Source organism: Neopelma chrysocephalum, unplaced genomic scaffold (genome assembly GCF_003984885.1).
Source record: "Neopelma chrysocephalum unplaced genomic scaffold, ASM398488v2 Primary Assembly neopelma1_45, whole genome shotgun sequence".
Classification (NCBI taxonomy): Eukaryota; Metazoa; Chordata; class Aves; order Passeriformes; family Pipridae; genus Neopelma; species Neopelma chrysocephalum.
Window position 1 is genome coordinate 8,525,855 of NW_020897704.1, and position 144,179 is coordinate 8,670,033.

Consider the following 144,179-nt stretch of genomic DNA (forward strand, 5'->3'; position numbering starts at 1 on the left):
TCAAGGAGCACAACAACGCTGCAGTCACTGCTGGGACTCACTGCAGCCAATGAGCACAGTCTTCAAGAGCATCCAAACACCCAGATCAGCTATTTCAAAGTCTGCAAAACTGTATAAACTAAGCTCTGCCTTACTTGGATGGCAGTAATTTTTCAGTTACCACTTGTATGGGAATTTTTGTTATTTCAGAGCAATAAGAAATTTTTAAATGTCTGCTGTAGTATTTGTTCTGTTTCATGCTGTTTGCATGCACGAATTTATAGTTAAGAGGAGGTCTGTTGCCAGTATGGTCAAATAATGTATTAAGCTACAGAGAGGTTTGTGGACATCTTTCTTTTTTCCTTTTCTCCCTTTTTTTTAACATTTTTTTTCCTTTTTCCCCTCCTTTGTTTTCTTTTTTCTTGACCATTTTTCAGAATCAAGTAACTGTGTACAGTTGGTAAATATTATTGAAGATGCTCAGGAATTTTCTCTATGTTCTAAAATGTACAAATGTTGCCATGCTTTTGGCTGATCAGAAATGGGAGTGTTGTAGCTTGCACTAGAAATGTTTTGAACAAAGTAGACACTGAGATGTTTGTTTAGTGTGGTAGCTGGTGGGCTGTGTGGACAGGTACCAATTTGCTTTTCAGCTCTGTTCTGGAAAGCTTCTGCTGGTACAGCTGTGCTGGTGTGGTTACACAGGTAGACTTTTCTGTGCAGGTGCAGTGCATTTTGGGAAAAGAACTCTTTCTGATGATAGATGAGAAAGTATGGATTGATGCTAAACACAAGTAACTAAGCTGACAACAGCACTCCCCTGCTAACTTAGCTGCACTCAGACCAGGAGGATTTGCTGATAAAGTTGTGTAAGCTGGGGAGTGCTTTTTCCTGCTTATCCTTGCACTGCTGTGTCAGCAACACTCTGCAACGTAGACGCAGCTGCGAGGGGTGGTTTAAACTCACCCTACAAACTGACAAGGCCACGTTTCTCTAAATGCATTTTTTTGTTTGCTTTAATGAATAAGGGAAAAAAGTGAATTCAAATGAGACTTCCATGTTGAAGCATTATTTTCTGCACAGTTTTGTCACCTTAACAAACTAGTGGAAGTGATTTTGAAAGTAGCACACAAGGCTTTCTACGGTGGCTGGTCATTGTTTCTGTTTGGTCCATGGTCATGCCTTTCTACCAAGCCGTTGTATCCATGTACTTTATTGTAATATCACAGAAGAAACAGTTCTTTAAAGTAAAACTGAGCAAATGGAGTGAAGTTGCAACCTAACCCAAAATCAGAACTCTGGTAGAATCAGAGAGAGGAAGACAACATTTATTTATCTTGGGTAGAAAACAATCCCAGAGTGTGCAGTACTTGGTTCTTGGACAAAAAGGTATGAGGCAGGATAAGATAAATGGGGTAAGCAATCATGTAGAACCTTGGAATAAAGAGCAAAGGGATGTTAAAGAAGAGGGATAGGCAATAGCTGGATTCAAAGATGTTAGACATGGTCCAGAAAATCACATAGTAACAAGACCTCTTTCAGGATAGTGCAATTTTTCTCCACAAAATTGGAGAGAGAAAAGAGAGAAGGAATCAACATTAGAGAGTAATAGCCAGGAAGAGTCATCACTGAAGATAAGCCATCATCATAGCATTTTGTAGCTTTCTTTTCTAAGTGGCCCTTCCTATTACACGTGAATTGAAAAAGATTTTGAAAATAAAAGCAGATTGCCAAAATACATTTACAGTGGTAGTGCACATGTATGGAATCATGCAGACTCACACTCTGTATTCAATATCACTGAAAGAAGGCTGTGACACAGAGAAATAAATAAATAAATAGATAAATATGTGCTGGGTTTGAGTAAATGTCTTTGTCTTGTTTCTTCTTCTAGAAGACTGATAAATGTGGGTAGTTTTCAAAAGTTTTCAATCACTAAGATATTAGTGACAGTGCTCATGTTTACATTTCATGCATTTTAGGTGAAGGTTTTTAGTTTCATTTTTGTCTTTGTCAACACAGCAACTGACACGGTCTGTTGGGCATAGTCTGGAACAGCAATCCTTGTCCAAGAAGTGATTGTTCACCAGTAGACCAGTCTATGGAAATGCTTTTTCCAGGAGTCTGATGCAATATGTCGTTGAGGCTTAAATGACTCAGAGAAGGAAGGGCACTTTGTAAGTGGAAGTACGGGGTAGAAGACAGGGAGGTTGGCAAAAGCAACAGATCCTCTTTCAAACATATTTCTAGTTCCTTGAAATTCCACCTTATTGTGCCTACTGTACATACAGTGAAGGTTTAAACATAGCATTACAGCATGACAAAACTTCAAACACTAACAGAAATAAATCAATGCATATTTGGCTCTGAGCCATGATAATTCACTTCTGTTCATTGTTACATTAGAAACTTACTTTCTTTAACTGATGTAGTTCATATGAGTTTCTGAATTTCACATTCAACTTGCGATCAGAACAAGGTGAAAAGCAAAATCACTGGAGCATTAGTTTGTATTTCCTGAAGCTAAAAGACCTTGAGATATTCGGAGAACTTTAAAGATGCCAGAAAACCTGCTTGGTACTGCACCTTGATGAGGAAATAGGCAACACCAGTTCTCTAAGGTCACTAGGAGTAGGCAGCTTCTTGGAACCAAGGCAAAGAACCACTTTTTTTTTCTTTTTTTCTTTTTTTTTTTTGGCAAGTCACAACAAATAGCAAAACTATTGCTTTATCTAAAACTTGGACATAGAATAGGGCAAAATGTAAAAGATGGGTGTCTGGAGCTTTTCTGAAGCTACAAATTGTCTTTTTTTTTTTTTTAATATTATCTGTAATGTACTGGAGTGCAAAACTAGATTTGGGCACGTAATATGAGAGTGAGTAAGGCTCTCAGATCCTTTAGGTTTCTGTTTAAAACAGCCATAGTCATCTTGCTATGTGCCTCACCTTTTTTTCTTCTTTTCACAGTTTGTGTTATTTAATTTTTTTCAAGAAAGTACCTGAAACAAAGTGTCTTGTAACTTTAAGGAGGAATTCTACAGCAAATTTAGGTGCTTTGGTTCAACCACTCAGTTTTGGTCATTTTTATTTTAATGTACAACTTAATCTCAAATTTCTTGAAAAACACCAGAAACAGAAATATTTCTCAAAATTATTTGTTTTTTCATTATTTTGGTTCATTCTCTGGATGTTTCTTCTCCTGTTTGATCCACTGTTGTCAGAAGATGTATTCAGCACGGAGACATTACATTTGGCATGCCACTAGCATCAATCGTGTCCTCGGACTCTTTCTTTATTTGGTCAAAAACTGCCATTTAGAAGTGAATCTTTAACTCCTCCCATGTTGGTAAGAAGAATGGAGACATGATGATACAGAGAAATTTCAAAAGATTATCTTCAGTGGATATTTTCAGGTGTTATCAAGCTTTGTGTTAATTGGTATCTACAGTTTATCTTGAGAGCATATATTTGGTCTCTCACAATATTGATGACTGACTGCTGCAGGGTTTGGTTATTGGGTTTTGGGGCTTGGCTTTTTTCTCTAGCCTTGCCTTTGACTATCCAGCTTCATCACGAGTGTTTTGATTGTTTTTCCTTGGATCTCTGTATCCAAGTCTACTGACATCTCTTTTCATGCCTCAAAGCCACTGTTAATGCATTTTTCATGTCATTTGTATCTGTTTAAAAGATTGGTTTTTGTTGGTGTTTCTTGAGGATAGCAAAGCCTTTACCATGCTATTCAACCCCATTTATCTCTCAATTAATTTCTCTTGCATCCAAATGTATATTAGAAGGTAAATAAGTATCACCGTTTGCTTTTTAATCCATTTCAGTTTCTCTGCAGAGCAGTTGAAATGTACACTTGAACTGAAAAGAGTCTTATTCACTTCTTTCTTAGTGTTCCACATATTTTCAACATTGAAATCCTATTAATACAGTTTCTATAGAAGAGGATTAGTGGTAGAGTGAGTTCAGGAAGTGTAAGATGAATGAAAAATACAGGGTAGGCTATAAATTTACAGCTGGCCTTGCAGTGTGTTGCATAGATATAATTTCCAGAAATATCTTTAGTATAATACATTGTAGTTATTATTATTCTTCAAGTCAAAGTGAATTGTATCAAAGTCATGTTTTCTTTTTCTGAAAGAGGAATGGAGTTTGCTACTTAAGAGGTAAGTCTATATCAGGTCTCATTAACTATCCGTTATTGAATTTTTATTGCTGTTTTTGTCATTTGTGTATGCTTTTGTTTGAATGAGAGCAAATGTAAACATGAGAAACAAGTATAATGAAGATATTGCAGTGGGAGTCCTAGTAACAGAATCTTTCCAGCATGACTTTCAGTGGAAAAGAGTTACTGAGTGCTCTTGGGGTATTGTTGGCTGAGCTGCCCATTTTATTAGTGACAGTGTTGGGAAGGTTAAGGATTTAGCAACAGAGAGGCTGATAGCTTTGTGACAGAGACATAAGAAAAATTATTGTGCAAAGAAAATGGAAGTCACTCCAGATATTGGGGCGAAAGTACATTATAAAGGTAACAAAGTATTTTTTACATTTGCTTTTAAGTGTTGCTGCTCCTTGTCCAGGAGGTATATCCTGTTAGTGAATTGGATTTACAAAGTACTCATTAGCTGAAGATGATAAATGTTTTCCCATATTTAAGAATGGTTGTGGAAATGGAAAAATAATCAAAACCTGCAGTTCTTTTTAGACCTTGTTACTTTTGAGAAATGGGTAGGAGTAGTACAAGGTTTTCAGCTAAGGGGAAAAAAGAAAACTCAGACTAAAAAGTGAGAATTAAGTATTTCACTATTCATATCACTTTCCTGTATAACACAGCATGTAGCATCATATTATAAAGTAATAAAAGAAAGAACAGCTTAGCTTCTAAACCTTGAAATGAAAATTTGCAATTTTGCTTGAATGGTCTTGACAGTTGTTTCAAGACTGGCAATCTTAGTGCAGGGAATGAACTGAGAATACTGATGTAAAACAACCAGAGAATCTCTGAGTTTTGAAGAAAAAATGATAAGGCGATCACAAGCAGCTCCTCAGAAGTTAAAGCCATTTTAAATAGAAAGAGCTCAAAGGATTAATCTCTTCTACTGAAATCCTGAAGTATAGTGGTAATAATTCTAGTATGCATGGTCATTAAAATAAGATTTCACAAGTAGCCAGAGGAAATAAATAAGTTATATGTGTCATTTTTCATAAATCTCTCTAACTCTGAAAATCAGCCACGGGCTGCAGAACAGGAACAATTTTGAAATACTAATGAAGTTTGAAAACTTATGTGTTTTCTCCTTTTTGGCTTTGTTTTGTGAGAGGAAAGACTTGCTCAAGAAGATTGTATCTTACACTGGACTAACTAATGTATCCAAGGGAAGAACAGATAGATTTCTACCAGACAAACCTTTGTATATTTTTTTAAATGCCCTTAAAAAAAAATTTCTGTAATATTGAAAAATAAAGTTTTGTAAGTACTGGAGGACAAAAATTTCAAATTCATAGCTCATTTCAAACTGGATTCTTGTTCCCACATTAATAATAATATAGTTATTAATATTATTCATGTCTGTCTGATCCCATACCGTCTTTGTTGTCTATGATTTATATAAATTTGTATATGATACCCTTCTGTTTATACCAGTTCTCAGATAATGCTAGGCAACATTCTTAATAATGCTCTAAAAATTAAAAATCACCCATGACAAAAATTAAGAGTTGCAGGTAATTATAATGGCAATCACTACTACAGAAGGTAGCAGAGCCATAACATGATTTAGTGGTTGGAAATTAATACTAGAAAAAGTGGATATATTGTTGAAAACTATGTTGTGCTTTAGCTACAATTCACTGGTCTTGATTGAGGTTTTTACTGTGTGAAAAATCTATGTTCCTTGTGCAGAAAATTAGAGATGATCATAGCAGCCCCTTGGGCTGCACAACCTATGAATTGCTCTCAAAGCTATTCCCTTTTGAATTTATTATTACTATTATTCAATTCTCTTTGGCTTGTACTACTTAAAGTCTCAACAATATTACATTGTTTTAGACGTGGCATATGTATATATATGAATGCACATTAGATACAGATGTTTAATCTCATATAGAAATCAAATTAAAATGTGATTTTGTTGGAGTCTCAGCAAGAATAGTGGACTTTTCATGTTTGTGGCAAAAGGAAATTTAATGGAACAAATTTATTTAAATTGCTGTGTCAAAAGTCTAAAACTGAGCTTTCCTATGTTTGTGTAATGAAGAAAGGAGGCCATCTCTTTAGCATAGTCTTTAGCTATGATCTAAACTGCTATCTGGAAGTGTGTTCTGTCTCTCTTCACTGAGAGGGCAGGAGAGTTGGTGCCTTCTGTAACATGGCTCATGGAAGGGGGGCTTGTATCAGGGCCTTTTCCTTAGGAAAAAGTAACAGGCAATTTCTTCAGAGCTCTTAAATAATTATCCAGCTAAAGTTTGAGCATATGGGAGTAGCAAAGGGATAAATCACCACAGCAGCAGCTACATGCGTTTTTTATGATATCCCAATTTTCCCTCTCTTACACACAGCACAATACAAGAAAATATCCAATTTCTTTCATTGCTAATAGTTGGCAGTATGTTGAAAACTAGTAAAATTAATGAGAAAACTATTATGACAGAGAAATACCAGTCAGTTTTCATCTAATACTTAGAAATTAAGGATCTAGGATCTTTGAGTTTAGCCATGATGCTTTCCATAGCACCTTTTTTGTTTAGTAAACTTTCAGTATCTAACTTAGCTTGGGAAATCTTCTGTTGTATTTATAAGCCAGGTCAAAACTTGAAGCTTATGTGCTTTTCTTTTCATGCACCTCAAAATGTGAAAGAAACATATTTTAATCAATCCTTGTTTGCATTCAAGTTCTCCTTTCTTGAAGGCATAGAACTATTCATCAGCACTCTGCATCTCATTGCACTTTTCAGTGTGTTCAAGCATATCTGGAGAGAGGCTGAGGTGCCCTTGGCTCTACTGGAACATTATGTCATCATCTAAACAAGATGTTGTTATGCCAGGAAAGGATCAATACTTTGATGAGGAGCTGCTGACTCAAAACTTCATTTTTACTTGATAAAGGACTACTTGGAACACTTTCCAAAGCATCTCCCATGGTATGAAGCTCTAGGGACTTGATTCGTGTCTCTGCCCAGGAAACTGAGTTGATTCATCTGTAAATATATGTCTACCAACTTCAGATAATAAGAAAAACTGCACCTTCTGCATTTTTAAGCTTCACCCTTTCAGCCATTTCAACAGTATACTCTCTTTGTGAAGGAACTACTTCACATACCAACAATTAATTCAGTGGGAAAGAGAGGAAAAAGTTTCAGCTTTTTTCCTGCTGCTGACACCAGACAAGTCTCCCCTGGGGTCTGTATGACTGCACAGACCTGGCAGCACTTCACTGCACAGGGTGCAAGGGCTGGACACCCCCCAGGTGCTTGACTTTGAAAGGATACTATGCTGCAGTCCTTCCACCTGCCCCCAGGCTGGCTTCCCGGCCAGGCTGCTGTGCCAGTGCTGACAACTAAGTCTGCCTCAGTACCTCCAGCTGAGAGAAACCAGAGCTGCATGACTCTGGGTCAGTTTGTGGTGAAAGGACATCTAGAACTGAAGGGCTCTCTGCTGAAAAAAGCTCAGCTCTCTTCCGAGAAACAAATCTTGGAAGAGATTAGTGTTGCTCAGATTGCTATACCAGTATTGTTTTGATAATATCGCTAGTATACAATAATCAAGGATTATGTAACTGGTTAGTGAAATGGATTAAAAACCTTTTTGTAATCTTTATGCATCCTCTTCATGCAGTCAGAGATGGCTTTAGCTGAAAGGGCATATGGTAGTCCTGTGGCTTCCTATGAACCTCCTGTCATTTGAGGGGAAAACACTACCTTGCTAGACATTGAAGCATCATTTAACCCTCCTGTTGACTCATTTAATCATTCTGTTGGCTCAAGTCCCAAGTAACCCCATTTGAGGCTTTAGATGACCAAAGACAAAGAATTATTTTGTGAAGGCTTTTTCTTTTTATATTGAAGATATATAATGACTCCAGTAACCTTAAGAAATATGGAAGAGGGAAAAAAGAACTCAGCATCTTTTCACTTTTTACATTGTCTGTTTATACTAAGGTTGATAGAAACTCAGTACCTAATGCAGTTTTGAATGAATTTGAGTTGTTTAATAGAGAGAAGTTGCTCATTGGTGTTATCAGAGTAAACAGATATATTTGCCTTGACAGAAAGCATGCTTAACAATGTCTACTCACTTCTATCATACTTGTTCAGGCCCAATTTGTCAAAAATGCTCCCAGGTTCTTCTTTGTGTTCTTGGGTGCTGGAAATCTTGAAGAATTCGTTTCCATTCTAGCTCCATTTAGCTGATATATACTACCATCAAAACACTGATTATAACATCGGGCTTGTAAGAGCTTCAGAATTATTGACAAAAACATTGCTTATTTTCTTCAAACCTAACCAATGCAGAACCTGCTTTTTGTACAGAAACAATGTGATTCTCTGCATCTGCAAGGCATGAGCAGGCGGAATACTTATTTTACCTTAAAAGAATTGCTCAGTGTTTGTTTGCTGTTTTGTTTCTTTCAACAGTGAATCCATATTATCTTTTCCTCTGGCAGAAGAAATAGGCAAGGAACTTTATCAGTGCTCTTGTGGAAAGCCTTTCACAGCATCTGTCAGCTCCTGCAAACTTCAGTGGGATTGTTCATCTCTTTGATACCAAGGAAAAACGATCAATATCTGAGAGATCTATTGTAAACCTAGGAGTCCTGGAGAAATCAGCCAGCAATAGGCATCTGTGGTTCTCTAAATGTTTATTCTTTCACGCAGTCTTTTTTTCTGTTGCCACCTGCTCATCTAACCTGCATTGTTATTGATTTTTCTCTGGCAGGTAGGCCTCAATATCCACATATACAATACCTGGGAGAACTGAACCTAGGTGGTAAGGTTTCATGCTGCTCTGAGAAAGCCTGACTTTTATAAAGAGCCCAGATATAGATATTATGAATTCTAAGGGCTGTAACCTTGAACAAAGACATTTTTCTCAGAAGTAATCTGAGAACTTTTATAACATCCACAAGAAAGAAGAGCTTTGTGTGCTTTTGAGAGGACTATTCTTTATGACTTGGTCCTTTCTGTTTAGAAATGTCTACTTCATCTGTCCTCTATTACACAACAAACTGAACTTGTATCATCATTGTGTAAGCAGCTCTCACTACCATTTCATACAGGATCAATGTTTTTTCTCATTCAAGCAGGCAAAAATAAAAATTTGTCTTACTATTCCTCATATAAAAGTATCATCAAACCACTGTCTTGGTTTCGGTTTTCTGTTGACCAAGTATTGGACTTTAAATGTTTAATTTTTCCTGTCAAAGGAAGCGCATAGATCAGGATTGTCTTACCACTTGCAGAGGAGGATTCAGGGAATGCTTTTCTTGCCACCAGCATTTCCATTCTGTACACTACAGTAAACAGAGTTTGGCATTTACTGATAATACCTCTCTGAGAAAGAGCAAGCAGTTTCCTCTGAGGTTGGTATTAATATCTCATTAAGAGATTATGATAAGAGGTCTTCCTGGAGTCTGCCAGTAAAACAGCTGTTGGAGTAGATGTGTTGATACTGCTCAGTACTGTAATGTTGTGGTAATCTCAATCTTGAGGATCCAGTCAGGCATCATTTGCAGCATGCCCAGGTGTCAGTCAGATGAAGACCAAAGAGTTCTGGTGTGGCGTTTGAACCTGGCCTTTTTCATGCCAGCGTGACCACTCGGCTGGTAATGTGAATCTGCATTTTTGGAACCTACCTACTTTGATAATAGCATTAGTGTATATTAGATGGATGATTGGACTGGGATTTCTTCTTGAGATGAGTAAAAATTTCTGCTTGTTTATTTATCTATTTTTAAGGCGGGTTTTTTTGTCAATTCATACTTTCCCTTTACACACTTTCCAGAGATTTAGCAAAAGAATATTGACTTAAAAAAGAATTCTTCCTAATTCCAGTGCTAAGATACCATGCCCATACAAACCCATACAAAAGCTGCTTGAGCAGCCATAGTAAAAACTGTGCCAAATACATTCAGCTGTTTACTTTTGAGCTAAGAAATGCTGCAGGGATCCTGGCATATGGCCCCCACTATTTGAAATCTGAGGAAATTCCCGCTGGGCCTGAGACCAAACACTTTCTTGCAGCTATTTGGTGGGCTTTTACTACTGTGGTGTTTTAAAAGGCTGTGATGGTTAGCAGCCTCTCGCTGCTCAGGAATCCAGCTGAGCTGCCTTACACAGTGCTGCTCAGTCTGCCTTGGTTGCAAACACAATTCAGCCACTCCCAGCTGTGTTCTGCCTACTTACAGCAATGATTAGTTTCTTCCCAAGGCTTCAATATAAAAGTGATCTGCACTGAGTGATGCGCAATGCTTCTGTTTTCTTTGCCATGTTTTTTAATATTAAACCTGTGAATTATTGTTTTTTCACATTAGAATTTTCAAAAAAAAACATTCCTTACATTCCTGGTTTTATTCTAGTGGCCCTACAAAAGCAAGATGAAAACAAACCTGTAACTGAAAATTAGGGTGGTTTTTTACATAAGAGGCAGACTTAGATCTCTTTAAACAGAGCTTACTGCTTATTGATTAATATATAATTCATACATATAAATAAAAAGTTGTTGATAAAGTGTGAGCAAAAACTGCTTTCCTTCCTTGTCATTCATTTTTCACCAATTTGGTGTTTCTAATGTATGTTTATTCTGAGCAGGAATCAGGGCATTAGAGGGGTTAACACATGGTAAAGGGTAGAAAAGGTGATTGTAAACTACAGAGTTGGTAGGCCCAGCACTTTCTACACTTGCTTAAAATAATTATGGGTGCCAAAGCATCCCCATGACTTCTCATTGCAACTGCACTGCTGCAGTTCAGACTGGTGCCCAGTTATGAGAGGGCAATTTCACTGCAGCCTGAGAAAAGAAGAGTAATGATTAAAACCCATTCATGTGGAATGTCCTAGAATATTGTAATAAAGAAGGTTTTTGTAATTGAAACATGTTCCAACAAGCCTTGAAACTATTCTTAAAGTTGCATCATTTTGCATCAAAGAGCAAAAGTTGCATCATTTTGCTTCAAAGAGCAAAATCTTGTAATCTGTTGAACAACCATTGATTTGATGAAAGCTTTTGGCCAACCAGAAATGAACTTGATTTTGAAGCACAATGGAAGGACCTGGCTGTTTGAGAGAGCTTCCCTTGGGCGTTGTAAAGGTCAACAAAATTCCAGACCAACCATTTCCCTCACAACAAATAGTAGCAAATGAGATTCCACCTTAGGGATTTACTGCATCGTGTGTATTATTTTGTTCATTTGTGCTATGTACTGCTCTAAAACAATCAACAGCATTTACTACTGAGCTATTCCATGCACCAAAATCTCATGCAGGATTTGATCATTCACTAGTAGGCTGCTCTAAACAAGATGATTAGTTTACAGTTTGATTTTCTGCTTCTACTATCAGTTTTCAAATATTGATGACTCCAAGGAAAACAAAAGGTTACGTACCAAAAAGGAAAATGCATTATGCCTTCCAAATTAATTGAGAGAAATAAACTTGAAACTTGACTGCAAGAGCAGTTTAGCAATTGCATCAGCATGAAATAGCTTCTTCACCAAATCAAAGAGACACAGCCCTTCTGTGCTTACCATGCTCCTGTATGAGTCTGAGATTTTGAGTAGAAAATGCATTTACACTTGGATTTCTGATCAATAGAGAATTCTGTGTACCTGCTGTTAATGAAATAATATGATACCTTTTAGAGTTTAGCTGGATCGACTGAATGTTTATTGAGTCGTTAATAATGATGTCCCAGCAGCACTGGGTAGTAGGGGTGGTTTGGATAGACTATACAGAAATGACCGAGTGCTTCCCACGCAGTCAGCTGGAGCATGTGAAAAGGAGGATGGATGGTATGATACCCTAGAAGCATCTTTGACTGAACATGCCCTGGCAGCTAGTGCTTCTGTATTCCTAAACCAAAAACAGGAGTCTTCTGCATAGGGTTAAAAGTAGCTATAGGTGTTAGTGTGGTAGCACTTGCCCCCTTACAGCAACAGCATCTTTGACTCCGAGACCATGATAATGATGAACATGATTCTGATTTGACAGAACTGCCATTTCACTACCTGTCCATTAAATCTTTCAATGAAAAATAGCTATGAAAGGAATCAGAGGGTCTATACTATTTATATAAGGTGTGGTAGAAGATCGTTTTTAGAAGCAGCCAAAGAAGCAGTATGCGTTGTATTATTGGTAGATTGGGCAAGAACAAATAATGAGGAAAGTTACACAGCCAAACACTGATGCTTTAGAGGGTGTCTCTAGATTCAATTCCAGATGGGCAAATACAAGATTTACTTAAGCCTGATAAGAACTTCACCATTACGAAACTGTTTCAAACCAGGATATTTTAATTTGGTGGTTAACAAGAGATTTCTACATTAGCTTCTGTCTTTTAAGGTTACTGAGATATCAGCTTAAGGTCATTAAAATTCAGTCATCACTTTTCTTGAAAACTGTTTGGGTTTTTGAATACTTGAACTGTATCAGGAACTGAAAACACATGAAATTATGGAAGATCAGTGGCAATCAACTCTGATTTTTTTCCAGGTGCCAATGAAGATTTGGAGCCTTAAGTGACATACAAAGGCAAGTAAAGGCAGGAGAGGTGCATTTTTTAAAAAGATAATGTTTTCTAAACCATGGAAACTATTGCACCAAGAAGTGAAGCTGATAAAACTAGATAAGTGGTCTGGCCTTGTGGACCTGGGCCAAATCTAAGTTTTGAATGTGAAGTATAACAAAGTCTATTTGAGCAATGTGGTTCAGAGCATAATGCCGTTTTGGAGCAAATACCTTGATCATCTCCATTTAGTGTCTGTTAGTTCAGTTCTGAGGACAGTTGAGGTACCCATGAAACAGATTCTGTTTGGAAGGAAACCAAATCAAGTGCTGCAGTGCTTTTCAGGAGCATTCCTAACTTGATGGTGGACTATACCGCCGAAAGGTCTTCCAGTTTGTGCCTATCGCTTTTCCTTGAGTATTGAACCACCTGCAAAATGGAGATTTCTGAACGGAGAAAGAAGTTGGCATCTGAATGAGGGGGAGCCTCTTGAGACTCATATAATGGATATATAAGGAGTCTTAGCACCTCACACTTTGATATGCTGATTGCACTTCTAGTAGAGGACAAAACGTGTATAAATAATTAGAAGTTCCCTTGGGTGAGACATTAGTCTTGAGATTTAGGTGACAAAACTCTTGAGGTCTCCCTGCTAGAGAGTGTTATCAGACGTGAGGCATGACATTCTGCTGCTCAAACCTAGGCATTTAATGCTATTCTAGATCTAAAGTAGCTGTAGAGTACCTACCCCAGCCACCAGCTGCTGCTGCAGAGCATGTGAGTCCTTTCTGAGACTCTGTCATATCTGCCTGTCCCAGACAGGCATTTTGGCTACCCAGTGGCCTCCCAATTGGCATTAGGCCCTTTGCTTCAGGTAGCTGGATCACAGTTGGGTTCAGCACACATGTATGTGCTAAACAAAAAAAACCAAAAAAATGAAAAAACCCTGTAGCTTTGAACAATGAACTCCACAAGTCAGACAAGATTAGAAATCCAATGGCTTCTGGGGCTTGGGTCCAAACCCAGTGTTTTGGTGTCTTTCCAGGAAGTGGGAGAGGGATAGGGAGTGATGGTGAGTACTCGTATTTTAATTCTGCTTTCCCACATGTGTTTATGCCTTTCCATAATTCATACATTTGAAAGTAATTTCAGAGGCAACACTCTAAGACTCTCATTAGGCTGTATCTCACTTTCTGTGAAGCAAGCATGATTTATTCTCATATATCACACTCTCTGTACAGCTAAATAGATTACCAGAGAGTTGAACACAGAAAGGAGAAACTTAAGATTTTTAGGATTAGCAAATTAGGTTTCAAGATAAGAAGTCTATCTGCATTATATTTTCATTACTCAGAAGTTTAAAGGAGTGGGCGAGGTGTTAACATCATTATTACCCAGAGAATTTGGAGGTTCAGGTAAATGTTTTTTCACCTGGCTGTACATGCACATCTGCACCCATACCAACACACTTTGTAGTGTCTTCATAGAGCGAAAGAAATTAATATCTTTCTTCAGTTTTATTTTTGTCATTACTCATGTTGCTTTTTATCTGATAGTTTCTAAAGAGCCATGCCATTGATTCAAGATAGGAATGGCTTATCTGTTTTAACACCTTCATGCTGTGTTGCTGTCGACACTGCTATGTATGTTTCTCTAATCAACTGCATTCAACATCACTTATCTTCTGAAACACTGCAATGTAAGTACAGGGGTTTGTGCTGGTAAAAACAGGAAGATGGGGGGTTTTATCTCCTCCTATTCTTGTCCTGTTTGTAGCTGGGTACTATCAGCTTCTATTAAGTCTATAGTTGCATTTCTAATTTTTACTGAGACAATCTGTAGCACACTTCTCCATTTCTCTCTCCCCACTTCATGTTCTATCCCACAGTGTTTCATAATGCTTCCTTCGAAGACCAGAACGATTTGTGATGTTGAGATTATTAACCATGTGTTATAGTGAGTAAGTCACACGTGCTTTCTCAGTAGCTAATGATTGCTGGTTATGAAAGACACATATAGCATTACATTAGCTTCTGTCATAAGAATTCTAGTCACAGCCTCATATTTTCTAAAAAAAAAAAAATGCAAGAGGAATGATATGTTGTACAAGTCTAATTAGACTGAATATTTATTTCAACCCAATACTAATTCTATGGTTTCTAGTACAATTGCTGTTCTGGCCCTTTATGAGTTTATTGTGTGCTCATCCCACTGTGACAGAGGAGGAAGTTTCTTACAACTAAATCTAGTATGAATGTTTTATTAGTTCAAGTCTCATTATTGTATTTCCTTTTCTAATCAAGACAAAGAATCTGCTGTTAAAAATATAATCTCTTTTCCCACTTATAGATACAACCATAAAGCAATCAGTTTGAATGGTTCCTTTGCACTCAGGCTCTTTTTTGAAACATTGATTACTCCTAATTGTCATTTCTCATCCACAGTGGTTTAGAATTATGTCTTTCAGAGTCACAATTTTCACAAAACTGTGCACGTTAAACTGTCTGGAGATAGTTTTGAGGTGATTGATTTTTCAAAGCATTGCACTGAAGTCTGATTCATAGTTCTGACTAAATGAGCTGATTGACTAAAACCCTGTACAATCTCTTGAAAATGTATCTCTTTCATCAAAATCTACAATTTCTATAAATTGTATTTAGAATGACATGTAGACTAGTCAGCTCTAAATATGTTTCTGATAAAATGGTGTGCTCCAAATTAGTCAGCCATTGCCACCTGGTAAGACAAGAAGATTATAAATGTTTATTAGGTTACTCTTCAAAATTCTTTGAATTTTCTTTTCAGTATATTCATAACTATCTGCAAGATGATTGTCATCCCTTTGAACAGCTATGAAGTCAGATACAGCAAAGTTCCTTAAATATATTTGTTTGCTAGAATTAAATATTTAAGTTCAGTTTTGAGATGAACCTCTTTGTTCACCATTGCTCTCTTTTTTGCTGTGTCTGATTTTATAATATGTTCTTAGCTTTCCATTTAAATTTAATACCAGAAAATCAAAAAGAGAGGATGGCAGTTCAAGTCAACATGCATGCTGAGATGTCCAAAGGCATATGCATACATAACTCTGCTTTGTGGATTTTATGCAAAGTATTGGCATGCATTTGTGTTCTATTATCACTGATTCAGACAACTTCATACCAGCTGTCATCATCTGTACTGCAGTAGTGAGCTGAAAAACAATCAAAGTGAAAATTACTCTATTCAGACAAACTGTTTCAATCCATTTTTGATCTGATTGTTCAGAACCTTGGTCTTAAAAAGACAATTTCACCTGCATTTCTGAGCATTTACCTTATGTTTATATTGTATTTTTAAAATAGTGTACTAGTCACGGAAAGCAACATTGCTAGTTAAATTACATGAATAAACTAAACCAGTTTCAAGGAGAAATTTCACTGTTATTTAAAGACAAAGAACCCTTCCTTCTTTTACCTTAAATCTACAAATGCAACTCTGAAAGAATTTACAGCCAGAATCTTTATCTTTACAAAGGTAGTAATTACTAAAATACAAATTTGTGCACCTGTGAACTGTCCAATTATATAGTGAATCAATAACAAGACTGATGAAACTGTGTCCAAAGATTGGTAAGACTGAGAAAACCCATATTATTTTTCCTTTCATATACTCCTATATTTTCTGAATAAATTTGTTCTGATAAAGGTATTGTGTAGGTTTGCTGTTTTTTGCTGAAACTGAAATATTTTAAATGAAAATACAAAACTATAAATCTTGAGTAAAAATCATGAATTTTTCAAAATTTACTTTCATCAAAGTTAACTCTGTGATCTAATGCTACTTAATTTCAAAATTACAGTATTCACAAGAAAGACAAATCTTAATGTGTGAAATATTTTTAGTTTAGGCAAATGTCTTTGCCCTTCTGAGCATCCTTCTTCCTCATATAGTAACTCTGCTATCTTGTAAATAGTGGCTGTGTCTTAGAATCTCTCTTGCTCTTTTAAGAAGACAGACCTCTTTAACCAATTATTTGTAATCTTGGTAATGAAAAAAGCATGACCCTGTGAATACCAGTCAAAAGTACGTCTTCCAAGAAGGTTGGTGTGAACGTTTGTGTTTCATAGTATATTTGATAGGTGATAAGTTCAAAAGGAGAAAAATTGCTGAAAGTGTTGAAGAACCTTCCAAATGTTGAATAGGAAGCAGGAGGATTTTTTTAGTAACTGGTGATTAGGCATTTCACTAACTTCTGAGTGAGCTCAATTTACCTGTGATCACAGGAATGATTACATTTTAAGTCAGAAATGATACATCAGTGTCATTTCTTTGGTGATAAGAAAAAAATGAAAACTATTGAAAATAATAATATGAGTTAGTTTATGTTTCATCTAATTCAGTCTGTATCAACTAAAGTTTTAATCCTGGCATCTATAGAGAGTCAGAAACTTCACAGATACATTCGAATGTCTGTGTTGTTTATGGTTTTTCAAGTTCTTAACACTGGAAGGCTACAGATATGTCCACTGATACTTGGAAATTAAGATGTGATTTGATTGTTGTGGATGACATTGCTGCTCATATAATTTTTTAAATTTTATTCTATTTTAGTATATTAAGATGATAAAGACCAGAGTTGGTGCACACAGAGATGCTTCCATGGTTGTCTAAGTACTAGGTACTGGTTTTATCTGCTAGATTAGTTATTCCAGCTAAGCATATCTTAGATAATAGTTGGTCTGGAGTGTCATAATACATAATGGGGATGTGCTTATTTGCTTATGTTGATAATCTGATTATCTGTATTTCTATTTACTTCCTGTGTTGTCAATAAGGCTACCCAGAACTGAAGGACATAAATAATATTTTTCAGTGTGATATTGTTTTATTTTCAAAATATTTCATTAGCTGATTATTTGTCCATGGAACCTGCTGAGACGCATCCATGGATCCTGAGGAAACTGGCAGAGGAAGTATCTAAATGACTATTTGTCGTGTTTGAGAAGTTGTGGCACTTTGGTGAAGTTCCCACTGACTGGAAAAGAGGAAAAATAATCTCCTTTTTTAAAAAAGCCAAAAAAGGAAGACCTAGGGTACTACAGGCTGTCAGACTTCTGTGCCCTGCAAGATCATGAAGTGAATCCTCCTGGAAACTGTGCTAAGGCTAGTCGAAAATAAGGAGGTGATTGGGGAAAGCCACGAGGTTGCTCGAGGCCCCATCAAACCTGGCCTTAAGCACTCCCAGGCAGAGGACATCCACTAATTCTCTGGGCAACCTGTGCCAGGCCTCACTACCTTCAGAGTAAAGAATTTCTTCCTAATACTCAATCCAAAAATACCACTTTTCAGTTTAAAACCATTCCCCCTTGTCCTATCACTGTAAAAAGTCCCTCTTCAGCTTTCTTGTAGGACACCTTTAGGTACTGGAAGGCTGCTGTAAGGTCTCTCTGGATCCTCCTCTTCTCCATGCTGAACAACCCCAACTCTATCAGTCTGTCTAGTAGGGGACGTGCTCCATCTCTTTGATCATCTTCTTGGCCCTCCTCTGGACCCATTCTAACAGGTCCATGTCCTGCCTGTGCTTGGGACCTCAGAGCTGGATGCAGTGCTCCAGGTGGGGTCTCACGAGAGCAGAGCAGAGGGGCAGAATCACCTCCCTTGACCCGCTGGACACCCTTTTGATGTAGTCCAGGACACGTTTGGCTTTCTGGGCTGCAAGGCACATTGTCAGTGTTGCTGACAAAGGTGTTAAATAGTGCTGGTCTCAATACCGACCCCTGAGGATTGTCACTTGTCATTTCTAAAGACTGGGACATCAAGTTGTTGACCACAAATCTTTGCATGAGACCATCCAGTTAGTTCCTTATTCACCAAGTGGTCCATCCATGAAATCCATGTCTCTCCAGTTCAGAGCCAAGGATGTTATGCAGGTCAGTGTCAAATGCTTTGGACAAGTCTAGGTAAATTGCATTAGTTGCTCCTTCCTTACCCACCAACACTATCACCTCACCACAGAAAGCCACTAAATTTGACAGGAACAATTTGCCCATCTTGGCTGTCCCCAGTCACCTCCTTTTCTTCCACTTGGAGGGCACAGAAGTCAGACTGACAGCCTGTAGTACCCTAGGTCTTCCTTTTTCGACTTTTTAAAAAAGGAGATTGTGTTTCCTCTTTTCCAGTCAGTGGGAACTTTATCAAACTGCCACAACTTCTCAAACACGAAGGATAATAGTTTAGATACTTCCTCTGCCAGTTCCCTCAGGACCCGTGGATGCATCTCATCAGGTTCTATGGACTTATGCACCTCCAGGTTCCTCAGATGGTCTTGAACCTGAGCTCTGCCTCTTCAGTTATTCTTGCCTACAAGCACTGCAGGGAAATACCAACTTTACCTGTTCAAGCCTTCTTACCAGAGCAGAGCAAAGATGTCTTCTATAGCCCTTACACATCCTGTACCATGCAAGGCCATTAAGAAGATAACAAATCTTAAGTTCCTGTATATGTCTCTTAAAATAAGAAGGAGGTTCAGTGGTTCTTGGCCTTTTCAACTAATTACAACAATTTCTCAACTTTAGAACAAAGTTGCACACTGCCAGAGAGCATCATCATTCTGTCAGACAGGGACTTTTTGATTTCATTGGTTTTTAAAAGGATTCAGTTATTTGAGAGGGGGCTCTTAGAGCTCCTCCAAGACTCCGGTTGAGACTAATAATTAAAATAGGAAAAAGGACCTAAACAAAGAAATACAAATCAATAGTTCTGTGTATATCTGTAGGTGGGAGCCACAGCTATAACAGCTTGAAACAAATAACACTCATTATTTTTCACAGTGATAGGCAGCTTATGCAGAGAATATACAGGTAGGTAGGAGCTCTGGAAGAAAAAAGAATTCTGTAAATTTCCATGGATCAGGAACAGCATGTAACATTTTCTTTTGCAAGAAAACAAAGTATCTCTGGATTCATTCCCACACCCTGCAATATATCAACAACTTTCTCTCAAATACCTTTCGGCTCAATTGAATAAGGGGCTGCAATCATCGGTTTTGACAAGCCTTTAAAATTGCTCTTTTTTTTTTTTCCCCAGATCATTTCCAACAATAAATGCAATTTAAATTTTTATGATGAAAGTATAAAAATGCTTTAAAATAGCTCAGGTATTTTTCTAGAGAAGGTGATGTCATTCTTTCCATCAGTAGAGAATATTTTATTCATGCCTTAGTCTTTGTTTGCTGATAAGTAGAAAAGGAATTAGAACATTAGCAGTATTTTGATATTTAAAATTAATTATTTTCCTCTGTTCTATTATCTTTGCCAGCTAGTTTTCATTTTCCAAAAGTATTTCAATTGCCAAATTTGGCCTTTGGGCGTGTTTACACTGTTCTAATGGGGCTTGTGTGTGTGTACTTGAGAAAAGTATTTGATTCGTGAGTAAGTACTTCAATTTGCCTGACATGAACTGAGATAAAATTTTTTTATAATTCCCAAGCAGTTATCTAAAAACCTTCTTGGGGCATTTTTCTGTGGAAGAAAAGCAGTACTTCATAGTTATCTATGGGCAGTAATAATAATAATAATTAAAAAAATATATGTATGTATGTATATATAGTAAAAATCCTTTCTAGATTTTGTTTCCAGTTTTAAATTCCTGGGCAATGAGATTAAAGTTTCACTTCTGCATTATTTGTCATTTGGACAAGATCCAGCTGGCTCTTACATACCTATTCAAGGGACAATATCAGGAATACCTTCACTGATCTTGAACTGCCTTCTCTTCCCCCAGTGGAACTGAGCACAATTGCAGATGTTCTTTGGGATATGGAGGAGTCCTTGAGCCTGGAGCCATCTCCTTGGAAGCACAGGACATTGCAGCTGAAGGGCTCCATCACGTCTGTGTTTTCCAGAGTTCCAGAACTGAGTAGAGTGGCAAAAATGTGGTGGAATGGTATTCTTCTTTGGTCTCCAGCACACTTGTGTGGGTATTATCCAGCTTTCACTTTAGTTAAGATATTTTACATGTTTTCACTCACTGAGAGACTCACTCTCTCAGATAAGGTTGGATACACAGTACTTTCTACTTCTACCAAAATACTACAAGAGCATGTTTGATTTTTCCCATGGAAAATAAATTAGTTGCAGGATCCTAATGAAGAGATTTGGAAGAGTGATAGCTCAAGTTTGTAATTATCTAAATCAATATTTTGGTAATGCAGGGCATGCTGAACAATACCTCTCTGCTCCTGTTGATTAAAAAGACATACCTGCTCAAAAGTGTTCCTTAATTGACTGCCTGCAGTATCATGTAATGATCCTGTTCAGTATAACACAGAGCTGCTAGAGGTAAGTACTTCTCAGAATCATAGAACAGTTTTCTGCCATGGGCAGGGACGCCTTCCACTACACCAGGTTGCTCAAAGCCCCATCTAATCTGGCTGTGAACAGTTCAAGGGATGGGGCACGTGGGAGACCCCAAGTGGGAGACTCCAGGTGGAGTCTCACAAGAGCAGAGTCAAGGTGGAGAAATATCTCCCAGGGTGAAGTGTGCTGGCCACGCTTCTTTTGATGCAGCCCAGGATACAATTGGCTTTCTGGGCTGTGGGAGTGCATTGTCAGGTCATGTCCAATTTTTCATCCACCAGTACCCTCAAGTCCTTCTCTGCAGGGCTGCTCCCAATCCCTTTGTCCCCCATCCTATACGGATACTGGTGATTGGCTTGATCCAGGCATGGGACCTTCCACTTTTCCTTGTTGAACTTCATGAGGTTGGCATGGCCCACTCCTCAAGGCTGTCAAGGTCCCTCTGGATTCCATCCCTTCCCTCAAGAGTAACAGCTGCCCCACTGTCACTTGAGATGAATGACCCACTATAAAATCAGACACTGAGAAGAGAAATTTGGCTTTAAACGTTGTGTTGTTTGCTAGATAGGTAGTAAATGGATCATAGCAATAACCCTTGTAAGTTGTGTTACTTTCCTGCATTCTTCCCATTTGACATTGTGAATCGTACTTCTTACACAACGTATTATTGTTCCCAAGTTAACTACAACTGCAACCTTTCCTGTGGCCTCTCTGGAGCTGTGAATAAAGTGAGGTGCTTCTACAACCATGTAATTTCTCAGGGTGGAGCCCTGTGAGGGGACATCTTTAGCACTAAGATTTTAGGCTAAAAGTCCTGCAGTTTATTGGCATCACTGCATCTGCAGTTATGTCCCCTCAGTGGTAATTAAAGGCTTAGGTAATAAGTAGTAAGACAACAAGTGACACGTGTGCTTTGGTCTACCAAATCACCCATCGTTTAGAAATTCTTTCTCTGTTAGAATCAGGAAAGAAAAACATACAGTACTAAAAAAAAAAATAAAATTGCATTGGCTCAAATTTGACCTTTACTTTCTAGGGACACATGCACATGTTGATATTCAGGGAACTACCAGAGAGTAACAGAGCAGACCGACCACAGCACTGGTAAGAATTCCTGCAAGACATTCCTGTAGTAGCATGAAGGATCCCAAATCATGGGCTCCAAGAGAGATATGGAGCTCCTGGAGCAGGTCCAGTGGAAGGTAACAAAGTTGATTAAGGGACTGGAGCATCTCTCTTATAAGGAAAAGCTGGGGCAGATGGGCCTGTTCAGTCTTGAGAAGAGACAAATGAGAGGTGACTTCATCAATGTCTATAAGTATCTGAAGGGAAGGTGTCAAGAGGATGGAGCCAGGCTTTTCTTAGTGGTGTCAAGCAATAGGACAAGAGGCAATGGGCAGAAACTGAGGCACAGAAAGTTCCACCTGAATATGAGGAAGAACTTCTTTACTGTCAAGTTGAGCACACAGTGGAACAGATTGCCCAGAGAGGTTGTGGGAATCTGCCTCACTTGAGATATTTGAGAACCATCTGGGCACAATCCTGTGCAATGTGCTGTAGGAGGACCCTGCTTGAGAAGGGAGGTTGGTCCAAATGCCCCACTGTGATCCCTTCCCACCTTACCCATTCTGTGATTCTGTGACCAAAACACTGTTACACTAAAACGTTGTGCAAGGACAAAACAAGTGTTTTCCTCTTATCTAAACAAATAAGAAATGTGGATGGGGAATGCCATTCTTGCTAGTGTTGCTAGTATAACTTTGTAGGCTTCTAAAATACCAGAGAATATTTTATTACTTTTGTGTTTTACAGTTGAAGACTTTAGCCTTAGCTAAGCCAAAAAGAGTTGTCAAATTAATAATAAAAGGAAACCATCATAGGCAAGAGTGGCAAAAAGAATGAACTTTTTACTTTTTCAGCTAAGACGGATCACAGTGTAAGAATATTGATTCTAGTGACTGTAGGCTATAAATGATTAAATCTACTTTGCCCAGTGGATAAATGATAAATAAGTACCCCAGTGCAATATTTTTAAGACTACGGCTTTGTATTAGTGATCCATTAGTCTTGGAGGATATCTGAAGGGGTCAGCAACGAAAGTCTCTGTTGCACTGGGGGTACCACAGAGCTATCCGGGCTTGCAGAAATGGTTACAAATAATGGAAATTAAATGTGCTAGTTATGATATGACCCAAAACAAAAAGGATGTTCCTAGCCCAGGGATCTTACCATCCAAGTGTAAGAGGGACAATAAGAGATGATGCAGGTGGCAAAATGCAAAGAACCAGTGAGACGTTAATGACTGCTCAGCACTGCATTTGGCAGACCAATGTTCTCAATGGACTTTTAAGCCTCAGCTTAAAGAGCTCTACAGCTGTTTGTGGAGGGACAGATTAAGAAATATAAAAAACAAATCAACTGACAGAAACGAAGTATTCCTTGAAATTGTGAAAGCGTGGCATATCAAGGTATGTTCAACAAAAAGTTGGCAACGTCATGTCTTTCAAGGCCAGAGGAAAGCATGTTGGAATGATTGAGATAGATGGTAACAAGTATTTGTTGCACTGGAAGACTGTCTTGAACATGTAACTTGGATGGCAGTGCCTAGCTCATTTGTTTTCAGAAAATGAAATCATAAAATTACATAATGGATTAGGTTGGAAGGGACTTTAAAGATCATCTAGTTCCAATCCCCCTGCCATGGGCAAATATCTGCCACTAGACCAGGTTACTACTCAGAGCCCTGTCCAACCTGGCCTTGAACACTTCAGAGATCAGGCAACCACAGCTTCTCTGCGCAACCTGTTGGTGTGTCTCACCTGCTTCACAGTAAAGAATTTCTTCCGAGTATCTAATCTAAACCTCGCCTCTTTCAATTTATAGCCATTTCCCCTTGTTCTATTGCTACATGCCTTTGTAAACTGTGAGTGAAATGTGAGTACATTACAAGGTCAGAGCAAAACCGAAGTGCAGAAGCTTTTTCAGCATGCACTGGCTCTGAGCAAAGCCAGCTGGAGTGTCTCTGTATCATCCTCATGTAGCAGAGAGCTGGCCCTAGCAGGACCCATGTAAGAACAGACCAGAGATGTTTTTCACTACACTCTATAGGAAATATTCAGATTTGGAGTAAGGTTGGAGGTGGAGCTACTGCTGCTCTGTCTGTTCTGTGTTTTAGTAGGATGCTGATGGTTATAGTGAGAAGGTTAAGGAACACCACAGAGGAAAGACAGCAAAGAATTAAGACCTTAATTATAGTGAATTACTGTTGCTATCTCTAAGGTAAACCCAAAATGTTTTTATGTAAAGGAAAGTTTGATTACAGAATCATAGACTATACCAAGTTGAAAGGGACCCACAAGGATCATTGAGTCCCATTCCCGTCCCTGCACAGGACCATCCCCCAAGAGTCACACCATGTACCTGATATTGTCCAGGTGCTTCTTGAACTCTGTCAGGCTTGGTGCTGTGACCACTTCCCTGGGGAGCCTGTTCTAGTGCCAAAACACCCTCTGGGTGAAGAACCTTTTTCTGATATCCAACCTAAACCTCCCCTGACACAACTTCAGGCGATTCCCTCGGGTCCTGTCACTGTTCACCACAGAGAAGGGATCAGTGGCTGCCCCTCCTCTTCCCCTTACGAGGAAGTTGTAGACTGCAAGGTCTGTCCTCAGTCTCCTCCAGGCTGAACAGACCAAGTGACCTCCAGACATTTGTGGCTAGATGTACTCATTGCATTTTCACTGTCTAAAGGGAAAGAGGGACGAGTCCATCGACACCAGGATGGGTGCAAAAAAACCCACGAAAGCAATTCAGCCCCGTCACGGTGTCAGCCCCGGTGTCTCCGCACGGAGCCCGGCCCGGGGGCTCCGCCGCGGGTCGCAGAGCACGTGTCTCTCGCCAGCGGGGGGACGAGACAAAGCGGGGCGAGGAAACAAAGCGGGGCGGGCCGTTCACCGCCCCTGCGCCCGCAGCCCGGCCTCGCTGCCCCGGCCTGACCTGCCCACGGCCCCGGCCCCGGCCCGCCCCGGCGCCGAGAGCCGCCGTGCCGGGAGCCGGGCCCCGCCTCGCAGCGCTGTCGTAGCGCTGACGCCGCGGCCGCCCCGCCCGGGCCAGCCGGGTAGCGGCGGGCCGGGGGCGCCGTTAGGTGCTGGGCTCCCCCGCCGCGCCGCCCGGCCATGCGGTAGCGGCTGCGGCGGGCCGGGCTCTCGGCGGCCATGGAGCGGCTCCCCGGCGGCCGCCGGCCCCGGCTGGTGTCCTCGCTGGGGCTGGGGCGGCGCTCCTGGGAGGTCACCTTAGACGAGGAGCGGGGGCGGCTGGGCTGGCGCGACCCCCGCCCGCCGCGCCGCGCCGGCGGTGAGTGGGACGGGCTGGGGCGGGCAGGGGCCGGGAGCTCACCGGGAGCGCACCTGCCGCGGCCTGGGGCGGGCCGGAGCCCCCGAGGGGCCGCCTGCCCTCGGCGGCGGGGGAAGGGCGCCCGCGGCGTCCCCGGCGGGGGCGGCCTGCGGGCAGCGCTGACACGGGTCCCGCGGCGCGGGGCGCATTGAGCATCCGGAGCGCTCTGCCGGCGTGAGCGCTTCCTGCGCTCGACTTCGCGGCGCCTCTGGGGTTCAGAGTTCGGCGGTGACAGGCGGAGAGTGCCCCGATCCCACGCAGGGCCGGGCCAGGCGCTCGGAACGGGGAGACTGTGCCCGGCGACAGCCGCCTGTGCTGAGCGAATCTGCCTCTGAATCGGGCTGTTCCTTCCGAAACAAAGCCGAAAGCTGCTCACGCTGAGCCGCAGCCCCTGCGAGCGTGTCCCGGAGCAGCCCGTCCGAGCATCTGTGCCGAGTGTGTTTCGGACGGCACAGGGGGACACCTGTCCCTGCCGCGGGCTGAGCAAAGCACAGATTTGTGCGGCTGAACCCCGCTTGGCGCTGCGAGTAGGTCGAAGCGTGTAGTTTGTAATGTATTTAAATTAGTCGTAGCAGGACATAATAGACTTACAGAACCTTAAAAGCAGTTTTGTTTTTTTTACTTACATGACTTATGGTTAAAAAGCACTTTCATGCAGTGTTTAAGGCAAATACTGGGGTTTTTTTTTAAGTGAGTTTTTTTACAACTTTTTGCTTTCTAAAGGACTCAGTGAAAAATTTTCAAAGAAAGTTTAACTTTTGCAATTTACTGGTTTGAAAAGATTTAGTGTAAGCTCATCGTTTGTAACGTGGTAACAAAGCTGTTTATAGTTTCCCTTGTGTGCAATTAGAGTAATTCTGATGTACAAAACTACCAGTGTGAGAAGTTACTACTGGAAATCCCCCCCAAAAATTCAGATTAACATCTAAAAGTGTCTGCATATCAAACTTTCTACTGTACTTTAAATGGTATTTTTTCAGGGTCTTTGACTTTGGGGGTTTTATATAGTAATTATTCCCATTGTTAATATAGCCTTATTAACATGGCATGTGAACATCTGAAAATGTGTAATGTCTTTTTTTTCATAGCAGCTGCTGTTGTAGAGTTGAAAACTTCTGTCATCCTCATTTTAGAGGTTGGAGGAACTGAGACAGAGAGAAACTAATAATAGAAAGGCATACTAGAAGTTTTATCTGAGAAACATTTGAATATAGATGCTTCCAGTTCCAGGCAAGTCTCCAAACTTAAACAGTACTTCCCTTCTTACCCTGTATCTTTGTTAAATATTTTTCTGATTTTATCATCATATCTTATTGGCCAGAGGCTTTTCTCAAGAAGGTGAGGGAAAAAGGAGAAGGAGGACTCAAGAAGAATTTTAAGAATTTGGTGTTACAGTTTACGTAGTTGAGAATTGGTCATGTTTTAAGTACAACCCTTCTTATTCATAATATAAAAATAGACTTTGTTATGCTTCATCTCCTGTTGTGTGAATAGTTTGACATAATCTAGTTTTTATCAGCAGTACTGATGAAAAAAGTATTTGAAAATTCATGACCTTTCTTCAGGTGTTCAGCTAAATAAACGTAAGGCTTTAAAGACAAATTGATTCTTTAATTCTGCTGAGTTAATTATATTGGTGTGAAAAATAAGCTGTATACTTTTCAAAATGAAATAAAATTAGTCTAGAGAAAGGTACCTCACTCTTAAATTTAAAATACAAAGTTCTAAAGACTTTTGGGATAATTGCTTCCAGTAGGTAAAGTAACCCCTCCTTTGGAGATAACTCAGTTGAATTGTGTAAAATCCTTCTATAAATGCCTTTGCAAAGTTACTAGTTGACTGATCTGTAGGATAGAGCAAGTTCAAGGGGAGCTACATTCTGCTGTATGGTGCCTTCCTTTAGACAAAGCAAGAGTCCCACAGAATCACACCAGCTCTCTCACTAGCACTCTGAAGTTTACGGCTGCTTACAGTTGTGAGTTTTTACAACTTTTTAAGTCGTAAGTTTTCATTACTTGCTCCTGGTAGGCCAAACCGAGTATGAACCTGTCCCAAAGCATGTTCCCAATGGATGCCAGAATGCTGGGAATGGTGGAAGGAGAGTGGGACATAGTAGACTCTGTCTACTACAGTTTCCAAAGCAGTACCCAGCTGGAGATTCCTCACGAGGCAAGTGTGGTTACTCAGTGTCACTGCTGTCCTGTAGCATAGCTGTTTACAAAATTTTGGAAAACTTGATGTGAAATCAGAACACAAAAGAGATGGTGGGAGAAGAAAAAGAAATGCCTAAATGTTCTGGAGGCACAGGTACAATTTATGTAGAGAACAATACAATAGATAATGTACCTTCTCTTCTTAACTCCCTGATTAATTAATGTCTTGCCCGTGCTTGTGCTTTAATACCATCACAGTCTTATATTATTGCTGCCCTGTTGACTCTAAGCTCTTTTAAGACCTGGGATGATTCATTGTGTTCTCTTCAATTATTTTGGAAATATGAGCAGCATACATGACAGTATATAAATAAACTTAATAATATGGAAGATGGTTAGTTAGAAGCATATAATTTCAGAGGAGTTGCTTGACCAAGATTGGTATCTTTCTACCATTTAGCCTTTGACTACGTGACTATTGTGCATTGTGTCTAAATACAGACTAAATTATGCAGTATAAAAGTGCTATATTTCTTGTTTAATAGGTAGTTATGACAGTGAAGCAGTTGTCTTCAAACTGTAAAAACTCAAGATTGCTTATTTTCTGAGCATTTATTACTGTCTTGTTTAGCTATATAATTAAATATTGTTTGGTATATATTTTTTCAAGGTTTTCAGACTTTGACAGGTACAGAACTAGGGCTAAAGTTAGGTGTATTGTAGAAGTGTTGAAATATTTACCTTTCCCTGTTGCATCCAAATCAAGAACAGATAGGAAGCAACAGAGACTTCGTCCTGTTATCCAGGAAAATATAGTTTAACAGAATATGGGGAGATTCTTATGTTTTGTCATCTCTGTATAATGATATTTACAAATATATATATATTTAAATCCCCTTCTGTCAAATGGGAGAAGAAAGAAGCATTAATTCAGGATAATTATTTTTAATGCTGTCATTGAGAAGATACCAACAGTAGCAAAAACATTAAATGTTTGTTCAAGTTATGGTATATTTTTAAAACACAAATTCCTAAATACAGTTTATTTCCTACTGTTAGACCTTGTTTATCTTCATCATAGCCTCAAGTTCTGTCTTCAGTGGGAAGAGGTTCCCATTTCCTGTTCTTTGATGGTTAGACGTGTTTGAACTTGGACGGAAAAGTTTTACCTGAATATTTTCATGTGTTTCTCTGTTACTTTTAGTTACGCATCTTTATTCCTAGGCATGCCTTCATCTTCAAATGTTCTGAGGAACATTATTTTTCAACCTTGTAACATTTCTCTGTGAGAGTTAGTTAGGCAACAGAGGGTGGACCTGCTTGGAAATAAGGTCTGTTCAGCGCCTGCCACTGTAGTGTGTTGTCACATCCTTAGTCAAGTTCATTTTTCATCAGTCATTCCCAGTTGGCAAAGGGCGTGTGTAGAAATGTGATCCATGTTTTTCTATACACAATTCCGCAACTACATGGAGCAGGTAGGATATGGGGAATAATTGCTCTAGCAGCCATTGTTTCTTTGGAATGTGTTATCTGGAAGATACATTATTCAAATATAGATGCACACTATTTTAGACAATACCTGGTTTTTAGCATACACCTCTTTGGTGTTGGTTTTTTTTTTCTCCCCTTAAGGTGAATAAGGGCATCTTATTGCCTGCTTTATCACTTTTTCACTCAACGTAGTTGAGTTAAAAAGTTTTAATTTGGAAATAAAAGAAAGACAATGGGAAGACATTCAATAGTACATTGTAAATATGCAAATTGACCCAAGTTCAAATTGCTGTACTTTGATTCAGATTCATGTGATGTGAAGTAGCAATGTGATCATAGTAGAAAGTGGTCTATCTGTTTACAAAGTACTTGAAGATTTACTTTAAAATAAAAGAAGCCAATTTCCTTATACATGGCTGTATATAATGAAATCATGGTCTTAGGATGTTTCTGTGATGCTCTTCCACAGTTTTGAATTAAATAATTTACTCATGATGCCTTTTTTCTTCCCTCTCCCTTAGGATGTGAATTGTCTGTAAATCTGCTCAATATCCCACCTTCTCTTGTTCTGATGTTTATTAAACACAGCTTTCTGTACTGCATGATTGGTATAATGCAGTATACCTTTTGATAGAAAACATTCCTGTTTCCTTGCTTTTAGGTGAAGGCAAAGCTTAAACCTTAACACTTAACCCTTCATGTGGTCTCTTAACAGCAAATTAGTTTTCAGAGTAGCTGAAAAAATACTTTTTCTTTAAATCTACATCCTAGCTTTTTACTTGTTTATTTTTAAGTCACGAGAACATACCAAAATAGTTTAAATTAATTCTGAATGCTTCTGCATCCATGGGCCTCAGATGAATTTTAAGAATAAACCAAATGCTGTGATCAGCAATGTTTTTATTCTTGTTCATGTCTGTGTTGCTTTGAGCTAACGCATTTCTGGGGGAGGAATTTGGCCTGTAGGACGCGTAGTTGGCAGTGATGAATGACCAAGTCTTGACTGAGGTTCTGAGTGAGTTTGCTTATAAACTCGGGAAGTGTTCTGTGGGAGTGGCAGACAGCAATGACGCACCAAAAAGCCTTTCTTAACACAGAAAAATACACTTCACAATTTCTGGCTACATTTTGCACAAAGAGAGCCCACTGTTAGTGTGCCTACCTTGGGGCTTTTTCTGTGTTTTTTTCCCCCTCTCCCACTTGCTTGATGTAAGGGAAAAGTACTGTACATCTAACCCAGTATATTGCTGATTTTTCAGTTTGCTCTTAGGAAGAATGTCTGTTAAGATTAAGAGTGCTGTGACCCAGAATGAGTAATGACTGGCACAACCAGAGTGTTGAGAAGGTTGTCACCTGTTCATTGTGTGTTTTGTTTGGGGCTTTTTGTTTGGTCTTGTTGTTTTTGGTTTTGGTTTTTTGTATTTTTTTTTTTTTGCCATGCCCCTTCATCCTGCTTCTCTGGATGGTCAACTCTTTGTCTCTAGTATGCTAGACTTTGAACAAGGTGAGGCATGAAAACATAAATATGTGAAGATTTTCGAGACTAAGCTTAAGAAAATTGATAAGTTTTTCAGTGTTTCTGAACTCAAAATGCAGTCTCTTGAATCTAGATGTGTGTGTTGAAAACATCACAGTATTTTACCTGGAATTTTGCCTAGAAACTATTGTGTGCTCGTTGGTTCAGTATACTGGATTGAGCCAAGTAAAATTCTTTGTTTGGTATGGTCTGAGCCCATGTTTCAGCTTTTTTTTTTAATGTTGATCTGGTGGTGCTGGTGTAAGCAACTTCCTTTCTCTGTGTTTGCTTTATTAATGTGGCAATAAGATTTTCCATGTTTTGTGAGAACTGCAGAAAGGTGAAGGCCTTTGAGTAAACACCTTTATGCTATGTCAGTGAAATAAATGGCTCATGCTACTTGATAATAAAGTAAATGCTACAGAAGTAAGTGTGGGAAAGGACTATAATTAGTACATATGTCAACCTTGTTGAACTCTTAAAAGAGGGTGGGATAGACCTACTTATTTTTATAGAGTGGGTTTTGGTGACTAAATGGCAGATGAGGACATTGTGTTTATAAGGACAGGACTGTGCTGCTTGTACTGAAGGTCTCTATTTGCTTCCTTCACATTCTTCCTTCTGGGGAAAAGGGAGAAGGGTGGAACTAAGTAGTTGGTTTGCTGTGTGATTAAACAATGTTGCATGTAACAGCAAGTTGAATGGTGATAATCATATTTGGACTGATAGAAATTCTTGAATTCTATTAAAACACAAGTGTCACTGCATTTGATTTTGTTTTTGTAAGCTATAGGGAATGTTCTGAATAATGCATTTTGTTTAAGAAAGCTTTGCATCTTTCTGGCCTTCTGCAATTACTGTGATCAGTAGCATGTGGTTTTGACTGCCTTAAGATTGGAGATTACTCTCAGGGCAGTGGACTTGCTTGATGCTTTTCTGGTGCTAAGTAGTACTGAGGGGTATAATCAGAGTTGTTAGTATTCATAGAACAAAAACTTCTCATACTTTCACCAAACCCAAAGATACATGGAGGGAAGGTGGGATCACTGTGCTTCACTTTTCGTTTGATGGGGTTTTTTTCCCTTTTTTTCAGGAATCTGTTTTTTCAGATATGTAACTCTGGTGCGTTAAGATAAAAAAAATGTACATATGTAACTGAAGTATTTACTCTTTGCTTCTTTTGCCACATCTATGAAGAGACTTACTGGAAAATCAAAACTTCCAGTCATGCAATTGTCAGAAGGAGAACACATCTGAAGAATTAGGAGAGCTTAGAAATGGTTTTAAGGTCTAGGATTTTAATATAAGCTATGTAATATGTGCTAAAATATATACTCCGAAGAAATGCTTTCAGTGATACACATTTGGAAGTACTTTTAAATCCATTATCTATCTGTGCAGTTGGACAGCTTTATTATATTAAAAAAAATCTAATAAAACAATGACTTCAGTCGCTGCTCCCAGCATACATGCTAATAAATATCCACTAAGAGAACTATTTCCCAAAATGTTCATTAGAGCATTGTCATTTAAATTTTGATCTAAATGTGGTTTATAAGTTTTGTAGCCCATCTTTGAGCAGTAACAAAATAGATTGCCACTTAAATGCAATCTTGATAAATGCAACAAGCTTTCTTTCATGTTTTGACATACAGATCAGTGGCATAGCCAGTAGTAAAATGAAAAGTAAAAGCAGTTTTGAAAAACAAAGAATAAAGGATGTGCTTTCTTTCCTTTATTGTTCTGTCTCTGTTCGGTATTTCTTTTCCCTTGGATAAATGTATAGGTGAATAATTGTATTGAGATCCCTGAGCAGATCTTATATCTGTTAGGAAGACAAAATAACTATTACTATCCAATAGTAGATACTTGATATAGTCTTACATGTGCATATATATGATATCCATCTCAGAGTTCACCTCTTCTGCTGGATCTTTATAAAGACATTCTGTGACTGCTGTACTTCCCTATCATACCTTTTGTATGGGAAATGCAATTATTATAAGCTGAAATTTGTTTTTAAGTAGCTGAAACATTCAAATACAGCCAAATTCCTAAAAGACCTCAGTGTAAAGTTTGAAGGCTACATTTCCTTTGAGTCATGCTAAAAACCTCTGAGAAGACAAAATCACTAAATGAGCATAAATCACGTCAAATGCTAAAACACCTGTAAAGGGGGGGAAAAACCCTTGTGTGAGTAGTCCACAGTTGGTCAGTAGATGTGACAATAGGTAATGACTCTATTGACTAAAACAACTAAATAGGACGGGGAAGAAATAATAAAGTTGAACTAGTGGCAATGAATTGTACTCATCACTGTGAAGAGGTCAGGAAAACTTTGCTGATTTTACATTCCTAGCTTCTACCATTGTACTTCTGCAAAGCAGAGGAAAATGAAGTGTAGGATAAACCCCATTAATAATGGTAGTAATGTCTGTATTTTATGTGTTTAGTATCTCTTTATATCTCAGTATTTTTCTCTATGTATATATGAAAGAAACAAGTATTGTTATATAAGAGATTACTTACATATTATCATAATAATATGTCTTTTTACATGTGTTTATATACAGTGAGCACTTGCTTGTGCAGAAATAAAAAGCATGCATTTTCAGTTCCACTCTTTTTCTGAGATGAGGTGAAAGCAGAGCAGTGTTGAAATCAGTAATGAAAATGAGGTAAAACCCTCAGTTTGACAGGAGTTAAGAAGTCTGAGAAGATGTCCAGGAACTATAAGAGAAAACAGAGTGAGGGTGGAGGAAATTCTTTCATAGTCTAAGAGCAAGAGGCCTTCAATTCTGAAAAACAAGGGTTTTGAAGTTGATACCAGGGCAATATATTTAACACTACATAAAAGTAACATCTAGAATTTTCTTCTTAGTAGATCCAAAAGTTTAAAAGCTTGGTGGGATTTAGAACCTTAAGAATTCATATGAATGCCCTTCTTTCATAAGCCAGCTACTTACTTGTGAATAACAAATAGTCTCTGTAGTCTCTGCACTAGATTTAGTTGCACATTCTTTGAAATAGCTTGTGCTATTCACTGTCAAATATCTGGATGAGACCTTATTGAAGGGGAAATTTAATTACTCTGAAATCAGTGTTGCTGGATTTTGGCTTCATGCAGAAATATTTTTATATATAAAGTATCTAATTTTCTGAGAAATTAGGGGTACCTCAGAGGTGGTTATGGGTTATGTTCTTTGACTAAAGGCAAAAGAAAATTGAAAATATTCAGCAAATTCCTAATTATGCTCTCGGTTGTGCTTATTGAGCAGCTGCTGTAATCATATGCCTATATCATATTAGGTGTAGAAATAATCATTTGGGTGCTGTTTGAAGATGTTAATGTGTAAGATCTTGTGTTCCCACAGAAAACTGTTTTGTACCAATCTCTGAGATCATTTCTGTGGAAGAAACTGAACTTAACAAGAAACAGCGTAACATTGGCAAATGGCAAAAGATGACAAAGCTACATGCTTTCACAGGTAAGGCAAATAACAGTGCTTGTGCTAGTTACTTTACTGAAGGTACTTTAAGGCAGGCTCAAAATGAATCCTCAGATAAATTTTTTTTAACAGAAATGTTATGTTTAAAAATACTCAATGAAACAACCCTCCCCCTCAAGGAAAAAAAAAAAGAAAGACCAAAATAAATGCAAGCAAAAGCCCCACAAAAACAAACAAAAGAACCCCCCCCAAAATCTGTCAGTTTACATTTAAAGGTCCTTATTTTGGAAAATAGTTATTATATGACTCTGCAGCAGGACACTTGCTTTCTATTACTTGACTAGAAAGCCAAGAGAGGCTGAAAAAATGAGTCCTGAATGTTTGGACTTTTTAAATTATCCCTAGCCATCAGAATGTGTGCACGAGAAGGTTCTTTGTATTATTGACTGCATTTTTTAAAACAAAGTACTTGAAATAAATGTCTGTTAGTGTTGGGAAAAGAGTGGTGACTTCTGTGTTGCAAAGATGGGGCAAATGTGATGGCTCCCATGCCAAAATGTTATGTTGCAGAGTATTTTCCTCACATTTAGTCCTCCAGTAAGAGTAACTGGAGATACTGTAGATAAAAAGGTAAGTATACTTGTCTCACCAACCTAGTTCTTAATGCACAAGAAAACTCTAAATCTTTTTTTCTCAAATTTCAGCTTTATGAAATTAAATTCACCCTCTTGGTTACAGGAGAGCTGATGTCAGTCTGGCTTGTGTTCTTAAGCTTGTGGCATTTTATATTATGTAGACATTGCAGACTTCAAGACTGATAAAATATTATATAAGCTCAGTGAACTTTTGTATAAGTATGGCTATAATAAGTTTATGAAAAATGACTTGTATTTGCTTTAAAAAGAAGTCAATGTTTGGGTGTCTGCTATAAGGTAATGACCTCAGCAAGTGGACTTTTTACGAATGTCCTGTTCACACTCTGAATGCTTCTGTCATTTACAGAAGTGTTTAGTGGAGATTAATTGCCACTTTTTTCCAAAGGTTGGTTATTTCTGAAATGCATTTGTCATTTCGTGGAACTGTCTTATTATGCCTTTTTGTTGGTTTTTTTTTTCCCTTTCTTTTTTTTAAATTTAAATAGTGTATTATGTGAAGAAAGCCCGAAATCACCGCTGGCGGTGCAGTGATGTGACTTTTTGGTGTGTTGATGAGCACTTATGTAATCAGTGGATACAGGCGCTGAAAGAATTACTTGAAATGCAGAGTAAGTTTGAATAAACTGTGAACATTTGCACTGTCATTTTGCAGGGTTGTACATCAATCAGTATAATTTTGATATATCTGCTTTTCTGAACTCTTAAGAGCAACTGATGCTCAAAAATCAAGGGAGTCAAGAGTTGAAGTGTCTCCTTATCACTGCTTTTCTGTTTTGCATATTCACTAGGTTGTACTGAGTGTTTAGTAGGACTATAGGTGTCATATAATTTTGCCCAGATACATATTATTTTCCCAACATAGGGACACATTACAAGCATAGCAGAGGCTTTGGAGAAAGTAAAGGGCAGATGTAAACTGCAGGGATTTGAGGACAAGGATTGTAGCAATTTTAAGATTTATGGGTGGCTTTTTGTGTGTGTTTCACCTTTCCAGACTCTCTCATCAACAAAATGTGCCTTATGTAGTAAGAGTTCCCATTAATCATTTCTGAGACTCTTGGACATCTACTTCTTGAAGGTTAAAAGTAGTTTTGCAGGAGTTATTCCTGAAAGAGATACCTTGATAGATGTCAGTGGGTGGCAGGAGCAGAGTAACTCCATGGCAGAAAGGACGTCAAGGATGGCCATAGCACAGGTGGTGCCCATGCTGACCAGGATGCAGTCCCTCTGTATTTGGACAGGGTGGGAAGAACAGGAATGGGGATAAAACCAGGTCTGATTTTACAGCCCAGGTGAGATCAAGTAATTGGGTCCGTCCAGGGAGGCCAGAGCGGAGCAGCCGGAGCTGGAGACAGGACTAGAGATGAGCTACCTACAGCATAGGTCTGAGGTCCGTCTGAGATATAGAGCTGGAAAAGGGGCTGGATGCAAGTACACCTACAATGTGACTCAAGCAAGTACTTAAGGTTCACAGAATAAAAATGGATATTTAAGAAAAACTGTAATGAACTGGCAACAGGAAGATTCTTTTTAGTGTTTTTGTTTTATATACGTTACACAAGGTATCTGTCTTTTTCAAAAAATGAGGTTTGTGCACCCATTCAGTACACCTGTGAGAAATGTGGCCTGAGCAGTCAACTCCATTTGAGTGCAATTGTTCATTTTATTGGTAAAAAAATATTTCAGAAAAGGGAACAAATTCTCAGAGAGGGTGAATAGTGCCTTGAGCGTGTGGCAGATTTAAACTGTTCAAAATGTCTAGCGGGTGGACTTGTAAAAGTGTGCTGATCTAACAATTCTAATATAACTTTCCTTTTAAAATGATAATACTTTAGAATGCCATCTGAGGAAGTATGCATGTTATAAGTTTTTTTCTGTTTCATAAAAAAGGAAGGTTCTCTAGGTGCAGCAAGCATTACTATTTTGTATATCTGTTAATACAGAAGTGTAGTAATTGTTTTCATTGCCATTACCAATGTAAATCCATAACTATTTGGGAAAACTTGAGGAAGTAATATCAAAGGTGTTTCGGGAGGGGGAAGGGGTTACACTGTAGGGCAAACACTTGCTGTGCAGCATGTAATTTTGTGAGGTATTCTTATTGTGACTTGATCACAGAAAGGAAATGCATTTTAAATATGTTATTAAAGCTGGAAGATAGTTGAAATAATGTTAAAGTATTTCTACTTTTGCTTCACTTACAAGTGCCTTTCCTATTGCTATCCTTCTAGCCTTGTGTGCTGGGATACTAATTAATTAGTTTTACTAATATGGTGGGAAGGTACTGCAAGAATGATGCATAAGAATGTGAGATATGCATTCAGAAGAAATTATTCTGAATTTTACCTCCTCCTGTCTTATTAACAATTGTTCAGTACTGTCAGTATCCTCATTATAATAAAGAGGACAGATGAAGCAGGATTTTATAGCTCTTTATTAAAAGAATTACAATAGTTAATAAAAAGTTCTAAGTCTTTTATGCTGTGACCACTTTGATATTAATAGGTTTGTTTTTGTATGGCTTGTTGAATTTTTGTTTTGTGTACAAAATCAGTATACTGTAATATTTTTCCTTACTACAGAGTCTAGACCAAAGCAGTTGCTTGTGTATATTAATCCTTATGGAGGAAAAAGACAAGGGAAGAGGATTTATGAACAGAAAGTTGCCCCACTCTTCAGTTTGGCTTCTATATCCACTGATGTTGTTAGTAAGTAATTAATGTTTTAATTTCTTAATAAACACAATACGAATCCTTTAAAACATCCTTGAGTAGCTAAAGTTCTTTCTGTAACTTACCTTTTCTTACTAAGGAAATGAAACAAAGTGGTAGAGAATTTTCCTGATTAAAGCATAGATAGCCAAATAATTGCAACCTTATATCAACATTCTGCTTACTAAACTAAAACTTCTGTTGCTTCTGAACTGTTTGAGCTCTTAATTTATAAAATACTGCCTTTCTTCTCTTTTTCAGTTTCACTGGTAAAACCAAATATTCATTTGCACAATTTTTAATGAAATATTTTTTCCATATGTACTGCAGTGCATGCCTCTTTCAATTCCTTCCCTGGCATAATCTTTCAAAATACATTTTATCACATGCTGTTTTATGGTCACATTGGTAATAGAATCATGGTTATTAATGAATTCATTTTTATAATTGTATATTATAAATTATTTTATGATAGTATTTTTAATAGTAAATTTCAATGTGGTTTATTTCTTCACAGTAACTGAACATGCTAACCATGCTAAGGACAATTTATTTGAAGTTAATATTTATAAATATGATGGGTAAGTAACTTCATTAGCCTTTTTTTTATTCTTTTAAAGCTGATATGTTATGTAATCTGCCTGTTCTTGTATCTAATTTAAAATGGTAGCCTTCATTGCTGATAGTCCTGGGGCATGTTCCTTTCTGTAGGAGATCCCCATTTAGGAGTATCAAGAGAAAACTAAATTGTTTCTGTAAACTTGTTCAATACACAATATATTCAAGCATAATATAACAATGTTGGCATGAGATTTGTGTTCAAAAGATGAATGTAAGATTAATTCTGCTTAGTTGAGCATTCTGTGATAGCTCAAAAACTACCCTGAAATGTTTTGTGATCTTGACATACACAGGAGTTCAGAACACTGCACTAGTGGCATTCAGCCTATGTGTAGAAAAACATGGACTGTTTAGAAATATTTCAGGTAGTTCCTCTTGCTCTGTGTGGCTGTTAAATAATGGCTACATCATTTGGCTTTATTTGCATATGTTCTGTTGTGGAGTTACTGTTTTAAAAGAGGAGCTGACTGAATGGTTATCTTGCATTCCATTATTAAATCTGCTGTAAAAGCAGAATATTTTAATAAATAAGCTAGTCATTTCAGTTTCCAGTTAATGACATGAAATAAGTTACATGTCTGGAAAATCTTGAAAATTTATGCAGAACCTATGCAGATAAACTCTCATAACTACAGTATTTTAAAATAGTATTTTGTGCCTGCTGACAGGTACCTTTAAACTGGTAAGTTGCAAAAATAAAATACGTTCTGTCTTTTCAGAGTAGTTTTGCTAGGGGAGCAGATCTATATATCAAGTAAGGGCATGATGTTCCCAGACTTCACCTGCTTTAAAATGAGTTGACTTTAAAAAAGCAGTTTTGTCTATACTGGGATTTTTCTTAATTTTTCAGAAGTGCAGGGAGGGGAGACCTTGATCCTATAAAAAACTAGTTAGTTAAGGTTTTCCCTTTTTCATTTGACTTGTGATTTGAGATAAGTATACTAATGGTTGGTGAAATTCCAATACAGAGCAGAAAGGGAGGCAGATGAGCCCCTGTCCACTACTAGCAAGTTGGTTTTTTAAAATGATTGGCAGTGACCAATTGCGGTGGTATCTGAAGTGGTTTTTGCAGATTCAAGGTCTTGTATTGTAGAATTTTTAAATTTTTTTCTTTGGTGGGGCTTTTTGGTTTTCTATCTCTAACATGCCAAGATACACTAATAGGCCAGAGAACTGCATCTTTTTGGAATCTTATGATTCTTCTATTCCCAGACTGAGCCTGAATGGCAGTTGGCTGGGAACTGCAGACTGTCTGATTTTTGTCCATCATGTACAAGTCCTTCTCTGTGGTCAACAGTGGTGTTAGGAAGGAGATCTTGTACTAAAACTACTTTTTAAATAACAGGTCAAGTGGTCAACTGGAACATTTTAAAAAAGGTTTAACCACATAAATGTGTGTGTTTCTTCAAGTTTGGCTGAATTTGCTTACATACAGGAAAAGATTCTTTGTATTCCTACATGTAATTGTCATTGAGGTGTCCTCTTAGACTGGTTCTGATAAGTGGCTTCACCTTCATTCAGTGATGAATTTCTGCATTTAACCTCCAGATTCCCTGTTAGGCAAACCCATACATGGAATTCTGCAACTAAACATAGGATTCTTAATGATAATCACTTCACTTGTTTTCAGATGTTTTTACTTGAGGTAGCTTATTTAAAATTCTTGCGCGTTTCCTGTTTGTTCTTCCTAGTTCGCCTTATAAGAATTTCTTACAGTGAGTGTACTGACCTAATAGCTCAGTGGCAGAACAGCTTCTCTCTAAGCACAGTTACTTAAAATGTTCATTTGGTTACTATATAGCAGACTGTTGTAGATCATTGTGAGGAACAATGAGAGCATGCTGTAATATTGTGCAGGTAAAAGCCACGTTTAAAATAAGTGAAGTGTATCACTGTGGTTCCTTATCCTGTTGCACAAGCCTTTGTAGAACAGTTTCTGGCTGGGGTTTTTTCCTAGTTTTTGAATTAGTTCACAGAATGGTTGAGATTAAAAGGGACCATACATCTTTTAAAACTCATTTGTCTTGTGGACTAGCTTCTCCTGAAGTACTCTAGCATATGTCATTTACTGTTATCATCTCTCCAAAAAGTGAAATGCTAGTCTATTAGTAAAATAAAGCCAAAAAGTAAAAAGATATCTCTTTCAGATTTTCTTCACTAGGAGCCTTCACACATGCAGTTTGCACATTTGTGACTTGTACATTGGTCATCTGATGTTTGCAATGGATTTGGTCATGCTGTTATTGCATATGTGAAGTTCTTTATCTATCAGTATTTACCCTTGATAGGTATAGACATTCATAGAATTGTCACCTCTGAGCCTGGATATACTATTTGTTCGAGAAGGTGATCGCAGGGCTGGAGCACCTCTGCTATGAAGACAGGTTGAGAGAGCTGAGGTTGTTCAGCCTGGAGAAGGGAAGGCTCTGGGGAGATCTTAGAGCACCTTCCAGTACCTATAGGGGGCTTACAAGAAGGCTGGAGAGGCACATTTCACAGGGGCATGTCATCATCATGGCTAGGCATCGCGAACAAAGATTTGGGAAGGGCTCTACCCACGATTGTTGCAAGACAGGGGCATGTAGTGATAGGACAAAGGGTAATTGTTTTAAACTGAAGGAAGGCAGGTTTAGATTAGGTATAAGAAAGAAATTCTTTACTTTGGGGGTCGTGAGGCACTGGTATAGGTTGCCCAGAGAAGTTGTGGATGCCCCATCCCTGGAAGTGTTCAAGGCCAGGTTGGATGGGGCTTTGAGCACATTATACTGAGACAACATTAACTTTGTTACTGACCTGGAAATTTTTGGCCACTTAACCTCTTTTTTTGAGTCTGCAGAGAAAGATAAGACAAGCTAAAGTTGAGGAATAATGGATATTATATAATTATCTAATAGGCTATTGGAAGAGAAAAAAATTGTAAAAATGGAAAACAAATAACCTTTTTGCCTTCTCTCACAGTCTCCGGGGTCTTGACTTAGAGTTGCACACTGTATGTTTTTAAGACTGTCCTCCCCATTCATGAAAAAAAATGACTGCTTTGTTCAAGCTTTCCTTCAGCTGAAAATACAACAGTAACTGCATTTAAATCATGTATACTTAAAAATGAGATAAATTAACTTGTCCTATGAAATACGCACTCACTCTGCAATATCTGTTGCTGATGATATAAAAGAGTATTAGTTTATGAGTTGGAAATTATTGCTATAGGTGACAGTAGACATTCTTAAGCTTGTTTGCTAGGGACCACATATAGAACTTTGGGTTTCTCATGTGTTCCTTTAAAGTGTATTTAAAATAGTTTTTCAGGTAAAGAATGTCCATGCTTTTAGAGTTCAGGGTGTACATTTGATTATTGTTCGTGAAATGTATAGTGCTGTAAAATAGTCTTTTACTTCCTAGTATTTGCTTGGCTGTGGACTCTCTGCTGAGCTTTAACATATTGAGGATCTGTGTAGCTGCTGCACCAGCTCTGACCTGAATTAAATTTGCAAAACAAAGTTTTGCATCTGGTAACATTCAGAACTCTGTTTCATTATGAATGGTTATGTAGATATACATGACTTCTGTCTGTTTGATGGGCTCTCAGCATGTTCAAAAGAGCATGCAGGCATGCACTTCTGCTTTTTGACTTTCATATAATGTACCTCCCTATTAAATTGTGTAAAATATACTTTTGCCAGAAGTGGCAAATATTAACTTTTCCCTTTTTAGTAAGGGTACCCTATTTCCATTTTGTGTACTTAGAAAGCTGTATGTACAGTCCTGTTCAGTGTTTTATTTGTATAGTGAATTTCCACTGATATTTGTCTGTCTGCACACAGCAGTAGAGAATAAAGATTTTTGTAGGTTGCATTCCAACATTTTTTCCTAACGTTACAGATACATCTAGGTGCATTTGCAGTTGTGTAGCTTGAATTTTTTTTTCTGCTTTTTGTTAATTGCCAATTGACTGTGGGCTACTATATTCTGTAAAAATGGAGGAGGAGAATAGAACAACTATTTTTGATGTGCCCAGTGCATGCCCTAAGTAGAACACTTGCCGTGTTGTTTATTGACTGTTAGTGTGCATTCTAATTTGTGTTTCCTGGCAGTGTTGTTTGTGTTGGTGGGGACGGCATGTTCAGTGAAGTGATGCATGGTCTCATTGGAAGAATTCAGAAGGACTCTGGCATAGACCAAAATAATCCCAAAGCATCGTTAGTCCAGTGCAATATAAGGATTGGCATAATTCCTGCTGGTAAGAAAGGGTTAACTTTCAGTTTAATTTATTCATTATTTCCTGATATTTTTTCTTACTCATAACTTCTTGAATTTAGGCCTAAATGTAAGAGCTGAGCAATGATATTCCATAAAGGCACCTAACTAAAGCTGTTTGTATCCAGATATAATTACTGATCACGTGCAATTTTATTTAGGAAGAATATTTTGTAAAGGAAGTAAAATCTTGATGTGTGACTTCAGAATTAATTTACTACTTCTTTTTTTGTGGCTTATTGTTTGTTAATGTGAGCTAAAATGTCAACAGTAGTACTCTTCTGAACACATTAATGAGTGGAATTTACTGAACAGATAAACCTGATAAATATTTTTCCAGTTCAAAATGCTCCACAAATTTAGTTAGAATTGTAATAAGAACCTCCCACTGGTCTGGCAAGTTCCAAACAAATGCTAAGATTTCTTCTCTCTCTTTTCCTCCATTTGTTATCACAGCAAGTATAGGGCAACTACAGCTGAGGAACAGTTTTGTTTCCAGACCACGTTGCAGTTTCTGCCCATTGTCAGAGGTGCTATACATTCACAGTTCTCCATGTCAGCCACTTTTTCAGGCCATCCTGACTACTGTCATTTGAGAGAACTCATTCTTCAAATTGAGGTCTTTAGTGATTTCATTACTGTTATTTTTATTGACAATGAAGGTACTCTTTGGATCAGTTTTGCTGTTTTACATCTAGTGTCCCAGGTGTTACCTCACCCTGCCCATTTGGTCCTCAAAGGTTCCTTCAAAAGGGGACTTAAAACATGACTCTCTCCTCCTGGACTGTGTGTTGCAACTATTTAACAACTCTTTATCTGTAATTTTGAGGTCTCTGTAGAGAGACAGATGGATGGTTCAGTGTCTATTCTATGTTGTTCTCTTTTTCTTGTCTGATGCTTGAGCTTTGAAATAAAGAACTGGGATGTGAAGTAAACATTATGATCTTCTGATTAGAATTAAAATAAAGTTTTATGAGAAAATTTAGCACAGGTTGTAAAAATACACCAAAGGAAGTAGTGTGGCTTTAGGTGACTAATGTTACGCTCCTTACATCTTTTTGAAGAATGTATCCAAATCCAAATGATCTGAATTGTTGCTTGGAAGAAGCTTAATCTTTTCTGCTTGCAGTACAATAAGTGTTAGTTATCTAAAAGTTGCAGTGTGAATATCCTGTTACGGTTTTGCACTCTCCTTGTTAGCTAGCACATTAAGGGTTCTGTATAACAGAATTACTGTATTTAAGTATATCCCGATTTTATTTGTATTAAAGTCAGTTTGTGTAACAAAATTCACAAGAAGAGAATTTGAAGTGTTCTTTTCTTCCTTTTTCTTATTTGGGAAAATTTCTTGAACTAAAGATTTTTTGCTTACATGATTATTTTCAGAAGATTTTGCCTTCTGGTGATAATGTGACCATAAAAAGATACAATTGAAAAAACAGAACCTCAATATTAAGAGTTATTTCTTTATCCTTAGGAAAGACTAACCTTGCTTTTTCAACAATTTCTTAATGCGTTTTTTTCCAATTACACCCAAAAAGTATGAGATTCACTGATGTTTTAGTTTTGTTAACATGTATCAAGTCACTTTCTTCTCTTACACATTTTAGTGTTTTGTTTGTTGTGTTTTTCCATTGTACACTTTTGCTATTTGAAGGTATACTGTATGTTCTATTCCTTGAACTAACATGAGGTACAGCTTTGTAGTCAGTGCTATAATTCAAATATTTTCTCCAAGTCATTATTCAAATCCCTCAATAATTATTTATAGTGGTGTAGAAGGAAGCTGGTCTCAGAGTTCTATTAATTCATTTTTTGGAAGAGGATAATATATATCTCGACCTGCTTGTATATTGTGCAATATTTAGAATGATCCATTACTGTATATATGGGAAGATGCTTATTTACTGAAAAAAGTAGTCAAATCACTGAACAAATCTTAACCCTTTCTTAACACATCTAGACATTAAAGACTTTAAATTGAGTATGAAAGCATCAAGAGTTGTTTTTTTTGTTTTGATTTTTTTTCAGCTGTTGATGAAGCTGTTCTTGGTTCACCTTTGCTTGATATAATGGAGTTCTAGCCATGTATTGACCCCAACAGATACCTTAGTTCCATCACTAGTTCAAGAAGTCTGTTCCAAAAATAAGTGAAATTCTTGAAAAGACTTTTTTTTTTTAAACTAAACTGATAGTCCTGAAATACAGCACACCAAAAGTAATAACGAAATACAAATCATCCATCTAGAAAAACTTAATCCATTATGTTCTTTCTGGGTCTTTATAACCCACCTTTATTTAATAATCCTAAGAGCTCATTAATAGATATTTAAAACAAACACTATCCATAGTTTAGAGATTAAGATCTAAAGCTCTCTGTGTCTTCTGATACATGGAGATAGTTTACTCAGTGATTTTTTTATGCTTTATGGAACATTTTTATGAAATAGCTTGTGTTTTTATTGATATGAATAAAAGGCTTCTACTCAAATGGCAATTTTAACTTCTGAATTTCTCTTAGTTGCAGCCATTCTTCAAATCTGCCAGTGGAAATTGACTGATTGCCGTTGTAAACGGATTTGCTGTTAAGAGTACTTAGAGGTTGTAGCACACCTATGAAAACCTCTGTCTGCTTATTTCTTCCTCCCAGCCTTAGAAGCTGGTTATGTCTTCCTACCCTTAAAAGCATGTTCAGCCATGGAGTCTCACTGCATTCAAAGTAGTAGTATGTGTCCATAGAACTTAAAAACAGAGAATCATTTCTGTTCAGCATGTAACACTGAGGTTTCATCCAAATGTTCTAGTATTGCAACTGTACCCTCTGGAGTAAGCCAAAGTAACTCGTTGTTCTTATTAAACTTGGCACAGAATAGGAGGACAAAGCTGTCAACTGCTGTCAGAGGACTCTTTAATTAAAAAGAACTTACTAGATTAAATACTCTAATGATCTTAGCAGGTAGAAAAAAACCCCATCCCACTTTATTCTGTGCTGTGACATAATACTATTGCATTTATTCCAAAACCCAAATCTTCAACCTACCCTGAGGATAGGGGAAAAATTCTTCCAAGCAGTAGAGAAGATTGAATAAAGTGTAGACATGAGTTAATAACTACAATGATTTTAGGCCCCTAGTGCGTCCAGATCACTCTCATTTTTTTTGGTGGTCAACTCTGTAATGTCTAGGATTGAAGCATGCAGTATGATTATAATCTGCATGTTGATGTGTAGCTGTAGAAGTTAAGAATGCTAAAGATGGCACAGGCTTCCTGTCTGAAGGGAGTGTAGAAAACTGGTGGAGGATCATTCACAAACTTAAAAAACAGATTCAAGTCAAATAATGAAGCATGACTGGACTCATATTGCTGTCATGTAGAGTGTAAAAATTCTCTTGGAAAATGTGCTATAGCGTAGCAATAAAAGCTATCTTTTTTTTTTTAAATTACTCCAAGTGATATGTCCACAGCCTTCTCAGTTACATTTGTAATATTTAATGATCTTTGCTGTTTAGTTAGCATCTCATTTCATAGGTCAGTGTATCTTTGAAATCTGAAGTGTAATGTTTTATGTTCCTCCTTCAGCATTTTAAATCCATTATACTTCTTGAAATGGCAGTCTTAGAGCTAAATACTGCATTTAATATAGTGGGCCTGCTGTGGAGACAACTAAGTCAAGATTACTTATTCTTGTGATATTAATTTCATCTCTTAAATTTGCCATTATTGGATTAATCCATTTTTGTTATACCGTGTTACTGAACTTAGGCTGAAGTCATTATCTATCAAGAAATCCCAGACCAAAATCCTTCTGAACTCTTTCTTTTTAAGCCAGTCTGTCGTTCTGCAGATGTTAAACTTGATTTCTCGGTCTCTGGATGCAGAAAGTAAAGTGTATAAAACTTTGAGTAGGAATATGAGTGTAAGCCCAGGCCATTCATCTGTCCCTGTAACAGTAGCTTCTCCCCTTATTTTTGAATGTGCCAAGTCCTTGTCATTTAAAACTCACTTCCCAGAAAAATCACTTTATGGATTTTTTCAAAATGCTAAATGCTGTTTGACCCAAGAATGTGCAGTTACTCTGTCATTAGTGTGACTCACCTGACATTTTGTCTATGACTTCACAAAAATACTGCACATGTATGGGAACCCCACTGAAGTTACTGTTCTTCCTGTTTTCAGTACAGAATCTTGTTCTCATATTGATTTGTCTGAGGATTCTGTGTATGTTGCGGGAGCACCTGCCCTTGTCAAGAGTAACTCACATGGAGCAATGCTCATGAGCTCTAAAAGTGTTTCTGTTTCTTTATTAAATTCACTATTTTCCATAGGATCAGCATCTAGCTGACTTGCTTCTGTCACCCGCTTAGTTTAGTACTTCCAGTTGTTTGTAATTTGTTTCATTTTCCATCAATAAAAGCATAAAAATAAATATTTATCACCCACACCATGTGTGTGTTTTGGTTTAAGAAAACCTAGTTTTTAGTTAGTAGTATAATCATATTTCAGATGATTAATTCTAGCACTTTGACTTTTTTTTTGTTAGTCCACAGAATCAATGGCATGAACTCTCCCATACAACGAGGAAATCATCTGGTTTTGCTTAACACTTTGATGGTTCTATGACCGATTTAAAGCTTGTGACTTGGTGTCTGAGCACGTCTGCATGACTTGTCTACTCACAAATATCCAGCAATATTCACATCTATAGGGGAAATCTAGTGATTTAGCTGTACTACATTCTGTGTGGTGCAGTCCATCACTTTGCTTTCCTTAATATTGCTTTAGCAAAAACATTTTATGGGGAGTACGTGCTCTTTACTAATATAAATATATATCTTGATCGTTCCTCCTTGTGATTAATTAAAAGGAAGGATTTCCTTGATAATTTTTAAATTACTAAATGTATTTATCTAAAAAATTTCATTTTTCATATTTGAGGAGGGAAAGAACGTAGAAGAAATTGCTTGTATAACAACTATATGGCCGTAAGGTACCTTCTAATAATAAACAGACTTCAAGGAAAATGTATAAAGTCTGGTAAAGATTACAAATAATTATACTTTAACAAAAACAAGTTGATATGCCCTCTGCATACTTCACAGAATCACAGAATGTGCTGAGTTGGAAGGGATCCACAAGGATCATCGAGTCCAACTCCTGGCCCTGCGCAGGACCATCCCCAAGAGTCATACCATGTGCCTGAGTATCATCCAAATGCTGCTTGAACTCTGTCAGGTTTGGTCAGGCTTCATGTTTTCAGTAAGCTCCTAACACCAAAATATCTGGCATGAGAGCTTTCTTTAGCTGGGAGAATTCAGATATTCTGCTATCTACATATGGTGGCAAGGTGCCACCATCATTGAAATGTACTAGCCCTATGCAAGACAGTTATTGTACTAGAGTAGCAGTTGGAAGCCAAGCAGAGTAGTCTGCAGCACTTGAACACTAGTGGATGGTGGCATTTTAGGTAATGGAGTTAATCTCCTTAGGGTGAGTTTCAGTTTGAACTTGAGACTCAAATTTTCATGTTTGCATTTGGTGTCTGCAAGTGAGATAGACATCTAAACTCATGTTACAGCCAGGGGGCTTCTGATCAATTGGTCAGTAGAGCCTGTTGATCTGCTATCGCATCTGCCTGTCATATGCAGACGTCTTGCTTCCTAAGGCCCTCCCTGTGAGGCCTCTGTGTGAATCAAGCTTAAGCTGCCATCAGCTATTCCTGACAAGATGTCCTTGACCAGAATGGAAGCTTTGACATATTTATTGTCTGCTGTGTTACATGCACACATATAGCTATGTATAAGTGCCTTAACCTGAAACTTAATCATTTCTTTGCATGCTGATTTTCTTCTCTACTAGCACACCAATGCAAAAATTAGTTTCTATACTGAAGTTGTTTTTTTAAGTGAATTAAGGCCCAGTTAGCAAGCAGTCCAACTACTTTCTTCACATTTGCATATAGTTCTGTGCAACCCATAAAAACCTCTTTTATTTTCCTTCATTCAGGCTGTTGCCATTAAAAATCTCCAAAGAAAAGCTGGCAGAGCATGGCAGAGTTTTTCTGTTGGTTTAACCAGAGCGTAAAACAGCCACTGCCTAACACTAGTCAAGAGTCACGCTCTGTGGAAACTTCTTGCCCAAACTGTGTGCTCTGGCAATCCTAAACTATTAATCAAGGAATATTATTCAAGCTGTATTTGCATTCTAATCCTGTTTTTCATATTAGACATATACTGATGAAATAAGCCAGATTTTGGTGGGGTTTGTGTGTGCATCTCTTCTGAGTGCTGTTTCAGCAGCTATAGATTCCACATCTGTTGAAGACCCACCTAATGGTCTAGAATTCTTGTTTGGATAAAAAGTATTTAAAAAGATTCAAATCCTTAGTCATCATGAACCCTTTAAACTAGTCCATTAGGTTCATTCTAGGTGTGATATTATGTTCTCTTGGCAGGTATATAAGGATGCTGTACTTACCTCCATGTAAGTGTGTCACTGGTTTTGTTGCTCCATACTATGAGCTCTGAGAGAGGAAAAAAAAACATTTACTGTTTGTAGTTGATAGTCCCCTGTCATGTCTGAGGAAGAGGGATGATTTGACACTTGGTAAAAAGTCTTGACGTCTTTCCCAGTCTCCCATATTAGAATCTCGGAATTAATTTAAGACTTCAGTTTTAATTTTAGCCTTTCCTTGCTCGTTAATGAATAGAAATGAAAATAAGTTCTATGTAATTGCCAAACAGATGAATCACTTTTTAATGACTACAGAAAATCACAGGGAGATAAGCCTCTGGTGTTGAAATGTAGCTTTCATGAATTACCCTCTTCTCCTCCCACCTGTAGTGTAATACTACTTGAAAGCTCTGTTTACATCAAGACAAATGTGATTAAGGTAATTCTAGGAGCAAAATGCACACAGATCTGGAAGAAATGAAAAAGGTTGGATGAAGTGTTAGGCTTGTACATTCAGAAGTTCCGGTCAGATCTCTCAGTGGCCAATTTTTCTTTGTTTGTTTTTCTTTTCAAAAGTAGTGAGAATTTTATTTCTACCTAATTGAAATTCACGAGTTAGGAGGCAAAATGAAATTGAAAAACTTGGCAGTAAAGTATAGCTTCAGTTTCCAAATGCTACTTAATATTTTTTGCTATAAAACTCTAAATGTGACATGAGATCATCATCTGTGCACCTTGTCTATTATGGCATTGAGTGAAATTGGAGTCTTGTTTCCTGTGCAATGGCATATGCCTGTAATAGTACACTTGCACCATCTTGAACCTCAGCCTTGTAGCGAGAGATTTATTTAGTCACACTGTTTCTTTTGTTCTGCAGTTTTGTTGTATTTAAATTCTCTTTAATTGGCTCATGGAGCTACTTCTTGTTCACTGTGGCAGATTTCTGCATAGTGTTTACTTGGTAGAAGCTTCTGTTGTGCCATTCATAGGCAGGGGAAGTGTTGTTCATTTTCTGAGAAGCGAATTGGAGGGAAAAGGATTGTCTTTGCTCCTATTGACTGCATATGCCCTGACTGTTTTTGAAGTCAAAAAGAACCAAAAGTGGCTTTTAAATAATGATTGCTCATTCCTCCAGTTTTAGTTTCTGTTTCAATTTGATTAGGCCTCAGAAATTAAGTACTCTGTACGTGAGCTGCTCTTCAGCTAGTGTATTGGTAGCAAATCTGAGAACATGAATGTGGACAAAGTAAGGTTTTTTTCTTTGAAGATATCTGGCCTTGACTTTGATGGAATTCAATTTCATGAAAGTGATGGGAGAAAATATAAGACAAATTTGGAGTTAGGTGCTGCAACAAATATGCTTCTGTATGTCTGGACCTGACTTCCAAGTCCCTGCTCCAGAGTAGAAACCAGATCCCTACGTTAGGCTCTTGTTTTTTATAGGGCTCAGGGAGAATTGTCCATTTCTAAACAGCACATAGGTGAAACCTAAAGCTTCCCCCCTTTCTTCTTGTAGGTATTTTGCATCAAGACTGTAAAGGTACATCTCTATCCATTTTGCTCTCCTATCTAGAAACTAATTCCTGAAAGCAAGTATTTACTAATTTTCAAATAATAGAACTGGGCAGAAGTTTCTGGTTTAAGACTGAAGGAGGAGAGGATGTTGACATCCTGGAATTTAGATCAGTACCAGAAAAAACAGGAGACCAGTCAACCTCTCTTCTTTTCATGAGATCTCAATGAGCAAGAAATCATAAGGAAAGGAGAATCAGTGTATGCCTGCCTTAATTGATATAAAAGCTGTAATATAATCCTAAAATATTCCATATAAATTAACTTACTGCCCTTCACTAACTGCTATATATTTATTGCTTTTATTGTGAAAATGTTTGTTATTTGTATGGAGAGAGATAACTTGTACTCATTGGGGAGAAAATGTTACAACTTAAATAATAATATTTGTATCTTTGTTCTGTAAAATAGAAAGGGGCAAACCAAAGGAACGTAATGCTTTTATTTTGGAGGACCATGCCCATAATACTTGTTTTGCAAAGATACAAACTGATCTCTAGTTTTTTGTTTTTCAGGATCAACAGATTGCATATGCTATTCAACTGTTGGCATTTCTGATCCAGTAACATCAGCTCTTCATATTATTGTCGGTGGGTGGTCACAGTTTGCTGTTTTGTTATGAAAATGATGAAAATAGCCCAAAATACTAATTTCATTTAGTTCTTTCTATATGTGTGTGAAATACAGTTTGAACATAATGGCTGCGTTGAAATATGAAGTTTTTGTCTAGGATTTAAGTCCCCAATGTGGAACACAGGAGGTTAAAAATTAATTGCTTTCTCTATAGTAGCTCATTGTTTTCAAGGGATTATAACATTGTGAAACTTTATCTGGTGCTAAAGTTTTCCTGTATTATGGCATTCTTTTGAAAATAGTAAAATGCATTAAGCAGTATCATTTGTTGGACTGTATCTCTCTAGATATGTATATCTAGAGTGCACATGCACTTGAATAGTAGTATTTTGTCCTGGTTGTCCAATTGTCCTGTGCAATTCAATGTTCCCATGCCAAGTTAGAAGTATGGCTTCTGCTTGACTAGAATTAGCTGATAGTTCCCATTTTTTGCCATCTGTAAGTCATATATTTCAGGAGCAACTAGGGCAGAAAACTGATCTTCAAATAATGCTTTTTGAGTGTGTTGTTATAAGCAGGGATGCTGACATTGCCACTCTCATAGTCCCCTGGTAATGGAATTCTTCAACTGCACAGGGGCTAAAAGAGACAGCTTAGCATATTCAGTGCATTGTGGTTTGTGATGTCCATCCTGTCTGCCATATACTGAAGAAACATGGTCACAGTTCTTAATACTGAATTTGAAAAATTATGCAAGGTGGTATTCAGTTTTAACGATGATGTGTAAGCATAAAGGAGAGAATTTCCAAATGGCAATTAGTTCATTATCACTTGTTAGTGAGTATGTAACAGTTGCAGTTTTAGGTTCTGGTGTTGCCAAGGTTTACGCATGTGCTTCTCTTACTAACCTATGGCTAACTCTGCCCAGCATCTGTAGAGTTTAGGCCATTGGACTAGGATTGGAGAGAGAGTGCCTTTAGTATCATACTATCATAGTATTTTAGTTGTTAAATCACAGAATGGGTCAGGTTGAAAGGGACCACAGTGGATCATCTGGTCACAGTGGATCATCTGGTCCAACCTCCCTGCAAAAGAAAAAAACCAAAATATCAAACAAGCAAAGCAACAACACCCCTTCCACCGCCCTCTACCCGCCCCCTCCGCCCAATACCCACCACTCCAAGGCTTACACTACGAGGACATCAGAAAGGTGGTGTACTCTTTGTAGGGATTTTCAGGATTGGCTAATCCCGAGTAACCAGATCTGACCTCGTAGCTGAACCTACTTTGAGTGGGAGGTTTGATGAGAAACCTCCTAAGACCCCTTCTAGCTTGAATTATCCTCTGATAGTATGACATAGAGGTTTAAGTAGTATCCAGTAGATGTACAGAAGATACTGCATCGATCTGCTCAGGGAAAGGGTTGCCAAGCATTGATATAGAGTGCCCACGGAAGTGGCTTAGTCGTCATCCCTGGAAGTCTTTAGAAGATGTGTAGATATGCCACTTAGAGACATGGTTTAGTGGTGGACTTGGCAGTGCTGGGTTAACTAAGTTGTACTTGATGATCTTAAAGGTCTTTTCCAATCTAAATGGTTCTATGGCTCTATCCACTCCTACTGCTACAGGGTAAATGAGTGTAAACTCTTCATTATATATTTTTAGCATACTAAGCCCTTTCTTCTCACTTAGTGCTTACTAGTTTTTAAAGTATGAGATTAAATTAGTATTAATTTAAAAATTGTTTTTCCTTTTCTGCATGAATAAGAAATACATGCATATGTGACACATATATTATGACAAATACAACATATATTTTTATTTTTAAAGATTTTGCAATGTTAAATTTTCTATCATGTTTGCAGTTGCAAATAAAATGTCAATAGAACCTTGCACTTATAATCTTCATAGGTGACTGTCAACCTCTGGATGTCTCTTCTGTACATCACAACAACATGTTTTTGAAATACTCTGTATCCTTGCTGGGTTATGGTTTTTATGGAGATATATTAAAAGATAGTGAAAAGAAGCGGTGGATGGGTCCGATGAGATACGACTACTCAGGTAACTTGTATAATTGTTATTTTGTCAGCATGTAAACATATTGGAGCAGTTAATTTATTCTCTCCAAACCAACCTTCTCTGAATCTGTTAAACATCAGAAACAGGGTGAACCTGATTTTAAACTCCTTTTAGTACCAAGTACATTGGATCACATCATATAAAGCTCTGTAACTTCGGGCTTAACATTCACAGTGGGCTCATTAAAGTTGTGTTGAATATGTGCCACCTAGTGATAACTGCCTAAAAAGTAGTTACTTCTCTGTTCTAATCATTTGGACTTTCCTTTTAGTCACTCAGAGGGAGATAGACACTCCTCTGTCTTAGACATTCAGCTGATGGAATGAATTTTTAATTTTGCCCTTCATCCAGCACTGATTATAGAGAGATGAGTGATTTAGCCTTGTTAGCTAATATTTGGATAAATGCTGTGCTAGTGGAAATTATTTTTTGCCTTCTTTGATTTATCTTGTGTTATTGAAAGAAGATGCATGAGGAGAATTTTAGCGTAGGCCAGTTTTAAGATTCAGCAGTGGCTACATTTTTTAGTTGGCTTTTAAAGATGTCAAATGATATAATGGCACTTTTGGCAAATGTTAAAAAGTTGGGGTGGTGGTGTGGTATTTCCTTGTTCTTTGTAGTCTAAAACAACATACGACAAAGAGCTCTGAATTTGAGGAGGGCGACTATTGTTTTGCAGTCTTTAGAAAAGGAAAGAAAGGAGCAATCAAGGAATGTATGCAGAGATGTTTGCAATGTGGATTTATAATACACTTCATAAGACCTTTTTTGTTTTAGGCTTCAAGACTTTTCTTTCTCATCATTATTACGAAGGAACAATTGCTTATCAACCAGCAAAACACACACTGGGATCTCCACGAGATAAAGATAGTTGCAGAACAGGGTAGGCTAATGTTTAGCTCTGGATATTTGGCGTGAACTATTTTAAAAGGTCTGTACATAAATAGAGGTCACTGAAGTGTTGTTTTTAATATCAAAATGCTTGCTCTGAAAGAGACAAGCTTATAAAAAATGTATTGACTCATTAAAAAGAAAACATTTTATCAGGTCATTAAACAAAAATATAATAAAATTTTGTTAGCTGGTTCTCCTCCTCCCTCAATTTTAAGTGAAGCAAAGTATTACAGCATAGGACCCAGTTACAAGATGCTGAGGGTACTATGCTGTGTTAAGAAATTAAAAGTCTGAATGCCTCATAGCTTCTACAAATGGAAATAATAATTCAGAAATTCTCAAGTGTTCATACTGTAATTGGATCTGGCAATTTTAGTAATTGTTTTAGTACCATGATAACATCTGGCATGGCTTGTCCTGAGGACAAGTCCTCTCAGGAATCAGCCTATTTATACAACTACTATGATGCTGTATAAATTCTGTGTGATATTCTTCACTTGTTTCTTCGGTCAGGGGGCCTACCTCAGTGTTCCATCCATTCTCTTTGCTTTCACCTGCTTGAAGTTATGCACTAGTATTTCTTCTTCTTCTTTATATATGAATTTAGCTATCAGAGATAAAGTAGTTGTCACAGCAGCCAACAGCACAGCAGGATACAGAGGAGCCAGAAACTTTGTCCAGAAATTACATGCAACCTGATGAGACTGCTGTGCTAGTGCTGTGACATGCTACAGATCACACTCTCTAGTATTAGCTGGAGCAACTATCCTGATCCATCAGATGGAGGGGAAGCTCCAGATGGAGAAAGCTGTCATCCAGGTCTCAGTAAGGGAATAAAGAGTACCTGGTGCCTTGCAGGGGATTTTATACATGGTAGAGTTTAAAATCCTGAGAGAAGGAAGCAAGACAAAAACTAGAACTGCAACCCTAAACTTTGGGAGAGCAGATTTTGGTTTGTTTGGGAATCTTGGTAAGATTTTATGGGAAACTGCCCTGGAGGACAAAGAGGCACACAAGATTTAGTTGGTACCTCCTCAAAGCACAAGAATAATCCATTCTGATATGCAGAAGCTTAAATAAGCATGATAGGAAAGCAATGTGATGAGCAACGAACTGAGTAGTAAAGAGAAGGTGAAAGTGGAATGGGTTACTTTGAAAGAACACAAAAGACATTGCTTAAACATGCAGAAATGAAATTGAGAAAGCCAAAGCTCAGGTGGAGTTGAAATCAGGGAGGGATGTGAAGGGATTATTTAAGTATACCAAGTGTACCAATTATAACAAAAGGGTAACAAAAGGATAAAGGAATTGTGGACCTGCTGCTTAGTGGTATGAGGAACACAGTGATAAGATATATGGAAAAGGCTGCAAAATTACTCCTTTACCCCACTTTTCACTGATGTAGTCTGCTCCCATACAGGAGCCATACAGGTCCCCAAGCCCATGGATGAAGGGGAGACAGTGGATGTTACATATCTTGACTTCAGCAAGGCTTTAGCAAGACCTTTGATCCTGTTTCCTGTAGTATTCTTAAAACCAAATTGGTTAGGTGTGGACTAGGTAAGTGAGTAGGGTGATAAACTGGCTAGACTACTAGAAAAGCTGTGAATACCAAGTCCTGCTGACAGCCAGTTATTAATGGTGTCCCTTGGGGATCAATACTGGGGCTAATACTGTGCAATGTCTTTATTAATGACTGGGACAATTTCAGAAAGTGTGCTCTCAGCAGTTTTATGGATGACACCAGATTGGGAGGAGTGGTTTATGTTGAAAGTCAGGGCTGCTGTTCCAACCTTGGTGGGCTGAAGAAATGGCTGATAGGAACCTCCTGAAGTTCAGGAGACACCTGTACCTGGGGTGGAATAGTCCCATGCAGCAGTATTGACTGGGCACTGACTGGCTGGTAGGCAGCTCTGCCTAAAAGAACTTCGGGATCCTGGTGGCCAGCAGCTGTACCTGAGTTAGCAGCATGTCCTCGCAGCAAGGAAAGCCAACCTTTTAATGAGTTTTCTAAGCAAAAGAGAAGTCAACAGGTGAGGAGTGATTCTTTCCCTGTACTCAGCACTTTTGAGATGGACTTTTTTCTAGTATGTCAGTGGTTTTCACTGTTACAACAGTTAAATATTGGAACAATGTGCCCAGAGGTCTGTGGACTTTATCCTTGTAGATCGTCAAAACTTGACTAAGACACTGACCACCTTGATCCTATAAGACCAACTTTTAGCAGAGGTTTGGATCACATCAGAGGTCCCTTCTAACCTAATTTATGGCTCTCTGCTGCTGTTATCTCTGACATCCAGTAATCTTCAGCACTGTACTTAAGTACCTGCACTGCCTGCAGGGTTATGATGATTCATGCCACATCAGGGTTGGCAGTGCTGTACTTCATCTTGTGATGGGGGGATGGGTTAAACAAAAAAGGTGAAATGAATAACAGTGGTTTTTTTCAGGAACTGAATGGTATTTTTGTTCACAGATGTTACATTTGCAAGAAAAGTGAACAACAGCTGGCAGAACAGCACAAGGATTGTGGATTAAAACATGAAGGTAATTTGTCATAAAAAGTAAAATGCTGTAGTATTATACAATTTTTTTTTCAGAACATGTCAGTTCAAGTGTGTGTGTATTTTGTTTTTTAAAACATTTTGAATTACTAGATAATCCATTGCTTCTTTAAGGAAAATGCATGTAGGTAAGTAAGTGTCATCATCCTCCTGTACTCAGCACTGGTGAGGCCGCTCCTCAAATCCTACGTTCAGTTTTGGGGCCCTCACTACAAGAAAGGGATTGAGGTACTGGAGTGTATCTGGAAAAGGGAAACAGAGCTGGTGAATAGTCTGAAGCACAAGTCTGATGAGGGGCAGCTGACGGAACTGGGGGTGTTTAGCCTGGAGAAAAGGAAATGGCCTCAATTTGCACCAGGGGAGGTTTAGATTGGATATTACGAAAAGTTTCTTCACAGAAAGGGTTGTCAAGCATTGGAAAAGGCAGCCCAGGGAAGTGGTGGAATCACCATCCCTGGAAGTGTTCAGAAGTAACATGGGTGTGGTTTAGGGGTGAACACAGTGATGCTGAGTTGACAGCTGGGCTTGATGATCTTAGAGGTCTTTTCCAACCTAAATGATTCTATGATACTATGACTCTAAGTATGTGAAAAACATGTGAGCTGTCTCCTCCACCCAAACCTCAGAAAATTCTGATAAATTTACACTAATTACTTGTCTATTTCAGTGTGTTTCTTTTCTTTAGCAAAAGTAGGACTCCTTTCTGTGAGAAGGACTGAACTGATAAACTGTGAGGTGGTATAGAGGGATAAGGATAAGGTTCATTAAGATAACTTTTAGAATAAATCAGGATTTAAAATTTGTGCTTGTTAAAGTCACCCTATGTAAAGCTGTTTATTTAATATAACTGAGGTAGTGAACTTGGACAACTAATAACTGATCCAGTGGACTTATGTATTTCTGTACAACATCCCACCAATACTCAGTATAAATGATAAATGAGATTTCTCTCTTCTTTGTCTAGTTATGCTATCCTTGTTGCTTTTTTGCCCCCATTCCAACCCCTGTGCACACCTCTGTGGATCTTTTTTTTAATGGGCATAATTTTTCTTTCCTTTTGTTAAAACAACTGTTAATATATTGAATTCTGTGCAGTCATTCTCCTAGTTGTATATCTTTATGTCTGGCTGCTGCATCCTAATGGGAAGAGCTGGTATTGATACACTTGTGACCTTGCTAGAGAAAGATATATAGATTCAGTTGGTTGAGTTTTGCCTCCAGCCTTGGCTTATCATCTTGGATAAACCTCTCTTAAATAGTAGGCAGGCTTCCTGTGGATGCTTGTTTTTGCTTTTACTCTAATTTATTTTCTTCTTTCAGAGCCCAGTGACACAAAAATTTGGGCCTTGGCCTTAGGACCTAGACTATGTCATAATTATTGTTATTTTGCACTGTATTTGTGCCAAGTTCTAGACATCTAGACATCTTTTTTGGTTCTAGACTCAAAAAAGTGTATCATCATATTGTGGAGATTGATTGGTAGCATAAAGACTGTATATAGATTTCTGTGCCAACTTGAATTCTTGTTACATGTGTTTATATATAGTGCTTTCATCCCAATTACTGCTATCAGATTTTTGATACAGTCAAGAGATGGCCAAATTCATATATTTCTTGAGTTGTTTTAGTCTCTGCCCAGATTCAGCTAAAGAAATTGCTTTACATAATATAAGTAATTGGTATCAATAATAATATAAATATGATAGTAGTTTTTTTGGTAGGAAAGAAAAAATTTTCTTTTTGAGAAATAACTGTGGTTAAAAAATGCCAGCCTTTTTTCTTTTGTTTCTGGGTTTGTTTTTTTTTTTATGTTTGGGTGGGTTGTTTTGCTTGGTTGGTTGGTTGTTTTTTAAATTCGCGATTTTGTTACCTTTCATCCAGCAAAGGAGCTAGTAGAAAACTACAAGTTAGTGAGCAATCAAGACTGCTTTAGCCAACATTGCACATGATATTAAGCAGCTGACTATGTAGGATATTGTTTACTTAGATTCATGTTACTGCTGGTAGCTGGCTTTCTTTGCAGTCCAGTCTCCATGCAGTAGTGGTAAGCAAACAATACAATCAGCTACACTTGATTTGCAATAAAAAGAATTTTAGATGTCCACCTCAGATAAGCTTTTTACTCAGGAAGGTATATTAGCTGATTCTTTCATTGTGCCTACTTGGTTTGTGTATGATTCAGTTAAGTTCAGAAGGATGCTTGATTGGCTGTCACTGAACATATTTCCTTGTATTGTGCAGAAGTTTGTGTGCATGTGCTAAGTAAACCTTGGATGTTAGTACTTTATGCTGATTTCAGCAACTTGGAGCATATGTACACAATAGGCAGTTGAAATGAGTGCTGCTTATGCACTCCCTGCTTATGATTGCACTATTGTAGGAAAGATAGTTTGAGCAAGTAATTTGTGCTATTACAGTGATGCACCCCACAGAAATGAAAACAATTGGTCACTGAAAATATGACAAATACCCTGATTTTGTTCTTACTTGAACAGTGTAGGGTTTTTTTGAGTAACATGCTGAAATTTATACTGAACGGTATTTTTCCAGCAGGTGAAAACCATCTATTACAGTAACATATATAAGCATTCTACTCTAAGTAGACCTTAAGGGAGACTTATTTATTACAGTGAGCATACTTCAAAACTTAATATGTATCTAGACACACTTACGACTAAATTACTAGTGCTTCTCAGATAAACAACAAGTGGAGTTATCAGTAAAGTGTGTTGTTTTCGTTTTGTTGTTTGTCTATCAGAAAATGCCTGTTGTTTCCAGTTCCAGTAGTTTCTTATGTTCTGTTCACTTACCTTCATCTCACAGCAGGGTCTTGTCATTTACCTGCAGCCTGAACAAAGTCATTCTGTAGTCTAACATTTAAGTCTTTCTCATCTCTCTTAAGATACATGTTTTGAATCTGATTGATATTATTTCTTTTGGTAATGTCCTGTTTGAAAGCAACATAAAAAGATTAGCAGTAAAGCAAGCAATACTAAAAACCACTGTAAAAATGTTGAATTTAAAAGCTGCCTTTTTTTTTTTTTTTTGCTATTTCTGATTTGTTTCTCAGGAGATAGAGAGGATAGTCTAGATGGGAAAAAGAATAAAGTTTTCTGTTTTCAAGTTGACAAGTCTATTGTCACATTATAATCTTACTCTCTTTTTCCTGGAATTCTGTTTTTCTTGGTTCTGTTATTAAAGAGTTGGTAATAAGAAGTTTTGATGAATAAAAATTCCAGGAAGCGAGAGAAGTTCAAAAAGTGAAGACCAACTATGGAATACTTTGCAAACAATTTTTTTCTTCTTTTTTTTTTTTCCCCGATGTATAAAGCTTGGAACAGGTCAATTCAAAATGAATGTATAGTAGATTTAGGTTCAAAATAACCTAGACAATTGTAATAATGATCCTCTAAAGTAAATGTGAAGTTCCTAAAACTGAGACAGTAAAGAATACCAGAATTTCAGGACATGGAATATATAGCATAAACATCATCTTTCCAAGTCCATACCAGTTCATATGCCTCAAAACCTCTACCTTGTTTAGGAAGGGAGAAAGCAACTTTCTCTGTTAGTATGTGAAAAATATTTTTTTTTCCAAATGTAGTTTATTTTAGATATTCATTGACAGTATGTGAATATGCCTAGTAAAAATTTTAAGTTGCCAATAATGATCGCTTTTTTGTGTTCTTGTGAATAGATCAACTGACAACCTGTATCCATGTCTTTATTGGTGTGTTTCAGAAGGTGAAGAAGAGTGGAAAGTTATTAAAGGGAAATTTCTAGCCATCAATGCAGTAAATATGAGCTGTGCCTGTCCACGAAGTCCAAAAGGTCTTTCACCAGCAGCTCATTTGGCAGACGGTTCAGCAGATCTCATTCTAGTTCGTAAATGCTCCAGATTTGATTTTCTACGGTATCTTGTCAGGCATACAAACCAAGATGATCAGGTGTGTATTCCCTTTGACAGTGAATTCTACAGAGTCCATCTAGGTTGTAAATATTGATATTCTTATACGACAAAAATATCATCTACAAAGCAGGTTGGTTTGTTTGTTTTTTAAAGTTAACACTTTTTGGGTGACATAATCTTAGCATGTGTATCATTAAAAAAAAAAAGGCAGTCCAAAACATTTTACCCAAGTCAAGTCTTTGGTTGTAGCATTCTAAAAAAATTCCATTTTTGCCAATTGAATTTGGTTTTGTAACATTTTCCCTGTATTTGCTGTTTGGACAATATTTAAAGTTATCACAACTGTGCCCCTATGTCATGAAAAACTAGTCACAGCATGAAAAACTACTCACAGCATGACATAGCTGAGGTAGATGTGGTAAGGAATAATAAATCACTTCTGTAAACTGTATAAAAATGTGATTTAGAAGAATGTTACCAGAACTGCAGTTTGATTGTAAATTGCAGGCTTTTAGCAGAATTTTACTAGTTATATGTGACCAGTCTATGAGCGTTATGCATTCAGCTTCAAAATTATTTCTTGCGTATATTGTAGCTGTCAGAAGGGAAGATTCATCACTGCTTTGGATTGTTGTATCTGTTGAAACCAGAGCTATGGCTGTGAATACACACATTCAATATTTGTCACAACCTGGAAATTACTGAACAATGGACTAATGACATATCTAGTGCATAGAAGCAATAACAAGTCTCACATGTTTATGATGCTCTGTAGAAGAATTAGTGTAGATTCTTTTTCCTTTATTTCCTCATTACCAATCCCTGGCACATAGTATCTGTGTAGTATCTGTGTAGTATCTTATGTCAGGTTAGTGTCCACCATAATAGTATCCTTTTTGGACACTTAAGAAAATATGAAAAGGAAAAGAAGAAAAAGGTGACTGTATGTCAATACAGACTGGTTTATGGGTAAACTGTTTCTTGTTCACTTTTGCTTCCTTGCCATCCCCTTCCCATAGACACACACAGACATACTCCATTGCCTTTTCTAAATGACCTGTCTCTATTCATTACAGCTTACTAAATATTTAAGTCCATATCAGTTAAGTTGCTTTCAGGACAAGTGGAGGAACCCTCTAATTTCATTGTCCCTTTAATTTATGAGTCTTGTTTTAAAGCATTTGTACAATATTGTAGTGTAAATCTGCAGCCTCTGTTATAAGAGCAATCTTTTAATTGACCTGCTTTTTCTAGCTGAATTACCTAGTTAAAATTATTTTTATTTTGTTGGAATTTAATAACATTGCTCTCTATTCTTATTTTCACGTACCCCCAGCTCTGTGATTTGATCACACTGCCATGGAATTCTCACCTTCTGGGTATTGTTCCAAGTGCAAAGACAGAAGACTTTCATAAAACCCTATGTGTCTTAAGGACTGTAGTTGAACAGGTCCTTAGGATGGTGCAGAGATACAATCTAAACCTTTTTGACTTTGATACCATGTTATAATATTTCTGATAGGCTACTTTAAATATTTTTTATACTCCATTTACTCATAATCTCAGAACCTGTTACCTGGTTATCTATAAAGTGTCAGTATTGCAGCTGCTTGAGGAGGACCATCGAGAAGTAGGGTTCCGTTTTGGCTTTATTGTCTTTCAATTGTGCAGTTATTCAAAAACGAAAATCACTCTACGCTTCAGGTAACCTTCTCTGCAAAACTGGAGTGGACAGACTTTTCTTGAATACAAAATGCTGCATGCTGAGTTGCTTTACACATCAAGTGTATTTAACTGTAATTGCCTGACTTGCTTTATTTATTTTTTCCTGTAGTTTGACTTCCCATTTGTAGATGTTTATCGGGTGAAGAGTTTTCAATTTACATCAAAGCTTTCAGAAGACAATGAAAGCAATGTCATGGACATAGGAAAGAAACGTTTTGGTCAGTTCTGCAGAGATCATCCAGCCTGTTGCTGTAATATTGTTAATAGCACCTGGAATTGTGATGGAGAAACTCTGGATAGCTCAGCAATTGAAGTGAGGTAAGCTTTGATTTTTCTCTGTGTATAGCAGAACACATTAAGCCTTCTCACTGATTTTAGAAATGCTCATAAATACATCCATAAAAGGTGCCTGTGCATAGCAAATTTGAGTCTTATGATAATAAACTTAAATTTTTTTGTTACCTTTCCAAAGCATACTGCAACCACATATGTTGTAAATGATCGGTCTGAGTGAGATGGATGGCCCTGCCTTTGAAGTCATACTTACTACTTAGGAACGGGTATTATGTGCTTGAAGTGCTTGAAGTGAAGGTGGTGTTGGGAGGATTCTTTTTGAATTAGTGGAGTGCCTCATTACTCTGAGCAATAGCTTTTCCTATTAAGCTTAAGTAAGCATCTTTGTCTTACAGAAATACTGAGTATGCCTCGGTGTTTTTTGACACACAGCACAGAGTCTTATATCCAGTCTTTGCATATGATGAACGAATTTTGCAGTTGTGCACGTAATCAAATTAGAAGTTTGTGAAATTCGAAGGGTTTTTTTTGTTTGGATTAGTTTGGGCTGCTTGTTTTTGTTTGTTGTTTTTAGAATAAAGGGAACCAAACCCATAATACTTACATGCACATGTGTTCCATTAAAACATAATCACTTAGCAGTTCAAAAGTGACTTTTATAAATAATGTATGTTGTAAAAGATTAGCTCATCTAAGTTCCCATAGAACTTTCTGTGTGGACAAGAGTAGTAAATGAGGATACGTGAAGGGGAGGATTGCATCAAGAATGGAAGTGTGGTTTCTGTAGTCTGGAGTAGGGAACTTTGTCCAACTGCTTGAAATGAATGGATTATTTGAATTAAATAATTAGAATGAAATATGTAGTACCCATTTATTTGTTACTAATTGATTTCCATATTTTTCAGGGTTCACTGCCAGTTAATGAAGCTATTTGCAAGAGGAATCGAGGAAAACTGTAAAGATGAAGCTGCCTACAGTCAGAGTAGTGCTGAACAATTACTATAGACATTGTTCCTCCAGTGGGGAGAAGAAAAAATAAAAGCTCAAGGAAATTGAGTAAATATGCATTTTAGTCAAATTGACAAGTATTTTAAACTTCTAGATTTTTTTTTTATGGCTTCAGTATAATTTTAGACATCTTACTGCATTGTGTCATTTTTTTAAAAACCATTGTAATCATTAAAATATATCTTGAAGCAAGTTAATCTAAGTTATGTTAGAAAAGAGAGGATTAGCCTATATCTATGTATTCATGATGACTGATAAATTCTCTGTGCTTTTCTAGAGAGCTAATTTAGCAATTGTGTTGCAATAATATCTAAGTGTTATAAAAATTGGACTTTCCATTGGCATCACGACAAGACATTTTCAGTGTTTGAGAAGATGTTTTCTGCTGGGAGTGATATATCATTGCATGTGGCTTAAATGCTGGACAACAGTGTTGTCACTCACATCCTGGTTTTTTTTATTAATATCTTTCATTTTGTAATTCTGACAATACCTTGCAACTTATCAATGCAATTCAAACACACATTCCTGGCTTTAAGTAATAACAATAAGAGTGTGCAAATACTTTGAAAAATAAAAGCACAACCGCATACAGGTTACACCTCATCCGATATATTCTCTTTATGAAGGCTTCCTTGCATCATGCTTTTTGGGATTATAAAGGGTTTTATGACTGGATGATACCAAATACCACACAGTGATCTTGCAAGCAACTTGCAGTAATACTTACATAATATCAGGAAGGCACAGGCAAAGGAAAACATAAATAATTTCTCAAACACCAGCAAATTTTATTTTTTTTTAAATATCTAACATTAACATATGAAAAGCTTCCCTCTTCAATACACAATTCTTTGGACATTCTACTCCATATGTTAAAATGTCTTTGCAAGATAAGGTGTTAAAATGTAAAGTCTAGAAATATGATTTGATGATGGAAAGTCTTCGAAATAGTGTTTATTTAACTAAATATGAAACAAAATAATTTGTTTTGTGAAGTCAAGGGAAGAAACTGGCATCTGATAAATAACGAATTCACTGTGCTAATTTGTTTTTATTACAAAAAACATTAGACTGTCATATAGAGCTATGGAGTGATTATTTAAATTGTGTATGGTTTTGTGTATTGTGGCACATACATGTTTTGTGTTTAAGCTTGGGGCTAAATTTTGCTCATCTTATACAGGCTTATTCCTGTTTGAGGATCAGAGGTTAGTCCCTGTTCTCTTCCTTTTTTTTTCCTTTTTTTAAGAGTTCTTTAAAGTTCTCTTTAAAACTTACTAGATCTGTGGTTTTTTTGCATCTGAACAGCTAATGATTCTGTATTCATGTATATTTATTGGTATTTCTGTCATCCAGTTTGTATTAGTTTCATGTTTCTCATATATTTGATCTGTGTAAGCCATAGTGATTGGTCATTTTATTACTGAAGCACTTGAAAACTGTTATAAATGGCAGGCTATTTTTTTCTATTGAAGTTATTTACATTCCAGTTTTGTGTAATATCAAAATCGTGTGCTGTATCTTTGCTACAAGTATTATTCATACTGCTCTATATGACAAAAAGCATTTGCAAATTATATTTGCCTCAAGTACAATCATACAAAGTTTAGGATCTGTTTTTTTGTTATATAGTATTTCAGGGAAATACTTGAATACTTTCCAAAACCACTGCTCTTTACTTTCCATATTAATGCAATGAATTGAAATGCTGATTCATCCAATGTTTTTCAGACATTTAACACAGGTTTTATGTATACTGTATTTTTAAAGCCATGTTTAATAAATGAAATAGTACTTTTAAACTAAGAACCCCATTGAAAATGAAATCATGCCATTCTACAAATGTAAATATTTTTGAAGGTGTCATTTGTTAAAAAATTTCTACAGTTATTGTGGTTTATCCATGAATATTGTGAGAGAACTCAGACTTTAAGTTACAGTAATTCTTGTGCAGGATATGATGGTGCACACTCAGGTTACCAACAGTGAGGATGTTTATGAGGCATTGCAGCTTTCCCATGGCACATTCTCATATCTGAGAACAGGAGTCAATACAAACCAGCCCTTTCCATTAGTTTACTAGCAAATCATGAGACCCTTACTTGAAAAATGGAGACTTAATCTTATAGTGAATGTATACTGAAGTGCTTTGAATATTTTAATGTCTGAAACTGAGTGCTTCATGTTTCCAAAGAACGCCATACCGAAGATCCCCTTTCTGAGAAAAAGCCACCAGAAAACAAGGAGAAAATATCATTCTGTAGTATGGTAAAGAAGTGTGAAGTAAATAATAAAGGTATTGCGACATAATCAAATTTAAAAGTCTTAGGTAATAGAAAAGCTGCATAGTTGCATTTGAATGATTCTATTTGTAGCATATTAAACTAGCAAAGCACCATATATGAGTTGTATGACATGTCCAGTTTATTTTTAAGAAAAGAGCTGTGTAAGTAATGTCTGCTTACATTTTAATTCTAGGGGTTTTTTTTCTCTGAATGTAGTCTCAGTATGGAAATTATGTATAGGAAAACCAACTTTGATTTTTCTTTTTTCCCAATCTTGCTGGCTTCAAGATTAGAAAACGTGTTGTTTTATGATGCTAGGGCATTTCATTGAAAAAATAAAACAGCATTGTACAATAATACAGTGGTTTTCTTCTTTTCACAACTTGATTTGAAAAAGATACCTCACTTTGCTTGACAGAAATCTGGCAGTAGAGTGCTCAGTGTAACCAATGTGGGCAGATCAAACCAGGTGGAGCAATTCATAACCTTCTGTTTGGGTTGACCACAGTTTTGTGGCAATTCTGAGTGTGAACAAACACTGAGAGTGAAGGAAAGCAACTAGTGAAGCAGGACTTGGGCTAAAATTAAGCAACTCTACCAAGCTAAACTAAAGATGGAAAGGGGGAAAAGGAACTTAGATATAATGCAGGTATTTAAAGTTATTATTGTGGAAATCTAAACTACAAAAAGTGAAAGGAATCTGCTGTTCTAAGAAGCATGAAATATGTATTATACTATAAATAGTATGTGGTAAATAGATAGTGGGTTTAGAATTTTGTTGCAATAATTACTACAGAAGTAAAACATGTTCATTGTAGATAAACAATGGGCACAGAAGGCAAACGTTTTTCAGCACTGTAGAGATTTCTGGTTTTGAAGTGTACTAGTTTTACATGGTAAGGTTTTGGTAGTCAGGGGGGCTGCAAGGGTGGCTTCTGGAAGAAGACAGCAGAAGCTGCCCCCATGTCAGAGTCAGTTCCCCAGCCAGCTCCAAGATGGACCTGCAACTGGCCAAAGCTGAGCTGATGGGATGACATTGCTAGCACATCTATGATAGCACATTTAAGAAAGGTAAAAAACACTGCTCAGCAGTTGTGATAGGAATGAGGGGAAAATAAACATCCTGCAGACACCAAGGTCAGTGAAGAAGGGGGAGGAGGTGCTCCAGGCACCAGAGCAGATTCCCTGCAGCCTGTGGTGAAGACCATGGTGAGGTAGTTGTGCCCCTGCAGGCCATGGAGGTCCATGGGAAGCAGAGATCCACCTGCAGCCCATGGAGGACAACACACTGGAGCAGGTGGGTGTGCCCTGAGAGAAGTTGCAGCCCATTGAGAGCCCATGCTGGAGCAAGTTTCCTGGCAGGAACTGCAGCCACAGAGAGGATATTCCTGTGGAACTGTGGCCCATGGGGGACCCTTCCCTCCTCAGGAAGGAGGAAGAAGTGGGTGAGATAAAGTGTTTTGAACTCACTAGAACCCCCATTTCCCATTCCCCTGCACTGCTTAAGGTGGGGGAGGCGGTAGAAGAGTCAGGAATAAAGTTGAGGAAAAGAGGAAGATGGGGGGGGTGTGGGAGGTGATGGGTTTAGTTTTGTTTCTATTTCTGTCTTACTCTGGTATTAATTATCAATAAATTAGATTAATCTTCTCCAGGTTGACTTTGTTTTGCCCCTGACTGTAACCGCTGAGGGACCTCCCTGTCCTTAGCTTGACCCATGAGCTTTTCATCATTTCTCACCATTGTCCTGAGAGTGGTGTAGAATCAGAAATCTCTACAAACATGTCTGTCTTGCAATTCAAGTATTAGAATAATGGAATCTTAGAACTGTTTAGGTTGGAAAAGACCTTTAAGACCATCAAGTCCAACTCTTAATCCAGCACTGCCAAATCCACCACTAAACCATGTCCATAAGTGCCATATCTAGGGATCTTTTAAATGCCTCCAACCACTTCCTTGGGCAGCCTGTTCCAGCGCTTGACAACCCTTTCCATGAAGAAGTTTGTCTGAAAATAGAAACTTGTATTGGAAGGGACTTGAAAAATCATCTTAAGCCTAAAATTTATCTTGGCCTCAACTTGAGGCCATTTCATCTATTTCCTCTTGTCCTGTTGCTTGTTACAGGGAAGAAGAGACTGACCCCCAGCTGGTTACAACCTTCTTTCAGGTATTTGTAGAGAGTAATAAGGTCTCCCCTGAGCCTCTTTTTCTCCAGGCTAAACAACCCCAGCATCTTCAGCTGCTTCTCATCAGACTTGTGCTCCAGAGTCTTCACCAGCTCCATTGCCATTCTCTGGGCTTGCTCCAGCACCTTCCTCTAGTGAGGTGCCCAGAACTAAATAGAGAATTAATTTTCCTAGAACTCCTACCTTAATTCCTATGAAGTAAATAAGTAATAGGAATTCATTATTTTTATTTGCATTAGTGACATTGCTCTTATTTCAAATTTTCAACAGGAGAGTTAAGTAATATAATAGATTCTAACTGGTGTTTAAGTTGCAGCAAATAATTCTGTCCAGAATTAAGCAACAATCTTCCCAGACTTCTGTCTTACCCACTGCCGTGCACATGATGTACATCTAGCAAAGGCTTATGCATGTTCTTAATTAATGAGTGATTAGTCCCATTAATTAGAACTGGGTGGGGCATTCATTATTCAGTCATGCCTTTCAAATCCTCTGCAATGAGAGGATTAACAATTTTTTTAATTCAATTTCTTATTGTTTATAAACGATTACTAATATGTACCTACCAAAATTGCCAATGAGGTTGTCTTCAAAAAATGTTTGCTGCTTTAAGACTCTTACATATCTGAAAGGGTGATTTGCTCTTGTTGGTAGCTATTTCACCAAAGGTGCCATTTTCTGCCTTATTTCATAGGAATCCTCCAACAATAAATAAAATTGATATATTTTATTTTTTAAGTATTATTATTATTTTTTAAGTATTTCAATAGAACAGGAAAAATATAAGGGGAAAAATAATTATTCATACAGGAAAAATATTGAAAGAATAACAGAAGTGATGCAAATTAAAAAATCAAAATTCTGGAAGATATGAAAGAGAACAACTGTAAAACAAATATTAAAAAGAAGAAATAGGAAAACAAAATACTGATTTTTTTTCTCATTTATTTTGCTGGAAAGCATTGCCCTAGTATGTATACTTTAACTGCGCAGTAAAGCTAGCGCTAAAGGTTTGAGTCGATTGCTAGAAGTTTGACTATTTACAATCGAAAGAGAGAAAGAAAGCTTTATCACTGTTGTAAAGACACATTACTAAAAAAATGCTGGGTAACTCTGTATTTCCACTCACAAACTTTACCATAATAGCAGCATTGACAGAATAGCTGTTAAAGGAGAATTGTAAAAGCAGCTTCATGGTTTCCTGTAGCAATGTGCAACATTATGAATGACTGTTCAATTTAGTCCACCAAATATAACTTTTCATGTTAATTTTTAGCAGTTGTATTTTAGCAAAGGAGAGATTGGAAAGCAAGAAAAAATGCTAGGTGAGTGTTTCAATGCTGCTGAAATTGAGGTGGTGGGATAGCAACTCACCCCAGCTAAGGGTCTGCCCCATAGACCTTGTAACATCAGGGAAAGTCCCCACAGAAAATACTTCCCTACAGAAATACCTATGCAGTTCCTGGTGCGTATTTGCGCAACCTGTTCTTCTGAGCCTTCAGTGATGTATACTCTGCAAAGCAGATTAGCCACCTGAATGGATTGCTTAAAGATTTGTAGTTAGAAACCTTTGGTTACTCACTTAATTGAATCTCCCTTGCTGTATTTACAGGTGGGCACATTCCACCATTGCTTTTGGGGGAATTCCCTCCCTGAGGGATATTCCTGCTGTTTGTTCTCCTCTGTCAGTAGGCAAACCTTTGAGCTAACGGAAGAATTTGTATTTTTTTCCTGCATAAAAGAGTTTACAAACTCTTGGAGGAAGGTGAGGTGGGGAGGAAGCACAGGTTTGCTGTCACCTGTGCTCAGAGGAGTCCGTCTTGAAACTGGTGTGGTAAGAACACCAGGCAGTAGTGCTCCCTCTGGATGGACTGGTACAGAAGAGCAATCCAGTGAGCAGGAATATCCAAAAATCGGTGGCTATGCAGACTCAACAATCCCAACTTAACTGCCAATTTAACAAAATACTGCATTGTATTGCTTTGCGCAGGTTTGGGACTGAAGGCCATTACTGTCTGCCCTGCCTTCATTTGTTGGAGGAAATTTCACTGGTCTAGGGTAAATCTGTCCTATAACACTGCTATGAGAAAGCACAGCAGGAATTTATTAGCAAAGTAGACTGTGTTCAGTGTTTTCACTGCAGCTGAAAAAGAAGAAAAAGGCAATGAAAGGGTTGTTGATTCACCCTGCCTTTACTTGAAGGAACCTGACATAATACACCTTACATTGCACATGCAAAGGGAGTGTGAGGCTACAGCTGCTTGGATTGATTTCTACCAGGCATTCTGATTTCTACCTTCCAACAAAGGCTACTGAGATACCAGAACTCTGTTCTCCACTTAGCATGGGTGAGGGCTAAAGGAAAGAATGTTATTGCCATTTAAAAGCACAAATAGCTGTATTTGAATTCCCTTCAGTTCCAGGACACAGCATACATCCTGCAGCGGTGACAGCCAGAACTTTCTGTGGAGTGGAAAATGCCTTCCTGTGCTCTTAATGAAAGGCAGTGGTGAGAGAAACTACAGTTACTGTGGTTTTAGTGTTTTTCCTGAAGCCAGTGGGAATGCATCTCTGCTGTCTTCAGAAACACTGGGAAACTCACATCAGGCCACAGTGACCCCTGCAGTGCCCTTTCTACTGACATCAACTGATGCCTTAGACAGTACCAACAGGCTATGGCCCATGTGAAGGTGTAATCAAAGATATCCATAAGGAAATGAGGTTACCACTATCTTTGAGCTATGGCCACAGACATTTTAGTGGACGAGTAGGCATTGTTGATGACTGTGCAGTTGTTGTCTCTCATACATGTTGAAATGTGTGCTGGAAACCCTGGTCTGTTCCAGAAAAAGAGGTGGATATCTCCATGGCTGTGCAGTCAGTACAGGTGAGCAGGGGTGACCTGTAGTGTCCTCAGGAGCACTGATGTGGAGCATGCCTGGCAAAGGACCTTGTGTTAGGATGTGAATTGATGGCTCTGACACAAGCCACGCTCTGCCTCTAGAATGCAGAAGTGACACAGGGAGCAACACATAAAACAGATGAAACAACTTATACAAAATACAAGAGATGGCAGAGATGGTGTTAAAAATGTCTGAAATGGACTTGCTGCCTGTGAACTGCTGTGCAACAGAGTTCCAGGGGCTGAACATATTTGTGCCTGTGAATATCTGGGAGCAATTTGACATGATGAAATAATTGTGACAACAGTGTATTTATTTTCAAGGCCTCTCTACAGGTTCACAGGAGGACATGTTTGGATTCTTGGGTGTACACCAAGACTTGTAAATAATATCGAATACTTTGCTGTAACCTCATTTTTCTCTGTTCAAGACCCTGTCATGATCTTTTTTTTCCATCTTGGCTGACACTACTGACACAGTGGTGTCAGTACAGAGAAGGCTCACTAGCACTGAGCAACGTGAAACATCTGTGAGTGGCACAGATGTCACTGACTGGCCTACCTTGGTAGAGCTGTGTCAGAGGAAAAAGGCTCAGCATGTGCTGAGTGTAAAGGATAACCCTTGAAAATGACACATCTAGAGAAAATTTGCCTTTGGGTAGAAGCAGATTATTTTGCATACAAATATGAGCGGATGGAGACAGCAGAGATAACTGCCTATTGCTCTCCATGTGCATTGATTGAGTCCCTGAATCTGCAGTCTATAGTTACCATATCGGAAATATTGCCACTAGCTTTCAATAAGGAAAGAAATACATCTTTGTTTTGCTTTTGGAGTCTTTGTATCACAAGTCAGTGCCTATAATCCAGGAAAAGAGAAGATTATTTTTCTGTAAAACCTCAAACAGCGCCTTTAGATGCAGTTACATGCATCACTTGTTTCTCCACATGCTAAGATACAGTGAAGAGTTCTAAAGTTTAAATAATTTTATGATAATAAACTCTCTGGTACACTGTTTAACAATTCTGCATGTTAAAATAAATGCTTTTAAATCTACCTTACTGCAGTGACTGCTATTCAATGTTTTAATTCTGACCTGATCCTGCAGCTCCCTCTACTGAAAATTAGTTCTCTTGAAAATAACTTCACATTTCAAAATACAGCAGTCATTTTTAAGGTAGTCTGGCAAATCCATTTCCTAAGGCTCCCTACAGACGAGATCTGCAGTAACGTGCTTCAGTTAAAATTACATGTCACTTCACACCAGTGATTTCTACTTTTAATTTTCCTTACAGGATTCAGTGTGATCAAACAGTGAGAGATGCTGCATGGTTGTTTTTTGTCTCAAACAACTGAACAACTTGAACACTGTCTTCATTACAAAAAGGATAGAAACATAGGACAAATAGGGGAAAAGTATAATTGTAAATTTTAACATCTGGGACCCTTAGATCCTTGTTCATGTACCATCTTTCTCAGCTCAGGAGAATTTGCCTGCGTTGCAAGTGTGTTGGGCACACTATTAAAGGTGGCTTGAATATCTGTTTCAACCAGGACTCAGGTAGTTCTAGTTCTCAGTGAATCAGAGTTCACTGTGCTCTGCTCTAAGCAAGTGTGAACGAGTGTCATAAATAGAGAAAATAAGCTCCCATATCTGTTAAGCGATAGCCCATATCATCTATCAGTTTCAGTCAGTGCCACACAGTGTATGGGAGGCAGGGGGCAAACCCTACTAGATCTGGTGTGGGTTTTCCTCTCACTGCCAGTTCCTGGTTCTCAGGCTCAGCCCTGTTTTCTCCTTTCATGGCCACAGCAGCATTTCTGAGTGCTTCCAGTCTCCCCAGGCTTTTCCTCTTTCTCATTGCTGTCCTGATGTGTCACTATTTCCATTTTTTCTTTTACGGGCCCCACCTGGAGTTCAAGTATGGTACCAGGTAGTACTGGCCTGACAATACTGCTCTCTGTTCCTCTGGTCTACTTTGCTCCACCTTTGGCACTCCCTCAAGTCTGGCTGCCTGCTGCAGCAGAACAAAGGCTATCAAGCTCTTTTCTATGTTATTTCTCTCCTGGAACTTTTCTGTTTGATTTTGTGATGCAGACATACATCTGAAACAAGGGACTTGTACATCTCTGAGAAGAGATGTTTGGCATCTAGACATGTCTTTGGGCCCCAAGGCTTTTACCTTACAGTATATCCAAGCCATATGATCAGCTTTGGGTTTGTGGCTTTGTGAGTGTTTTTCTGTCTGAGCATTTGAAAATTCTCCAAAACTCTTTTTATGAAGGTGAAATATTGATGTATAATAAAAGAATGACAATAGCAGTAGGAAATTATTATTTGTTATGTATAATTCAATTGCAAATAAGTGCATGTTCCCCAAGGGAGCTTTTAAAAGCTGAGTATCACTGACATGGGGCTACGTAATGTCACCATTGGGGTAAGGCACTGCCATATTCTTCTTTTATACTTCTTTTCTCTCTAAAAGACTAGGTAAAAAAGGCATGTCGCTAGGAACCATGAGCTTTTCTTATTTATTTCTACATTAAAAGAGATCTCCAAGGAAACAGAACTACTGTGTGGCACTGCTAAGGTGTTTGTTACCTCTCTTAACCTTCCAACAGCCATCTTTATTGAAGGCTTTTAAAAAATAATGATTTCCTTAGCATGTAAAGTATGAACAATATAAATGTCAATATTTATGCTCTACGTATTTTCTTCTGTATAGCAGAGCAATGATATATGTGTAAGAGCAATTTTGCAGAAAATAGAATGGAGTGATTTCAGTGCAAATGTTCCTTGCATTTCTTGCTATGAGCTGGCTTGTTTACAATAGGATCCATAATCCACACAACACTTGATTGAAGTGTATCCTAATGTTTGTAACTGGATTTCATCAGAAACCATAAGCTGGAAAATGGCTGTTCGTACGGCCTAAAGGACTGTGTAGTCTGCGCTACGTGTGGATGTCTTTTAATTCAGGAGTATTAAGATCCCTGAGGCCTGCAGTGAAAAATGGTAAGAGGACACAATGCTATCGAAAAGGTAGCAGGAGAAGTACCAAGCCCCAGGGGGAGCAGTGGGGGAATGATAGAGAACAGAAAAAAGCATAAGCTGAAGCCAGACCTCTGCATCTTGGTGTATCCAAGGTTGGGTTGCAGGCTCAGCCAGTGGTATGTTGATTACAAAATCCAAACTGACTGTGCTTTGGAGCCTTTGGCATGTGACCATTCCTCTTCAACAGCCTTACATAAACATTTTGAAATTCAGTTGCTCCTCAGCAGAGCCTTTGGCAATAAGTACCTTGCTGAACACCACAGGGTTTCCTCCGCTTCTAAAGGGCAAAGGGACAAGACACGAGTGGCAGGTCACCTGTGTCCTCAGCTGATGGAAGTCAGGTCCTTTGACCTTTAATAGAGCCACGTCAGTTTACCATAGACAAAGATCTGCTGCTCTGCTTAGCTGATATATATCTGCTTAATCCAAGCACATATCAGGACATATTGCACCAAAAATTTGAACAGACTTTGCACCCATGGTGTGACCTCTGGAATTGTGCTCTGTCAGCTCTAGCAAAGAAGTAACTTTTTATTCTACTTCAGTGCACTTTGAACCAGAGGAACTAGACTAATAGGAGTGTTAGGTTCATTTCCAGCTGGATTTCAAGTAAGGCAAATTTGCATTTTCTATTGAATACACAAGGCCATCTAAACAGAGGAGAGAAGAAGACAGTCTATTGACATTATGTAAAGGCAGCATATCAGTTTAAAGGGTTCTGTTTGCCTAGAAGAGTGTGAAGAAGACTATTTAATTACCTGTCTAGGGTTGACAAAGATAAACACCCTGTTATTATTCTATGTATTTGCTTGTAACTCAATTAAGGATGTGTACTTAATTGTATCACCAATATGAAGAAATAAGTGTTAAGGTGTTTGAAAGCTAGAGGAAATGAGATGTCCCTCAAGAAACATGAAAGGTCAGGGAGTAGAGAAAGCAAGGAAGCATAAAATTATGGCATTGGTATTCAACTAAGATCAGAAGTGAAGGGCTGTGTTATCTGAATTCCCAATTGTAAGGTTGAATTGAGGAGTTAACAGAAAAAGCAGAGCGACACAGCACAGCAGCATGAACTAAATCAAACATGTCTAGTTATTCTGACAGTGGTAAAGGAGAGCTTATGTTCTCAAGTTATTTCAGTAACTTTGAATCATCCCTGACATATCTACAGTATTTGCTGTCTTCTGTTTAAAACGCTCTTGAATGATAACATTTAATGCATGACACTAAGTGATCAGCCTTAGTGTTTCATTTTTCTGTTTCCCCATATTAATTTTGCCATTAAAAATACAGAAACAACCAAGGAGATGAGTTTGGGTTGTTTTTTTCAAAAAAATTAAGATTAATGAATGGGGTTGTCTCATCATCTCCCTACCCATCCCTTTTAATGTGCTTACTCTTTAACATGGATTCTGATCGCATATATCATATAAACCAAATTGGTTTAGCCCCACCTTCACCTGATGCATATTAGCCTTATCATTTTGCATAGCAAACACAGAGGAACAGGATGTATTGCCCTACAAAGGTGCACTCTCTGTAATCCTGCCCCTCAGAAACTGGCTGTTCCTGCCAGCAGGGTGATCCCAGACCACCAGCACCAGCAAAGCACAGCCACAGGTTGGCCCTGTTGTATGGCCCCACAACAGGACAGACAATGCCAGACAATACCCCCTAATTGCATCCAGAGCTGTCGATTTTGGAGCAGACTCAGGAGAGTAAGTCATTCAGCGACTTCTTGCTGTTTCTGACTCTTTCTGTGGAATCGAGCATTCTCATTGGTACAAGTCTGAGAAGGGCAGAAAGCAGGCAGGGGACATCACTTGCCCATTTCAGGTTGGAGATGGCACTTTCGGGATGCTCCAACCACAGAGAACTGAGGGAAAGAATTTTCCCTGCTTCTCCCCTGCCATTACAATGTCTCCATTTAATCTTCCTTTTGACACACCTAACAATATAAACATGTTCTTTGCAACCCCAGGGGACTTTCCCAGATGCAATTTATCATTGAAATAGTTTGATTAAATTAATTTTGCTCTTTGTAATTTTTTTCTTAAATTACTTCTGCACTTTCAGAGGAAAATGTAGGGGGTTTTAATCAATCTGACAGCTGATTGTTTTGAGTTTTCTTTACAGCATTTGACACAGCTGACACCACTGTTCTTATCATAAATATCTGCCACATTAGTTTAAAACTGTGATTAAAGCTGCTCTGCATGCTGCTGGCAAGGCAGCTGGACCTGCACGAATTACGATAATAACCAGAGAAGCTCCTTCCTGAGAAGAGTGCTGTTTCTGTAGCCGTGTCAGACAAGTGCTGCCTTTTAAGAATGATTGCTCTGCTCTAAATGACATTTTTGGTTTTCTCTTAGAAAAGTAAGTTATTTATTTTCCTGTGATTTTAACTAAAGAACACTATCATCCCTAGAGAACAATTTTGTTTTTCAGCACTGGAGCAATTACTTTCAGCTGCATCAAGTGCCTGAAGTATAGAAGTCTGTGTTTTCATGGGTTTGAAAAATGCCTGTTCTTAAGGACTCCTAAGCTAGTTTCTCTGCGGCCCTCACCAGTTCCGCAATCTCAGCAGAGGATAGCTGTGTTCACCTGGCCAACGCTCCCATTGTGCGAAACGCTCCCATTTGTGAGAAAATACATACATAAGCAGGAGATGGTTTTACTCAAAGTTGAAGTAGAAGATGAACATACACGCTTATAATGCCATCATTAAGACAGCAGAACTTTGTCTGGAAATGCTGTTTTCATACAGGACAATAACCAGAGTCATAGAATTGCCCAGGTTGGAAAGGACCTCGAAAGACCGTCTTGTCCAACCATTTGTGTGAGAGGGAGCTTGGATGACATTACCTCACATCCTAACCAATTGCATCTTGAGAACCTTTGACAACGGGGACTTTACCACATCCCTGAGGAGGTTGTTCCAGTGAATGATTGTTCCCACTGTAAAAAATTTCTTTCTTACGTTGAGATAAATCTCTCCTGGTGCAACTTGTACCTGTTACCCCTCCTCTACTCCATGTACCTCCTTGTGAACAGAGAGGAGGACCTGCATCCTCTTTGTAGCCACCCTTTAAGTACTGGAATACTGTGAGAAGGTCTACCTTGAGCCTTCTCTTCCCTCTGGACTAAAAACTAACTCCTTCAGTCATTCCTCAAAGGGCAGATTCTCCAGTTCTTTGGTCATCTTCATAGCCTTCCTTGGGACCTTCTCAAGTTTTTCCCTGTCTGTCCTGAATTATGGGGACCAGAAGTGAACATGGTACTCCAGGTATGGCCTGACAAGTGCTGGGGCAAGTCACAGACACCAGAGGAGGGCACCAGATGGGGAAATTACAAACTCAACAGGGACTAAAAAGTTTCTGCCTTGCACAAGGGCAAGATACCACTGATTGACAGCAGCTTGTCTCTCTGAGAGACAACATCTCTCATCTCCCACCTCTGCGTAATTTCTACCAGCCAGCTTCCCCTGCATTTGGGGAGGCTCCACCTACCACCATGATGGCAGGACTCCAGCATGTCTGGGAGAGCCCTTGCACCTTCTTAGCAGAGAGTGATGGCACCAGCTTCCCTCCCAGCAGTTGGCACAGAGCAGCTTTAGTGCTGCACTGCCCAGAGCAAGGAGGTAAGCAATGAGACCTTTGGTGACCAAGTTGAGTGTGGCCATGGCCAGGTAGCATGTATATATATTCTTGAATGAAACTAGTCCCTGATGCTGAAGCAAGGAGAGCGGGGCCACAGGGCTAAAGGCTAGATGCCTTGTCAATGGCAGAGTGTACACCTGCACTGATGTTTGATTACTGACCTGAATCAACATCGTATTGATGAACAATCCACTGAGGGAAAATCCTAAAAGTGCAACTTATAAGAGCAAAACATGTATATATACAGATCAATCCATAACTCATGATAATCAGAGACATTTGGACATTCAATTCTTGCCACATTGAATAATTAATATATTCTTTGTTCTAGAAGTAAATAATGTACAGGAAATATATGATCCACAAAAGGGTATTAAATGCATAAGACCATGCTATTGGGTCTGGGGGGGGGGGGGGAAAGGCAACAACTCCCAAAACCAGAATGGTAAACAATGACAAAACAAAAAAATAATGATACTTGTAATCTGGGTCATTCTTCAGTTTTTACAGGTTTCAGACAAAACACACAGTCACCAGCTAGAGTCAACATTCATGGTTTGTGTTCTGTTATAATTACGTTTGTTGCTGTATCCTTCCATCCTTTAGTGGTATCACACTACGGTTTGAGCCTTCCAGTGCCACAGAGCCTGCCCAGTGCTCAGGCCCAGACGGAGTCCCCAGCACCGGAGTTCGCAGCTCTTGACAGAGCAGCTGCTTTGTTTGAGTCTTGTACTCAGCTAAAATCTCAGTTGTCATTGTCCCAGTCTGTTTAGGTCACATGGATTAGAAAGTATTGGAGATAAAAACCCAGCAAATTATTTTGGGCAAATAAAGTCAATTAGATTGGTGTAAATAAGCTGGCTGATTGTGCTGAGAGGGATCCATTGCATTGGGGAAAGCACTAAAAGGCTGTGGGGCAGCACAATGGTTTATGGTCTGGTGGGGCTGGCCAGGGAAAGGTGGTGACCTGGGCTGGGGAGCAGGAGAAGTTGTACCTGGAGACACACACGGCAGGAGAGAGAAGGCAGGTCTTGAAAGCAAGTTGCCACACTTGGGCTGGTGCATTTATCACTAGGTCCTGCTCAGAGGACCAAAGAAGCAGGCTTGGGCATTGCAGGAAGTTGTGTGGTTGCTAAATCCTCTGACTTTCATCTGCGATCCAGTTTTCAGGTCTCATGGACAAGGTCTGCTTCAAAAACCTCAGGTCGAGCAGGACATGTGCATTATGCAGTGCCTTTGCAATGGCCTTTAGACAGGCTGTCAGCAGAATTGCTGTCACCACCTCTCCTGAGACATCTGTGAAACCTACTGTAGCTATTCTGGCCGCTGGCTCTTTTCCGTGCATGCCCAGGCTGATGACTAGTACCGGTTAGTGCATGGTCTCTGAGGGAATTTGTGAACGTGCTCTGCAAACACATCAAGCAACTAATTTGTTAGCATACCCTCCAGTATGAGGCCAAAATTAGACCATGAGCTCCTTCATATTCTATTAACCTGAGGCTGAGGGATGGAAAGGACTGGTGAGCCAGCCCCATGGTGCTGTTTCCACCTTTGGACACTATGACAGCAGTGGCCAACTACTGTGACCAGTGGTACCACACACACACACCCCAAATTCCTGCTCATGACTCCTGCCCTGTGGCAGTCAGTCCCAACCCACTGTCACTGACTCAGTCTGAGTGACAGCAGTGACTGCTTCTCCTCTGTTAGCTCCTTCCACATGTACCCTCTTGGCTCTTGGCTCCTCACCTTCTCCAAACTCTCTGACATGGCACCCACTGCTTCCTGGGGATGCATGCAGGGAACACAAGCTGACCATCTCCCACGAATTCTGTCCGGGAGGGATCCACTGGTTGTGCTGGTTGCTTGTTTGCATGTCTGGGAAGGCAAAAGCATGGGAGCTTCTGCCAAATGAGGACAAAGATCCAGTGTGGTCTGTAATGGCAGAATATTTCATGATATAGCATGGGTAGGGGAAGGCTTGCTAGTTATGCAGCTGGGTTGGGGTATGAAGTTTCTGGGTGACACTGATGCATCTGGGGGTGCTGCCAAGGAGTACCTCTGCCTCCCTGGGCTCTTCTGTGGTGAGTACCTGTGAGGAGTGGGAAGACGAGTAGACAAAATTCTTTGTTTCCTCCATAACCTCCAAATATCCTCTATATTTTCCTTCTTCTCTTGTCTTCAACTTACTCCAGGAGAGTTAAAGTCCATGGTGCGCACATGTTCCCTTCAAAAGATATGGGAAGCTTGAAAACACAGAAATTGCAACATGGATGAAGGATAAGATCCCAGTTAACCCAAACTGGAACATGTTCAGTGGGGACTGCTTGCCTCTCCAGAGACTTGTGCTGGAGTAGCACTTGTGGCTGGGAAGGTAGCTTATCAGGTAGCCCCATTCCTTAATCAGGCTTTCCAAGAGATGGATAACTGTGACACGGCTTTCAGGTCTGCGGCCAGCCCCTTCTCCATCCATGCTGTGCACCTCCACTGCCCACTGGGTACTTGCGGCAGGAAGGAGCAGCTCTGTGCGTCAGGCTGGGAAAGGCAGAGGATGAGAGTGCTGGGTGATGGATGGCATGTCTGGCAGTCATCTCTCGGGCATGAAGGTGTGAGCTAGCAAATGAGCCTAAATGGTGCTGAGCTGCTTGAAATGAGCGCCTGGACATCTGGGGTGTTATTAGCAATCCAGGGGAATTAGATCTGCTGTCTGGGGCAATTGCATCATTACTCAGTGTAGGTTCATACCCACAGGGGGAAGTTCACTCTTTGGGAGTCTAAACTAGGGCAGATGAAACTCAAGCACTGGGCCTACAGATAATTAATAGTGCTCTGCATACATTTAGGCCATTTTTCCCTTTGCTTTTAATCCGGAGAAGACACTCTTTATTATTTTATTAATTTGCTTGTATTACTTAAAAGGTAATTAATGTACAGGGTAGACTGCTTGTGATATTTCTTCACTGCCGATATGGCTTGACGAAATGGCTATGAAAGCTTGCCCATAGCTTGGAGAGCAACGTGAGTCTGAACGATGGTGCTGCCTGCCCCAGCCATACCATAGGAAGCTGCCATCATCTGCCTGGCACATACCTAGCCTGGGGCCACAGTCTGCCCTTAGAAGGAACACAGCAGAATTATATTCTCTCAAAAATATTACAAATATCAATGGGCTTTCATTGGTTCTGTGAGTTCATATAAATCAGAAAAATAATTCTATTTCCAATACATTCTACCATGTCTTGAGGGGACTGCACCAGTTGAAGGCAAAAGGGTCAGGACTTTACTCCTTGTTTTAGGGTATGTTATTTCAGCTCATCAATTTTCATTACTTTGTTTCTGCTCTTAAAAAACATTTCATGTGGGTATTTTGACCTCAAAAACCAGCAGTCAGTATTACTCCCTGAAGTGTCATGGGAGGGGTGAAGGGCTGCTGTTTTCTCTGGTTATTATGGGAGTTTACTACTTAACTACAGTTTGTGTCTGGCTAATGCACATTGTCTCCACAGCCATTACTTTAAAAGCATCTTTTTAATTTGTTCCCCTTCCTTAAAACATGTGCTTAAAGGTTTCTCTTTATGCTTTCTGTCTCCCATGGAATGTAAAGGCCTGTTCCCAAAATAAAGTCAGGCTCCTCATCAGCCATAGACTGCACTGGTCTACAGGTGTCCAGCCATGGTCTGTTTTGTGTAAGAACCATAATTTAAACTAGTCAAGAAAACAGGGAAATGCCTCATCACTCTTTTTTTTTTCTTTCTAAATACTTTCAAGTGACAGGTCACGGAACAAAGCAATCATAAAATGACACAATATTATAATAACAAAGAAACAAATATTTATAATTAATTAAAGGTAACAAAGGAAGGATTAGAATCTGAAACAAGAGCTGAGATGCTGTTTGCAGCAGCTGTATGTGATGCACTGCTCCTCTCTCAGCGTGAGACCTTCAGAGCGTGCTGGGGTGTGGATTGCGAGTGCCCCTCGCTGTGGTGCACTCTGGGAGGGGGAAATTAAATATGTTGTCAGACACAATTAAAAACCGCAAATGTTTATCCTTCTTAATTAGACTGTAGAACACTTATTGCCAGCCTCCCCCAATGCTTACTGTTGAAAGCAAATTATTCTGAGAGCTTTTTTAATGTAACTGTCTCGCAACTTGCTGATATTTTTACCTCTTCAGTAAGGCTGGTGGCTTGAGACTGACCAATAGATCCTATCCATGGAAGAAGGCTCACATAGAGTTTAAAAATAGACAACTAGCAAAAGTATTTCAAAGTGAGCAATGGCCTTGAGCTGGTTTCAATCTACACATTCCTTCTCAGTGATTGGGAACATCCCCCATTGTGACAGTGAGCATATTATAGAGACTGGTAATGAGAATCACACTGGTGATTAATTGAACTGTGGTTATATTCTGGTACATGTAGTTTACATCAGTATTATGTTTTCAGTATATTTTGTATCACTCTGATAAATCAGAAATCCTGTATAACACCTTCAAATGAGTAACTTTGACATTAAGCCTCACATCCTTCACCCATATCATATTCAAAAGAAAATGGTCAGAGAGTACCGGACTCCAACATGACTGTTCAATAAGACCATTTTGGAATTATGTTGTTCATAAATTTACGTGTCTTTGAGTTTTGTCAGATAGTTTCTCATCAGAGAAACTTATTTAAACGCTAGCAGCAATGACAACTGGCAACTCTAATTACACTTGACAGAGTACAAGACAGTCTTTTTTCTTCCTACCAGATGCTTCCACTGCTGCGTGCTCCCTCATCTACTAATTCCTGCCCCCGGTAGAACTTATTAAGACACGCACCTGTCATTTGGTATATCACAAATATCTGGCAAGACACATAAAGTGTAGCAATGTGCAGCAGAAGTGCCAGTGTAAATAGCCTCCCTCTGTCATAGAAGACTACCTTCAGAAGCGAGGAGTGATGTGGGATAAATGCTTGTCACCAAGATGAAGTGATGGATCGGCAGCGGAGGCAGTCAGGGGGTTGCATCCGAATAGGTATCAGGGTGCATCCCTGCCCACACACTTCAGGGCTGATGTGCTCTTGTGATCCTCAGACAGTCATGTCTGTGCCTTCACCGCTCAGGTGTTCTTGCAGACTCATGCTTGATTAAGTAGCGGAGGCAGACGGGATGATCTGATGACTGCTGCAGTATGATACCACGAGGTAGACTGGCTTGATGTTTCTGTTCCTGATAAATCACAGCATAACAATCTGTCAGCATGTACAGATATAGTCTCCCATTTTTCTTCATTAAGGTATGAATTTTTCTTTAATATCACATTAGTTTGCCTTCAATGTATAGAATAAACTGACCTAATTTTTGCTGCCGGACACAGGGAGGGCAGAGCAAAAAGGTGTTCTGTGGGAGAAGGAAACACATCATAATTCAAACATCCTGGAACAACATTCCTGATGTGGAGCAAGATGATAAGAACAAGAAATGGCTATACACTGTTAAGGAGGTTGGTAGTGAAACCCTGGCCAGTTAAAACGTCCCATTATTGGGAAAACACCCAAGCAATGCCACACTGGCTGTGAAATATTTTCCACTTGTCCTAGCTGCTGCAAGTGCTTACTAATAAATTCTAGAAAACATTGACACATGCAGATCTTTAGATCAAATTTGTCCAGTGTTGTGTGCATATAAATCCCCTGCAATCTATCTGGGGAAGAAACACACGTGCTGAATACTGATGGAGAGGCAAAATTCCTTTACCTTCATTCCTTCTTCCTAATACACCTACCCCAAACCATATTCACAATGCAAAAATTTAAATTGGACTTTGGGTATTATGGGCTGCTGTTTGTTCTGCCTTATAGAGAATGGGAATTTGGGAAGTCTAATTCAGCTATTTTGTGCCTTTGAGGAAGGAACATCAGTACATCTTCTCTTATTTATGTGCTGCAGACAAAACTCAGGAGGTTCCTGATTGTTGTGAGTACTAACCCAGACCATGAGAAACAACCAACCAACAAGAAAGTTAAAAACAACCTACTTACAAAGTTTTGGAGAGATCTTGGTAGTCTAGAGGGTATATTTTTTATATCTTTCCATCTCAAGAAGAAAGAGCTTTTATGATTACTAGTCCAGATATTTTGAGCCAAGAAGTAGCTGTAACATTTCAAAAATAGGTTTTATATGCTAAAAAATAATTCATACTTTAAGGGTCAGCTATCTCAAAATCTTCTAGAATTGGAAGACTGGGAATTTTTCCTTTTCATTGGCATAAAGGTTTCTATTTCTAGCCATATCCAATATAGTATATATGGGGCATTAAAGCTCTGACATTTCTAGGTAAAGAAAATTTGTCACTGTTGTAACACTGATTCGTACCTTTCTAACAGCTCACATAGGTGTCATTTTAGGAGAAGTTCTGTGTCTGAAATAAGAAGGAGGAAATATTAGCTATAGGGAGCTGTTCTTATTTGGGGACTGTTGAAGTAAAAGCTAAGTGATCAGGTTTGAAAAGCAAATAAAGTGGTTAAAGGTGTATGATAAATTCAAATATAAGATACCACTGTAATTCAACAACCCATCTCAAAATATGCCACTATATATCAGCAGTCAGAGATCAGTGTGTGAGCTCTTTTGATTGAGTATCAAGGGACTGGGAGAGGTGGCAAATACAAAACTCTAACAGGGGACAGTTATGGGTAGATTGGTCTACGGCAGTTGAGTGGAAGGTCCTGTTTCCCCATATCTGTGTCCCTCCCCCCGGAAAGGAGTCGACGTCCTCAGGTCTCACTCCATGATGCTGAAAACTCATGGGGTGCAGAACCAGGTCATGCCAGTGCTTTGCCTGTCTCGTCACCTCACCAGTCCCTGGGAACTCAGCAAAAAAACAATCTGGAGTTCCACAACACCCTCTTTCTCCCTCCAGCCATTTCACTAATTTTTACTAATGGCCTCATCAGTCAGGAAGGGTTTGAGTAACTTTTAACAGCTGTGCCAAAAGGGTTTCCCTGGCTCAGGACTGCATGAGGCTGGACAACAAAATCTCTGTCCCAAATCACACCCAAAAGAGCTCAATTGCTGTATTGATTATTTGTTTACCCTGCTAGCACATGCTTCCGCTGTGGAGGTGAGGAAGAAAATACAGATGGGCTGTCTTATGCACCGGCTGATGCTGATTCCCAGTGACAGTCACGGTGAAATAGGAGAAATTATTTTTTTTGTGATAGCTTTTATTTTGAGTGCTAAATGCATACAGAATGCATCTAGGTTTTTAACTTCGGGTAATTAGATTACTAAGTTGCTATGAGACCAAAAAGTAGACAACTACAAGTATATATAAATATATTCTATAGATATATATTATATAAAAATATATATTATATATATAAGTGAGTATATAATATTGAACAGTCATTTCTCTGGACTTTTTGCACATGTAAATACAGCCCAGCCCCCAGAGCCTTTACTTTATCTACATGAACATACTGCTTTTGATGATAATGTACTCACTAGTTTGTTCTCCCACTGGTTTACATTTCCTATAGCTAGTTTTTCAAACACAAAACGGCACCATAGAGCTTAGGCAATTATTTCCAACGTCTGGGCATATTTATCAAGTGGAATCAAGTATTGATCATGTGTAGAGAAGGTCTCAGCATTCCCTTACATTTTCCAGCTGGCCAGCTGGAGGGGAAGTGTATTTTTATCAGTGAATTGAAAGTTGTGTTTGTATTATTGCTTTTAGACAAAACTCATCACACTCTGTTGTTCCAGGTTTGTAACAAAAACCAGTCAAATTGCCTGCTTTTCTCAACTGCTGCCATTGACTTATTTGGCTGTTCTGTTTCAAATTTGGCACATCATGTTTGTATAATGCTTAGATCAAAAGAGTTAGCGTGAAAGGAGATAACTGCTTTGTATGACAAAGATTATTTGAAGGTTCTAAGACTAAGTACTTGATATATTTTCTGTTCATTTTTTAACTGCATGTCAGCTAACTCAGTCAGGCCTAAACATCACTTGCCAGGAGAATCCTTCTACTTTCAAGGATGAAAATTGCCTTCTGAGCATGATTTGCAGGCCCAGCATGACACCACTGTAAAGAGCCAGTGTTGCCTCTGCTCTTCAGCCTTCGCTGCCGAGGTCCTTAATGCCAGAGGGTTTTAAAGAATTGTGAAATCACTGCGACTCGTGTCACTCTAATACAGCAAGTGTGTATTACTACTACTGCTTTACAGATGAGAGACACAAAACTAGAGGGCAATAGGAAATTAACTCCTTACTGGATGACCTGTGGGGAAACCATGAGTTGGTCTCCTGATCTCCTTACCCTATGACTTAACCATAGATCCATCATTACTGTGTATTTCAAGGATGTGTTTGTATTATTACTACTGCTTGTAATACCACTATTCCAGCAGATGCCCTGTTTAACTGATAGAAGAAAGCATTATGTCTCCAATTTCCCCCCGACCCCCCCATATTCCTGTCCTTCACAACATGAAGGACTTTTTGGGTGAAAAAAACTATCTAAGAGGTGTAACCAGCTCCTTGGGCCATTTACAAGGACAAACTTTCATTTCTGTAATGTGCACTCCATGTGATAATCCATCATATATTTTCACTGAAAAACCTCCTGTGCAGCAGACTGCTTTCAGGAATGGAGCATAAAAAACACAGAGAATTCATGGAAAACTAAAACGACATTTTTATACTGATTTCCTCACATTTGTTGTTTGTTTTGTGCATATGTAACCCATGTTATGAGGTAGGGGAGGTAAGGGACTTCCTAAGAACAAACCAGAACCACAACAGAGTACCTTATAGCTAGAAGGTGTCTAGCAGCCACAAAGTACCAGGTGAGCCGGGGTCCAGGTCCTCAGCACCTCTCAGGCACTGCTCCTCATGGCAGTATGAGGACTGTGCTGCCACCACTCAGCCTTGGCCAAGGTGCACGGGCTTCACCTACAGACGATTTATCACGTTCACTCAATTACCCAATGTTTAAGCAACAGAGTCGTCATTTTTGGACAGTAAATCTCTGGCTACGTCTTCCTTTCCCCGCTGGAGGGCAGGGTGTTGCGCAGGAGCAGGAGCAGTGGTGGGCGCTGCACCTGCAGCAAGGGGGCAGCCAAACAGGTCACAACCGGAGGGACCGCACAAACCAAAAGCTCGAAATACACTGTGAGACACTTCTATATTCTCCATCCATTACCTTATCACGTGATGTGTCTGGTCTGCTTTTAAATCATTTCAGAGATGTGACTTCTAACACTTTTTCTAGGGAAGCTATTTCACACTCGATTAGACATCCTTGTTAAAATTTTGGCTGGATAGTCAACTCAAATCTCCATTTGCTCACTTTCTTACCTCTATATGCAATTATACCCCCGAGAAGTGCTCTCAACAGTCTCCTAATGCCTCCTTGTTTGTATTTTTCTAGCACATGTAAATAGTTATACCAGTTTTGGACACCATGTGGGGGCATCCTAAAATGTTTAACTCTTAGGCTGTTTCTCCATGGATCGCCCCTATAGCACTTACATTAGGCATTTTATCCTTAAAGTTCTTTATAATTTGTCACCCATCTTCCCAGGTAGACCGGTGCCCAGGCCTGCGTGCAAGTTGTAATTTGTACAACAAAGATTTCATATTCATAATGCTTCTAGGCTGCACATAGTTTTAAATTCTGCTCAGTGTCCTACTTTCACCAGTAATTGTATCTCTTTTTTTTCCTACCTTATACAGGAAGAGAAGTGAGCAGCTTTTCAGTTTAATTAGTTTGGTTTCTGACAGCTTAAATATACAAAACTGTAAAGAACTTCAAGGTTAAAAGATTTTCCTGGGGTCTGTAGAACAGCAAAGAAAAATAAACATATTTTACTTATAAAACAGAAGCAACACTATAAGGGATATTAAAATATTTTCCTCCCTTTGTTTTCCTAAAGCACAGAACTGCTTTAGGAACATGTGTTTGCCACACTCGCTCCTAAAATAAACTACACATAAACATATTCATAGCACTATCCAGATATTTTTCATGACAACTTGACAGTCAGATGTCACAGACAAGATGCTGTCTGTTGGTACTCAGAACATTTGGTGTCACTGCATGGTAGGAGCTCTCTCTGCATAACAAAATAAGTAAGGTCTCTGTAGGTGCTATTTCTAATGTTTTGGTAGGAAAATTCTTTCTGGGGGGTCAATAAATGACACTTTTTGTTTGAAAAAAAATATGTGTATGAATTGATAACCATACCTGACTTCAGTTTCTTAATAGGCCTATTCTCAATGTGAAAAACTGTATGAAAATTTTGGAAATGTACATAATTGTGCTTAAAGTGAGCATACTAATACCCTATGGACTTCAAGATGGTTTAGAGCAGTCAGGATGAAAATAACCTGGGATGATTCTGTGTAATTATTAATAAGAAAAACTATGATGAATATATAAAATATTAATGTTATTAATAACAATAATTTGGACTACATTATGCAGAAACTCAAGCCAGGACCTTGCTAAAAACCAGTCAAACAAGTAAAACGAACAGTCAAACAGTCAAGCAAGCCAAGATATCCTAAAAGAAATACAAAATCATTGTCATATACCTATCACAGGATCACCCGGACTCTCCAATTTTTCACAAAAAAAGGAAGCTATTTTTTCCCTTTAGGTGAGAATCATTTTTGAAGTGCTCTAAGCACAGCTGGTATCATATCCATCTTCTCCCCTCATTCAGTACAGTCAGATAAAAAATATGAACAAGCATGTGAGGAAAAAATATATGAAAACCATAGATCATATCTTTTTATGAATAGCATGGTAGAATCCAACTTTTGAAAGACATCAATTTATTACCTTTTCCTACTGTACTATCAGTTGAAGATATTTTCACCTCTGAACTTTTCAGCAAAATTTTACTCTCCTCAAAATTTATTTCCTGGTGTCTGGTTTCCATCTTGCTGCTGATTGACATTCCAAAATCTAAAACACTGCCTGCAAACTGCAGCTTACTTAGAGCTACTGATCTGTATTAACAGATTAGTCTTCCCTCTTTCACCCAAGCTCTTCTACATCAGAATGTGGCTGGGCACAGAGGAAGGCTGAAGTTTTCTTCAACCATGTGCTGCACAATGGGAGCTGGGTGGAGGTCACACTGTGGTCTGAGCTGCTTCTGTGAGAGAGTGAGCAGGAACTGCAATTTCAGGGGATGGTCTGATTAAAGCAGATAAGACTTTCATCTCTGTTTGAATACTTGTTTTTAGATCGCAGTGCACTAGGCTGCTCTGGAAAGGAGATAAGGATGAGTTTAAAGAAGGAAAGAAGACTTAATTTTTTTTATTCTTTCAAATGGGGCCTTTGAGCTTTTTTTGGTTTTGTTGTTTTTTGTTTTGTTGTTTTTTGAAAGGAGAGGGGAAAATATTGATATGGGATCATAATTCATAAGGTAAAGAAGAGATTCATAGAAGCCATGTTTTCAAGGTTTGTTGTTAAACAAACCCAGTGACAACTCTTCCCTTTGCATGATGTCTCATGCCTGCTTACAAACTGCCAGAACCTGTACATGAGAAGACAAACACCTGAATGGGCCTTTTCTGAATGAGGTTTACCTGGAGGTTTTTTTCTGGGTGTTTCTTTTGAGTACTTTTGCATGTCAAAAGGAACTTGTTAATGAGAGTCATCCTCAATTTGTAGCAATCATAGACAGAAGGCTACAGGCACCTCCTGATGTAGCGCTGGTAGCAACAGCAATTCAATGCCACCATTTTTCCTAAGTGATGTGGTGTAAGGCTGGATTCTGGTGTTCCTTGATACTTGGGTTGGCTAATTTGAACGGGACAAAAATTCAGCCATTCCTACAGATGGATGATATTGAAGCGCTTTTTTCCCCCATGGAAATTCTTTATGTCATATTTGAGTGAATTTACTTTGGCAAAATTCCTACTTTCTTGTGTTTTCTGTAAACTTTCCAGTTATTAAATCTGATGCAGGTGTTCACAGACAGTACATTTCAATACCAGTTTTGTTCTATCTCAGGTCTTATATCTTACTCAGCAGTGTCAAACTCAAAAGCCTTCCCACAGTGCATGAAGCAATTTGATCACTATCTATCTGTCACATTTGCTTTGTCCATCTTTCTCCAGAGACAGATGTCTGCAGTACAGCCCGTGATACTGCTGCACAAACACCACATCCCTGCCACTGATGGGCTGTGCTGGCTGGCAGTGACAAGTGCTGGGCAGGGCCCAGGGAATGGGTGTCCCTTCCCTGACCACTGGGAGAAAGAGACCTTCTGTCAGCATCTCAACACTTCACTTCTACATCCCCAGATGAATCCAAATGTCACTGAATCTTAGATATTAGCTACCAGTTGACAGCAATGTTTGCATAAACAGACCTATACGCTGGGTGGTTCAGAAAGAGCATCATGGTCATCAGTGAACAAATCCTTCAAAATAGTGCATCAATTACAATTAATAACTGCCTAAAATAACATTTAAAATACCCAGATAGTTAGAATAGATGGAAATGTCCTCCTCTGATAAGTCTGTGAGTGTTTGACCATTTGCATTTTGTGCAAGGTAGGAATGAAAATAACCTGAATCTTAAGTGGTGAAAAAGGTGAACATATAGGTGAGAACTAAGATGAAACTGCTCTTCTGTGAAGATTTTGTCCAATATGCAATTTGTATTCTTTCCAATACTGCTTTCCTAATATTTACCATAGAAAAACTAGCATTAGAGAAAAGCTTTGTGATCCACTGGGATGGACACTCAGAAAATAATAACCATTAATTCAGAAAATGAATTAGCCTGTAATTCATTACAACTTCTCAACTCTAAATAGTTAAGACTCTATACTCTCAGTCCCCCCCCTTTTTTTCTCCTTAGTTTTCATTAAAGTCACTTCTATTTCTCTTTAAACCCTTCAGGTTGTGTGGATGTTTTATGTACAGGGCTCCTTGTGTAACCCCAAATGGCCAGGAGCTCTCCTGTAATTAGCTCTGCTAGTGTGACTGTGCATTTTAATTTGAATACTTGACTGATCTCCCTCCTCTGCTGAGAGGTGGCCTTCATACACACTTATTGCAGATACGAAAAAAAAATTAAAACTATTTCCTAATTGTGTTTTCTTTTTACCTTAGAGTTTTGGATTCAAATTGGTTACCGGGTTTCAAGAAACCTCGAAGTATTCTGTGTTTGAGTTCCAGTGTTGAGGTAGCTGCTGTGGGTTAAAGTGCTGTCAGGTCCTGTAGAAGGGGTGATGATGTCCTCTATGGCAGTGAGAGCTAGACTGGGTATACACTGACTACCCGGAGTGTGGAGCAGTCCATGTTACTGACACCCAGCGCAGCCAGTGGTGCGATGCAGCACAGGAAAAGGCTTCTTAAGGCTTTGCCAACCATTCTCCTTTGTATCCACCAGCCCTTGCCAAGCCCATGTTTGGATTTAAGAATGTGACAGCCACTTGACATCAAAGGCCAAAGAAGCCACTGTGGGTTTGGCTATCTTCTGAGAAAGGAGCATCAGAACTGTACGTGTGAAATGTAAAATCTTCCTTACTTGGCCAGCTGCCCTCTGGCCTGCTTAGAGAACGTCACAGGAGCATGGACTAGGTAGCTAACGGTGCCTAATCCAGTAGCCTTTGGGCTACTTTCCATACTTTGAGTATGGAATCCCTCCCCATTGTAGAGCTCTTGTACTCATGCCTTTTGTCTCTGCTAAACCCTGAGCTGCCGTGTGCCCCCCTATGCTCAGCAGCAGTGTGCTGTGACTCCGCCTGTACTCCACCCTGCAGGGGAATGAACTACGGTGATTTAGGAAACCATGATTCCTATGCTGGATCTGACATGTGGCAAAGCAATAAAGTCCTTCCTTTTTATTACTGACATCCATGGGGTTGTCACACAGGTCCAGCCCATTACCATACATATGTCTTTGAGTGCACGCGGACACAAACATCAGGAAAATAGCTGTCAGCTCAACCTGGATCCTCTCCCCAGGAATGTGATAATCCTGATTAGTTGATACTATGGACAGACTTCACTTACTTGTCAAACAAGCTCTGCTGCTTGATGAAATGAACAAATCCACTTCCAGCCTCAGAGGGAAGTTTAACTTGCTTTTTCTTTATATTAAGCCTGCACTGCCTCAAACTTCTACTGAAGTGTCAGCAGGTACATTCCAAAAATGACATCTGTAAAAATGACTGCCTTCCCCTCCTGCTATTCTCTGTTCATCCATGTAGAATCTATTTCTGAAAAATAAAGTTATCTGCTAATAATGGTGATCTAATCTTTATTCTGAGATTTGACAATCTGCAGGGCTGGCTCTAACAGCCTAGGTGAAGTGATTACTACTCAGTAAAATACCAAAACATGGGGCAGAGCCACACTTTCTCCAGCTATTTTCCTCCAGACTACTCAGCAAAAGCAAAGATTTGTGCTGTGGGATTGTCCAGTCATGTAGCAAAATATCCTAGATTTTTTTCATAGTACTGTGAAAATTAGTTGCATAATATGCTGAAAATCTCAAACCTGTTTTTATTTGAAGGGTTGTGTCCACTTTTCATGTCTTCTTATGTTGGTGACACCTTAATAAAATTTACAGCAAACATCAGCCTTGGCCAGCAACCAAGCCCCATGCAGCCGCTCGCTCACTGCTCCTCCAGCAGCATGTGGAGAGAATGGGAAAAGTCGGAAAACTCATTGGCTGGGATAACGACAGTTTAATGGGACAGAAAAGGAATAAAATAATAACAATGATAAAAGAATTCAAATATACAAAACAAGTGATGCTCAGTGCAATTGCCAATCACTTGCTGACTGATGCCCAGACAGTTCCTCACCAGTGGCCCCTGGCCAACTTCCCCCAGCTTCATATGCTGAGCATGATGCCACATGGTATGGAATATCCCTTGGATCATCTAGGGTCAGCTGTCCTTCCTCTGTTCCCTCACAACTCCTTGTGCCCCTTCAACCTTCTCTATGGCAGGGTACGAGAAGCTGAGAAGTACTTGACTTAGTATAAACACTACTTAGCAACAGCTAAAACATCGGTGTGTTATCAACATTAATCTCATACCAAAACCAAAACACAGCTCTGTACCAGCTACTAGCAAGAAAATGAACTCTTATCCCAGCCAGAAGCAGGACACCACCCTTCAGTGAGACCATTCGGCTTTAGAATATATTTCACCCCAATTAAATACCCTTCACCTGGTTCCTGCAGGAGACATTCCACTCCGAACACCCCTCAGCACTGCTCTTCCCCTCTCTTCTCAGGGAGGCTTGCAATACTGCTTTCCATGCTATTATGTTAGAAATGCCTCAATCGAAACAAAAATTCCTCATCAGGTTTGTTAAACTAGGAAAAGGGGTGGTGAGCACACAGATGTGGGAAGGTGTGGTGCATTCCTGCATCCTCTCAGCCCAGGATGTGCCCAGCACCGGCTTTCCTGGCTACCCAAACTGCTGTGTTGGCACTCAGAGGTCCCCTCTTCACCACGACCATGGTTATCTCCTGGGGATCTGGAGTGGGAAACCTTTTTTCTGGGCATAGCACTGAGCTGCTCTGTGTTTCACAAGTCCCACTACTGTAACAGGGATGAGAAACTCATTTTTTAAGAGGTCAAATTTCTTTGTTTGTTTTGTTTCTTTTCCATCAAATAAAAATTACATCTCCACTCTAAATGAAATAGAAATGCAGTGAATATTTTTTTTTGTCTGAATAAGTATAAATCTAGGTATGATATTGTGAGCTTAGAGATTTCTGTTCTGGAGTGTTTTCCGGATCTATGCAAATTTTGGTTTATAAATTTATTTAGTTTCTGTTAAATTCTGCAGTCTTATTTTTTTAAGACAATCCAAAAATTTTTCAGAATGAGGTCTATTTATACGTTTCTACTATTAGTAAACTATTTAATGATATATGCCAGATGGTACAAAGAGATGATCACTTCAATAACTAAATTTTCCAAAGAAGGCAATCCTACACTACTCCTGCATGACACCTTAAAACAGTTTTTAAGAGGGAAATTTATGATGATTTGAAAAGATTAAAACGTTGTATTGTAGGAAAGGTAAATCGATCTGTCTTTCAATTCACTTAATGCTATGAAACTCTATAGCTCTCCTCATTTCTGCTTCTTAAAATATCAGGCAGTAAGAAAAGCGAGAAATAAACAGCTGCTGTTTAAGAAATTATTACTTTACTGAGGCTTCAGTTCTCCCCGGGGGCTGCTCAATATGTAAAGCCGAAGTCAGTGGCTCAAGGAGGGTCTTGGCACCCAGTACATTATCCTGCCAGCAACAGGCCCCTGCTCAACACAGACACTGGCACCAACACCACCTGAGCCCGAAGGCAGGAGGCAGAGCTGGACCAAGAGCACATAAAGCCAAGAGGGATGTCTGGAGCCAAACATGTTGCTGGAGAACTGCAGCACAGACTGCAGGATCAACTGAGGCTGAGAACATAGAAAACAAGCCTGCAAGTAGGTTGTCTGCCTGGCCACACATCATCTCACAAAATACAGCAGATCCAGACTGGAGGTATGAGGTCCTTTGGATACAGAATGAAAACCCCATCAGTACAGCAGCTGCAGTCAGCAAAAGAAATTTAGCTATGACATTTTATAGTGCAGTGCAGAAAATAAAAACTATTTTTCCCCCAAAGATGGATATATTGCAATCTTCCTTTACTAGATATGGACTGCAGCTTGGATAAAGTTAATCAGAGGGCTGAACTGCTTGGTGAAACTGGATATGCACCAGTTTAAAGAAAACTATTTTCAGACATTTATGGGGATGATAGCTATCTGTGAAAAAATGGAACAGTAGCAAAATACACTAGTCTGAATGGATCCCACTTTCCTATATGTATTGAGAATGTATCTGAGATTACTTGAAAAATCCTTAAAAATTGTTTGGGTGTTGTGCTTTCAATAAACGCAGAACTTTTTCTTCACTGATTTGTGTTCATGATATCCCGGATAAGAAAGTTAATGCTATTTTTGCTGATTTGTGTAGTTCAATTTTAAATTCAAACCACACATACAAACCCATCTTTTTTAATAGAAAGTTTTAACTAAAATCAGGCAACAAAGAGTTCATCTCCTGTGACTGAATATATGAAAGTTATATCCATAGCAGTCTATTATTACTTTCCCAGAGATAAAGCACTATGTTGTACTCATCCTCCTGTCACAGAATCACAGAATGTTTGAGGTTGGAAGGGACCTCTGATCAAGGTCAAGGAGAACCACCTACAGCGGGTTGCCCAGACTCATGGCCAGAGAGCTTTTGAATATCTCCAAGAATGGTGACTGCACAACCTCCCCGGGTAGCCTGTGCCAGTGTTTGGTCACTCCCACAGTGAAATGGTGTTTCCTGATGTTCGGAGGGAACCTCCTGGGTTTCACTTTCTGCCCATTGCCATTCACTTTCTGCCCATTCTGTCACTGGGCACCACTGAGAAGAGCCCAGCTCTGTCCTTTCTGCACCTTCAGATATTTATATACACGGATGAGATCCCCATGAGCCTCTTCTTCTCCAGGCTGAACAGTCACAACTCTCAGACTTTCCTCACAGGAGGGATGCTATAGCCCCAGCATCATCTTTGTGCCCTCCATTGGACTCTTCTCTATGTCCATGTCTCTCTCGTATTGGGAAGCCCAGAACTAGACATAGGACTCCAAGTGGGACCTCAGTAGTGTTGAATAAAGCAGAAGGATCACCCTCTTCAGTCTGCTGACAATACTTTGCCAAATGCAGCCCAGGATCCTGTTAGCCTTCTTTGCAGTGAGGGCATCTTGCTGACTCATCTTGAGCTTGGTGTCCACCAAGACCCACAGGTCATTTTCTGCCAAGCTGCTTTCCAGCTGAGTGGTCCTGGCATGTAGTGGTGCCTGGAGTTGTTCCTCCTCAGGTGCAGGACTTTTAGCCTTCTTGTTGATCTTCATGAGGTTCAAACCAGCCCATTTCTCCAGCCTGTTGAGGTCTCTCTGGGTGGCAGCACATCCCTCTGACACATCAGCCACTCCCAGTTTTGTGTCATCAGCAAACTTGCTGAGGGTACACTTTATCCCATCATCCAAATCATTAGTGGAATTGTGAACAGGGTAGGATGCACTACTGACCGCTGGGGTACACCACAAGTGACTGACCTCCAGCTGCACTTCATGCCCCCAGTCACTACTTTCTGGGCGTTGCCAAACAGCCAGTTTTCAACCCACCTCACTGTCTGCTCATCCAGCCCATACCATCAGCTTCTTTATGAGGATCTTGCAGCTGTGCTCAAAGACTCACTGAAATTCAGGCAGATATCCACTCATCATTTACCAGGACAGTAATTTAATCACAGAAGGTTATCAAATTGGCCAAGCATGACTTCCCCTTGGAAAATCTATTCTGACTGCTCCCGCTGTCATTGGAGATGTTTGCCTCACATCTCCTTATGCCTCACATCTCCTTATGAGTCTGGCACCCTTGTCTTTGCATACATTCTTATTGCAACAGTATATACCACTGACATGAAGTTTTCTGCTCATCTTTTACTGCTGATGATATTGTGTATTTCTTCTCATTTTCTTTATGTGGTCTTCATTTGTGGTGGCCTTCCCAGTTCCTAATCAGCATTTCTTGTACCTCTTTTATGTACCCAGCTACTTCAGAAAGAGCACTGTTTATATTCAGCATATTTAAGCCACTGCAGCAATGTATGTTGCAATAAAGACTAATCCAGTTAATGAAATGGATCTTAGGTTGAATTACAACTGCCCAAGTATTAATGAATTTGTTGTACCGGTACACCACAGGATAGGTACAGATCTCCTTGCCCACTTATGGGGCTGGCATTTACAGCCAGATGACAACCGCAGTTTATAAATTCATAACCAACACCCTGGGTCTTAAATTTCACTATGGCTTTCCATGTAGCTTATTGCTGTACAGTTTCTGTATTTCGCTTTCATTGTTCCCTGCCTGCTTTTTTTTCCAGACTGAATCTCATTTTATTGCCTACTTATACCTCTAAATTCTGAAGGTCTCTTTTTATTATTTTGCCATCTATCCTGGGTTTTGCAACACCTTACTATTTAGTATGATCTGTAAATTTAATTACTGTCATGTTTGCCAAAAACCATAAGGACCCAAGTCAATTATATGGCCAAAAAGAAAAAAGAAAGCCTTTATTATGCTATAAATGCTCTGCTAAAAATCCAACTCAAAAAAGAAATATTATACATTTCTTGGCCTTCATAGAAGTAATTGCAAAGGGACCTAGATGTTTTACCCCTATCATTTGTGTAATTTAAAAAAAAAATTAAAATGTGTTATTACCAAAGTAAATACTAAAGAGATGAAAAATAGCAACTTAATTCCCTTCTATGCAACTAAAATAAGACAAGCATTCATAGTCCACACTTTGCGATGACTTATAAATTAAACTTACCACGGTATTACTAAAGCAGAATTGCCTCAAATTGGTTCACGTATTAAGGGCAAATGCAGGCAACCAATTAATGATTGATTTTATTTAGTGTCTGGTTTTTAATTATTATTTTTCTTTTTTAGTATTTCCAGCATGTGTTATTTGTATAGCGCAATTGTCTAATGCCTCAACAACATTTGAGCCAAGTCTATAATTCTATGTCATTATTATCTCTGAGCTATTATGAAACTGGTAGGAATTAGAGCAGAGCAACCTCCATCATTTGACCAGGAACAACAGCAATTACAATTTGGTCTCTGACTGAGGCTAGAACAGATAAATTGGGCTAGATAATTATTACCATTTCTCAAATTCATCATTAGCTGTAACTGCGTTTCTAATGCAGAAGACCAGATTATTGGGCCTGACCATGATAGCTGCTCCTGACTTATGCTACAGCAACATTACTAAGCTCACTCCTCTTTAATCAGGCCTCTTGTTTTTAAAGAGCACCACCTGAGATACACTAATAGCTATTAACTTTTACAAAGTAATTCAAGACTTCGAAAACCCATTTTCAATGTTCAGCCTGAATACATGATTCTGATACTGTTCTCCATTGCAAGGGAAGAGAAAATCCCCTGTTCAAGTAAAACATATGCAGTATGTAATTTGGTTAATGAAAGTGCGTAAATTAAGATGTGCAATTTAGCAAGTTATGAATGTGCCTTACGCCCACTAACATCAATGTCTTGCCCATAAATTCAGAGTGCATGCAAATTTCTCCATGGAAAAGTTGATTTTATATCCTTGGTTTAACTATAATTAGGATTTATTTCCTCAACTGATTTTGCCTGTAACTATACTCCAAACACCAGCATCTTATTGACAGAGAGATGCAAAGTTACAAGTGAGAGAGAAGACCAGCCAAGTGTTATGAGCTGAGGGAGCTCAGGGCACTGATGAACTGTCTTGGAAGCCTCAGCCCCTACAGCTGCTCATGTCAATGTCTGTCTGTCCTTCAAGGACTCTGGGACAGGATGTAAGCAAAACCACTCCCATATTGCCTAGGATGTAAAATATAAGACTTAAGTGGCTTTATCCAGTTGCCCAAACACAGGTATCCAGTGCCATGTAAAAAACCCAAGGGTTTGGATATCATTCATACAGGGCCCATGGGGATGACACAAGATCCCCTTGTGATTTGTGCTCCTCTATGGAGGCAGCTGGATGGTCTAATGTGGACAGCCAAAGGGGGTTACCATAGAGGGGGTTTGATGGCTGCACATAGAGCTTTCCGCAGTGCTCCAGACATCACGATGGCTGCAAAGTTTCAGAGCACTCAGGCACATCATTTTACACCTTTGGTAAATGTTTTTATCTACTTTTTTAGAAAGACATAACTGACACAGACATAGAATTAGCAAATTGTCCTAATCAATACAAGCGCCTACTATCAGCTTAAAAACCGCTAAGTGTTAATTATGAGACACCACAAACACATCACTCAGGCAGCTCCTCAGCAGAAGTTCCTGTGCTCCACTCAGCTCCCAGCCCACACTCCCTCCCTCTCTTCTCTTCTCCCTCCCCCCATCTCACCTCTCAGTTGGTAAAATTGCTTTTGTGAGACATTTATCATTCCACAGTTTCAAGTGTTTCACTTGAAGTTCTGCCCTTCAAACTCTCGAATGAAGTGACAGCTAATTTCTGCTCTCACCCACCTGGGTACTACGTAAATGGTGCTTCTCACTACAAAAGTACTCAAGGAGATTTTTGATGGACTTTGACTTGTGTATGTTTATTAGCCTCCCATTGAAGGCAGTACAGATGTTGGGGCCTGGGGAAATAGATTACCTAGGATGTGTGAGGGGGAAACTGTATAGAAAAGTACAGCACAGTGGCCTCTGGGAAAGGAGATATCTTGTGGGAAACATGAAGTGAAATGGTATAGATGAGAGAGAGAGGGAGACACAGTGAAACTCATCAAAGACATGCACTGACTTATCATACACTGTCTTTCTGGAAGGTATTCAGATGTCATGATGATAGCATGATGATCAAAGTAGGTCACAGAAAGCTATAAACTAAGCTCAGTCTTTCTTCAGGTGCAACCTGCTCTGGAGGGTCCTGGAGGGCTCTGGTGTGCTCAGAAGCTTGAGGAGCACCTGGGGATGGGTAATGGCCAGAGGCTGCATGAGACCTGCCAACAGGTATTCACAGAGCACAAAATCAAGCACTTATTTCTATCCTTCATAGACAGGCACAAGACACATGAGAGACAATAGAAAAACTGGTGTGTTACAGAGTGGTCTGATGAAAATGCTGCGGCTGTCACTCAAACATCTCCTCTGTGCTCAGAGACCTGCCGGCCGTGGTGAGTGGTTGTGCTGAGCTGCTTCCAGGCATGAGGGGGTTGCAGGAAAACTTCAGCATAAGCTGAGTTAAATGTGTTTTCAGAAATTAGCATCTAGGTGTAGCATGGGCAGAGCCACAGAAATGTCCTGTGACTTACCGAGTTCTTCAGTTCTAACATGTAGATGTTAGACAAGATTTTGAAAGCCTCAGCCCTCCCTGCCACCTGCTGAGAAAATAAAAATGATTGCAAATGATTTATGCATTGAAAAAGCTGACTTGCTTGGTTTTATAGATAACAATATTTTAGCTATTCTAATTATAAGTGGTAATTAGGCAGCTGGACCAGATCAGCATTGGAGTACAAACACCTGCTTATGTGTTTCCAGCTGTTCTCCACTGGAACTATTAACAAATATGTTGCATAGAAATTTTGCAGGCATTTCGAGATCACCACCATTTTCTTTCTCATTTCTGAAGAACAGGTTGTGCTCTAGAGTTTTCTAGGGAAAGAAAGCGGGTGCTGGGGCAATGATAGCATTTAAGAATTCACCACCCTTTCATTCTTTCATGTAATCACTTTTCACACCTGAAGGAAACATAGCATGAAAAGGAGACAGAGGTAGTAGATAATGAAACAACGGCTTAATTCAAATGGATGAAGGTAGTTTATTCATTTCTAAATGAGAGAAGATGCCAAAAGTCTGCTGTAAATCTGAATGTCAAAATTGCTCAGAGCTCAGTCTACCTCCACGGCAGCAGCAAGCCTTATGTGCAGCTTTCTGATGCTTACAACACTATTCACAAATATTTCTAAGCAAAGGTTGCAGTCACCTATTATCCTGGTTATTCCAGAAGCGCTCAGGGGCTGGCTGAAAGCAGAGCCCTGTTGTGCCGGGCTTTGAACAAACAAAGCCACGGAGACAGCCACTATCTCACTGGCTTGGCTTCGCTATTGTTTTGCTGAAATGCAATTTAAAATGTGATGCAATTCTCCTGGCTATTATAAAGAGGAGAAAATACTGTGTCTTGATTTGTGCCAGTTTGTTAGATGGGTGTAAGGCAAGCAAATACAAATGAAGCTACATATTTTTGCATATTTAGGACAAATGTTTCATTAAAACCCATAACTGATGTAAGACACGCCATTCATTTGAGGTTAGAAGCACTTATTTGGAGAGCTTCAAGTGGGGAAGTGATGGAGGTGTTGGGGAGGGATGGTGATGTGCCTGAATGACTCACCATTTGTTCTGCCCCAGGGAGACCTCTCGAACATCTTAAGTGAAATCCCTGCAACTCATTTCTTCACTGAAATACAAATATTTTTCTACTCTTCTTTTGCACTGGGACTAGTTGTCCTGGTACTGAAGGAGAACAACATCAATGTGGCTAGATCCCATCTCTCTACATGCCTCCCAGAAGTGTCCCGGCAATGCATCTTTCAGAGATGGTCCTGTGTTTCCCTGAAACCAACAATCCTATGTGCTAGCATGACTATGAGCATTGTATTTAAGAATTCTAGAATATGCTAAGATATATTTAAGAATATCTAGAATGCTAGAATATGAATTTGAGCAGTAAAGATCAGGTTCATGGCCACCTTCAGAACCTGAATACATCTAGTTCTATGGGACCTGATAAATTGCATCCTCGAGTCCTGAAGGAATTGGCTGATGTAGTTGCCAAGCCATTCTTCATGGTATTTGAAAAATCATGGCAGTCAAGTGCAGTCCCAGGTGACTGAAAGAGGGGAAACATTTTACCCATATTTAAAAAGGGTAGACAGGAGGACCCTGAAAACTATTGACCTCTCAGCCTCACATCTGTACCTGGGAAGATCATGGAAAAGATCCTCCTAGAAGCTCTACTAAGGCACATGGAGGACAGGGAGGTGATTTGGGACAGCCAGCACAGCTTCACCAAGGGCAAGTCCTGCCTGACCAATCTAATGACCTTCTATGAGGGAGTCTACGTCAGTGGACAAAGGAAGGGCTACAGATGTCATTTATCGGGACTTCTGTAAAGCCTTTGGCACGGTCTCCCATGACATCATTTTCTCTGCATTGAAAAGAGATGGACTTGGTGAGTGGACTGTTAGATGTATAAGAAAGTGGTTGGACAGTGACATCCAGAGGGCAGTTGTCAATGGCTCAGTGTACCAATGGACATCAGTGACAAGTGGTGTCCCTCAGTGGGTTCTGTACCGAGACCAGTGTTATTTAATATCTTCTTTAATGACATAGACAAAGGGATTGAGTGCACCCTCAGCAAATTTGCAGATGACACCAAGCTGAGTGGTGTGGTTGACACACCTGAAGGATGGGATGTCATTGAGAAGGAGCTGGACATGTGCAAGAAATGGGCCCATGGGAATCTCATGAGGTTTAATAAGACCAAGTCCAAGGTGCTGCACCTGGGTCAGGACAACCCCTGGTATCAATACAGGCTGGGGAATGGACAGATCAAGAGCAGCCCTGCCAAGGGGACTTGGGGGTGCTGGTGGATGAGAGGCTGGACATGACCCAGCAGTGTGAGCTCACAGGCCAGAAAGCCAAACATGTCCTGGGCTGCATCAAAAGAAGGGTGGCCAGCAGGGTGAGGGAGGGGATTCTGCCCCTCTGCTCTGCTCGGGTGAGGCCCCACCTGGAGCACTGCATCCAGCTCTGGGGTCCCCAGCACAGGAAGGACATGGATCTGTTGGAGCGAGTCCAGAGGAAGCCACTAAGATGATAGGAGGGATGGAGCACCTCTCCTATGAAGAAAGGCTGAAAGGATTGTGTTTGTTCAGCCTGGAAAAAAGAAGGCTTAACAGTGACCTAACTGTGCCCTTCCTGTACCTGAAGGGAGCCTACAAGAAGGATGGAGAGGGACTTCTTACAAGAGCATGTAGTAACAGGACAAGGTGGAATGGATTCAAACTGAAAGAGCATAGGTTTAGATTCAGTATTAGGAAAAAATAGTTTATTGTGAGGGTGGCGAGGTACTGGAATGGGTTGCCCAGAGAAATCGTGGATGGCCCATCCCTGCAAGTGTTCAAGGCCAGGCTGGATGGAGCTCTGAGAAACCCGGTCTACTGAAAGGTAGAATCCATATCCAGAACAGAAAATTTCTCTTGGTTTGGACGGCAGGGCACCAGAGCGAACGGTGTGCCTGTGGTGGCTCAGTCACAGCTGTTCCAAGCCATGGAGAAATCATTACTCTTCTCTGTGCCATAGGCAAGAACGAGGCTTGAGATGACCAGAGAGGCAATTTTTAGGACAACAAAACTCACTGCAAATCATCACTTTTCATTACTTCTTAAAATATCTGCCAATGACACAATATCACAATACAGCTTCTTAAAATCTCTACCATGCAATTTCTGGCACAACAGTGACCCTGGCAAGTTTCTCAGACAGCAGGATTTTGTTCAATATCTCTCTGCTGTGTATCAGTTTGTCATGAAATGTTGAGCATGTGTTGTTTAATGTCAGACAGAAGCACAGCTTGGCTACTGCTTATTCTCCTTCACCATTTCCCTTCTCATCAAAGCCTGCTCATTTCCTGAGCAAGTGTTCATTTCATCTGTGTGCTTGCAGTAAGCACTGATCAAAATCTACCCATTCTAACAGACCCTCTTGGGAAAAACCAACACAATTACAATTTTATGACTAATGAATTTAAAATTACCCCAGGAGAAGTTGCTGGCAACATCAAAAGGAAAACCATGATGTATGATGACTTTCTGTTTACCTGCCTTTGCAAAGTATGTTGGGATACATCCTCTAGCAGAGATATCATCTCCTTTGGGATTATGGAGGAAACATACTAAACACTCACTTCAGATTTAATAGAGAAGGAAGCTTTTCCGAGGTAGCAAATCTCATATATATAAAGTACTTGTCTGTAGCCACCGGAAGCAATGATTTCTGTACTTGTGAGATTTCTGTATGTTTTAATTCCTTCAAAATAAGAAAAAGTGAAAATGTTTTGGCTTTGCAAGATCCAGGAATACAGGCATCTGTGCCACTGGTGAAAGATGAGTTCTAAATATAACCCTCGCAGAACTAGAGAGGGATATCATGACAAGCAAAGATTTTTGTTTTCTAATAACAAATGGCAGCTGGATTAAGACATCGAGTCACCCATGCCTGGAGCACTTACTCAAGTCTTTCATTTCCTAAAGTTCAACTGGCAGCAAGGGCCTCTACTTGAGTTATTTTGGTGTCTTTGGTATTAATCCTTGTGGTATGCAATAAATATTCTTTTTAAAAATGCAGTTCAAACTATTCATCCACCAAAAATATTCAGTTCTGATAGTCTGCAAAGTATTTGAAGTGTCTTGGAGTCATGTGACAAATTATCTTCCAAAAACATCTGTGCTTAAATTGCCCACTAAGGTAACACACGCTGCTTCCTATCAACAACTTCTGCAAATTGCTTTCTTGCACTAAGAAACCAAAATCACAGAAATGCCAGTTATTCCATGAAAGACATAGTGAAAACACATTTTGAAAAATGACATTTAGGTAATAGGGCTTTATTTATCATTGTGAAAAAAATATCAGTTAATCAACACCAGAAGTACCAATTTCTATCCTCCATTTAGGTGAAATTTCAGCTGCCTAACTCATTATCAGCTTTCAGCAATACCTGCTCATCAGTTGCAGTCGCTTTAGATAAAATACAATGCATCCGATACGGCAGTAATTAAATCATACTCTGGGGAAGAGATAACAGTGAATTAAAGATATCGCAAGAAGTGATAATAATTACTCCATAAGGCCTCTGTTTTATTAGGGCTTAAATACTTTTAAGACTTTGTAGAAAATACTTAATTTGAAAAAAAAGCTGCTAAAGATAAAAGTAAACAAAACCTAAATGCTGTTAATCTTAACCATCACACATATCTCTGGCACTATTGCACCTCTTTTGCTTTACCTTCAGCCCCAAAGTGCTTTAGCTTGTCTCTGCAGGCCACTGCATTATTCACCAAAATTGAAGCAGACACATGACTCTATTTAATTGATTGTGGCTGAATAGCTCTTGTGCAGATGAGAAGCTTGACCAAGGCCAAGAACACTGAGCCAAAGGGAGAAGCTCCACCAGGGAATGGAGCGAGGAGCCCAATATCTAGAAAGGGGATCTAAAGTACAGGCAGCAATAAAGAGCTAAGAAAATCCGTAGTTTGGGAGACGGAACCAGAGGCCAAACTTGACATTTCTTAATAAAATTTAAGTGACTGTAATCTGCAAAAAGGATGAGACTTGTTTTGAGTCCCAGCTCCACTGAACAGCACTGGATCTCTAGGATCTGCACCTGCATTCAGGATGCTAGTAGGAATTATGGGTCTCATCCTGCTCTGATAGTGTTAGTTATTTGGGAGTTTCATTTCATTTGGGAGTTTCATTTCCTCTTGGTTTCTTTCAAAGCAACAGTAAATGCCTAAGGTAGTCTGAAAATTAGACAAGACATTCCTACTCATGTAATTTACTCAGTGTTCTAATATAAAGCAACTACACTGGATTCATATTATTATTTGATATTTCATACAAAATGTAAAATGAATGCGAAAGAAAAAATACATGTGTCTTCTGACTATGTTTATTGGAATGAACTCAAGAAGCTCAGATCTTAACATGCCTCATTTGGTCTTTTTCACAGAGTCTTTTTGTGCTAAAGAAATTGGACTTGGCTATTCCAAAGATCTGGAGCCCTTAACACATTTCCCACCTTTTCTTTCTCTGGTACAATGGGCAATTTGTGACATGAACCACACAACTCCTGGACAAGCGCTTTGTGACTGGTGATTCACTACCACTGACTCTGTCAGCTTAGTTTAAAATCACTTCAATTAGCATTTCAGTGTGAGATGATTCCCCTTTCATGGTAAACTCTGATGCAAATAATACATTTTGCTCTTCTGCTGGGTCATCACTTACCCTGAATAAATATCCTTGTACACTTGATTATCCATCAGACCCTCTAATTCTTTGATTGTTCAAAGGTAAAACAGGGTAAAAGCGAGTTAGCACAGATAATCCCAAAAATGTGTAAGAAGTGTTTCTCCAATTGTTTGCTTTCCAGCTTTATGAAGTAATGTCTTTCTGTGTGACTCTTCACACATAATTTAAGTGCATTTTCAACCTGTAAAGACCTGTTAATTCAAAACTATTCCATCTTCTTATGAGGAATTGAACTCACCTAACCCTCTTCTATAACAAATACAAATAGAGAGAAACTTAAAATAAAAGAAAATATAGTAGAGTCCAAACAGGGTTGAATATTGGGTATTAAATTAACAAAAATTCCATGCCCTGACTTTTTTTTTTTTTAAAGAATATGAAAGAAATACAGCACACTTTCTTCTGAGGTTCTCCTCAGGAGACAAGCGTTTTGTAAATCACATTCCCCTGATGTTACAGCAGCATTTCACAGTGCCAGCAGCGAGGATGTATCTGACTTATTAATATGGCATGATAATAGGTAAGTTCTAAAATGAGCACACCATTGTGTAGGTGTAACTCTGTGCAACTTACCAGCACCTATAGTGGCAGCACTGACTATGCCATGAACTGCAACGCTAGCCAAGTAATGGACATCCAACAGGTTGGGGCCAAAGCAGGGGCAGCACTTGTCACAACTGAGGTGTCAGCCAAATGCTGTCTTACCTCCACAGTCAGTGTTTTGATGCCAACTCTGGATCTATGCGCACTAGAAGCACTTAGGCTCTTCTTAGCTCTACAGCTACACCAGGCAGTTTTCTGATAACTCTGAGGGGAGACGCACATGTCTAACACTGCCAGTAATACAGAGCCATGCATACTCATGCTGGGTGCTGTGGACGCTCCTGGAATGTACTTCTCTCAAAGGGTCCTCCACTGCCATCTAAAAAGTATTTAATTTTTTTTTTTTAAGTAGTGATGCTGTTGTCTAGGCTCATGCATGATTCCAAACTGCTGTAACTGTGCCAGATGCTAGGCCATCAAAATGCATTTGCATCTGAAGAGATGGCTATTGGTTGGCCCACACAGAGAATAATGAAGTATTTTAAATTCTGAAGAGATAAAGAAATTTTTTTTCACTCCTTAAACACACATTAGAGAAGAACCAGGAAAAGATGGACATAGCAAAGACTGGATGGCTCATACACAGGTATGCACGCATTTCTTGGACATGCTCATTTAATGACTGTTTAGAAGCACAAGTATCAAAATGCAGAGAGAAATCATTTGCTTGAATATTTTTGACTCAGGAAACTTCAAAAGAAAACCTGATCAAAGCAGCACAGATAAATGTCTCTAATATTACCCTGACTGATCTCCTTCTGAATTGCCAACATACACATAACGTGCTATCTGAGCGCACCCTTCTGCCTTAAGTAGATGTAATATATATTCGTACATACTTTCAGATTGTCAAATCTGATTTTTCCCTACTCTTTTTTCATTAAATACATACTTTCCCCCAGTGATACTGAGTTGAATTCACTGTTCTGGGAAGATCTCCAGATCAGAAGAACTGGGGACTGAATGGACTGTTGACTGCATTGCTTGCAGCAGATCACATTTGCCCCAGTGCCCACCCTGCACACTCTTCAGGAATGGGTTCATCATTCAGCTATTCAAACATTTAAGTCCTAACTGGAATTTCTACTCAGGACCTTTATATTTTGAGAGGGGTTATGGATGACACATGCATTACCACATTTATCTTTTTTTGGATATGAGGCATCAGGTAGCAACACTGATGTCGGGTGGGTGTGAATTTTCACTTGCAAATGAAATCTCTGCCGTTTATTGCCAGTGACTCCATACCACTGATTCATGTTTTCCCCTATTTTCAAATCTTCTTTTAATTTTTAAATGCCAATCTTTCTGAATTCTCAGTCCCACTTCTGTCCAGTTCTGTACTTTTACAGCTCTTCCTTTTTCCCATTTTATATTAACTCTGGTAGCAGCTGTGGTTCAAAGCTGTGGTGGTTATCCAGCACAGGCCTGTTGTCCGAGATGGCTGGGCAGGTCCCTCAGTGCTAGGTTGCAGCTCTGGCCCACAGCTCAGTGGAGAGCACAAGCTACTTTGTTTTTTCATCCCTCTGCAATGCTCTAACAAATAAAGCTGGGCTTCCAAATGGGAACCTCTTTGTGATGTTGAGAAGCAGAAGAAAACCCAAGCCCAAGCATATGAATCACATCTGCTTTTACCCCAGCAATGAGCAGCAGGCTGGAGAGGAGACTGCCAGGATGCAATCAGCATATTTAACACATGAAGGGAAGCTCAGGTTTCTCTTTCATAAGCAAGATCAGCCATGGCTCTCCATACCCTCCTCCAGAGTGCATGGAAATAGCATCTCTTCCCCCTCCTCCCCGGAGCAAGGTGCCAAAATCTGTCTCTTTGAATCCCTGTTGCCAGCCAAGCTGTGCCAGCAAGTGTCGCTGTCGACACTGCTTTGCACCTGGGCAGCCTCACAGGCAGGGCACTTCCCCAGCATGCCTGGGGCTTTGGTGTGCCCCTTGAATCTCAGCTCCCTTTGTAAGGGGTCAGAAATTTCAGCTGAGCATTTGTTCCACATGTGACCCAAGCTTTGTCCTCTACATTTGTGCCTGTACCCATCTCCCTTCATCAAAACCAAAATGAACATCACCAGAAAGGCTCTTGTGTTCAGGTGGCCATAGTGGCTGGTTCTGGGATATGTGGATTGTCAGTCAAAGGTTAACAAGGTTTGTTGGCCAAATCATCTCTTATTTAGTGAATTCCTGGGCTAAATGTTCTTTCTATAACTGCAGGCCAGCTTGGTATGGCATTGGGTTCTGTCCTTTCCTCTCACTTGTGTGAGAGCAGGGACTGCACCTTTCTGCCAAATCAGTGGCAGGCCTGCCATTCCCATCCCCAGAGGGAAGCTCTGCCTTCCGTGAAGCACAGAGATTCTAAGTTCAGTCCCCAGCTGAACTCAGGGGTGTGCTGGGCTATTCTTGTCAGCATCAGCCTTGTTTTACTTGGAAAATGAGCATTAGATAAAAAGAAAACCTGAACACCTTATCTTCCAAGTCTCACTGTTTACCTTAGGTTCAAATTTTGGGTTTTAATAAGTTTCAGCCAGGCAGAAGCAGTAACTTCTTATTTCTGTTGCAAAGTTGCTGGAACACTTTCAGGAGCTGGAAAATTGTGACAGTCAGGGCGAGCCCCTGTGCAGGGGCCAGCTGGAGGCAGCAGGTTGCTGTGGGACCTGTGCAAACAGAGGAGCACAGCCTCATGTCTGGGGCCAGGACAAACCTGTACCCAGCCTGTGGCCTGTATGTGATCCTGGGGTTCTTTATTTTGCTGTTCTGCAATGGAGTTTTCCTAGCCATAAAATAAGGATAAATGACATTTTTGCAGATGTCCAGCTACACATGCATAAACAGCAGTCAGCACTCTTGGCCCTCCCCTGCACTTCATTAATACATATTTTAAAGGTGGCATTAACACTTGTTTACTGCCTCACTCCCACTCTCCAACACTTTCGTGGACCATCTTCAATATAACATTTCTCAAAATCATCTTTCTTAAAGAAAACTTCCTGCTTTTCAGGGAAGCACAGACAGGCTTGTGGGTTGCTGCAGTCACTCTCATCCCCACATTCCCCACATCCCCCATATCCCCTCAGTTCCCACACCCCCAACTGCTTGTTCATATGGGGCCATACCGACTGAGTGCATTTGTTCAAATCTCTAAGCTCCCAACGAGGGCTATTTATCAAGCCTACAAGATTCAAAACTGCAAGACCCTGAATTTCATAGTCATTTGCAACGTCAGAAGCTGCTAATGGCCCATAAAATTTCGCAACTTCTCCATAAGCTGCTGGTTAATGAAAAATCGGTTAAATAGTTCACAGATCAGCTGGCACGGTGCCCTCAGATTCAGGGGATGCTCTCCCTGGCAAAGGTTACATTAACTGTGCTGGGGAAGCGGAGAGAGGAATTGGGGCATTTTGCTGGAGGCTGTGACTTTTCCTGGGTGGGATGAGGGCAAAAAACTGCCGCACCAGCCATGCAGGATGGGACCCCTTCAGTCATGCTGCTGAGCACTCCCAGGCACTGCCCCAGTGCAGGTGTCCAAGCTGCCGCTGCTGCGATTAAAGTCAGGCTGCATGACAGGGGAGGAGTTCAATTTAGTGAGGCAGTTTTGTAGAGATGGATGCACTCTATAATAGAATCCCTATTCTGATTTTGAACTGAAACCACAAGGCAGAGCTGAGTTTCCCCTCTCTGGAACAGATGCACACTGGGCAATGGGCAGTCCCTGCCTGCACACTCCTGTAGCTCTTTGGGTTATGGGGGCTGAGCAAAAGGACATCACAGCACTTAGATGGCCTCCCACAGAGCCTATTTTGCCTTGTGTTGCCCCTGCTGCTGCTGCTGTTGTTGCCTCTCACAACTGTGGCTGTACCTTGGGCCAGTTTCACGTGACGCACTCACTGTCCGGTGTTTGGGAGCAGAACTCCGGCTGCAGCACAGAGCAAGGATTTGGCACCCGTACCGAGGAAGCAGTCTGATGTCAGCACAAATTAACGCTGCTCACCATACTGACATTGCAAGGCCTTAGTTGTCAATGCTGGCATTTATGATGTTGTGTATTTTAACTAATTAGGCACTCACAGCCCAGCCGGTGCAACCCATCCATCTTACAAACACTGGATGTTTTTGCACTGGCATATGCTACAATAATGAGAATCAATGTTGCTAATGACTTTGCAGAGCCCATTTTTCAGTCACCTTTGCAAATCCACATTACGCTGGGAACACACAGAGGAGAAAACACTGGCTTTAAAATGCCAAAGGTGCATTTCTGCAGGACAAATCCCAGACTTAGCTTGCTCTGGCATGGGCAGAGCACTGTGGCAGAGGAGCTGCTCCCACCAAAGCAGACATGTAACTCTGAGAAAGCAATTCCTATTGCAGGCACTAGAACAGATGAGATTTCTGAGGTTAGAGCCCTTAAACATGTTTGACTGAATTTTCTCACAGTCAGTCTTTCTTTTCTCTGGGCAAGCTTTCAGGTTTTCGCTGTTAGTGAGTAGCTGCCCGTTTTTCTCACTCCAATCTGCAAGTTAAATCTTTCTCCTTTCCCTGGTGGGGGAGCAGACATGGGGCCAGCCTATCGGGTGGTGAGGATGCTGGCTACCTTTCAGCATTAGGGGTTTGGAAAAGCATCAGCTGCCTGCAGCAGTCAAGGGAAGAGAATTCCTTCCATCGCCTTCTAAAGTGCCATCCCCTCCTCAAGAGATTTACCAGATGTTCTGATTAAGGCAGTTCAATTGCAGTGTTTAAAAGCCTTTTCCACCTGCTCCCCTCAAGCTCCTCTCTGCGGGCAAGAGTAGATCTAATTAAAAATTCCCTCGTGCTGTGAGGACTCCTCCCTCACCTTTCCAGAAACCAGGGTTCTACAGACACCCCTTGGGACTGCTCTGCAGAGGCTAACTTCTTTCCCTTTTGTTTTTCCTCCCCTGCAGTGGAAATCAAAATTTAGGGGACTTAAACCTGGGCAGCACAGAAGAGGACAACTCCTTCCCAAAGCTCTCCCTCCAGCAGTGACCCCCAGCCCTGCCTTGGATAGTACCTGTTCTAGGTCTTTTCATCAGTCACCACCCCCTGGAAATGCTCTCAGAGTGTAGGGAGAAGTCTGCAACCCCACAACCCTTCCCCACCCAGTGTACAGCCTTACTTGCCAAAGTGGAGACTTCATGGCAGTGCCCAGCTCACAGCAAAGCCCCACACTCTGCTGGTGGGGTCTTCGGAGACCACATCTCACTCTAGCTGGCTCCTTTGAGGCTGATTCTGAGAGAAGGGACCAGACTCTGTGGAGAGCACAAAAATGTAGCATGAGAGCAAGGGAAAGAGGTGCAAAATTTGCTGGTACAGAACTCAGGCTACTCTTGCACTCGTAGGGGCTTCCCTGCTCTGGTACTTTCAGGAAGAAGAGTTCTGGCCCTTCCCTCTTGCAGAGCCCCAGGGCTCTGATGGACAAATAAAGAGATATAAAGGGTACTACCTCTCTTGCTGAAATAAGTGGGTATTTACCCTGAGTCAGAGCATGCAGGGAGACCACTCTATAAAGCCCTCCGTGCCCATCAGTACCTTTAGTCTCATATTCCAACAGAAATTAGACATGAGTTTGCTTTAGACTTGGCCTGGAGATCCTGGCTCTTTGCCTCTGAGGGTCCCCGTGGCACAGAGGGGGGATCTGGTGGGATCAGTAAAATGCCACCCCTGGCCTTGAGCCCCACTGCCGCCCCAACCCACAGCCAAGTAGCCCCTCACCTCCACTCACATCTGCTGGTGCCTTCTCACTAGCTGAGTTTCCATTTCTATTTCTCTTGACAGGCAGACTTCCCCGAGCTGCCCACCAGCTGCTGGAACAGCCTCACCTCTCCTTGAAAAGGCCAAGATAGAAAATCTTCTTAAGCAAATCCTCTGCTGATAAGTGCTATTCAGATGATAGGATTAATATTTTCCCTATTTTGGAGGCACTCAAGCGTGCAGGTGAATATATGCCCATTTAGCATGTTTTTGAGTGGTAAATATGCTTTCCCCCTCCAAAGGGCTCTCTGCCTTTTAACCCTCCCTGGATGACTAGATGCAAGCCTGGGATTTTACTGTCACAGGACTCAGTGGAGCCAATCCCCATAGTAACGGGGCATCCACGCATGAATCCAGAACTGCAGCAGGTCCGAGCACTGCAGTGTTCAGTCTAGGCACATATATATCAGGGTATCCACATGCATAAATGTATACATATACAACTAATCTGTGCTTATTCAGCCAGTACAGGATGTGCCCAAGACAGGTAAATGCTGGTAAGAATGCAACCCCCTTGATGTGCAGAGCTTGCACACATGCTGTGCCCAGAAACCGTAAAAATGGCTGAGGAATTGGACACTGCTCCTTCAAACATGCCTATCACAGCCCTAAAATGATCAGAGGATGATTTCCCAAGTTCTGTTGTTCAAACAGTTTATATTTGCATATTTTCCTCCAAAAAAAAAATCCTTTAAAATGGGACCTGCTGTAGTCTTACCATTAATTTTCCTGGAAGGGTTACAAAACTGTGCAGCTAGCACCACTTACTGGCAAAGCTACAGACACAGGCATTCAACAATTTTACTTCACAAGCTTCTTGCGCAGAAATGCTGAACACAAATCTTACTGATAGTGTTTGAATAAAAAAACAAATGTAGGACATGATTTCTCCCTTTCCTTGCTAAAAAAACACAGAAAATTGACATTCTTTTCTAAAACAGCCTCCAGATAGCTTCCAGTAACCACAGTCCTTGCAATATAGAGCTATAAACTTTGACTCAATTCATTATATCTTTGCATGCTGATAACACGTGCTTTCAGTGCTATCTCTACAGCAATGGGCAAAAGTCAATGGCCAGTTTGGCAGCAAGAGAGGTGGGTCTGTGTCTTTTCTTTTGATACTTCAGAGGAGTGGTGTGTGTCACTCAGATGCACATATATATATATATATTATATTTGTGTGTTTGTTCATCTGCCACAGATATGGATGGGCAACTGTGTTCATCATTTTTAAAACCCCAAGACAAAAGAACCCTATTTTTAAACCCTTAAGGAAACCAACCCCATTTTGAGACATCCTTCTCCCCGAAACTCTTCCTCGTGATTGATAAGCTGACAAGTGGCTTCACAGTCCCACTTGTGGGGCAGCTGCCTTCAAAATTATTAATGTTTCTTTAATCACAGCCAACAGTTTCTGCTTCTTAACAGAGGGTCTTTACAGCCACCCTCTAAGCTGTCTCCTCCTTCAGTAGCTGTGATTTATTTGGGAAACAAAGCATCAGTTCAAAGGCACTGCGTTGACTTCAATGCAAAGGTCTGTCCCTCTATTACACTTGGCTGTTTCTCTGGTTTTGCTTTACAAACCCCTTTTCTTCCACCCTATGCTGTCTGTATTAGACTCATTTATTTAAATTCAGAAAAAGAGGGTAATAGAAAGGAAAAAGGTTAAAGCTTCTGGAAAGCTTTTCCTTAGGACAGAACTTATCCCAGTTTTGTAATCTTTTAGGCAGCAGCTGTACATGTTGTTTTAGACCAACATCCATAGAGGTGGTCCACAGCCACCTGCTCTCCAGCCTGGCTGGACCTCTGCACCCTGATTACGCCCACTCCACAGGGCGTTAGTCATGGTGCAAGTGCATCGCTTTGTTCTCTAACTGGAAAGGGATTTTAGGTGCCTATTCTCCAATAATTGTGAAAAAGTCACATTTTAGAGCTTTGTTGTTTAGAAGAATCATCTTGAAAAAGAAGATTCATTAATTAGTTACACTGGCAGTCTCTTTAATTAGGCGTTGCTGAGTAGCTTCAGTCTTTGTGATCTTTAGCATTCCTAGCTTGTTATACTTTATTTACATATTTTTTTGGACATGTACGTAATTTCTAATTAACACTGTAGAATCTACTCTAGTTATTGCAAGATTTCACGTACAGCAGATCTTTAGACAGGCTTTCTGGATATATGCTGAATTTAAATTATTCCTTTAATCAGACCAGAAAACCTGCATCCTTGTACTGGGGTACAAGAACACTCACCAGAGACATCCAGAGGAAGGTAATCTAGTTTCCAGAAGGTTTCAGTATGGGAGCAAATGAAAGGCACTTACAAAATGAAACCTTTCAAAAGACATTTCTGTCAGGAATTTTAAAAAGAGAATTTGCCTGCAGGGAAATCCTCTGACAGCAGGCTGTCAAAGGCACATCCCACCAGGGTGGTCTGCAGGAGAGACTTGAACAGCACAGACTGTGTTGGGATTTCAGGAGACTCGGGCAAGTGCAATGTTTCTTAAAGGAAGCAGAAGCTTTGTATCCTAATGGAAGAGCAAGCATTCATATATCAGACGTAAGCCACAGCCCTTGAACAATAAATTTTAGCAAGGCCGTAAGTGAGAAAATAGGAGTGCTTCTCTACTTTTGTGGCATACCCCTGTATTGAATGCAGCAGCACTTTAAAGAAAGGATCTTCTTTTCTTCAAGCTGGGACCCTCTTCTGTACTAGTTTGGCCACATGCATTTTTTAATGCCTCCACCTTTATATCCAGTTTCTGTCTATTCAATTTCTATTTTTAGAGGCAGCAGAGAGGATATTTTGCAAGGAACAATACTGTAGAGACAGAGAAGTTGCACAGACAAGAATATCATGTCTCCTCCCTGTCTAGCTTATCTGATGCTACCAAAACTCTGTTTTATTCTTGCTAGGTTACTCTGATCTATCAGCCCCAGTGTTATCCATCAGTGTAGTATTCTCTAGTCTTTACACTTATTGGTAATGGTGATCAATATACAACAATCACAGCATCTTTCTGAAAACTCTTTGCTGTCTGTTTCTCAAGATTTGCTCCCACTGCTTTCTGCAGATTTAACCTTTTCTTTCATAGGTGTTTATCTCCCCCAAAGGTAATGTTTGAACTTATACCTTACAGTGGTCAGATACTGCCCTTACACTAACAGATAATCGTATTAAAAAAATGGGCGCATATTTCTGTGCCACTTCCACAGCTTACACCACCCCAATTCGTAAATGCATTATAAAACCTGATGAGCAATCTCAGCTAAAGCACTTTCCCTTATCCTCAGAACTAAAAGAAGGAATGTGATTAAGGTGTGCAATTGATAAATCCTGCCTGGACATTCATGCGGAACAGAGCTGGAAGGTCTGGACCTGGCAATCTCCTCACTGCTGAAAGAAATGAGGTCCTGATTAGCCCGGGGAGGTAAGAGACAGTGTGACACACCCTCCTTCAGGTTACCGAGGTGAGTCAGCACCACTAGCACCACTGGGGCTGCAGTACTCAACAATTAATCATGCTGAGGCTGTTCTTCCTCTGTCTTGTTCGCCATAAAATATAGCTCTTTACTGCAACAAATCTTTTAAATTCTGTAAAAAAAAATAAACTCAGGCTTCTCACATATACACAGAACTGCACCTGACAGTCCCTTGGCTGAAAAGAAAACAGTGGCTTAGCATAGGAGGGCTGTAGGGAAGGGGCCATCCTTTTATCTTAGTCTTTCTGTATTGTCCTGCGTTGGGAAGCCTGGTCTGTGAGCGCAATGATAACACAAATATGTAAATAATGGTGACAGGAGCAATAAGAATACTTCTTGTCTCTGGTACGTGGAGACACCAGGGTTTGGCAGCTGACAGAGTGCTTCTCCAGCTTGGGTTGGCACTGTGAAACCAAAGCAAGGTCCTATTTGTATCAGACAGATCTGTTCTCAGAAACTGCAAAATCTGGGGTGACAAAGACTGAGTGTTACAGTCGAGTGCTTGTGCTCAGCAATCTCCTGTCTCTAGGAGGAGGCAAGTGCTGGACTTGGATTTAATTTCTTCACTGCAGTGAAAAGTTTGCACATACTTAAAGTCTTTGGAGGAACACCGTGCAGATTTGTGCCTTTTCGTGTCCTTCCCAATGGAGAAAGGAGTGCTGCATCTTCTGTACTTTCTGGAGGCACACATCACGTCCTGTAAGAGACTTCATCTGATAAAAGACAAAGGCTGGAGGAAGAAGGGCAAATTACTGATGATCAGCCTGATTGCCCCTGTGCTGCAATGTCTAGCTCTGCGGTACGGGAGGACAGCGGGTGTTGATTTTAGCAGAGCTTTCAACATTCTGCACCATAGATGGTAACCTTGTAGCCAGGTAAGAAGGGTATGGACTAGATGGATGGACAAGAAGGGACAAAAAAATTAGCCAGACTATTGAGCTTAAAGGACAGTGGCTTTTGTTTCAGTGTCTACCCAGGAGCCAGTTGCAGGTGGTGCTCCTTGGGGATCGATCCTGGGGCTGGTGCTCTGTGATGCCTTCATCAGTGACCTGACTACTGGGAGGGAATGTACTCTCAGGAAGGTAACACTGAATTAGGGGACAGGTGGGTAGGCAGGAGGACGGGGAGGACAGCTCAACAAGCTGGAAGAGTATACTTGTGGACTAACTGGAAGAAGTCCAGCACAGGGCTACTGAGAGGGTTAAGGGTCAGGAGATGTGATGTGTAAGAGAAGTCTGAGGAAACAGGCTTAGTTGAGCCTTGAGAAAAGCAGATGAAACGGGGCTTCTCTGCTGTTCTCCCCTGCCTGAAGTGGAAGTGCTGGCTTCCAGTACTAGAGGGCTGGCTGGCTGGCTTCCAGTACCACAAATCCAGGCTCTTTCCAGTGATACACAGTCAACTAGGAAAGGTTGCAGCATGGGGAATGACAGATTGTCACAAGGAAAAAAATATTTACAGTGAGAATGGTAACACACCAGAAAAGGATGTTCAAACTGATCTGGAGTCTCCATTTGTGGAGACGCTCAAAGCTCAGCTGGGCAAGGCCCTGAGCAACCTGCTCTCCTTTGGCACTTGCCCCACTTTGAGACATCCAGAGGTTCCTTCCAACCTAAATCATCCTATGATTTTTATGAACTGATTTTCCCTTCTCATAAGAAATAATTATTTAATCAAATGATAGATCCAGCCTGTTACATCTCAGTATCAGAGGTACTTCACTGGGTGACACAAACCTAAAAGAGTGCAGTGGTTGTACAGCCACGCTTTCACACAACTTCATCTCATAGTAAAGAGTACCACTCTATCTTTGTCACCTGTAAGTGCCACTAAACATAAACCTGCGTAAAAATGATACATAGCAGTGACTCTCAGAAGACGGCTTCTCCCCGTAAAATCCCTACATGACACATTGTCACAATAGTTATATATGAAGATGATAGTAAGCCTTTTTTCAGACTGATAAACTACACTGGTTGTCCTGCGGAGCTGAAGTATTATTCAGTTGGTTATCAGCATCCTACAATCTTGGGAAAACTCAGCTGATACTAAATATGTCATACTGCAATATATAAAGCCCAGCTCCCTAGCTTGTCTTTACATTATAGTGCTCATAACTGTCAGCGAAGGAGAAGATCACTGGAAAAATTAACCAGCTGTATCAAGATGAGAGGCATTATTTTAACATGGAGCTAGTTGCATATTTTAGAGCATACTCTGTCTAACAGAGAATTGCTCAGTGGAAGGGCTTTTCTGATCGCAGGAGCCCAGACCTCAGCAAGCAGTGTGGCTGCCCAGATCCACACTAGCTGGCTCCTTCAGTGACACGGCACTGCCTACTGGTTTTCCTTAAGGAACACGAAGTCAGTGACATAGGGTCAAAGTGCTTCAAGGAAAGATGTGGTTGAACTACAGCTGTCTGCAGGAATCCCGTTTCTCTGACATTTATTTTCTTAGAAGGGTTTCCCTTTGTTACTTGTTCATCTGTAGTGAAAGAAGAGATCTTCTTTCCCACCCAGGGGAATGTGGGTTCTCTAGGAGGAGTGGGTTTTCTCCCCTCAAATCCTGGGGCAAAGCAAATTCTTCACAGTTCCATAGAGAGCAGTTTAAGGGCTGTTGTTCTGCAGAAAGAGACCCAGTCCATCTTCCTCAAAGGGCAAGAGCATCTCTCCCAGAGATTTGTTTAAGCTACCTGTAAAATAAACATGACGTTAAACTGTCAGCACCATAGGTACTAAATCAAGAAAGATGACAGCCATTGCTGGGAAAAGTGATTTTACAGTCTATGAAAATATTGTCTGTATCAGGAAACAGAATGTGTTGCTTAATTGCTGTGCTGTCACCTCCCTGCTCGTACCGCTGCAGCTGCCTGCTGCACCCAGCCCAGTGTCCTGCTGTGACCACTGTGCCTCCTCTGCCACGGCCTGAAACATCACCACGCTTTCAAAATAGGAATGCAGGGTGAGAGGGTAGTTGCTCTTGTTAAAGTGTTCCAGGATGCCTGTTGTGTGTGATAGGAGAGAGGGTGAACACAAGTGCAGTTGTTGCCATAGGGGCACAGTGATGAATTCATGTGCTGCTATAAACATCTCGGGCACCTGGGGCAACTGTGAGAGGTGGCTCCAAGGGGAAGAATGCATTTACTGTCTGAAATGCAGTATAAAGCAATATGGTCAGAGAAGTTAGTGCCCTAATCACATTACTGTGTGCTAGAGCTGCTGGGGAGTTATTTAAAATGATTCGAGATTGCAGATGAGAAAAGAAGCTCTGGCAGAGTAGCCTGAGGAAGAGACTGTGTGTCATGGCTGTCAACTTTCTCCTCTTATACCAGGTGAAAAATAGAAAAAAAAAAACCTGAAATAAGCACAGCCTCCAGGAACATCACCTGCAGGACAGATGTGACCCAGGTGCCACCACCTTTGTGGTGACCAGCCACCTTCACCCTCCCCTGTGCTGTCGGGACTGCAGGGCTGTGAGAGGCAGAGATTGCCAGGAGCTGCTGATGGCTGGAAACCCCCCGGCTTCCAGACCCTGGTGCCTGAACAATATAGATACAGAAGGGGCAACTCCCTAGGGAGCACTCTATCACATCATGGAAAAGGACCAGGTTTTCCAGGTCCCAGTCTACTGCACCTGTGACCTAGGGAAGACTTTCAGAGGTTCCTCTGGGCCCTGGTTGCACTGTTTCTGAAGTAGAGGTGACAGTATTTTTGACACATGATGCTAAACATCTATGCAAGTGTAACAGCTTGGAGATAGTCAGATGGGAGGGGAAAGATGTTATTTTTACTAGACTTCAATTCCACTGTAAAGACCTTATAAAACAGGCACTAGGAAAGTAAGATCAAGAATATTTGCTTTCTAGATGTTACCTTGCGGAGCAATTTTGCTTCCTACCAGTGCTGACACCCCTGAATGTTTACTAGCCAAGGATGACCAGCTGGGAGTGCCCTAAACCAGTCAGGAGATTTGGAGTGCTCCTACTTGTTCCCTTGAGCAGTTGAAGGCACGTGCAATCCTGTATTTTTCTTGTGACATGACAGAATTGGTAAATAATTTGCAAATTATTTAGCAATTATTATTTACTAATAGAATTTCAGAACTCCACACACATACACAAAAGAGGGTGTAGCACCACCTCAGGTTGCTCTAGTGTTTAAATAACAACATGTGAATTAACAGAAGACTAAAGCATCCCTTACTCTACACCATTAAAAAAAAACAAAACCACCATACCATACAATACTAAAAAAATACCTTTCATGCTCTATGGTCTTTCTGGCTCTGCAAGGGCATCAGGATGTGGCCCACCTGAGTGAGCAGGAGGCCCTGGGTTATGCTTGTATAATGTGCTATTTCTGGAAGTGCATTTTTATCCATTCTACAATACTCTCAGTGCATAGTTTACTTCTTTCAAGCTGTGTAAATCCCCAATGGTTGTGAAAACAGAGGAGAGACTAGAATTATTTATACACGGAGATATTGTTAGGAGCAAAATTAATGAGAACAACATTATGGGTAGGAAAGCTGAGACGGAAGGAGTACTTCCTGCCACGGGGATCTGATTTGATTGTTCATCTCCTAGAGGGACTCTTCCAATGTGAGCACTGGCAACTTCATCCCTCAAGACAGTGAAAACTAAACCAGACAGTGAGAAACCCTGGAAATGTATTTTTTACACAATGTGTCCCTCCTGCTGGGGAATGATATCTGAGCCTCCTGGGGACAACTGCCCCCATACCCTATAGCAGGGGCAGGGATGACCCATATGCCTGCTCTGTGCCTGCCTGCAGCCCTGGTGGGAGACCAGATGAGATGGGAGAGAAGTTGGCATTCAGAGATAACCACAACCAGTCAGTGCATCACCAGGCAGCCTGAGATATCAAGTCACCATGGGTATATTTTTCAGAATGAAAACTGCCCGTTGTTTGCTTCCCAAGAAAGCTGTATTCCCTCTAGGACCCCTAGTATTCAAGGACATTTCTCAGCTTGAAGGGGGTTATTTCAATTCCAATGTGATATTTGTGGCTACTAGAAAGCAGGAGAAAATAGGGTATGGTGAAGTACATTTTTCCTAGTAACTCAGAAATATTGTTGAACTAGTTTAGGGTCTACAGAATCCCAAAGAAAAGGCGACAGATGGAAAGCCTGATTATTGCTTTTCATAGAAATTCATATGAAAGGGGGTTTGCCAGACCTTTAAAAATTGTGAACTGTAAAGAAAAAAAAATAATACTGAAGGTATTGGTCTCATATACTTCCATACAAACTCATAATGCATTTGTGAACAAGTCAAATAGGTTACCATCAGGGCAATCCCATGGTCTTTTCCCAATATTCATAGCCAGGGTACTCTGAAACAGATTCTTAAGCTTTTCTCCTGCAAAATCATCCTCTGGTCTTTACAGCCAGCTATCGTCCCTGTCCTTCAAGTGCTGATTCAGTTGCAGTAAGCAGGAAGGTTATGTCAGCTTGTGCTCAATTGCTGGCAGGACAGCAGGTTTCTGGGAAGTGGCTGAGCTCTGGGTTGTGCTATTGATTCAACTTAACATCAGGCACCTGCGCCGGGCACTGCTCCTTGATGCACAGGGATGTGGTGCCCTGCAGAGGACAGGCCACCTGACATTGCCACTCTCTGCAACCACCAACCTTGACGTGACATGCGAAGCCTTTAATTTCTGATTAGTGTGTACTCATGTGCACACCATCATTTACACTTTTAAGAAGACGCCATCAAATACTGGGAAGCATTTCTGCAGCTGGGTAATTGAATTCAGAGCAACCCATTCCTGAATGGAAAATTAATAACTTGGCAACCTCAGATTTTGTTTTTATTAACTCTTTAACTAACACTCAAGAAACAATCTTCTTAAATTTTATGAAATAAAGAAACCTCTTAGAATTTGTAATAATTAAATCACTTGTGCATCTTCCCCGTTCATATGCATATCACACTTATGTCCTTATTTCATATCCAGCATATTTGTCCTAGAAATGTCCTAAAACACCTGCCTTTAAAATGAATAATACCACTCACAGGGAGCACTGTTTACAGAAAGCACACGCACCATCCAGCCTGGATAATTTCAACATAGGCTGACTATATAGAAGATCACACAAAAATAAGTTGAGAATCATGTTGCATTAACGGGTGCTGTGGGCAAATATGCCTGGGTTGCCATTAACACAGTAACTGTGTTGCCAGTGCTGTCACTAATGCAGAAATAGGAAAGTCGCTCTCCATCTTGGAGACATCATCTTTTCAACATCTCGGATGAGCAATGTGTGTGTGAAAAAAAAGGCAAAATCCTCCCAGCTCTTACCTCAGAAGAAAGTTCATGGAAACTTAAGGAGTTTTCTACTGGAAGAATTGTTTAAAGCTCTTATCTCAGCATTCAGATAGGTCCTACAGTCATGCTAAGCATCCTTTTTTTGTCTATTCTGAGTTGGTGTAGTAAAGGTACACGGCAAATAAGTAGAAATATGTGTAAGGGTAGTAAAAAAATAAATTGCTTGATTCGCTCTCTTGGAATTTATTCCCAACATTTATAGCAAACTGAATAATCAAGTGAGTAAAGCTGTACTTCAGACTCAGTATAAATTCAGCACTAATCTGATTATAGAAATAATTCTTTTTCGGGGGAGGTAATATGTTGACTGAGATATAAAACCTGAATATACTGAGAAACAGAAACATAGCACAAGAAAGCATACATCTGTGCTACAGATTAATTACAGGGAAGCACATAACACAAAAAAAAACCACTTTCCCTTTCTGATAAAAACCAAACAAACATGCAAACTGAGCATGAAATGGGAGTAATACTCTTTGTCTGAGAAGTATCACAGCAGGAACTCCAGAGAGAGTGGTTGACATGATTGTCTTCACTAAGCGATCTCACAGCCAGGGTTGCCCTGTGCCCATCACCCCACTGCAGCAAGATTGCCCCTTATGGCTTCGGCAATGGTAAAGGAGAACTGTGCCAAACTCAACAGTTTTTGTTTGTAGGATTTTATCTCTTTTAGATTTGGGATTTTTGATGGATTTCTTTTTTTTTTTTTTGACTGCTGTTTTAAGAAACCTCAGACATCATGAAAAAGTGCCTTCAGGGACATGAATTTGGGTCAGTATTAGCTGGGGTGAAAACCACAGGGTTAAGACCAGTAAGGGGAGAGGTGTTGCTTTTCTCAACTGGTCAACTTCCATCCTGGTGTGAATGGTGCCCTTTGGCTTTGGGCACAAAGTCAGACCCTGCTGGAGGCCTTCAGTTTAGGATGTGAAACCAGACCACACTGGATGCCTTTTCTGTGGATCCCACACTGCCTTGTGGGCAAGCAGGTCCACATGCTCGGGAGGATGCCACCCCTCCAACAGCACATGCATCCCTCCCAAAAACTTCTGACTCAAGATTTTTGTTCATCACCTCGCACTTGGTCTCTGAACAGCTTTGGCCAGCAGCAGCACCCTCACAGTTTGAACCTGTCATTGTCATAGGTTGGGCAGTGAAAGAAAGAAACAGGAACAGCTTCGAAAATGCCAGCATGGATGAACCATGCCTTCTGGTCATGTGGGGAAAAGAACAAGCCCACTTCCTGGAACGCTTTGTTTAATGCTTCCTTCAACCTTAAACTTACTGCATTTTCTATCAATTTAAGCATACATATAAATACTCTGTTTACCCTTCATCACAGTTATTTTCAGCTGCTCCAATGTTGTGAATCAAAAAACTCTGTTTGTAGGCTGGGAGTTACTACATTGGTGAGGGGGTGTGTAAGAAAAGTCCAATCCAGGAGAGCTCGGTAAGGTATGGTGTGGCTCATACTGTTGTGTTACCTCTGTACAGAGCACAGCTCAACTCTGATGTACTCTGGAAAACAGTCCTCAGACACCTACCAAGACTGCATCACAGACAAAAGACTGGGAAGTGTGGAAATCAAATCAGAAGGAGGATAGCTCAGAGTGCAGATCTGCCAGCTGATAGGGAGGCAGCCAAGCTGATGGCAGCATATAAACCTGAACCCAGTAAGATGTTGATAGACATGGAGCAATCTCCAGAGAAACTGAAATGGTCGGGTGGATGGCAGCATCACTTTGAGAGTCCCGGTCTCACTACTGATTTTTTTGCAGCCCAGAAAAACAGGAGAAGGTGATACAATAGATGAGACTGCATTCATTAAAGCATTTCTGTATCTGCTCTGCATTTTTCAGATCTCGAGGAAATCTCTGTCAGGGAAATCTGAGACTTTTGGAAAGTATATCTTATATAAAGGTGGAAAAGAGGCTGCAATTTCACAGTAAGGCAGAATCTGATGATCTTGTATTAAATGCTATTTAACTTAAATTATCTCATTAAATGCTCTTCTTATTATTGCCCATTTTTGAGCAGTAGCAGATATCTGGGCACTGCTGCACGATTCCCCAGGAAGAACTCAGTAATGCAGAAAACCTGTGTATATTTTTAGTGTAATATCTTTTAATGACACATTTACTGTGGTCCTTGAGTACAGGATCACAGCACACGAACCCGACTTGTTTGCCTGCTTGCTTACTTCCTTCCATCTCATCCTATACCTGGCTGGCAGGTATCAGGAACTGACGCTGGTCACAGACCCTCTTCAGAAACATGATCCACAGCTGTTGGAAATCCATATTACCAAAAATAATCACCCACAGTATGACTTTACATTTAGACTTTTGCATACCTGTCAGGGAAACAAATTATAGTTTGTCCCAAATTCAAATGCTATCTAAAACTTTGAGGGGTATCTACATTAAATAAACCACCCTAGGTTTTAATGACACCTAACAGACAGTATAGGAGTCATTCATTAAACATTCATGTAAAATGCTTTCCTATACATAACTGAATATCCTAAAGGCTATTTAGATAGTGCTTAGCTAACTTTTTGCGGGGATCCCTGGTGGCCTAGTGGTTAGCATGCGGGACTCTCACCGCTGCGACCCAGGTTCGAATCCCAGTCCCCCCGGGCAGATGGAGCTCGATAGCCTTGTGAGGCCATCCATCTATGAGAAGGTCACTCTAAACAAACCTACGTCCTGAGGACCTCACTGCCATTGTCCAAGCTTGCTTGGCCCCGGCAGATGAACCTTAGGATTAAAGGGTGGGCTCAGTTCAGCGCAGGCTGTGTCTCACCTAAAAAATCCATTGCGCAGGCTGGAAAGGTAAAAGACCTTTCCCCAAATCTTCGTTCGCGAAGACTGGCCATTATTATAGCTAACTTTCAGTTTTGTTGATCTTCCCAATACAAAATCAGTGTCCATTCATGACTAGGAACCATATAGGGTCTTATTTTAAACTCTCGGTGTTTTCTTATGTCTTTTATATTACTTGGAATATCTCTGTTGTGAATGGGATTAAACTACACCTGAACTGTGCAAGAAAATACACTTCAATAAAAATAAATAATGTTTCACTGTAAAAAAGATTAAAACCTCTTTGGAGCCAGGTAGCATCTGCCCAGGGCCCCAGTTTATTCTGCCTCATACCTGCTCACCCAAAGCACAGACCAGCAAACTGGGAAGCACCAAAATGCTGCAGCAGGGATGACCCCCCCCCTTGGGAGGGGCAACTGGGCCACCACCACCCTTCTTTTCACAAGCTGCAGTGCACCACAGGACTTGGTGAGTTTGCAGAGCACCTGCAGGAAAGATGCAGATGAAATTCGTGGTTTATATCTGTTGCTTTTAGTCCTGCTTTGAGCTGGTTCCCCAGGAAAATCCCTGTCCCAGGCCTTGCTCTTACCCCATTGGAGTGCTCAGCAAGGTGATGGCAGCACACATAGCCCTGGTGTTTTGCAGGCCTCCCCGATGTGGTGTGCAGGGCGAGCAGGAAAGGTCATAGGGCAGTGAAATCCAGCCTGGCATCTCTCAGAGTCAGCTCTCAAGGGAAGGATGAAGATATCTCTTCCACGATTCTCCAAAAGCGGTCACTAATTCAGAGTCAAAACCAGACGTCACCTGTAAGGCACATGGCTGTTTGGTCCTCAAAAATCATATGCCAGCAGGAGCCAAAGAGGGAAAGTGAGCTGAGCCCCACTGCATGTTGGAAAGGAAGTTTCAGTGTCTTGAAGGGACCTGTCTTCCAACTGAAGGTTTGCTACACCTTCAGAAACCTACATAAGTGTTTCCAGTGCTTGTCAAATCCTGGGAGGCAGCTCTTCTCCCACGTAGTTGTGCCCTCTTGCCCATCAAACCACCTCACAAGCTCTGGTGTATGCAAGAGATGCAAGGGTTCTCTTGATAAGATTATTTATATTTCTTTATAAACAGGTCAGAAAAATGAAAAAACAACAGCTACAAAAGTCCCATGACAGTAAGTGAGCTAAGCAATTCATCACATTATGTTTTTTTATACCACTTTGCAATAGTGCCACAAAGAGAAAAGATAAAAAGCAGTTTGTATAATTCACATGTTAATAGCCCATGTATTCCAGAAAGGGTAAAAAGAGGGAGGATAACATTGCCAGAGCCCAGACATGAAAGGTCAAGGCAGATCAAGTTGCTGGCAATCATCAAACACAAAAGAAGCACTGTAGAAATTTGTATTTAAAGAAGAAGAAAACAACAATAAAGAATTTTAATGAAAAGCAGGTGAACATTTCGTTTCCCTGAATGAAAAGTGCTTTTCAAATGTGTTTGTCCTCAGATAAAAGGAAGAGAGAGAGTAAAGAAGTTGTGTCCCTGCAAAACACCAGCAGAGCTCAGAGCACAATGCTGGCTCCTGGGATGCACTCTGAAGTTAAGCAAGATGGGGGGCTGAATCCTGCCTCCTTTCTCATCTTTACCTGCACCTTTTGCTCACATTCTTTTTTTTTGTATAAGTCCCAAGAAGTATCAGTGGAGAAAACCAGAAGGATGCAAACTTGCTGCTAAGTCATCAGGACAACCTCTGCTCCTCTCATCTTTTGCAACCTGATTTTGCAGCGCTGTGTCCAAACCATCGGCATTGCTATTCATCTCACAGCTGCGCTTCAGAACTTTCACCTGCAAATGGGATTACAAATGCAATCATTAGTACAGATTCCTCAAGAAGCTTTCACAGTATTACAATTAGATTTCCCTTTCTAGCAGCATCTAAATCAATATGATATGATTAGTTACTCTCGTTGGATTACATGCTGCTGTACAAAACCTTCACACACAGAAATCTGAGTAATTTAATCAGGCAGTAATGGATTCTGGGAATGTTCCCACTGTCTAGAAACTTAAAATCATTCTGTCTCTGTAATAATTTGCCATTATGCACCTGAAGCTAAATTGCCTGACATACCTGACAGTGGACAGCAGTGATTAAAACAGGTCACATTTCATCAACCAAAGTGGCAACTCTCTCTGAATTCACTTCGAAAACTGAATATGAGGGAGAAAAAAAAAATCACCTTTAGTGAGCTATAACTTAAGTTTTAAGCTGTCTCTTTAAATACATCTATGTATGTATTTTTGTGTGTGTGAGAAAGACAGAATGTAAGTACTATCCATTTCTCATCATTTTAGTCAAGGCAAGAGGAATATATGAACTAATGCTCCTGGGGGAATGCAGCAGACCAAGGCAGAAATGAGCAAGTAATTTTATTTCTCTGAAGGTGCTCAGCACTGCTAAGCAATATATCGGGAAGGAGGAACCCTTCTGGAAGGGTCTTGAAAGCAAAGAGTCCTTGGCTGCCATTGTCAGCAGCTCACAGGAAAGAGCAGTGCTGTGTTACAGAACCTGAGCTGCTGATAGCTGCTTTTTGGGGAAGGATTTGCACCTCGTATTTCCCCAGCTTGGGTAAACAGATCAGCCCTGCACCTCTGAGCTGCAGCAGCTCTCTTCTGCAACCATCCTGGAATTGCAAACAGCCCTGAAAAACAAACCGCTGTGCTTGGCACTGCAAAGGCGGCTGACAGTGGTGCAGGGAAAACACACAGACCCTCACATGGAGGAACAGCTACAGCTTCATTTGAAAAATTTGGCCTGCATGTTTCTAGGCAGAAAATACTCAGAAATATGCTGCTGTTCATCTCTTATCCTACCAGTGTGCAACAACTTATGCCTAGGAAATACAAGACTTTATATTACTGTTGAGGACTGTCCTTTTTCTCACAGCACAGTTGCATTGAAATAGCCCTGACCCATGGTGCCTGGGGACTCCTGCTTTTGAGGAGGATTTTTCCTCTGGTAAATTGATATTTCAAATAGCCAGTTGGCAAGAAAAGAAAGAAAAATAGCTATCCATGAAAACTTTCCTAAGCAATAATTGCCAGTGAACTCTGGCCTCATTATAAAACTCTGCATAGCTTGACATAAAAAAAGCCCCTGATGCACATACACTTTTCACCTTTGTATTCCCCATAATAGTCTTGGTTATGTTACCTGTTCAGATATGCTAACCAGTGGCAGTGGTAATATACATCTCTTTTAGGCTATGGTGTGGTCTGTGTGCCGAGCCAGGTGTGGTGTGTGCCGGGACTCTCCTGTGCCTGGAGACACTCTGGCACCAGCAGCGCTACACACTGTACCCTGCAGCACTGCCAAAACCCCACTGGACCAACCAGGCATTTTAGTCCCTCTGACAAGCAACTGTTAGACAAATCTCTTCTTAATTCCTTACTGGAGGTGCTGAAGGAAATCTGTGGAGGTCATTAACCAAAGGAATTGGTGCCAGAGTCATTTGGGCAGGGGGAGGCAGGTGGAGCCAGCCGTGGCCACCTGCCCACTGATCCTTCGCAGCCCACAGCCCACCACAGAAAGAAAAGACTGACATTTAATGCAGGCTGGAAATTGGACCACTGCATTGCTATTAATAAACAATAATGCTATTAAGGCATATTAAAGCTTAGTAATGAACTTGTCAAAAAGGATGATCTATAAATCAATATAAACAGCAGTGACAGGCAGTAATTGAATTCCAGTGGTCCCTCAGCACATGCTAGATATGAAGGGACATGACACGCTAAAAATATAGTAGGAAAGCTGAAAAATTGATAACATTAACGTTCTCCTGGTGAAACGTGGCATCACTTTAGTCCTTAATGGGGGTCAAACTGTGAATACGTATTGACTTCTTCTTTTAAAACGAAAACGGCTACATAAATCTGAGACTTCCCAAGTTAGAAATGGCTGCTCAAAAAGTTCACAGCCACTCTAGATGTGGTTACCACAGAGCAGCAGACAGAGCCCTCCTCCAATGGGTTCATTAGCAGGACTTCTTGCTTTACTTGGGTAGGAAGAAGGATGGGTTTTGTGCAATCCGTAAAGCCTCTGAAGTTGATTCATCTTCCATAAAGGGCCAGCAAAAGCCCATCGGGTAGGAGAAGTTAATGCTAGCACGCTGCCAGGCTCGGGTGGCTACATATCTTTCAAATTCAGATATAACAAGCCAGACCTCAAATATCAGCAAAGGATGAGACAATCAGAACGGAAAGAAATTGGTGAAGTCGCAGCAAGCCTTTTAATGGAGATTCAAGTGACAGCAAATAAATCATGACAGCTTCTGTGGATGAAACCAGGGCCTCATTCTTTATTTTCTCTTGATGTGCTCCACTCAGTGAAGCCTTTCTTAGTCGATTTTCACAATAGAGCCCTGTGCCACTGGAGTTCAGAAAATGCTGAAATGGAGGGTTCGGACATGTTACTGAGGGTTATTTTGTCTGTGCCACCTCACTCATGGGCAGAAAGTGCCTGTGATCTGAAATCATGGGGGATATTTGCATTTCAAGGGTATCTCTGGGCACAGAGAGGGAAAGCTAGAAAAGAAATACATAAATGAGTGTCCATGTATGGAGTGATGACCTGCTAATAAGGTCCCAAATGGTGAATAGCAGCAGAGCTGGGAGAGAGGCTGGTCACCAGTGCAGAATCAGTGCAAAAGCCAAAGAGCAGCTGGTGTGTCTGGCTTGGCCATAACCACTAGGCTAAAACTGCTGTTTAACATGGATAAAGTTCCTATTTAAGAAGAGATAAAACTTCCTTAGGGCCACTCTGCACCATTGTGTCTTGAATACAGCCCATATTTGAAAGAGAGACAGGTGAAGGGGGGCCTTTTCTGGGAGTTTTGACACAAAATTTAAAATTAAAATGGAAAAAACCTGTAAGGAACAAATGAAGGAGGCAACATTTTTTCTTTTAAATGTAATTTACTCTTTGAGGTCAGCCAAGACTCATCTGACCTATCTGATGTGCATTCTGCCTTCAGATTTGCTGAGCATGTACTGATGTAACATGAAAGGTTAAGGGAGCCCATGATAAAAAGTCTAAAATCTTTAGAGATGATCTGTAGAAATGCAAGACATGCATCATCCATACCTTGCATGGAGAGTGGTAAAGCAGGTCTCAAAGGAGCAATTTTGCCTGCAGCAATGTTAGGGTAACAGTATCCAGCATCTCTGTCAACTCCCATGCACCATTTTCCCCCATCCCAAACTTATCCATTAGGAGCTGTGTGTTACCTTTCTGTGCCTTTAAACCTGCAGGAGCTGGGAAGCATGGTGTATAATAATAGTACTGGCTTTAATCAACAGGACAGTGCTGACACATTGCCCACTGAAATAGATGAACTTGCCCTGACTTTTCCCTGCATTTGCATCATTCTTAATTTTTCTTATATGGAGGTTTTTTACTGCCATTTAAGAGGTGAGAATTTAGTCAACTGAATACAGTGTTGATTAGCTCAGTATTATAATTGTGCTTCATGGACACCTACTGCTTGTATGTCACAGCTCTCCAAATTCCCATTATACTATTAATCTAGGTTTTATGGTACTTCAGAACTGAAGTATCAAAAAACTATGATGTAAGTGGAAAAAATCACAGTGGCAATTTACCAAAGAGCTCATATGGGTTATTATGAAAACAATAAAAAAACAAAACAAGGGAGCCTGTTTGCAAAATTCAGATTCTGATGACCTGCAAGAATAAGGGGAAAACAGATACGACATGGCAATAGCTGCTTTCCAGCACTGCCTACAGCATGTCACCATGCTGGATTCAGGGTTTACACTTGCTCTTCAGTGCAGATGGAAGAAATCCAGCCCTCTCCATTCATATTTCCTTTCTCCAGCACCCATGGGGGAAGAAAAGCAGCTTGCTGTGATTTTATTTATAAACTATTCACATTTCCATTTTTTGGTTTCTCAGTCACTATGCTCAGAGAAGGGTTTTGTACCATAAGAGAAACCTCTACTCCCCAAATACTTACACCCTCAGGGGGGTTAGAACATAAGCATCTCAGTCACTGCCGTATTTGGAGTATCGTTCTTGTGAGCATTCAGCCCAGCATAATTGCACTAGATCTGTTTTGCTCAAGTAAAATAGTTGCATTCAAACCTGCTCTGCAAAGTAGGGAGCAGAGAACTGCTCCACTGACCTTGCACTGCTGTGCACAAGCTCCCTGTCTGAGTTCCCTCCACAGCTCTCCATGCCTGGGGCCAGGAAAGGGGCACTGTAGAAAGAAAAATGGCTTAAGATGAAGTGACCGACATTCAAATTAAGGCTTACAAGGAAGCATAATAAGTCTATCTGTGCTTCATCTGCACTTGGAACAAAACCAGGAAACAAGTTATTTTTTACGGGAATGCACCACCTCATTCTCTTATGAAATAATCATCTCCTTGCAGGGTACTAAAAAGGGGTTTCCCTGGGGAATCTTGGTAGTGAGGAAGCCACTAGGAACCATTCCAAAAGCTGTAATTCCCTATGCAGACCAAGAGCTTTCCTCTTCCATCAGCCCTAGCCCAAACCCTCACCCATTTCTGACCCTTACTCTACATCTGTCCCTAATCCTAACCCTTCTCTAGTCCCAACCCTAGATGAAAAGAAAAACTGCATTTTCTTTTCTAATTCAAGTCTGGGAGAACTCAACCCATGTTTAGAGTCAGGGCTGAAAGAAAGAAATGCCAGTACTTCCATGGCAGTGAGGCTGGAATGGGGTTACAAAAGGGAAGCAGAGGCTTCAGAGATGGTAGCTGTGAGAAGTATTTTGTACAGGTAATGGCCAGAGGAAAACTGTCAATGATTCGGCCAGAGGAAAACTTTCCATGGTTCAGCCCCAGTAGGTTTAGGGTTAAAATTAGGTTTAGGGTTAAGAGAACAATAGAGTTCAGAGCTTTATTTGCAGTGGGGTTGGAAAAGAGCAGCAAAAAGAGATCAAAAGCTGCAGCAGCAAAATATTTCAAGTTCATCTGTCACACTGATCCTCACCAGCTACTAATGAGTGACACACTGCTTAGATGCACCTCTGCACCCACTGATGCCTCCTGACAGAGGAAGACACCTCCCAGGGGCCAGGTCCCCTTTCTCCAGCACTAGACAATACTCAAAGCACTGAGATTCAGAAACAAAGGTAGTTTTCTTTCAATATTGTTTAAGGACTGATTATACAAGAACTGTATTCTCTGTAATTCCTGGCCAGTAACCAGCGCTAGTTATGGCTCCTGAGTCACACCGTTGTCTTGAAAATACAATACCCAAAAAAGATGCTTTGCTCAAAATGCCTAAAATGGAGCCTGACAGAAAAAAAATAGATGCTACCCAGATACAGACTATGCTGTATTTCTGGTTATCCCTAGCCTTGTTATTTTTTGCTTAAGAACAGCAGTGTTGGGTGTCACTGGTCTCTGGAGGCTGCTGAACCAGAGCCTGCTACTGCTCACCTATGAGATGGGCCAGGTGCAGAGGAGTGGTATAAGGCTGCTTTCACCATCTGCATGGCTGCTCCTGCATATCAAAGACCTACTGACAAAAGCAGGATATTTGATTCCTGCCAGCAGAAAACACTTGCAATCTTATTGTTCCCTGGATATGTAGACAAATGGCTATTTACTGTGAACTGCAGACTCATTGTTAGAAATTAAATGCCTTTGGTGGTTATAAATGTAAAAACACATCTCTTCATCTCTTCTTGAGATGAGACTCACAGATTCCAGAAATTGCTCCCTGCTTTACATTTTGCATGAGTAGCCAACCCTGATCTTGAAAAACATCTAGCTTGAAGAGTGCCCTTCCCTTCCTCTCCATGATTTCTGGGCTAGGAACAGGGAAAGCAAGCTGAGTCCAACTGTGGCAAAACCCTTGGAAGGATGTGCAAAACCATCTTTTTGATTACATAATGTCTCTGCAAGCCCTTTGCCATTAAAATATGATTAAAAGCAGTGGCCAGGAGGAGTTCACCTTTAGGAAATGACACTTACAAGAAATCACTTCCCAAACAGATAGTTGCCTCCCTGAGATGAAGAAAAGGCTTGATGGATGAGAAGGCAATATTAAAATGTCTCCTCTCATAAGAAAACAGAATGAGAGCAATCATCAGAATTTATCAGCCAGAGAGGAATAGAGTGGGTTTTTTTGGCACTAAAGGGACCCAATACACTAAATCAAAACCAGAACACAGGTTCACAAAAGAAAGAGACAGATGTCTCTGCCATATAAATACTACGAAAATGAACTTTCTGGAATGGGGGTCCTATTTAAGCACACACCATAGTGACATCTGAGAAAGACATGACTAAACAAAGCAGATCATGAAGTTTGTATTGGCACTGAAACTGCAGCAATTTTTGAAGGGTAATGACCCATCTGCCAAACCTGCTTGGGAGTATGGCTTTGATATTTTGGATCTACTTCTTTGCAAAACCCCAATAATCTCCCCGTAATACCCGAATCAACACCCATGTATTTGCACGTGACCCATTTTTAATTCATTCAACCCAAAATGTAGTCTAGGCTCATCAAAAGGCGACAGGGGCTTCCTGGTGAAAACAGAAGTCATCTCTGGGTGAACTGTGTCTCAGGAAACTACTGCTATATCCATAGAACATCCCAATGCACAGCAATGATGTAATGTCACCGCAATCCCAGAAAATATGCTCAGAAAATAACCTGAGAAAATAACCCTGAGACTGTCAGGCAGGATGCCTGCTTGGATCAGCCTCACCACTTCCCTGCCTTTTGTGCAGGCAGTTGGGATGGGGTAGCCCTTCAAACCACTCACTGCTCTCTTGAGCTAAATACATTGTAGTCCCCACAGTGAGCTCCTCAGGAAGGCAGTTAGGATGTGGTTCCTTGTTAACACATGTAGTATTCCCTTCAATGCTATATATAAGCCTACACAGAGGAGCTTCAAAGGTTGGACACTTCAGTTTGCTGGGGGTAAATATCCATACTGTGTTTTAAAGTTCCTCATCCCCATTTTCTAAGGTTAGTGTCTTTGGACATGGCTCTTCCTGGAGGGTTTTAACACCTCTCTTTTGATTATATGCTGAATAGAAAAGCACAACCGTAAACTTTCTGTTATGAAGATAAATTGAGTCTTCAATCAAACCAGACTTGAGCCCAAACATGACTTTTACATGGCTGCTGAATATAAAGTATACATCATGACTTCAGTTTCCTAGTGGATGTGGGGCTTCCGTGGATGTAGAGGAGCAGAAAGGAATAATGCAAGTGCAAAGGCTTTGCAACATCTACCTGGGTGAAATGCATAGGGAAAGAATGTCTTAGTAGATCTTCAAGTTAGAATAAGCTCTGAGAGCATGCAGACATCCTTGGGGGAGGTCAAATACAAACCTCTACTTGGGGATGGGTGAGCTGGCATCATAGCTGTCTACATTAACCTCAACCCTGGCACTCATTAGACTTTTCCCCACTCCTTGGAAAAGTCGTCTGCAAATAGCATCAGGCCTGACCTACTTCTGCCTGCTCAGCTGCAAATTTCAGTTATCATGATTGGATCTTTTCCATGCTGGGTTTCTTCCAGCAAAATGTCAGACTTTTCTTCCTTGCTCTCCAGAGGCATTGAATAAGCCCAAGGTCCCAAGACGTGTTCCTCTGATCTGAGGAGGAGAGGAAGGGATGAGCTGTGGTGCAGGAGGGCACCCAGCATGCTGCAGCTCTTCGATGCCTGTGTGCTCACGGCATCAAATAAGTGGCACTGGTGGAAGGAGTTATGTTTGCACATCGGGGTGAAGACAGACTGCTTTTCACAGGCAAGGAGTGTCTTTGTAAGGAGACATGGAAACTTGAGCAACATGCTTGCCAGCACATTTATTCAGTGAGAAGTATTATAAAAATGTCAGATGTGTTGAACTCATTTTGTGATCTGAAGGCTGAGAGGAGCAGGAGTGAACATATAAGGTCATCAGCTAACTCAAGAAAAAAATCTTATTGCTGGAGCTCGAAAGCACCGTGTTGTTTTTTTGCTGCTGAGCTCTGCCTTCTGAGTAAGAATACTCAGAGACAGCTAGTGGAACACAAAAACTTTTGTCCCTCAGATCTTCCAAGGGTACATGTCACCTCTTTGTCCCAGCCATTAGGAATTAGGCTGCAATTGATACAGTCATTTGGGGACTTAAAGTAAGCTAATGAATTAATTAGTTTTAGAAGTTTGCACTTCATCTCTGTGACTTCACCATTAATTATTTCTTAACGGGATTTCTTTCTTTTCCCCTCTACAGTCATACAAATTGAACATCAAATTTAAATGGAGCAGTAACATTGCATCCTAGCCAGAAGTAAGGAAAATCTTTCAACTGCTTGTCTCAATGATACAGAAATAGCTATACCATGTATTGGGAATTTTCCTATTAATACATAACACAGAAGAGAAAAAAAAGCCCTTGTCCTAAGTGAAATTCCATAACTGAAAAATTCCAACAAGATACAGCTCCTCAGCCCTTTATTGTCATGTTTCCATAATGCAAGTAGGAATACAAGTGCAGGCCTTTAACAGTGTACATTTTGGTGCTATGCTGTGTATAGTGCAGAAGACTGTAAATGTGTGGATTTGGGGTGTGCTTTCAGTATATAGGTTCTAGTATCAAGATATACAGATCCTAGTATTTATCCTAATTCTTTTCAGTTTTGTATCATAATATGTTCATTAAATCAACACATGTTATGCAGATGGCAGATCTGGTCTTAGTTTGATGAAGTAGTTGAAAAAGAAGATTATTCCTCTTTGAAAATTATAGGGATTTTTTAAAATGATTTTGAGATTTCTTTACGTTGCAGGAAAATTCACTACAGCCTGGTTTTTACACTATTCCATTCAAGAAGATTGAGATGAAAAAATTGCTCATTCGGACAATAGACACAGTGTAGACTTTTTAGTGCAGGGTAGTCTTGGGAAAGCTTCTGCAGAGGCCACTTCTGCAAAAACAGCAAATTTATTCAGATTTGACAGACAAACTACATTTGAGTAACAAAAGTACATACTTACACACTGTATGCACACAAATCCTTGATTGTATCATTGATCAGTGGACCACTTCAACTCCTATAGCTATGTATAAAAGGGCTGAATAATTTTATGGTCAGCAATAATAGCATTTTTACCTTTGCAAATAAAGGAAACTTGGGTCAAGCAGAAATATGATTGCCACAGGCACTAAAAAGAAACGAGCACACATATATATGGGTAGCATTGTGTACTCAACCAGGTCCATAATGCTCTGATGAATATATCATCAAATTTTCTGCTAATATTCGATTTCACATTCATTTCCTTCAGGTGAGATCTGCTCTGCTGGATCCCAGGGGCGAGTGAAGGCACTGCCACTCTGAGCAGCTAAATCCCAGAGTTGGGTAGGGAAAGTTGCAGGCCATTTAAGGCACAAATTTATTGATTAAGACACTTCTCTGTCTCCACTTGGCTTTTGTAGAAAACAAAGCTACTCCAGAGGGAGATGCAGGACACCTAACACTGCCCTTCTCCAAGGATGTCGGGAACTAATGCGAGGTCTGAGGGTCTTCCATCTACCCCTCCCGTCCTCTTCTCAACGGGACACAAGGCTCAGATGATGGTCCTATTTGGTATATCAGTCTTGTTCTGTGGGAAGTGGGAGGTCCTGGCTTCTTGACTCTCTTATATTGACAAGATCAAAGCATTGGTCAGTAATATGTCCTAAATATCAAATACCTGTTATAGGGACTGTCCAGGTATATTAGACAGTTTTTTAATGAGGCATTAGTACACACTAAAAAGTCTTTAAAATATACACCAGGAATGTCTTAGGTGGACCTGATTCTGTCTTGGCAAGAGAGAAGGACTGGGTAATGCCTCAGGTGTCAGCCTGGACTCTGCCCCTAAGTGTGGGATTCAGTTCATACATCATGTCAGCTGAGTAACTGAGTCCTGACTCCTCAGCCTGGACCTCAGTGGAGCTCTCCAACCCTGTATCCCTCTTTCCTAATTTGCCTTGGTTGCCTGTCACTGTTGTTCTCTAAAGGTGTGTTTGAAGGAGCAGAAATGTATGGTGAGTTGCTGCAAACTGACCTAGAAGACACTGCACTTGGTACATCTTGTAGGGGGTCTAATTTTTCAGTGATGCTCATACAGGCAGCAGGGCTCACTTGGACCTCAGGGAGACTGGAGAATCTTCCCCTCATAACAGAATGCCCAGGAGTATAGCACAGGACAGAAAGGCATGAGATATTTCTCTCTGACAGTATTAACTCTGATAATAATGTCTCCAGCCCAAGAGAGAATATATTCCTCTTTCTCAGACTGAAATAAAAGGTTAGCATTTTGAGAGCTTTGCATACATTACAGGAATTATTTATACTGCACCACAAACACTGTTGCAGTGCTTTGGATGTATGTGTCTATAAATCAGACGCTTCAGAAAGGAAAAGAGGGTGTTCTCTCTGTCAATACTGTGTGGTTCACTGGGTGGGAGGCATGGTTCACTGGGTGACAGCAGCACAGCTCTGTGGCTGACAGCTACCTGTGGGAGCTGGAGTTTGCAACTCTTGCGATGGGGCCTCAGGGACAGCATCCCAGGCATTCAGCAGCAGCTTCTTCAGCAGCTTTTGCCATTTTTAACAATGTCCCTCCCCAAACAGGCTATTTTATCTTTTCCCTGCTGTTCCAGCTGCAGCCAGCACGCTCCAGTGAAGCCAATGGAAAAATATATAGTGATTTCCTCTGCACTCCTGTGCTTGGAACTCTACCAGGACAAGGGAGCAGATCCATGCTCCCTCCAACATGCCCAGGGAATACCGGCCCAGAGACTGTAATTGAACCTTATCAAGGGTTATATAGGAGCTGAACTTTAAACTGACATTTCTTCCCTGTCTTGCTTAAACTGACATTTTTTCCCTGTCTTGCTCCAACAGTCATGGAAAGGCACAGCAGAGTAGCTGGTGGCTCCCTTGGCATGGGCTAGGTCCCTACAGTGTAAATCATCTATTTCTTTTCCTAAGAGGACAGCAGGAGGCCACTAGTTTAAGTGACTTGAGTTAGTTGCTCATGTGCGGAAAGAATTAATTTGCAGTGGCTGTAAAGCAGCAGGACAGCCAGGTGCAATCATGAATCTCGGCAGCTCTTCATATTTATATTAGGCCCTTTGCAGCTGCTCTAGAGGCGCCTCACTAACTCTGAACTTTGCCTGAATACCAAGTGACTGTGGCTACATGCAGAGCACTGTTCCCCCTTTCAAGAACACACACATAGCAGAAAAAGATAAAATAATCAAAGAAAGTTGTTGGAAACTTTTTCAGTTTGGAGAAAAAGAGGGGTAAGTGATTTTTCTCGAACAAGAGCAGTGAGACAGGATGGAATAGTCTAGATCAGGTCTCTTCTGCAGTCAAGTCAGGGCTGTCACATATCAAGGACCAGGACAGCCCTGTTTGTAACACCCCAGAAGCTGGGAAGCTTGTTTTTAATCCAGTGTTAGAAGTAGATAGCTATGTATTTACATCTGTATGCATATAGAGTGTATGTCAATGAAACACACCAGTAGAAAAACATGTACATGGACCTGGGAATGCACCTTTGCTAAGCAAGAGTGTGGTGATGGAACACCAACTGCGTGAACTTATATAGTTTGGGTCCAGCCTCTCTGCATAACTTTTTCAATTTGGACTACTAGCACAAGTAAGGCTGCCTGGATTGATTCATGTCCTTTTCACTAAATGGCTGGCCAAATTTTGTGCCAAGGCTTATGTGATTGGGGTTATGGACCACACTTGTGCACCTTCAGCTACACTTGTGTTCCAGTACCTTCTAGGTACATGTGGGCTACAGGTGGCTTTAATGAATCCTTGAATCTTTTGATTCTTGTTTTTCTTCATCCTTGTGCTATGTGGTAGCACACATGGATGTGAAGGAGTCCTCCAGGCATTTAGGCACTTGCCCCACACATAGCTGGAGGACTTAGTGGATGAGTTGACCTTTCCCTCACTTGAAATCCATCTCCTGATTACAAGTGGTTAAAAAGTTTGCACCGTAGCATTTTGACAGGATGTATCATTTTCATTAAAAGTTTCATAAGGAGATTTGGCAGGAAAGGGACATTTTTTAAAATTAAACATGTATTAGCCCCTGATTTGGTACATGAGACATGAGCCTCTGCTTGGCAGCATCTGCAGTGAAAAGCTAAGTGTAGAGCAAGGTGATCAGCACAGACCTCCTCTGGGAGGGAGGACTCCGGCTCTCAGCACACACCAGCACCGTGCTACCGTCACTAATACACCCCACATTTTGGTGTGCAACGGAATCCGGAAAACCTTAAAATGATGGTAAAATGAGACTAATGGCCTCTGGTTAAATGTACCCTGACAGTGAACTCTCTACCCTTCCTCATGTTGCAGCATGGGCTCAGGAGGCCTCATGGGGACCAAGCTCTAGGCCAGAGGAGATCTGCACCCATCTGCCCCATTCCAAAGCATTCAGGTGGTGCAGCTGCACTTTTCAACATGTCTAAAGTGGTCTGGGGAAGAATCCACAGGCTGTAAGCTGTTAGCAGAGAGGGATGGATGCCTGGACACAGGACCAAGCAGCATGAGCCAGATTGAAGAGGGTCCATATGTGTTAGTTTATCTAAGACTCAGAAAAGCTAAAGAAAAGTTCAGTGTCACCGAGTCAGACAGAGCAGCAGCCAACATGATTGAAAAGCAAGCAAGAAATATATAGAGTAGCTGCCTATTCTGTGCCCTGGAGACACACTGCCAACCTGTCTGGCCTTGGCCAGGAGCCTGCAGAGATGCCAGGTGCAAGCTTTATCACTCTCACTCCTTGACTCTCCGTATTCTCATTTTCAGTGCTTAACTAAATGTCTTCTGTCAACATGCTGGTGCATTTCCTCACTCACATACACTTGTTGGATGTGCTTATATCAAAAAGCTTATACTCCTGTGGATGAATATAAGACAGTCAGTCATGCTACAGGTTTGTCCCTCCAACATCCAGCATATGCATCTTCCCCTGTTGCTATAATGATATTGAAATATGATACAGAACTGAAGGACCAAATTTCATTTGAGTGAAAGACACAATTTCTTTATACTATAGCCTCAAGGAACCTATATTCTCCAAGACCATCCCACCCACTAGCAGTATACTCAGCCCTCTCTTCTTCTTCTAAACCTCCATCTATTTTATTCAGTGTTTTAGGGCATCTCTGAAATTTTCTGAATAAATTTTCTTAATGAAGGGTAAAATAAACCTCAACAGCCTACAGAAAGCTGGAATTTCACTTAACTGATGTAAAGAGAAAAGGAAACAAAGTGTGAGTGTTTTGATTCTTGGCCTCAAATTGTTGCTGCAGCTCAAATCCCCTGCTTAACTAACTCCTGTCATCTGTACTTTTCAGCTCCACCTGTGCAATCATTTGCAGAAACATTATTAGCTGTTTGATTTTTTTCCCCTAGTTTGCTTCCATAGCAACATCCATCAGGGAGAGAACAGCAGGAGCATATGGGGAAGTTATAAAGCACATTTTCTACAAGAAAAGGAGGCCAAAGCATTTAACAGACAGCACTTAGGTTTCCCTTAGTAACTGAAAATCCAAAATAACTCTCTTGTTTCAGTATGTCCTAGTATTAATTAGGCTGCTTAATGATGTAGCAGTGCAGGTTGGAGGTAACACTTGGGTTGTCTTTAATTAATCAAGGTTCTGGAACACTTCTTTGAGATTTAAGCTTATTGCCAAAACATATTCTTGTTACATTTTTGTGTGCGCATATTTTACAACCAAGGCTCAGAGCTGTTAGACAGCCTTTGACATGCTAAATATTGTGGAAAAATTTTTGCATAAGGTTCCAAAGAGAAATGCTAGAGCTGAAAATTATCTGTTTGAATAGTTTGAAATCTGTCACCAAGGAATAGCTAGAAGCTGTCAGGTCAATTTTAGAATAAATATATAAAAAAATAAAAACATATCTCCTGCATAGCCATTCTCTCCTTGCCAGTAGCAACCCATATACACTGGTATTTTATTAATGAAAACTGTACTGGTGCTCCTTTTTAGTTTAAAACACAGACCCTGAAGCTCAATATGAAAACTCTAAGAGTTGATAGCCCTTTTTAGTAAATCAAATATTCCACTAATCTCTTTATTAGATCCGTGTTTCTGCCAATATGTGCTTGAAATGGAGATGCTAATGTTTTGGGGGATATTGTATACTGCATAGGCATAAACCTGACAGGGGGACTGATGAGACTGCAGTATAGGGTCTTGGTGGAGATTGAATTACAGGCACCCAGACAAATACGCTGGAAGATGTGGCACCAAGCAGAGGTGCACCCTGCTGGCAGGCTGTCATTTGTCTCCAGTGTGTCTAGTAGCCCGGAAGGGTGGCCAGTGCTGGATGTAGGAGGAGGCACACCACGATCCTCCTGAAGCCACCCAGAAATATTGTGAAACGCAGGTACAGTTTCATCTTTCTTCTTTCCATCCTTACCTATTGATTCCTTGCTTTTTTTCTTCTCATATCCAAATTGTTCCCTGCTTCACACATGCCACTTCAGCCTCTCCCACTTTTGTATTCCCATCTCCTGTTGTTTTTCCTCTGTGGCATCTTCTCTTCCTGGTCCATTTGGTCACTGCTGTCCATATCTACCATCCTTACAATGAGCTCTGCCTCACCCAATCTCCCTGACAATGCAACCAGTTTAACCATTATCTCTTACACCTGCCAACTGAACACTTCTGCCCCTTTCCAGCTCTGTACATCCTCACCTCCTCTGACACCTCCTCATCCGTGGCATTTGGATTCCACCTGAACGTAATTGTCTCCACCACCCCAATGCCACCTTCTCACCTTCGGCAGCCCTTTTGCCACCCAGCCCACTCTCCCTATGTCCCTTCACCTGGTAAGGGCAGAACAGGAAGAAGAGCAGGAGACGTCTTGCACTACAGCAGAGGGGAGTAAAATCTGCTCACATGTTTCCAACATATCTGGAAACCTTCTGCCACCCATCACATGCTCAGTGCCACTTTGACAAATCTGGGCCAGCTCCCGGTGATCTGTCCTATGCCTTCATCAGGTGTGCAACCAGAACAGGCTGCTGCACCAGGATCCTTAATATCCCACTAAAAATCAAAATTTGCCAAGTAATTCAACCTGGCCATGGACAACTATAGAGGAGTATCAATTGCCTGAGGCCTCTGGCTGAACTGAATGAACAGACTCAGAGTTACTTGGGTATTTGGAGTTCCAGACAGCTGCCCACTGCTGAAGGTTGCCCTTTATTTGTGAAAAACTTTGTATTTTAAAACAGGCAAACATGACTTTGTCCTCTTTATACTCTCAAGTCCCCGGCTGCAAGGATTTACTGTATAACAACAAACTCTGCCATGTTGTAGACCTGTAAAAATAACCCCCTTTCCAATCCACAACCACAAGTAAAACAGAGAGGAACAGGTAACTGCACTGGCTGTGACTCAGCCAGATACAAATTTTTGGCATTTTTGGAGGTTGCCAGTGTGTCCTTAAAAAATAAATCCACCCATTCCCCACCCTCAGTTTTGAAGGAAGAGCTCATTTTCTACCATGTGATCAGTTACTTGGGTTTAAAGTTGAACCTCTAAGTAACTACGTATGCAAAGACTACTCCCGCCTAATAGAGTAAGGTTGAGATTGCCTAGAGGATGAACCCTATCAACTGGTCCTCTGATATTACAGCAGATCTCTCAAAATCAGTTTCTATTAAGGATGGCATAGGCAAAGTCTATCTGCCTAGAAGTTATCAAACACAAAATAAACAGGAAACAGAAGTTCTCTCCCTTTATTTAAAAAGCACCTGCTACATCAACTAAGTTATACCACAAATAGAACACGAAAAATTAGAGCTGGCAGAGGATAAATTGGAGAAACGGTATTTCAGTTGGTTCTCCGACAGGAGCAACTCTTGTCAGACTAACCATGAGGACAGATAGAGCCAAGTTCTCTACCCTCCCCAGCTTTCAGAGGCAGCTCTGCTCACAAATCTCAGCCAAAGACCGCTGTTGGCCAAGCCTTAGCAAAAACAAAGCCAGCACAGTGCTGAGCAGCCAAGAACAGGGAGGCTGAGACAGCCGAGGCTGGGTAACATGGTATTAGGCAGGATTCCTCTGTGTGTCTGAAGGCACCAGGTGGAGGGGAGAAAACAAATTGGGTTTGTTCCAAATAAGACCCTGAAATTTCATTGCTCCAAGGGGGTTGCAGCCAGCATCTTCTAGTTCCTACCTCTGCTAGTGAGTATTTTTTTATTTTTTAATGTGAGCAATATGCCTCATATATATATATATATATAGTAAATGCCAGTTAAGGTTTTTGTTAATAATAGATCCCTTGGGGTGGATTAGAGTGAAACAACACTAAGTGACGGGTGTTTATAAACATATGTATGTCAGGTTTATTTCAGAACAATTTGGTTGCAATGGGAAGGAGGTATGTAGCCATTTTGCTTATTATCTTTAGAAATATAGCAATATAAAAGCATTAAAAGAACACTTAAGAAAATTTATAGGGAAAAGAAAGAAAGAGAAAGAAAGGATAAGAGTAGAAAGATATCACCCCCCATGGATCCACCAATGAGACTGGATTGTTGCAATTTCAATGTCCCTCAGTCAAGGTGATGGTTGCAGTTTTGATCACTGCAATGGGAATGGGGGAAGCCCATGAAACAGAAAGGTCAATGGAGTAGTACACATTCAAGTTCAGGTGGGAACACCCAGGTACCTCCCCTGAGGGGAAAGGAGATTTACACTGTCTGAAGTAACACTGGGATTTACATGCAGTCCTCTGGTGGAAGGCCTCAGAAATGAGTCTGGGGGCACTTTGGGGGTCTTTGATGGTTTATGACACCTTCTAAGACATGACAGCTGCCTCATATCCGTGTGGTTGAGCCAGTTATACCCCATCACTACAGGCCCTTGTCTGGCTCAAAACTAAGCTTGTAGCCTCTAGTGGTGGGTGCACACTCCCTCTGCTCCTGGGCTGTTCCCTTGCACATCATCAGCAAAGCACCTGCTGCTTTGGCAAATGGCTGTTTGTTCGAGTCATTTGCCATTAACATTTCAGTCTCCCAAGGGATCCTTAGCAACTTGAGGGATACTAGTCCCAGAAGGCAAAGGAAGGACTGGGAGGAAAAAGGATGCAGTTAGAAGACAAGACTCAATTCCCTCCTTGACTCTAGAGAATGGGTTATAAGAAAGTTGAGTCAAGAAACAGGGGAGACAAGTGTCAGATGACTGCTTGCACTTTAGGTGAAAAAAGGCGGGGAGGGCAGGAGATTAAGGCCAAAGAAGAATCTGCAAGGTGGGTGAGTCCTCAGCAGTGGCAGAGTGAGGGGTCAGATAAGCAGGGCTGGGGACTTCTGCATGGTAAGCACTGGGGGTGGGGATGAGGTCAGATTTAAACCCTCTGGATTTAAAGGACATCAATACTGGTAAGATAACTATGTGGTGTGCATGTTGTTGTCAATTAAAAAAAAGAGAAAGAATTGTGGAAAAGAAGTACTTGCTTTACTCCCACAAATGAGTACAAAACCCTCAAATGTTAACTTTGTAATTCAACTCACCCTCTGTGACCATTCTAAATCCCCTCAGACACTATTTTTAATATTTTAAATAACTCTGCAAGGATTAAATAAGGATTTGGTGCTTTTATTCTCCAATGGATAACAACGTGAGGCTCTCTCCCATGTTCATTACTGCATTCACTTCCTTTGCTCTCTGTGTATGTGACAGCGATGTTTTCTATTCCCCTGCTCTGAAAATTAGCCTCCCCGAATACTGACATGCTTAACAGCTGTTGTTCCTCAATTTGCACAAAAATGGAGTATTATTCCATAATGCCGCATAATTTGCCAACTCTTACACCTCCGCAGTCCTGAAATCTTTTTCTCTGCATCAGAAGGTATTTGCATACCTCAGGTCATATCTAGCCTCCTTATAAAACCAAATGCAAACT

At 40.2% G+C, this 144,179-nt stretch overlaps 1 protein-coding gene and 1 long non-coding RNA gene across 4 annotated transcripts in view; both read left to right on the forward strand.

Moving 5' to 3' along the window:
• The window catches only part of LOC113965609, a 3,502-nt gene extending 1,798 nt beyond the window's left edge, over positions 1–1,704 (forward strand). The window contains exon 3 of the long non-coding RNA XR_003533589.1: positions 1–1,704. This exon is cut by the window's left edge and continues 557 nt beyond it. This is a non-coding gene — a long non-coding RNA (uncharacterized LOC113965609).
• A 23,418-nt stretch (positions 1,705–25,122) lies between these two features.
• CERK (ceramide kinase) lies at positions 25,123–66,002 on the forward strand. Of its 3 annotated transcripts, none has more exons than XM_027679262.1 (13): positions 25,123–25,395; positions 33,969–34,082; positions 35,185–35,307; positions 37,282–37,407; positions 37,928–37,991; positions 42,123–42,268; positions 50,823–50,897; positions 52,792–52,944; positions 53,740–53,845; positions 56,333–56,403; positions 60,162–60,367; positions 62,165–62,373; positions 63,255–66,002. In XM_027679262.1, exons 1-13 carry the CDS (start codon positions 25,257–25,259, stop codon positions 63,352–63,354), a joined length of 1,632 nt encoding a protein of 543 aa, XP_027535063.1. In that variant the 5' UTR covers positions 25,123–25,256; the 3' UTR covers positions 63,355–66,002. The 3 variants fall into 3 exon arrangements, with proteins under 3 accessions (XP_027535063.1, XP_027535065.1, XP_027535064.1); XM_027679264.1 differs by lacking the exon at positions 25,123–25,395 and adding an exon at positions 26,380–26,664; XM_027679263.1 differs by lacking the exon at positions 25,123–25,395 and adding an exon at positions 30,501–30,582.
• The last annotated feature ends 78,177 nt before the right edge of the window (positions 66,003–144,179 follow it).

Bases quoted from the DNA above. Each gene is read 5' to 3' on its own strand.
- CERK (XM_027679262.1), top strand. From the start codon at position 25,257: ATGGAGCGGCTCCCCGGCGGCCGCCGGCCCCGGCTGGTGTCCTCGCTG. The intron at 53,846-56,332 runs GTAGGCTAATGT...TTTTGTTCACAG, and splicing joins AAAGATAGTTGCAGAACAGG to ATGTTACATTTGCAAGAAAA. The intron at 56,404-60,161 runs GTAATTTGTCAT...GGTGTGTTTCAG, and splicing joins TTGTGGATTAAAACATGAAG to AAGGTGAAGAAGAGTGGAAA.